This window comes from Nipponia nippon, unplaced genomic scaffold (genome assembly GCF_047370975.1).
Source record: "Nipponia nippon isolate SJK-2023a ecotype South Korea unplaced genomic scaffold, ASM4737097v1 scaffold_1, whole genome shotgun sequence".
Lineage (NCBI taxonomy): Eukaryota > Metazoa > Chordata > Aves > Pelecaniformes > Threskiornithidae > Nipponia > Nipponia nippon.
The window spans coordinates 136,767,627-136,885,350 of record NW_028262290.1 but is presented as its reverse complement, the minus strand read 5'-3'; the positions used below and the strand labels follow the sequence as shown (position 1 = coordinate 136,885,350).

At 39.3% G+C, this 117,724-nt stretch overlaps 3 protein-coding genes and 1 long non-coding RNA gene across 8 annotated transcripts; 3 read left to right on the top strand and 1 right to left on the bottom strand.

Moving 5' to 3' along the window:
* The first annotated feature begins 4,964 nt into the window (after positions 1–4,964).
* LOC104009222 (uncharacterized) lies at positions 4,965–15,733 on the top strand. Its single transcript, XM_087756386.1, has 5 exons — positions 4,965–5,214; positions 9,189–9,284; positions 13,043–13,147; positions 13,566–13,661; positions 15,292–15,733. Exons 1-5 carry the CDS (start codon positions 4,980–4,982, stop codon positions 15,399–15,401), a joined length of 642 nt encoding a protein of 213 aa, XP_087612512.1. The 5' UTR covers positions 4,965–4,979; the 3' UTR covers positions 15,402–15,733.
* Positions 15,734–18,668: 2,935 nt separating this feature from the next.
* Positions 18,669–62,628, bottom strand: VWDE (von Willebrand factor D and EGF domains). Of its 3 annotated transcripts, none has more exons than XM_087774110.1 (30): positions 62,467–62,628; positions 57,307–57,491; positions 54,339–54,570; positions 51,295–51,554; positions 49,691–49,780; positions 48,189–48,333; positions 47,282–47,496; positions 46,874–46,947; positions 44,016–44,289; positions 42,392–42,600; positions 40,950–41,935; positions 39,594–39,730; positions 36,584–36,739; positions 35,865–35,969; positions 35,390–35,504; positions 33,237–33,487; positions 32,900–33,119; positions 32,192–32,329; positions 31,532–31,594; positions 29,353–30,033; positions 28,926–29,021; positions 28,746–28,841; positions 28,119–28,214; positions 26,696–26,791; positions 26,262–26,357; positions 25,662–25,757; positions 25,464–25,559; positions 24,109–24,204; positions 23,438–23,541; positions 18,669–21,870 (listed from the first exon to the last, which is right to left on the bottom strand). In XM_087774110.1, exons 1-30 carry the CDS (start codon positions 62,552–62,554, stop codon positions 21,850–21,852), a joined length of 5,517 nt encoding a protein of 1,838 aa, XP_087630236.1. In that variant the 5' UTR covers positions 62,555–62,628; the 3' UTR covers positions 18,669–21,849. The 3 variants fall into 3 exon arrangements, with proteins under 3 accessions (XP_087630236.1, XP_087630247.1, XP_087630241.1); XM_087774121.1 differs by lacking the exon at positions 62,467–62,628 and adding an exon at positions 61,222–61,342; XM_087774115.1 differs by lacking the exons at positions 18,669–21,870; positions 23,438–23,541; positions 24,109–24,204 and adding an exon at positions 24,218–24,326.
* A 1,394-nt stretch (positions 62,629–64,022) lies between these two features.
* LOC148057635 (uncharacterized) lies at positions 64,023–116,298 on the top strand. 3 transcript variants are annotated; one of them, XR_015708119.1, is made up of 3 exons: positions 64,023–64,158; positions 69,951–70,008; positions 116,084–116,298. It is a non-coding gene; the product is annotated as an uncharacterized LOC148057635 (long non-coding RNA). The 3 variants fall into 3 exon arrangements; XR_015708114.1 differs by lacking the exon at positions 116,084–116,298 and adding an exon at positions 86,679–86,904; XR_015708115.1 differs by lacking the exons at positions 64,023–64,158; positions 116,084–116,298 and adding exons at positions 64,665–64,792; positions 86,679–86,904.
* Positions 108,595–115,579, top strand: CUNH7orf78 (chromosome unknown C7orf78 homolog). The gene is given in 4 exon segments (XM_087733694.1): positions 108,595–108,885; positions 108,887–109,024; positions 112,715–112,799; positions 115,566–115,579. Coding segments are annotated over 4 exon segments (528 nt in total).
* Positions 116,299–117,724: the final 1,426 nt, after the last annotated feature.

The window sequence follows — 117,724 nt, the reverse complement described above, 5'->3', positions numbered from 1 at the left end:
TGAAGATCCAAGCTTATACTTCTTGAATATTTTTCACACCATAATGAAATAAAAATCTTTGGAATAAGCAAGAGACACATGTGCACACTCTAGGATGGTCAGAAGTGGGGTATGGAGTGGCCATGGAGTTGTGGGAGAGCCGTCTTTGTACCTGCTCTGCCTTACAGGGAACGGAATCCCAGACTCCAGGTGAGCATCCTTATTCCCACAATACATCGCCAAGTACCTTAGCTCAGATTATAATGCAGGTTTCACTTCTTTCCTGTCTTCTCCGGACTGGACAGCAGTGCCCCTGTAAAGGCTATTACATATTGCTGTCTATGCTACAGGTAGCCAGTATAGCAGAAGGATGTTGACGCTCCTTCCTCTACTGTTTAGATAAGCAAAAAATGAGCTTGTGACTGTCCTAGTCCTAAAACTGCTTTATTTTGGTTTTAGTTTGAAACTAAGTATCAAACATAACCATTACAACGCGAATGAATGAAGGCGAATTCTCTTTGTCTAACTCTCTACTTAGCAACTCCATTAACAGCTGTCTTTTTTTTTATCAGATTGTGCTTCTAAGGCTAAAGCATGTTGGATGCCTGGAAGCATTTCTGTTTTCAGTGAGAACCTCTGTTAACACGACACAATCCCTTTAAAATGCAGACATGCACTCGGCAAATTTGATAAGCCCTGAGATGAATTTAGATGCACAAAGATGGTGAAGCGGCCTAATCCTTCCTACAGAAGATAATGTTTAAACAAAATTATTTCATTCAGTGAAACACCTGGGCAAGCTTATTTAATATAGTCTTTGCATTTAATTATCCCCACTGAAGGGGCACTTACCATATTTCAAAATATGATCATTTTCTTTTGTATTAATTATTTTAAGATCCTCAAAGGAAACCTGGAGAGAAATAAAAAAAAAAAAAAGGACTCTTAATTAACCTGAGCTACCAGAAGTCATCTTTTTGGAATAGAGAAGCTGGGATATGGGACTGAAAATAAACAGTACTTTAAAAATCAGTCTCTCTGCATGAATAATGAAAAATAGCTGTTCAAAGCTGAAAAGAATCCTGTATGAATGAATTGTTGCTAGGCATTAATATCAGAAAGGCACACTTACATATTAAACTGTCTTTTGGAGAAAAGACAAAAATAGAAAAAATAATTCTGTGAAGAACTCGATATGGTCAAAATTATTGGCAGAAGTCAAGGAAGTGTAAAATTATGATATACCCAGAGAACAATACAGCCTAGAGTCAGCGGCTCCGTTCTTTTCTTCTCTCCTTTTGCTCTTGTGGGGTTAGCATAAACAAAGCTATTCCTTTTGGGAAGAATTTATTCCCCAATATGTTTCTGGCAAGCAATTTTACCAAGAGTGCTCTCACTACACAATGCAATTACCCTCGTATTTGCAAGAGGGAATACTGTATATGAAAATAGGAGACCCTGTTCTTCCCACCACAACTGGAACTGCAGTAGGAACAGGGTTTGGCTGTTTTTATTCTAGATAACAAATTTACAGGCTACAGCAACTAATGCATGAGTAATTAGATCACTGCTTTGTTTGCAGCATCTGTACTACATGAAAGGATATTTGCAACATGGAGTTGCACAGGATGAATGTAATTGTACATATGTATCATCTAAAAGTTGCTTTGGTTGCCTAGGTACAAGCAACAGGGGAATTGTGCCCATTTTAGGCCATTATTTAGTATTGCACTTCTAGGCTTCTCTTGTTTAATCATTTACATGTTACTTTGCTCCTTGAAAGGCTAAATACAGTCTCGCAAAGATCATATTACACGTGCCTTAATCTTTGCAAGCAGCCAGACAGCACCTCATACTTTCAGTAACAGATTTGCCTTGTATATTACTCCCTCTAGGAACTGTATGTTCCACACTCTGTAGGTGTGAAAAGGGATCAAAGCCAGCTTTCCAACAGAAGTACTTTTGCCTTTTATTCTACCAAGCAATTACACAAATTCTAATTTCTAGTCAAAGTGAATTCAGTTACCAGACCATACTACTGCTTCATATAGACAACAAATTAAGCTGTTCTATGCCACTCACAAAACTAATTCAAAGTCAAATCTCCCTGTTCAAGACAGACATTTTTTTCCTTAGTTTTTCAAAAGGCATGAGGTTTATCATAGAATCATAGAATGCTTTGGGATGGAAGGGACCCTTAAAGGTCATCTAGTCCAACCCCCCTGCAATTGGCAGGGACATCTTCAACTAGAACAGGTTGCTCAGAGCCCCATCCAGCCTGGCCTTGAATGTTTCCAAGGATGGGGCATCTGCCACCTCTCTGGGCAACCCGTTCCAGTGTTTCACCACCCTCATTGTGAAAAATTTTTTCTTGTGTTTAGTCTAAATCTACTCTCTTCTAGTTTAAAACCATTACCCTTTGTCCTGTCACAGCAGGCCTTGCTAAAAAGACTATCCCCATCTTTCTTTTAGGCCCCCTTTAAGTATTGAAAGGCTGCAATAAGGTCTCCCTGCAGCCTTCTCTTCTCCAGGCTGAACAACCCCAGCTCTTTCAGCCTTTCCTCATAGCAGAGGATCCCTCTGATCATTTTTGTGGCCCTCCTCTGGACCCTCTCCAACAGGTCCATGTCCTTCCTGTGCTGGGGACCCCAGAGCTGGACGCAGTACTGCAGGTGGGGTCTGACCAGAACAGAGTAGAGGGGCAGAATCACCTCCCTTGACCTGCTGGCCACGCTTCTTTTGATGCAGCCCAGGATACGGTTGGCTTTCTGGGCTGTGAGCGCACATTGCCGGCTCATGTCCAGCTTTTCATCTATCAGTACCCCCAAGTCCTACTCCTCAGGGCTGCTCTTAATCCCTTCATCCCCCAGCCTGTACTGATACTGGGGATTGCCCCAACCGAGGTGCAGGACCCTGCACTTGGCCTTGTTGAACCTCATGAGGCTCACACAGGCCCATTTCTCAAGCTTGTGCAGGTCCCTCTGGATGGCATCCCGTCCCTCAGGTGTGTCAACTGCACTGCTCAGCTTCGTGTCATCTGCAAACTTGCTGAGCGTGCACTCAATCCTGCTATGACATTGATGAAGATATTAAAAAGCACTGGCCCCAGTATGGACCCCTGAGGGACACCACTTGTCACTGGTCTCCATCTGGACATCAAGCCATTGACCACTACCCTCTGGATGCGACCATCCAGCCAGTTAGCTATCCACTGAACAGTCCACCCATCAAATCCATATCCTTCCAGTTTAGAGAGGAGGATATTGTGGGGGACCGTGTCAAAGGCCTTACAGAAGTCCAGATAGATGACATCCGTAGCTCTTCCCTCGTCCACTGATGTAGTTACTCCACCATAGAAGGCCACTAGGTTGGTCAGGCAGGGCTTGCCTGTAGTGAAGCCATGCTGGCTTGTCCCGAATTACCTCCCTGTCCTCCATGTGCCTTAGCATAGCTTCTAGGAGGATCTGTTCCATGATCTTCCCAGGCACAGAGGTGAGGCTGAGAGGTCGGTAGTTCTCAGGGTCCTCCTTTTTACCCTTTTAAAAATGGCTGCAATATTTCCCTTTTTCCAGTCCCCAGGGACTTCACCTGACTGCCATGACTTTTCAAATATCATGGAGAGTGGCTTGGTGACTACATCAGCCAATTCCCTCAGGACTCTGGGATGCATCTCATCGGGACCCATAGACTTACGTACGTTCAGGTTCCTCAGGTGGTCGTGAACCTCATCATCTCTTACAGTGGGAGGACCTCCGCCCTCCTGATCCCCATCAAATGGCCCATTGACTCGGGAGGTGTGAGAAGAGAGGTTGTCAATGAAGACTGAGGCAAAAAAGTTGTTGAGTACCTCAGCCTTCTCCTCGTCTGTTGTTACCAGCTTGCCACTTCTGCTCATCAGAGGGGGTACGCTTTCTTTAACCTTCCTTTTCTGGTTGTTGTACCTGTAGAAGCCCTTCTCCAGCCAAACCTTGGCCTTCCTGATCCTGATGAAAGTTTATTTCACTTTTCTGTAGAAGCTTTGTGTAGGTGTGTCTTTTTATCGTTGTTGGTCAATCAAACTCATCTGAAAAAATTCCCTTGGGCTCAGTCTTGGCATTGAAAGTGTGTGCTTTCTCTGGGAAACATTTAAAATGATGGGAAATGCTTGTGAAAGATGGGGAAACAATAGGGGGAAAAATGTTTTCCAATCTTGCAACCGAGATATTTCCACAATTGAAATGAAATATATTGCTATTTGTCACAGAATTGTATTCAAGACATAAGTTCTCAGAGACTGCACGCTGGATGAGGCAGCAGCATGAAACTTGTATTCTTCCAGTTTTCCCATCTGCAAAGTGGCAGTGAGTTCAGTACATCAGTCCTCTCTCTCAAATCACCCTTAAATATTGTGTCACAATATTCCTGTCGTGTGGTGACTTTAAAAATGGAAGTGAATAGAAACTAGAGGTTCTGGAAGGTAGGGAAGAGGGAGGGACGCCAGCTACCTGGCAAGAGCAGTGCCATCCTGGAAAGGGGTGGAAGGGCCAAGGGACAGCGGGGCCCACTGCTAGGCTTCACGCTGAGGTGGGCTCCCTCACCTGCGTGCAGTTTAGCCCTGATAAATGGCTGCTCCCCTGCCTGCGGCGGGCTCTGGGTTGGGCTGGGGCCTGCAGACCCCCCGGCCCGGTTTATTTCAGTCACTGCGGTCGAGCGCCGCGGGAGCCCCTGGCCGCCCGACAGGAGGCCGGTGCAGGCCGCGCTGGCCCTGCCCGCAGACGGGTAACCCGCTGTCTGTCACGGACACCGCGGGGGGCGGCGAGGCGGGGGGAGGCCGGCGCTGCAGTGGGGGTGAGGAGGAGGAGGAGGAGTGGAAAAGAACTGAGAGGGGGGAAAAGCGAGGGGGGCGTGAAGGAGCGGGGGTGAAAGGGGAGTGAGCGGCGAGGACGCGGCCGCGGGGAGCGGAGGGGAACGGCGGGGAGCTGCCCGAGCCAGCGGCTGCCGGCGGGCGAGGCGCCCGGGCCATGGCGCGGCGGGCGGGCGGCGGCGGGGGGGTGCCCCGCCTGCTGCTCTGGCTGGCGCTGTGGGGGCTGTGGCGCGGCGGCGAGGCCGGCGCCCTGCCCGCCGGCGGGGCGGCGCTCTCCTTCGGCGCGGGCCGGCCGGCGGTCTGCAGCCCGCGCTGCCAGCACGGCGGGCTCTGCCTCGGCAACGGCACCTGCCTCTGCTCCAAGGGCTACGAGGGCGAGCTCTGCCAGCACGGTAACGGCCCGGCCTCGCCCCGCCGGTGGGCGGGAAGGCGGCGGCGGGTGGCGGTGGGATCCCTCGGCGGGGAGCCGCCGCGAGGCGATGGCGGGCGGGGAGAGGCCGCTCCGCGCCTCGCGTCGCCGCGGGGGGAAGGCGAGAAGCGGCGGCCGGGGCTGCGGGCGGGAGCTCGTTGTAGGTGGTGGTCCCTGGGGACGCGTCTTGGCCTGAACAGGGCTGGGCACAAGTACCTGTGTGTGAGCTCTGGGAGCTGTCAGCCTTCCTGCAAGTAATCCCGCCGGGAAGATCCGAGGAGCTCGGGTTTGGCTGTGGTGTGAGACAGTGGTGGCTGGATGCTGGGGAGGACGCAAATGAAGTGGGGTGGAAGAAGATGGGTAGAGACACTCAGTTTCTGGTGAGGCGAGGCAACGATAGCAAACTGACAGAGCGCAGCCGAGAGCCGGCTCCTGTATGAAGGCGCTCACGTTAGGCGGGTAGACCCGGCCGTCGGCAATGGCCGTGTGGTCAGCAGAGAGCGTTTTACCGTTGGAGCGTTGGGTGAACATCCACTTACAGGGCAGGCTTCACGTCGGCTTCCTTTTGTCCTTTTCTCTGTGCGTGTTTAAATACTTACCTGAGTAAGGTGTGATGCTTTTAGAGGCTTGACAGCTTTCCGCGCTTGACACGCAGAATCATTTGTACATCCCATTTCCATGGTGGGAGGCGTAAAGCTAGGGTGAACTGAAGCCTGTTTCTGATGGTTTCCCAGGGGAGGCAAGTGTTTTTGAAAACATTGCCCAATATGCAAAAGTAAACACTGGCGAGAAGAGTTCCTGTCTAAGCCCTGTTTAATGTAACATGCCCAATTTCGAATTCCTTTTTTCAAAAGTTTAACTACAGAGCATTGTGGCTAATAATTGCTAAAAAACACTCCGTATCGGGAGAAGTTCTTTTGCCTTGCATCTTGTCCTGTGTGAAGAGGTAATATAATTTGTACAGTATTTGTTTTAGTTCTCAATGCTCTTCATCAAAAGCATGATTTTATTTTTTTTTTTAAACTCTGAAATGGGATGCTGAAAATTTCATTCGGCACCGTAATCATTCATGGAGTGTTGTTTTATTTAGAAGCTAAGGCTAGCGGGTGGCGACAAATGCCGTATAGCTCATGCACTGCGTAGTGGGGATGAATAGCTATGCAGTACGCGCTATTCCAAACAACTGTTGGACCCTAGACATTTTGGGGTTTAGAGGAGACGTGAAAGATTGTTGGAGGTGCAGATCTGTTTTTGAACTAGAGAGGTGAACTCTCTGGTATTGTTAAGGGAACCACTTGAATGCTTGCTCTCATAAGGTCATCAACGCAGAAAAAAAATTATATAAATGAAACTTCATCTCTTGTTCTGTCAGGAAAATTCACCGAGATACGTTAACTTTTTTTCTCCCCCTTCTCACCAAAAACATACAAATGAAGGGGCGGTGATGTCTATCTGACTGGGGGGGGGGGGGGGGGGGGTTGTGCTGGGTTTTTTTTTTGTTTGGGTTTTTTTTTTTTACTTGAAGTGTCATGTTCTTGAAATAGTGGGGTAAAAAAAGTGTTTGTGATGCCTCTAGCCTTTTCTCGCTATTGAGATGATTCAGAGGCGAAGGAGACAAACTGTTCTGTAATTAAAAAACGGTGGAGTGAATTTCATTACAGTTGAAGGCAGTTTGGAAAAAAACTATATTTGCTCTGGTTTTAAGTAGATGATCTCCAAACGTATTTGAATTTGCGGTTAGAAGCTAAATTGATCTAATTATATACACAGATGCTGTGTTCATTATAGGTTTTGGAATACCCTAACCTGTGGGATCGTAAAACATGGATATAACGGAGGGGGAAAAAAGTTGGGCAAGACTTTTTCTAGGACTGGTTCTCTCTAGTTGAATGGATTGCTTAGACAAGAGTTTTTCCTGCTTAGTCTTCTTGCTCGAAGTGGGATCACAATGACACACGAGCCAAACATAGAGTAGTTCCGGTGGACTCAACGGTAATACCTGTGAGCAGTCCTAAGAGGTTTCTGAATGTGGGTGTATTGTAAAATACTTCCGGGTGCATTCAGCATAACCTTTATTCTGATGAAGCCACTGGTAGCATGTTGTGCTATGAAGCTACAGATCAGATCCCTCTCGTTCACTGGGGGTAATCTTGCTTATTCTTAAAAGTCTAGGAGAAACTGCAGATATTTTGGCAAAGGATAAAATAAGCATAAGGAAAAGAAGTGCACTTTGGAGGCTGTGGATTTCAGGGCAATATTTAATTCTTTCATAAAGCCCTTGCCCTTTATTGAAGCCCCTGCTTTCTAAAAGGTGCGTGCCCTATGGAGAGTCTTTCTTCAGCTCTCTCCTAATATATGTTTTGCATGGAAAAGCATCCATCAGTCCAAATGGTAAAAGATAGCAGATGAGAACAGTAGAATAGGACTGCAGTACTGCATAGTGCACACAGCGAACCTTTTGGTATCTCATTGCTATTCTCTTTCCCCACCCCTGTTTCATGCCAGTGCTTCCCACTTGCTGTGATTTCTTCATGCAAGTGGTATCAAATTTAAGTATTAGGTCTTCAGGGCAGGGCTGGTCTCTTACTCTGTGTATGTGACTTCACAGTGACATTCAGATACCACTGCCATATTAGTATCTTTTAGCATAAATAGGTAAAGTAAACCTTATAAAACTGTATGACATAACACAGATATAGAATTTTTCTTAAATTGAGAGCTCTTGTACCGCATTTCCAATGAACTGAAAGCATCTGGTAAAACCGTTATGCAGAGCTGAGTGCTGAATGGTTCTTTCATACATGCCTGTATCCTTTATTTGCATGCAAATACTCATTCTGCAGATACTAATGTGAAAAATTCTCCATTCTTCAGTTGGATTGCTTGAGAGTGCATTAAGTATACGAGGGCAAAAATCAGCGTGGTGTTACTCACTGCTCCTCTTTTCCCTTTTCTTCCCTCTGTTTCAGACTTCTCGCCCATCTAGTCAAAGGATAAAACAATGTGAAGTAGACAACTCATCTCACACCTGTTAATTCAGATGAGACTCCCTGAAACACATGGGTTTCTAAAATCTGTGTGTGAATAAACAAATGTTTTCTCAGGCACCAGGGCTGATTCAGGAATGATTTATGAGTAGCAAGGAGGGCTATGTGATGGGTAATTTATTTTCAATCTGACTGGACCTGCCCAGAATTTTTGCAAAAATGAAGATTTTTTTGTGCCTTATGCAACCTGTCCAAGCTGTCAGCAATGAAAAAGTTGCAGAATTTGTGGTGATCATAGATGCTTTCCTCCCAACAGATAATTATAGCTGTGACAAGAGTTACATTTATCTCAGATGATTTCTAAACCAACACTGTACATTTCAGAAAGGTCTCCGAGAGGCCAACCAAGGCAAAAAAAAAAAAAAAAAAAAAGGGGGTGGAGGAGAATCAAGTTTCTGACTTACTTCTGGAGACAGAGAAGAGGTATGAGGAAACAAGCATGTAGTTTTTCTGGAGAGATATGTAGGAATCCAGGAGAATTAAGTCTGATATTAAATCTTCATTATCAGAAGGTGCCACTGAAGTTGCAGCATTTTTTATTAAATCCTTTCTTCTTCTAACCTCTTTTCTCACCTGTCATTTCTTGACTTCAGTTATCAAAAGCTTCTTTGGCAGTCCAGCTGTGTTCCTTTGTTCCTTTTTAATATGGTACTCTCTTTTGCCTATTCTGTCTAGGGTCCAAACGTTTCCTTAGTTTGGAGTGTTTAAAAGCTTAAAACGGTGCAGTGCTCTCTGTGCAGGGAAACTATTTCACTATGTGGGGATGGTAGGGCAAATATATCTTAGGAAATGCGAAGACAAAATGAGTACTCAGAGACCAGAATAATGCAAATTTCTTATGTACTTAAGCAGTAATTTTGGTAAGCTTCACCAATACTTATCCAAGCTTTGTTTGTTGTCTGTGTTACAGCAACATGTTATCCAAAATGCAAAAATGGTGGGGAGTGCCTCAGACCTGGAAAATGCAGATGTGCACCTGGCTATGGAGGTAGATACTGTCATAAAGGTGAGTAAAACGCAAACAAGTGATAGCTTGGAAAGACAAGAAGTTTGAAAACAGACAAAATTAATTTAGGACTCCTCAAGTCCAGGATCTAATGCTCTTTGAAATAATGACCTTATTCCTTAGACCTCTGACCTTCCTGTCAAAAAATGCATGCTCTAGAGGATCTGCATGCTTGCAGGAGAATAAGGTGGAGTATATGTACTGAAATTTGTTATGAGAATCTGAGAGAATTTGGTCCCTTGGAAAATACCTTGTTTATGTGTTAGGTAAATATTCTGTAGTTTAAATGCTGTTTAGCTCTATAACAGACTCTCTAAGTAATTGAATGCGATGACTTGTAGAGATACATAATTCTGTGTTAGGTGGTTGAAACTTTTGTGTAATATCTGCAAGACGGTAATATTGAGGGCAGGTTGCTAAAGATATGTATGGCAATGTATTGTTGATAGGTAATGGGAGATGACAGAGATGATGAGTAGCAAAGACCAATTTTTATGGTTTTGTGAAGCCTATCAAATATATGCATGAATTGGAAAAGGCAATCCAAGAAAACATTGTTGTGTTGTTCTGAACTGATCAGACTACTGATTATAACTTGGGTAACTTGGGTTCTGAGATAAAAGGGGAAGGAAACTTGAAATATTTGAGGGGAAAATGGTGTGGTAGGCAAGATATCCTCAGAGAGCGAAGGAAAAGAAAGCATTCTTTTCCTTTCAGAAGGAAAGCCTCAACGTGGCACTTAAAAAAAATCCTAGAAGTTCTTTTTGAACAGATGCTGGTAAATTAATTGGGTAGTCATCACTGTGCTGAGAACTTAATAAGCATTCTGTCTGACTGTGGTCACAGCAGTTAGCAACACCTCACAGGATTCTCTGTTTGTGCTTGATATTTATTCTGCAGGCATTTTCTTTATTTCCTTCAAATGTGAAATGGCTGCAAGAGTTTACTTGGAATGTAACCTAATGGGTACTCGGGGAAGGTACTCGGCTAACTTCTGCAGCTCTTTGGAGTCTTGTTGTTGTTGGGTTGTCTGTGGGCTTTTTGTTTTGTTTTATTTTTTAATAAAGCTGTATTTGGTATGTTATGAAGAAAGCATGAACTGAGTGTACCTAACTTGGTAACATCTGTTTAAGTTTGCAGAAGCTTAAACTCTAGCTCTGGGATGTTAACTAGAGTGAATGGGAATTCAACTGCTAGTGATAATAATTTGATATCAAATCAGAACTGTTAACATTATAAAGGAATAAGAAAGATAAGGAAGTGCCTTCTAATGAAGAACTGTATAACACAGTACTGTTGGGGAATAACTGTTCATTTTGAGTAGACATAACAGTGTTGACAGCAGTGAGGTAAACTGGAGCATGGTCAGCTTCATTTTCCAGCAAAAAGGTTTTGTTTTTTTTTTACTTCCTAAAAGCCAACTGAAAGTGTAGGTTTGTGGGGTCTTGATAGGCACCCCACAAGAAGGGAGAACTTCATCCTCTCAGAAGAGCCTAAGTCAGAAGCAAGGTGAGAAGTACTAATTAAACAGAAAAAGCAGAGTGAGGATTCAGTTTATGCTAATACTACAGTCTAAACTTGGATTTGTATCTGAGTAAAGGTCCTACTTTTATTTGTTATCACGTTATCCCTGTAAGGTAAAGGATGTGCTTGTGCTTACTGTTAAGGTGCAGTACTGTGGCATATGGAGCCTGGATGTTCAAACTTGCAGTGCGGTGCAATGTACTATTACAGAATCATAGAATCGCACAGAATCACAGAATGGTTGAGGTTGGAAGGGATCTCTGGAGGTCTTGTCCAACCCTCCTGCTCAAGCAGGGCCACCTAGAGCCAGTTGCCAAGGACCGTGTCCAGGCAGATTTTGAATTATCTTCAAGGTCGGAGACTCCACAACCTCACTGGGCAAGCTATGCCAGTGCTTGGTTACCCTCACAATATCCACTGCTCTCCCCTCATCTACCAGGCCAGTCATTTCATCGTAGAAGTGTATCAAGTTGGTCAAGCATGACTTCCCTTTGGTGAAACTGCTGACTATTCCTGCTGATTTTCTTGTCCTTAATGTGCCTGGAAATGGTTTCCAGGATCATATGTTCCATTACTTTCCCAGGGGTTGAGGTGAGGCTGACCGGCCTGTAGTTCCCTGGGTCCTTCTTGAAGATTGGAGTGACATTTGCTTTCCTCCAGTCTTCAGGCACTTCTCCCAGTCACCACGATCGATCAAATAGAATCAATATTAAATACATTAATTTATACTGTGTGACAAAGAAATATGCAAACAAGCCTTGAAGAGCTTTTCTAGCTGTGCTGGAGTTGACTTGCGTGTCCTTGTGTGTTCAGCATTTGTGCCAAAAATCCTTTAGCTGAAATCATGCTCAAAACTTGTGGCAGAACAGAGATTTGGGCTTTTTTTTTTTTTTTACCAAGTATCAAGCAGACATCCCAACTGTCCATCCTTATAATAAAGGATAGTTGTTTCTCTTCAATACAGTGAAGGTGGTTGTCATGGTTTAACCCCAGTCAGCAACTAAACAGCACACAGCCGCTCGTTCACCCTACCCCCCCAGTGGGATGGGGGAGAGAATCGGAAAAAAAAAAAGTAAAACCTGCGGGTTGATATAAAGACAATTTAATAGGACAGTAGGAAGAAAAAAAATTATAAAGTTATAAAAGAATATACAAAACAAGTGATGCACAATGCAATTGCTCACCACCCGCTGACTGATGCCCAGCCTGTCCCTGGGCACCTATTGCTGCCCCCTGGACAACTCCCCCCAGTTTATATACTGAGCATGACATCATATGGCATGGAATAGCCCTTTGGCCAGTCTGGGTCAGCTGTCCTGGCTGTGCTCCCTTCCAGTTTCTTGTGCACCTGGCAGAGCATGGGAAGCTGAAAAGGCCTTGGCTAGCACAAACACTACTTGGCAACAACCAAAACATCAGTGTGTTACCACCATTATTCTCATACTAAATCCAAAGCACAGCACTATACCAGCTACTAGGAAGAAAATTAACTCTATCCCAGCCAAACCCAGGGTGTTGGTGTATACATTTACATTCATGCTTGTGAAAGGATGCATTTGATTGTACAGAACAGTGATTATGCCATCTTTCAAAGATGGTGCACACCACAGTTGATACCAATCATATGTCTGGCATAAATAATGCTTCATTAATGAAGCCTTCAGGGCTTTGATGTGTAGAACAATTCTGGAATGAGGAGGCTGACTTAGATAGTTGGTCTTTGGGAAGGCACCACTCAACTTGACTATAGTCATAGGTTCATTTGTCAAAATAATGTCCCCTTCTCTTCTTCCTCTTGTTATGCGTAGGTCCTGTCAGGCCAGGAAATATATGAATCCTTGACCACATGTTACTGGCATACCAGCAAGATCAATGAGAATATGCGTGTTAGTAGTTACTGTGGTGTAGCTGATGAACAGTTGGTTCACAGTTGGGGCAGGGGGGGAGCTGTGCCATAGTGATAATCACGTTTGTTTGTTGGTACTCTCAGGCTAAATGCTCAAGCATTTAAGCACATGTTAAATTTTAACAGCATTTTGAGTTGGCATTTGCAGACATGGTTCTTTCATCTTCACTCACTCCTTATGGAACTGTGCCTTGCTCTGAATAGTTGAAATTTTAGTCTTTGCAGATGTGATAAAACAAGCAGTTGATGGTAGACCAGCTGTTTAAAGATAATTATCTGAAGTCCTATGCTGCTTCTGAAATTCACTGCGTATGCCGTTCTTCTGCAGTAAGCTGTGAAGGAGGCTGTCAAAATGGTGGGGAATGCATCTCTGTCAATGGAGTTGTGAAGTGCCTTTGTGCTTCTGGCTGGACAGGATCAAGATGCCAAGAAGGTGGGTATCTACATTCATGAAAATATATATATTGATTCAAAATGTAACTGCAGTAAGAAACACATTTTAAAGGTATTAAGAGGCTAATAACTATGGAAATGTCATTGGGTTACTACATTACTAGAAACGAAGGACCTGCATTATTGGAACATACTCAGATAAAATAGCGTCAAATTATTTTGCATTAAAATGTACATCTGTTAACATTTAAACCAGAATTCTTAACACAGTACATAAGTATTTTTTTCCATTTTCATGGTCCTGGAAACGCCTTTAGAGTTATACCAGTTGAGTATCTGGCCTGGAAGAAAATGTGTTTTGCCATTTTGATTTGTATCATCCTGAATCTTTCATTCTGTCAGGATTCTCTTGTATCAGTTTTATAAATCCTGCTGACTTACCCATTCTTTTCTTCTAGCAATTTGTCCCCAAGGTTGTCGGAATAATGGAGCTTGTGTGGCTCCTGGGATTTGTAGCTGTCCAGCTGGATGGGTCGGTGGGGCATGTCACTTAGGTAAATGACTTCTGACATTTTTCGTTTATCCTTTTCTCTGCTTGTTGGATTTACCACTATAGCGTTCAAATCTTCAGTGCCTAACAAAGCTGCTAGGAAAGTATCTTAGAATTGGAAATGAGAGCTGCTTCTGCATACTGTGGATCTTACAAGTATGCATAAGGAATTCTATTCTATTTCCAACTTGATCAGAAAGACAGAACTTTTCCACTTCTAAGTAAATTCAGATTCAGGTTTTGATTGTCACCAAATTCATGACTTGGTATGTCTTGTCAGTATTTCTGAAATATTTTCTATAAACTGAGACCCCATTACAAAGAACTGAAAATGGCCATTACAGAAACACTATCACTACTGATGTGGGTTGGAAGCTTCATTAAATTTTATGGACATGGAAAATTGAAACTTGCTTCTCCCTTTGAGGATAAGTCGGCAGAATCAACTTCAGGTGCTCTTAAAAAGAGTAAGAGGAAGCTGGCTGTAATCAGGATTAGTACTGACTGACATTCTTGCTGAACGACTTGTATTTTCCCAAATTTTGATTCACAAAAGCAGATGATGATTATAAAAACTTTAATCTACTCTTCTCTGGCAGGGCCTTGTATGCTCATAACAGCACTGCCTTGATGCTAAAGGCAATAATCCTGAGACTGTAAAAAGGAAAGTGTGGTGTTTTTTTTTTGTTTGTTTGCTCTCTGGGAGACTGAGAGAAAGGTCATTTAAATATTGCTTTTGAACTGGATATCACGGGTGCAAGGTCTCTGGATTAAGTACTCTGCATTTGAAATTTTTGTGTGGCTGTGGGGAATCCAAATCAGCTAGTGTTAGTTCTTCTGCAATATATATAGTCAAGCAAACATTAACAAATAATATTTTAACATTCGCATTTGACCAGCAGAACGCCTATCCTTTATATTCATCAGTGTATCGAGATAGAGGGTGATATTAAAAGGTAAGTACGGGAGATGCCGAGAACATACAAAATGCTTAGCTCCATTCCCTGCACCAGCAATGACAACAGAAGTGTTCAGGTTCTTAATGTCAAAATAATCACTGTTCCTGAACTAACTAGATCTGCATCCAGCTTGACTTCTGTTGGTACAGGTGCTCATAAGCAAATTACAGCCCCTGGCTTGTTACCTGAATTGGTGTGTAGGTAAGGGACAACTAAAGCTGTGCCCACTCAGTCTTCCTCTACTCTTCTCTTGGGGGAGTGGGGGAACAGAAGGGCAGTGTGTGAGCAACAGCTAGGATGTGGCAATGGTTTCCTCGTGGATGTGGATCCAAGAACCAGCTTGAGTAAGTTTCAGCAGGAATTTTTATTGTTCCCTCACTTTCATGGAGGCATCCATCTCAAAAATAGCCTGTGCCTTAAAGAACAACAGAAATGATAGTATTTTAAAAGGAGAATGGAGCATGAATAAGACTAGACGTACTGTGGCTATATTCCAGTGAAGACCATGATGCCATAAATTGAGAGGCGTTGCTTTTCAGTTCTTCCATTATGCTTTTATTTATACTGTCCCAGTGCGGTCACCAGGGAACAATTCTGCTAGCACACTAACGCAAAGAAGAAAAATGATCCTGTGTTGTGCTGAAGACATACTGTGTATCTGGTGTCTCATTTCAGCTGTATGTAAACTACCTTGTCAACATGGAGGAAAATGCATAGCTCCAAACGTGTGCAGATGTCGACTGCCGTACTCTGGTCTACAGTGTACAAAGAAAAGGAAGGAATGAAGCAACTTCAGCAAAGATAAGCTGCATTTTCTTCATGTAACTCTTCATACAGAGATGAAGTCTGCAGCAGTGGGGGACCTTAAAACAAATGTGGTAACTAATTGATTTCAGATAGCCTTTTGTCTTCAGTATATTAAGTAAATGCTTTTCTGTATGAAAGAAAAGTATTGCTGATTGTAACAAAGCTGTTAAAAGTATCCAAGTGTGTGTAGTGTATGGCACACATTTTCTTCTGTTCTCATTTTTCTTCATAAGCACAAGTATTATGTCTTGATTGATACAGCTGACCTTGAAATAAAATTTAGTCTTCAAATAAAGTACTTCAGAATAGACCTATGCTCTTCTTTTTGTTTTGTTTTTCTTTTTTTCCCCTTTGACTAGAAGTATAGCATTATATTAATAATGTGTTTTTAAAAAGGCCATGAAACAAAATGTCCTTAATTCAGATTATCAGAAGTAGATGTTAGTTCAAGTATAATTTGCCTTTAATAAGATTACACAGTTGCAAGAGTAAACTTGCAGAGTTTGCATGTTTCTGAACATCAGCAAACTGCAAAGCATCTTATTAAAATCCTAGTTATCGCTTTGTGTATGCTTCCTGCCCCTCCCCCCCCCCAATCAGATTTGGATCTTGATCAGTTAAACAGTGTTAAGAAAAAAAACCCACAAAACACAGTGCTTGTTCAGACAGTTCCACTGTTACTTTCTAAAAGCTTAATCTATACTGATACTCTAAGAGAGTCCTTATCTTGACTACTTCTACAATCATATTATCTGATCATCTCTCAATTTCCAATTATTTCCCTTCGTTATCCCAATAAGATAGGGAAATATGTTTATCTCCCTTCTGGAGATGTAGATGTTGATGATTCATTCTTATTCAAGATGGTGGTGTTACAGGAGCAGTAAAATGGGAGGCTACAGACTGGCAGTGAGGAAAAGCTGTGTGTCACAAACCACCTGTGTGGAGGATGCTGAGGCTTGTGTTCTGGACGTGTTCCACTTTGGCCTCATTTAGGTTTTGCAGCCTTTTGAACGGGCTGCAGGTTGGACCGAGGCTCCTATGGTCATTGTGCCATGTCTCATTTGTGCTGTTTCTTGAATGCTACTGTTGAGGAAGGTTTTGCCAAAACATGCAAGTTGAATCAGTCAACTTTCTGAATGATGCCCAAATCCATCTTTTTTTGAGAGATAGATTGATTTTCATTGTCTTCTAGGTGAAACTGGAATTTTTGGTGGGAGAATTTTAATTATACATTACTTTAAGTCATTTGCCTATGCGTTATTTTAATCCTTTTGATGGAATAACATTGTATCTGTGTATAAGCTCCCTTACCAGAACACGTAGCTTTCATAGGCAGAGTGACTTACACAGGCATGTTTCTCCAGGGATTACAAGCCTCCGAGCATTGTCGGGAAGCAAAGGAAATGGGATCTTCTCAGTTACCAACCTTCTCGGAGGGCAAATGAAAGACAATGGTATAGCTCATGAGACTCCTTTTCTGTCATGAGCAATTGCTGTGGTGTGCAGTTGAGAAGCCTTCCTCTGTCCTTGCTTTGGAGGCTTGTTGCAGTTGGTTCAGATGAAACCTGCTACGACACGTGTTGTGCGGGTTTTGTTGCCGGGGCGGGGGACAGGGTAAGAGGAGTGTATATTTTTTGTGCTGCTTTTGCTGTGATACACTGGATATTTCAGACATGCTGGTAAAAAATGTGGTTTTCATGCATGGAACAAGATGATTTCATCAATGGTTCCGGATTAAGCTTTATGATGATGAAATTCTGTGTCTCTGTCACAGTTCAGTACAATAATCACGCCATAATTTAGAAATTCAGGAGTGAAGTTGAATACCTTAGATGACATACTGCTTGCAGGGAAGTGAATGGAAAATAATTAATTGCCTCAGACCCAAGATTTCAGAGTAAATGTGCAGAAGAACGTAAATGCAAAGAGGCGTAATATCCCAGTATTGTTCCTGAAAAGACTGACTTCTGCTAATAAAGCCAAAAGTGACAATAGTGGTGATTAGAAGCCAAGAGATATCGGCATTGTTAGGAGCATGAGACCAGGAGCAGTCGGTGAGAGAGACCTGTAATTGGTGTTTCTGAGCAGGCCAGAACACATGCTAATTTAAATAGTTCTCTGTTTAGAAATGATTGAAGTAAGCAAGCAGTAATTTGATGGCACACAGAATGTGATTGCATATTTTAGAAATACTGCTTGAATGTAGCACCATCTACTGGTTACAGGGTTTTTCGTTGGGATTTTTTGTTTTTGTTTTTAAGAAATATCATTTAAATCTCCACAATATTTTAAGTGAGTCTAAAAGTGAATTTTCTAGTAGTTAAAGTAGAAGAGTCTCAGAATGTATTATTAATGACAGTTCAGGTCCTCAAATTATTATTTCCACAGTTCCACATGTATTTACTAAAAGAGCTGTCAGTACCTTGAGTACTGTGTTCAGTTTTGGGCCCCTCACTACAAGAAGGACATTGAGGTGCTGGAGCGTGCAAAAGAAGGGCAATGAAGCTGGTGAAGGGTCTAGAGAACAAGTCTTAGGAAGAGAGGCTGAGGGGAGACCTTATTGCTCTCTACAACTACCTGAAAGGAGGTTGTAGCGAGGTGGGGGTCGGTCTCTTCTCCCAAGTAACAAGTGATAGGACGAGAGGAAACGGCCTCAAGTTGTGCCAGGGGAAGTTTAGGTTGGATATTAGGAAAAACTTCTTCACTGAAAGGGTAGTCAGGCATTGGAAGAGGCTGCCCAGGGAAGTGGTTGAGTCTCCATCCCTGGAGGTATTTAAAAGATGGGTATACGTGGTGCTTCAGGACATGGTTTAGTGGTGGACTTGGCAGTGCTAGGTTAACGGTTGGACTTAATGATCTTAAGGGTCTTTTCCAACCTAAATGATTCTATGATTCTATTCCTTGTCTTTTTTTTTGTTTCCCACTCACTGGAAGATTGCACATACTAGTTACAGCATGTAATTTTTGGAGCTAGATGTGTCTTCCTGTGAAAAGCTAGTTATCTGTGCAGCTCAAAGGTCAAGAATAACGCTACAGAACAGGTTACCTCCCTTATTTATTAGAGCTAACTGTAACACCTTACACAGATGCTCTGATTTTCAGTAAAAACAACTGGAAAAATTGTAGGGGTAGTGCACTGGTTGCATTTTTGATATTCTGTCTTTTTAGAGCGTGTGTGGAAAGGTGAGAAGTGTTTTTTCTTTTTAATGTACTTACATGCACGTTTTACCATTTATATTTTCTCTTCTACTGTTAGTGGTTGTAGCAAGAATGGAGTTACTTGGTTTATCTGTAAAATATCCTTTATCAGCTAAACTGAGCTGTGGGTGGAAGTTGAGTAAAACGACCTGACATCGCCATGCGATACCTTTATACAAGAGAAACAGCATCAACATCTTCAGTCATTAGTAACACTTTCTAACCCGTCTGGTTTTTGTGTATGTACCCAGGTGTTATGTTTTATTGAGAATTTAAATTTTGGATTTTCCCATTTGGGTAAGTAAGAGAGCGGATACAGCCAATTTGTCAAGTAGCTTAAGCTTTTATACTGATTTACTTTAGGGTTTGTGCTGATTCTTCATGGGTTTGCTTTTGGTAGATGGAAACGTTAACTCACTTCCTATTCTCAGCTATGAGAGTATAAAATTAACTTTTGTAAAAAGAAAGAGCCTTTCACACGAGGCCTTTTTTTTTTTTTTTTTAAATCACAGCCAACATGGATACAAATGTAGGAAACTGAGTCCTTGCTAAGATCTGTAGTATCTTCTGTGATATCAGTTCTTCCTTCAGAAATCATTCATTGTACTGCATTTTAAAGATCTTTTCAAGATTATGGGCAAAAGCCAGTCTGCACTTGGGAGAATTTCTGCTGGCCTGCAGAGCAACTTTAGTGCAAGCAGATAATAAATGGATGATGTACACAGGTACCTTCCAGCACTGTTTAGTATTTAAAGAAATCATGCAAGAAAATTCAGGGAAGACACCTGTATTCTGTATAATGTGCTAAGAATCACTGTAAGATCTTCAGTTTGGCACAAGTTGCCCTTCATTCCGTCAGACTGGGACTGTGGCAGCTCCTGCAGTATGCAACCCTTCTCCCCTCTTCTTAATACCCAGACTCTTTCGGGCCTAATTTCAGATTGCCTTATGCAATTTTAGAACAGTTTTGTTAACCTGTGTACACAAGCCCTGTACGTGCTTCTGCCTCTTGTTAAACTGAGCAATTGTACTGCATTGTTGCAATGTGCTTTCTAATTACAGTGAATTCTGTTTCACGTGCATGATGGACAATCTAGTAACAAAATAGTTTCAACTAATTACATAATTACTGGACAGTTTTGAAGTAGCTGGCTGCCTTTATGCAGGTACTAGTAATTTTTCTGCTTCATGGGCTTGCTTGGAAAATAGCACAGCTTAGCGCTGAGCATTTTTAACTACTGTAGCAAAACTCTGGATGTGCTTTGGTTTGCACAGCTTGCATTTGGAAAATGTAAAAGAAATCAATTTCTGCATTTAGAAAATAAATGGGAAATACTAGAAGTTACGATTAAAAAAAAAAACCCCTTTATTCAGCCTGAAATCCTAAAAAGGCACAGATACATATTGATTCAGTGTTGTGAACGGAGGGTTGCACAAACTCATTAACCAAAGCGCTATTAACAGCGCTCCTGGCAGATGTTATCTCTCTCTTTAGCACAACACCTCTGTAACTGACACGTAGAATGGGAGTTATTACAATATGAGATTATGCGATATTGATGTGTTTGCATTTTAAAAACATTTTCAGAACCTTGTGTATTCAAAGCATCACCCTGAGGCATCCGTTCCAATAGCTAGTCAGGTTTTGTTCATAGAGATCTTTATGAGATAGGAAACTGTTCAAGTGGAGTAGGTTTTAAATAATACAACAGTTCCCAGCCTGTCAGGCTACCAGCCACTTGGATGCTCAATTCAAAGAAACTATGGAAACACTGAAACTTAAAATACAAGTGGGAAATTGAAAACATTTTTTAGATTCACCAGTCAGGCACTTGGAAATCCATCAGGTATCATTCTGGAATGATGCTGAGCTTTCAAAATGCCAGCTTACTTTGCAAAATTACTTAAGAGGACTATCAAAAGGTGAGGAGAAATCTAGGCACAGAGCTGCTAACAGCTATGATTTGGCAATCAGCATCCCACAGTGGCAGTAAATGGCAAAATGAGCTCCATTTTCTTCCCATTCAGAATACGTGTGTGTAAATTGAATAGTACTCAGGAGAACAGGAACTCATGACGTTTATTTTTGGTTTGTATCTATTACCAGAGCTCAGTTGGTTGAGGCATGAACTGAAATGTCTTTCACAGCTCTAGGGGAAGAATATGGTGGTCCTCTGTAGGAAACTTCAGAAAAAGTGGAATTTTATTTGTTCAAAAACTATCTGGCTGCTGGTAGGTCCTAACAGTTCATTGGAGTGAAAACTTCTCTAAAAAGTTTTTACAAATACTTTCTGATTTGATGCATACATATGGCATGATTACAGCCAATTCCTCCTCTTATTAGTTCCTATTTTAAGATTCAGCATGGCTAAAAGCATTGTCAAATTTCTCTAAGAGAGTCCGGCACAAAATTTCCCCATATTACTGAATGCCATCTCAAAACAGGGGCATAAAAGTCTTACAGACACACAAATCATTCAGCAGCTGGGTACTCAACTGCCTGAGTGTAAGTAATGGAGAAGAAAGAAAAAAAAAAAAAAAAAAAAAAAAAGAAGAGTCAGTGAGTGGTGTCTGGCTCCTGGCTACAAAGGCTTGCCATAGATAAACCAGAATTATTCTGCATCTGGTTGACAAGACATGCAGCCTTGCCTCTGTTGTTAGTAGCCAACTCTTGTCTTAGGTTCCCCTTCCTTCCTCCCTACTAGCTAGTCATTTTAACAGACTGACACGAATACAAGACAAAGAAGAAAAAAATAGTTCTGCTTTTCCATCTGTATGCAGCCAAATAATATGTACGTAAACAACGTTTAAAAACAGAAGGTACCATTCACAAGCGATGAAGTGCTGCCTTCCTTCCTAGAGACACTTAGCAGCCATGACAGTCTTGTTCCCACAAAGGAAATCTCATAGCCCAGTTGACTACACCAAACTGCAGAATTTTGGGTTTGCATCACTCATCAAATCTGTAAGCCCAGTGAAGAATCAGAGGCTGTGGGGTTTGTGCATGAGGTAGCAAAAAGTTCTAGAAATATACATGTTTTAATGACTACGAGATGGTTGTATTGAAGCTCACCAAAATTCATGACTAATACAAATCTTTCAAAATAATGCTTCTGGATATTCCTTTCATTTAAATAAACTCTGTAATTGCCTTCAACCCTCTAGCTATTTTCAAGTCTCATACATCCGTGCGGTATTGCAATTTAATTGATACACTTCTTTTCTTCAGCCATGATGCTTTTGTACCTTGGAGAGAAAAATAAATACATAAATGTAAACAGATACTTACTGACATTTTTTATGATAAAGTTTAAGAAACAATTTTAATGAATCTCTGCTTTCCTGGTATGGAGAAACACAATATTAAGTTAAATTTGTGCATCTAGTTTGTTTATTTCTTTAAGAAAATGTGCCATTTTGGTCAGTGTATGATACAGCACTGTCTGACCGATCAGCAATGTGTTTTCTAGATAAAAGATACGCTAAAGCTTTCCAGAATATACTTATGTAAACATTTAAATCAAAATTATTTCTTTTTTTTTAGGTCACATTTTAGAAATCCATATTGCAAACATTATAGCCTTATCATCATAGGATGTGTAGTTTTATATTTCCAACATGTGTATGAGCATTTATTAATTGTTTCAATTTCTTAAACATATTTGCCCCACCTCTAGCAAGCTACCTGCTATCCAACCACAAGTGGTATTGGCATTGTATATTGGACTTGAGAAAGTAGAAAAAAAGATCTGAACTCCCTCTAGTTTCAGCTGGGAGAAACTGAGGCTGGATGAAAGTTAAAGCATTGCTGTCTTCCCTGTGTTTTACCCGTTTCTCACTACAAATGCCTGCACATCTAGCAGTCACGTGACAGGTTTTACATTAAAAGACTTCATGTGGCAAAGTACTAAAAAGAAAGGAAAGATGGGAAGGCTGGAATATGCTAGTTTGGCTGCAGCAGGAGACCAAAGAACTAAATTGTGCAGGTATGAACAGTGGCATGTAATTCAAGATGAACGTAAAGGAACAGCACCAGCACGCAGGGCTAAAATCAGCTAGGCTATGTCCCAACTCCTCCAAATGAATTCTGCTGGCACCAGAAAGGTCTCTAAATATGTTGAAATTACAAGAAGGGAAACATCACAGATTATGCGAGAAGAGTAGCTTTCTACTTCAGACATCACCAAAAAGTTAGTTGTAATGAAGCGTTTAATTAAATTACTTCAGTGAATGACTGTCAGCTCTCAAGCAAAGGCATACAACAGAAGATTACGTGACGGAACAGAGAAATGGTCATCATTCACTGTAAGGCAAAAAAGTAAAGCTATTCCCAAAGTCACACTTGGGGATAAGGAACTTTTGTATAAAACAGGGATGATCTGAGTGACGCTGTAGTTAGTTAGTTAGTTGAAAAAGATCAGGGCTTGACTTAACGCAAGCTAAGAAAGTCAGCAGTGGGATACTGTTCCCTAAAATGGGGCCAGATACTGGAAAAGAGAACAGTGGCTGTTATGAAGAGGATAGTTATCAATGCCTGCTGCAGCCACTTAGGGAGATGACAAGAGATAATCAGCTTAATTCGAAACAAAGGAAATTTTCCTTAGGTGTTGAGAACAATTGTTTAAGTATTAGAGCCTATAAATTACTGGAATAGCTCTTAGGAATTTTATGAATTTTCCCTCACTGGATACTGAACAGAAGAAATTAGACAAACACATTTGGTGTATTTCGTGCTGCTTCATTGCACAAGGGCGGACTAGATAATGACTCCCAAACCGCTGTATCTGTGATGGTGGCTTGACTCTACATGTACCTGAATTTTCTTCCCACAGAGGACTCCGGTATAACCAGGACGACAAGAGCATACGTTAGGCAATACACACTTGCCTCCAAACAGACACTTCTGGTTGCACACAGCTAAAACAAGAGAGGTACATATGTGGCTTTACTCATGAAAACAACTTGGTGAAGGAAAAGTGGCTACTCTCTCTATATACTTATTCTGCTTGCTTACAGGAGCTGAGAACTTGGTAGGTATTTTCACAGGGAACATCCCTCAGTGTAAGGAGGCTTCACAATCCTGTGGAGCCACAATGTTCTTACGCCTATCCCATCCCCCTTACGCTTTGATGCGGATTTAATACGGGAACATGCTGAGGGTGTGAATCGGACTGCGCGAGGGACATGAGTAAGGTGGTTTTTAATGCATGTTACTATCTCAAGCTATTGCAATGGCCTCTCAGGGCTGTTGCAGCAGCGTACAGTGTTAGAGCAAGCCACTGCATACTGCCGTGGTCCCACACCCCAGACTACCATCGTTCTGGAGGGCTTCAAAACAGGCAGAGGAATCTCTATTCTTTATCCTGCCTTTGACACAGCTTTGGGTTAAAATATAACCAAGGCATAGGACTTCTAGGCACTACATATGGCTGAAGCGTTCTTAACTGTGCTGAAGCAAGAGGTTTCAGGTCACATCATTCTTACGTGTTTGACACTGGATTCCTTCCCACTGCGGAGGACAATGACACGTACTCGGTCCAATACACTCCCCACCATTCTTACATTCCTGAAGACAGATTGCTGCACAAACATCATCACAAAGTTTGGTTATATCCCAAGTCATTATTTACATTTCAGGATGCCCACGAGAGGTCGCGTGCTTTCCATACACAAGAGTCACATCATCTTCACTGAAAATCCATCTGAGATCAACAGGATATTAAAGAAGAGAGGCAACAAGAAACAAAAAGCCCTACAGCCAAAGCATGCATCGAGAGGTTCTGATGCATCACAGATTGCTACAAAAGCCTGAAATACTGAATTAAGTCAGCACCACTAAATAGCATTGTTTTTTCCATATTTACCTTTCTAAAACCCACACCTTAATGAGAGATCTTTTGTCTGTCATGCAATTTAACACACGGTGCATCAACTCATGAAGATTTGATCCAAAGTTATTTTCTATGACCCATTTTTCTGCACATTCGTCCCTGCTTATTAAGCCATAATCTAAACCATTATTATTTCTCATTGGTTAACTGACTATTTGATAATCAAATCTCTCTCCCACAGTGTCCGAGAATATCTCACTCCTGTCAATATGGGTAATATGTTTTTCAATAAAACTTTCCAATAATTACAGAAAGTAATACAGGGGAAATATTGTTTTTCCTCCACGCCATTAGAGAGCTCATTGGCCATATCAATAGCTGAGCCTCGGGTGGGTACTATGACAGACGCTAACACTTTATCTATTGGATTTCTACCACCCAGCCTCACACTGATTTTCATGCAGACTGTGCTTTTATCCATGCTGCCACTTTATTTATGCACCATCAATATCTTCATTAAGATACAACGTGACCCACAGCTGTGCTACCATCACAGTCCTATTTCTACCTTTCCTGAAGAGCTTGTACCCATTGCATCTTCTATTCCCATCACTTCCCACTATGTTTCCCCAGTTTTCCAATCTTTCACTGTACTTCTTTTTCTATTGTATCTGCTTTTATGTCCTACAGCACAAATTGACATTCTTTGACTCGGCTCTTTGCAGAAATACAGATGTTTCTTATTTAGACAAGAATTAAGAAAGAAACGTTATTTGCCATACAAGAATTTAAAAGATATTTTGGTCTTGTGATTTAGCCTAAAAGAACTGCATGGTATTAGTTATCCTTCCTAAATTTTGCTGCCACGTGATAGACCATTATTTTTTCAATATGTGTATATTCTTGAGTTCTTTGGCACTAACTTCATATTACGTGTGTGGACAGAGTTGTCCTTAGTCATATATTACTTTTAAGGCATGGTTCTCCTGTTAACTACAAGATACTCACGAGTGTTACATCTTTTTCCTTTCCATCCTGAAGGACAAGAGCAAATGTTTGGCCCTACGCACCTTCCTCCATTCATGCACCTTGGCTCACAGACACCTTAAAATCAAAAAACATCTGCTGTTTAATACATTTAACTGATATTACAGAATAATTTATTGTTTACTTTCGGATCCTGGAAGGATTTTAACACTGGCTTACTTTTTTCACATCTTCTGCCCATGTACCCATCAGGACAAGTACAGACATTATTTCTCATGCAATGACCACCATTCTTACAAGGCGGGCTGCAGACAGCTAAAAGATACAAAAACAGGAGGAAAAGGCTGTAGTTTGCATTTTGTTTGACTTCGTGATATACGTCTAGAAAACAAGAGTGCAACACAAATTCTGACAGCTTATATAGACATTCAGCACTATCAATCAGGCCTGTCTCATAAAAATCATATTAATGTGGTTTGGTGCCTGCATCAATTGTAAAAACAGAATCAGAAAAAAGGGGTCAAGGTTAGCAACTGTATGTGTACACAAGTAACCAGACTACGTAATATACACGGGAACTGGTTGAACGCTGCTCAAAAGGTGAGTGGAAGACAAGGCAAATTTTGAGTCTCCCTTCTCCTTGGATGTTCACTGAATCAGCCATAAAAATCTAAAAAATAACATAATCTCTGTTTTGCACCACTTCTCAGGTACGTGACTTGATAATGAATTTTGTGTCTTAAGATAACAATGTTTTCTTACAGATTTCCTCATAATGGCAGCTAAGAGGGGAGGGGGAAGGAAAAAAAAAAATATTACCATTCTGACACTGGGCACCAAAGAATCCATGTGGACAGAGGCAAACATCTGGCTTAGTACAGGAACCACCATTGAGACACACAGGGTCACACATCGCTGCAGAAACAGGGTCAGGAAGAGTGGGAAGCATGACATCCAAATAAAGTCTATAAAATATGTGCTTCTATTGCAAGGACAGGAATTAAACACCTAAGATAACTGCAGGTAACACCATGCACATAAAATCTTTACCCAAAATTTTAGGATCAGTATTAGACTTCCTAGAGGTGCTGATGGCAGCAGAACTAACATGCAGAGACAAGAGGGAGCGCGGAGGCTCTGTGGCAGTAAGCAGCCACCCATCGCTGCTGTCTGAGCCACGTGGTTCCAAATTTCAAACTATCGGAGGTCCTATGGATGCTCTCCCGGGAACATGGAAGTTGCAGGAGTGTTACCTGTACTGCATGTAGGTCCGTACCACCCAGGTTTACACTGGCAGATGTCTGGAGTAAGACATTCACCACCATTTTCACAGTGTCTGTTGCAAACCACTATGATCCAAGAAGTCGGGCAAAAACAAAGGAGAAGGGGTCAGGGAGGAGACGGGGCAGGGAGAGAGAGAAAGAGGTATGTTACAAATTATGCTTGATTCATTTTTCAGTTCTTTCCCAAATATTAACACTGGCAATAACATACAATTCCACTAGTTGAAGAGGAATTGCTGAATAGATTAATCCAGATGCAAAGCCATAAAAAGCTAGCATCAGACTATAAAGGTAAATAAAATGTCTTTCCATGTAATTATCCATGGTTATAGTTTAACCACTGGTTTCAGTGTTAAAAATCTAGAAAATTTCAAATAAATTCTAAGAAAAATAGGAAATTCAATACTAAGAGACAAATAGACCATGTTACACGATGGATTTGATGGACTCCAAGAAAGTTCACTCAAGTGTCCTCCATCACTTCAGCAAGTGCAGCTGCGTGCATAGAGTGACACGAGACTAACAAGCAAAGACATTAAAATATCATGGCTGTGGAATCACTTCTTTAGGATAATATCTCATTCTCTTTAGTATTGCTTAACAAAAAGAGCTGCATTTTTTTTTTTGAAATTGAAACTAGAACAAGAAAAACCGAGAACAAAGAGTCCTGGGATTTGAGGAGGAGAGGAACAAAGGACTTTCTCAATTCGGGGTCAATAATGCAGTGGCACGTTCAGGTGAATGACATATAAACAGCATGCCTAAATTTGGACTCTCTGAATGATAAAAATTACCGGTGTGAAACCCACCCAAAATTTGGAGTTGCCAAATTGCAGCATGTAGAATTCGGTATGTAAAAGACAATTTATGTGAGACTAACTAATTCCAATTTTTCAGCTATGATCACAGCAAATTTTCCAATTTTCATGCCAGGTAAAAAAAAAAGACCCCATAATGTGGTTCTGAATTCAGTTTTCTTGTATCCCAGTTCTTCTGACCCGCCATTCACTGATACCAACTTCTGAATGTACCCCAGCATTTAACCAATTTAAGACGATAGAAGTTAAAAAGCTGTAAGGACATATTAAACATCTCTGTTTGTTCTGAAGGTAGTATCACACACGCAACGTGCTCATTGTTTCCACGTTTATGAATCATAAATAATAAACCATTTGCAATTTTTATAGTACGTTATGTTTCCAAAGTTACATGCAAATACTATCTAACCAATGTTCGAAAAGCCCAAGTACGGGAGCCTTCAAAGAGGCATGGGTATCATGTCATTTGCTAGCATTAGACGGAGTGCATCAAAAACTTAAACCATCATTTGCTTTCTTGCTCCTGAAGAACAGAAGAAACGTTCTGTATTCTTCCCTTACGCTTTTTTGCTTACTTGTATCACATCTTGGTCCCACAAAACCATATGGGCAGGTGCAGAGATTTCCAGCCAAGCACGTGCCTCCGTTTTGACAGGGTGGTTTACAGTGTGCTGCAGATATAGAATTGTATCGTTCAAGAAATCACCTCTAAAAAGATGCATGGATTGGTTATGCGTTAGGAAAAAGGAAATGTTAATAATTGACAGTGAGCAAAGAACTGGAAATAAAATAAGGAGATCTATGCAATGCCTTTTGGCAAGAATAAGTAACAAGAACAACTTAATTCCAACAGAGTACACAGAGTCCCAACAGTGGTGGTCACCCTGAAGAAAAGAAATCTGAGACAATTTCCAGACAGGACTTCCCACTCTTCAGGATTGTTTAGCTTAGAGGCTTCTACATTCACTGGTGAACTCCTCCACTTACTGTGAAAGCTAAATTTAGGAATATCCAATCACAAGCAACATTTACAGTGTATATCAAAAAAAGTAGGGTATATACCAAGAAGTTACTCAAAGAGTTCTGTTAAAGTAAAAGTAAAATGAACACACCTATTTGCTGTCAGAATGAACAGTCATGGAAGGTATTTACAGCATCCTTTGGGTATTTATGGATTCAAAAGAGAAAAATATTCCATTTACCTTCCTCACAAGCGGAGCCACTGTATCCTGGTAGACACTCACAGACATCGGGCTTAATGCACTTCCCATGGTTTTTGCAATCAGGTCTGCATAGAGCTGTGCAAAAAATCAACAGTGACCTTCAAATCATTAATTTGTGGATATGAGTTACCACACGCTAAATCAAAATGCCATACTCACCAGCCTGACAGTTATAACCAGCATAACCAGGCTTGCATTTGCAAATATTGGGTGCTACACACTCCATATTTTTGCCACATGTTTGTCTACATCTTGCTGAAAGGCAATGGACAAAACAAAGAAGGGAATAAGGAAAATGAAAGTGGCATTTCAGTACAACGGTGTCTTGCCTAACATAATGAACAGATCACATAGAATCCATTAGGTCCCTGCCCATAAGTGGGGAGCCTGAGACGCAGCAGAAAAATATTTTTAAGTGCATCCATACAACTAAAAGCCTGTAGGCTTTCCCAATATTAATAATGAAAATGAGAAAATTCAATACTCTATGCATTTCACTGATCACACAGTAACAACATACTTTCAAGTTATAAAGATGTCACAAGATTCTTCCCTGCAAAGCATTTAGTGTAGTTATCTGTAATACCTCTGCAAGTGAAGCCATCTCCATAATAACCATAAGGACAACGACCGCACTTGATGCTTCCATCCTGACTTGGCTCACAAGGTACGCCAGGAAAACAGGGTAAATCGGTACAGGTTACTGCTTTAGGAATCACTATTTCACTCAATTCTTCAGGAAGCATTTTTGGCGGGACAGTGACTTCAACAAGGACAAAAGGTAAAGGACTCGCTTTATGCTTGGCTAACAGGTGCTGAACTCTGTGAGCATTTCCACCTTTGAATACTTTGCTTGGCAAAGAAAGCCCTTTGCTTATACTTGTTCTGCTGCTAGGAGAAGTCTTCCTGCTGGTCTCAAAATAGCTGTAGGCCTCCACTTGTGCCCTGGTTTTCTTCTCAGGTGATACAGCACGGCTCCTTGAAGATGCAGTCATCACAGCATCTACTGAAGAACTCTCTTCCCTGTTAGCAAGCTGATCACTGATGGTGCTTAGAGCATGAGCAATGTTTCCAGTAACAGCAGGCTGTACAAAAGCACTTCTCTGAGAAATAAGTGACTTCGAAGCGGTGATTGTTTTTACTGTGGAGGCTGGTGGAGTGCTGCTGCTGACCATTTCTGTAGAAATAAATCTCTCAGGGACATCTGTAGAACTGGGAATATAGCTTGAGATGCTGAAAACCTTCTCAAAGGATGGTTGTCGAAAACCTACAGCATGTTGGAAAGAAAGGGGGGAAAAAAAGTATGTGAATATTATGAGACTTTTTTTCCTTCTGAGGGCAGGGAATGTCTTCTGAACAGAAAAACGTACAGCCCCTTCATTCTATGCTTCAGGAAGTCTCTCCATGTGCTACATCATAATACATGTATGCAGTAGAACCTAACTCCTAACTGGCAGAATTGGAGAAGACCAAGGTATTCTGGCTACGTCCTTTCCCACCCTCACTATGGCCTTTTCTTGGCTGGAGGATAAGAAGAAAGCACCATCTATATGAGGCAGACAACAGAGATTTTCTCCCGTGCTGGGTCAATAAACAGCTTTATTGTCAAAGCAAATTACCAGCTCCTTATACTGCTTCCAACTAGATAACAGAAACAGAGTTTAAAGAAAAGCTACTTCTTATGGTTCACCAGTGTGTCTAAGTGCTAGTAATATGCCTAGAGTCTAGAAGCAGATATTTAATCACAAGTATGTACATGCTTATACTACTGGTGCACCATGGACAGTATTTTAGGTGAATAATCCACCACCTTGTAGGAAAAGCATTACGAAGTTTCTGCATGGGTTTTATTAGTGGGATGTTTCATGTGTTTTATAAGCAACAGAGACTGACTCAGCCTCCTCACTGAAAGGAGTGCAAAGTGAATAAAAAGTTCTTCATATTCTGCCCAGGAAAAGCGGGTGGTCCGGCGGGTTGTGGAAAGGAGTATGGCACTGTAATCCCAGAATGGCAGAATGACGTATATGGGCTTTTAGCATTATGGGGCAGAGAAGGAATGAAACTGGAGGAGGTTATCCAACCTAACTTAAGCTCTGTCCCTAACCGCATTTAGAACGGTACTAGAAAATGGTCTACAAAAGGTTAAAACTTTACTGAATCTTATTACAGAATGCTGTCTTTTGCAGCCATTTTTCAGCCAATGAAGAATTATCCAGCACTGGCAGCAGAGCGAGAGAGTTTTCCTCCTCCCCCACTAACAATTCAGAGATAAAGGGAAAAGACACACAAGAATTTCCTGCAAAGAAAGCCCCAGCAGGCACAGAGCTGGAAATGCCAGCAACAGCGTTTTTGGAATTTTGGAATTAAGACATTCACTTGCCATATCCTTCCCCTTTCCTTTGAGTTAAAGTAGGAAAATGGCATTTAACATAATGCCATAAACTTTTGCCTATCTCATATAACAGATGTCCCTATCCCCATGTTACCTATTTTATGTCAGTGGTTAATCACAAAAACAAAAGGCAACGATAAGAATGTCATACATCAGACTGTCAATAAAATGACTTGACTGACCTAAGGGATTTGTGGATATTGACATTTCAGTCTCATTTTTCAGATCAGAACACAACCCCAGTAATGAATTAAATGGAGTCAAACTGAAAAATTAAAGTGAATAACATAAAACTGACTAGAACCTTTATTTGTCAGCTATATTCTTATCAGTATGTGAATCAGAAATTCCATTTTCTTCATGAAAAAATCACCTTTATGCCCTCCAATTTCTCCTGTGGAATCCTTTCTTTCAACATTAGTATCTTCAAAGCTTTCTAAAAACAAAAGATGTGAAGGCACATTAGTAGTTACTTTTGTTTTAACTGCAAATAAATTACAGAGTTAAAGTTTTAGTACATAAGAATAACTCAAAATTCAGAAAGCAGATAAAGAGCAAAAATTGTTTCTTAAAAGTTTTCAATACAGTATTTTAAAAATACAAGTTATTCAGTAATTGCATTGTAACTATACGTTTGGGCACCTTATTTGGCAAGTGCCTTGATTTGGGTAAATAGTTCTATGTTAAGCAATCTAATAGAACAACATTTTGTCAATAATTGCTCATATTATGAACATAATGCAGAAAAAAAAAATTTCATTGTATTCTACTTTGATATAAAAGAATTGGGGTATTGTGTATCTATTTTTTCTAGTCACCTGAAAAAGTGCTTTACAACTATGTGACCCAGTGCAGTCTGATGTTGTCATCAACTGAAATTTTGTCCCAGCCATCAACAGTCAGAGACACAGTCCTGTTTTGCTGACTACTGAAAAGTTCTAAGTTACTGTTAGAAACATGAAGCACAACCAAAGGTATTTTATCTGAATGACAACAAGATAATAGCATTCTTCTGAAAAACAAATAATTTTACCATAACATGACTTCCCATCTCCTTGCAGATTATTTGGGCATGGACCACAATAGTAAGAACCGAAAGTATTGAAGCAAAATACTCCAGGGAAGCAAGGACTGGATACACATTCATCTACATCATCTTGACAATTTTTACCTGCATTGAAACACAGATTTTTTTTTTTTTTTTATAATATTGTGTCACTACACTTTTTGACAGTGTGTTTATAAAAGATAAAAGTAGAATGCATGCAGGTGCTGAAATACAAAAAGGGGCATCTATCAAGTGCAACAAAGTGTTTCAGTGCATCAAATAAGTACAGCTGACTAGGTTTGCTATTCACATTTTTTCATCTTATACCAAGTATCTTGCTTATTGTGGAATATGGAGAAGGTGGGCTGTGAGGACTACATGTTTATCTGTAGGCATAGGAGGAATCACACTGTAACCAAACTCATCACTCCTATGTTTCACCATGTTGCCGAGTTTACCTCTGTGGAGGAAAACAGTGGTGTGCTCTCATAATATAAATAACCATTGTATTCATGCAAGAAAAATCTTGAAGTATATCTTATAACTTTATCACAAGACCATAAAATTTCTTCATATTCTAACAGTAAGCTATTTGCAGTCAAAAATTAAAAAAAAAAAAAAGTAGACATAAAATTAGAAACTCCTATTTATCACTACATGTGATAAATACGTGTAAATAAAGTAGCAATTTACCTTGAAGTTCAGGTGGACATTCACAGTAATAGCTGTTTATTCCATCCACACATCTGCCAATACCACACTGGTTAAGTTTACAGTCATCAGTATTCACTTGACAGAGATCACCTTCAAATCCAGCCACACACACACAAAGATATCTTCCACTTCCAGGTGGGAAATTAATGTTTGTCACACATGAGCCATTATTTAGGCAATCACACGATTTTACACTGACCTACAAGACATGCCCAATAAGACAGTTTTCTTTTTTTAATGAACTAGCAATGAGTTTTGTAAATAGATATCTTAAACATCTTACTAGTAGGTGTCATTTTACTGTAATATTCATTACCTCTATTTCTACTTTAGTCTTTGCATTGCAGTCATCTGTCAAAGAAAACGTTAATTTATGGAGATTCATTGACGCAGCTTTCCACAAAAGGAGACCTGATGGGGAAAGACTGGCACCTTCTGGACCAGAATCCAATGTGAAATGAATAGCAGAGCCCTCTGGATCTGAAGCCAAAAACTGATATACAAAATCTTCTCCATAAAAAGTCTGTAGCATACCCTGAAAATTTTCAAGCACTGGAGGCTGGTTATCTGCAACAAAGGAAATATTTTAAGCAAAGTTGCAATATACTTATAAAAATTAAAAGGCACATATCTTTCTATTAAGGAAGTCACATGTAATTATTTCTCTTAAATTCTAATGTCATTTGAATGGCACAGGAAAAACACTAGGTATTTTCGTTATAGCTGTAACAACATAACCAAGAAATTACTTATACTACGCAAAAGCTGTAAAGATGCAGTGCATCTATACATAGAAAGAACTCAGAATTTATTGAATTTTAAGCACTGTGTTTTAACTATGCAGAGATAGTTTGCAGATGAAAGTACAGGAAGCCATGAAACTCAGAGGTGATGGTGTTTCCTTTAACAAATGAATAGACATTGTTAAGCAATACTTTGGAATGGGCTGCAGTGACCATCTTGGCAAAACTGAGCCTCAGGTGATGGAATAAGTTATTCACTCGTTCCTAGGAAGGATTTCAACGACACAACTTACTCACTGGTAAGTGTTAGTCTATTTAGATGCCTGCACTGTTGAGCTCTAACCTATTTGGCAGGAATAACTAGATTTCTAGAGACACCAAGTGACAACAAACAACCAAAACCCCAGCACCAGAATAAGTTCTGTGAAAGAGAGAAGCAGAAGCCCTGGGGAGAGTGTAGGTTTTGAAGTTGGACACAGGAAGGTGATTAAGATTGCTAAGTTTTGGGTTACAGTGAAGCGAGCGGTCCAAGCAGGAACCCACCCACCGTGGCAGAAACCACGAAGGGAGAAGAAGCTGTAATCAGTGTCTCAGCAGTTAGATTCTGACACCCTCTTCCTAGTGTCATCCAATCTGGAGAAAAGGTTGCACTTCTTGGTTTGGGGGAATTGCCTCTGGTTTACATTCTTCTCCCATTTCTGACAATTCCAGTCCGTGGCTGTAACATGGAAATCCCTTGACTCCCTGACTGCTGGACAAGTTTCATTTCATTCATTTCATTCAGGATTCATTCTTTTGGAATAGGTATAGCTACCTTGGCTTTCGGTACAAGTTTGAACTAGGAAAAGATTCAGCAAGACAAGCACCAGAAGTCCCACTCATACAGGACCTTTCCCAATCCAGGCAGAGTCTTGCCAGCACATTCACCCATTAAAACACTGATGGAACACTTTTATTTGAGATGTTACGGACTTGGGTTGACGGGGCAGGCTGGATGGCTACTAGTAAAGCCCCCAGAGGCATCCCACTTGCTGAAGGGACCAATATGATTTGTATATCCAAAGACTAAGATCTGAGCCAAAAGACCTATAACTTCTAGGCTAGAACTTTGTACTACGGAGAAGGAAAATGAAGAATCCAGACCAGTTCGTCTTTTCATAGTGCGGTTTCTAACTGGACGGAAGTATGATAGCCTCGGATATACTTTCAAGTATTTGTTTAGGGCATGTATCTATGCCATCAATGTGGATTATGTCCAAATATTAAGTGGCTAATAAATATAACATGCCATTTAATTCAGTTTGTGTTCTCATCTTGTTTGGTATCAGAGTCATTTGTTGGAAAATATCTTTTATTCCTAAATGTTGAAGACAAACATTTGTGGATGTAGCTGTGCCAAATACCAAAAGACTTCAAAGTGCCAATTAGGCTGACAGTTGTTAATTATCATTAGTTATTTGAAATGGCTACTGGGGGGGCAGGGCAAGGGGAAAAAAAAAAAAAAAAGCCTTTTACATGTATGCTCTGAAGAACAAAATATCATTTTCAGAAATTAGGAGAAATGTCAGATGAAAACCAAGATTAAATTACAAGCTAAAGTAGGGGGTACTAAACTTTAACTGAAACACTTCACTAGTTAAACTTAAAACTTCACTATTTCCATGAATTTAAAAACTTAATAGATTTTCAGCTTCTGGCTATTAAAAGAAAACTATTTAGAACTTACTTTCAACAACTGACCAAGTTAACTTTGATATGTCAGGTCTGCAGAGTAAGCAAGGGCTGGTTGGATTTGTGTCACCTTCACCATAACAGAGTCCATCTATGTTGCATGTTTTCTCCTTTAAGAGAAATGACAATGTGATTCATTAATTTTTGGTTATCAAACAGTAAATCCAGATGAATTTGTAGAATGTCAAATAAAATCTAATCTAATCTATTCTGCACTTCCACGAAACAACTAAGGTTGTTTTTAAATCTAAACAACTGACAGCAGTTTGGTTTTATTTGGTAATTATGTAAGTGCTTTTGGTTTGAGTTTTTTTAATTCAAAATTGCCTCATACCAGCTTCTCTTTCTGTGCATGGAAAATCCCTGTTGGGAACAAGAACAGGGTACGTTCTGCTGATTTTTCTAGATTTTTTTCTGCCTGAAAAGATGCATGTTTTCATAATAAACATAGAGAGTAATGAAATACATACCTTTAACTGACATAACGCAGATTCTTGTGGTTCACATGTCTGACAGGCTCCATCATATAATATCATTGTTTTAGAGTTGCTATAAATTACTCCATCATTAGAAACCTGCAAGATGTACAGTAAAAATGGATTAACCCATACAGGCATCAACATATGACCAGCGTGGACTGCTAGCTTGAGCTTCAGCTCATTGATAGACACCTACATTTAGCTGTTTAAACTCTCCTAATAGTCATCACAAGTCTAATCAATCCTGCCAATAACTCTAGGCAGATATTTGACCAACCACATGTAGGTATCTACTTTAGGGTAAATTGAATAGTGTGTAGACTCTATTGACCTTATTGACTCAATCTGTATGACAGCTCAGATATCTACGTCACACAGGGATTCGTACATGTAGACTGGGCTCAACTCAATTTTTCCATAAATGTGTCTAATGTCATTTGAAATCCTCTAGGGTAACTACCTGGCCTTTATCTTCTACTCTTGAAGAACGTGTGTCTCTCTAGGTGCTAGGTCATATTTACCAGTCCCCTTGCAGGAGAATGCTCTAAAATGGCACTCAACACTTAAGCTTAGGTGATGAAACTGAGACCCCAAGTTAAGGAAGCAGAGTTTCACCTTTAGTACCATTTAAAAAAGGGTAATATCTATGTAATATATTTTCATCGCAATAGGAATATCTGTAAGTGAATATTTGAAATTTCTGCAAGTACCTTTATTTGCCACCTGGCAATGGGTTTATCATCAACCAGATCCATGACATCAGACTGCTGGCCATCCTTTGGTAACTGGCAGTCGACAGTCCTGGCATTTTGAAAGGCAGCTGGCATAGTTAGAGGTTCTCCAGGAATCCATTGTCTATCATAATACTAAATGTTAAGACAGAAAATCTGTTTTTCAGTGAAATACATTATGAAAATATTTTTATCAGAGAAAACAACCATGTATTGCACAGTGTTTGAACAAGTCTAATGTCTCTGGATGCAGTGGGAAATACTAAATGCCATTATTTGCACACATAGATTTCTACCTATGCCTCCTACTGTGGAAGAAAAGGCAGAGAAGTCTTTCCTGCCGCACGGCCCTTTGGCACTGCATTGCCAAGGACAAACAGTTCTTCCAGCTGGAGAGTAATGGGAGGGTTAAGCAGTGGGTGATCCTCTAACAGCACTGACCTGATGTGTAAGTGCCTCTATCCCTCTCCATCTCTGCTCCCATGAGAGGACAAGCTTTAGTTGAAGGAACAGATGAGGTTTTTGGCAGGGCTCAGGTATCATTCTGAGTGCTGGGGGAATACTGGCAGTTAGCCATTAAGCCCTTGCACAAGCCAATAGATTACACCATTAAGACTGTAGACTTTTCTTCTAAACTGCAGTGAGGACAAGTCATCCAAGGATCTCGAGAGTTCAAGGTAACAGAATAGGGATGATAGTACTATTTGATGAAGTATTGATGTGGAAGCAGGGATAAGCATACTGAAAATAAAGTTAGATGGAAGTAAGAATCCAGACAGACTAAGAATCAAGAAAACAGCAAGATCAAAATAATTTTGAGCTTGACTAGGTTTTACTGAGCTGGCACATTTTTTTCAGTTACTGGAGCCAATCAAGACATTTATCCAAACAGAAAAATAACAGAAAAAGGAAAAAAAATGCTGAAAAGACATATCAGCTATTTTTGTTCCAACCAAATGTTTTGTTTTTCTTTCACCCTATACTCAGTTAAGGAATTCACAGCATGGGTGAGTAAAAGTGTAACAGCTAAATATTTCTAAATATGTCATTTTGAGTGTATTTAGTACCATAACCTTTGAAATGTGATGCAGTCTATTTCTCCAGAAACCTTTTATTATTAGCTGGAGGCAAGTTCAGATAATTTTTTCAGAAACATATTAACCTTTCAAAAACCAATTAAAAAAACCTTCAAGATCTACTAGCATTCTAGCTCATTAGGTTTATAGAAAAACTTACTTCTGCAGTTCAACATAAATAAGAAGAAACTAAAACTGGATTTTTTTGGCGGGGAAGTTAAACACACTCTCATCCTTTACAAAAATCTTAGTAAATTCTGGATCTGTATAAACATAGGTTCCTTGGCCCTGTCCTACCCAAACCTCTATCAAGAGATGTGCAGTCCGGCATCTGTGAGGTACTTCAACAGAGAATTCTCTGAACCACCTCTTTTAGCATCATGCATGAGACCTACATTCTTCCTAACATGGTAGGACAGCCCATGGACAATGGATTTGATTTAACCTTTCAAAAGTGAAAATATAAAAAATACGAAATTAAATGTGTATTAGCTCTAAATTCTGTCAAAATGCGTTTTCTATGAAATTTTGATCATTTAAGTTTAATCTCAAAATACGTGGAGTTCTGCACTGTTGCAAGTCCATTGACATTTGCATAAAGTCACTACTACTCTGGTCTGAAAATTAAACAAACAAAACTAAACAGAACAAAAAAAAGCCAAACATCCTTTCTTTTGTGTTTTCAAGGAAAAAATTCTCAGCTTCCTCCTCAACTGCAGATAACAGCAGTGGTGTTCATTTTCTAACCTGGCTCTTGTCGGTGAGATCATCATCAATAAAAGTGATTCAATAGAAAGCTTTTGTAACTGGGAGCCAAATACACCACCACAAAGAGTGTTATATCAGAATATCTTGCCATGAGTTAAAACTGAGACATTTCAAACTGTGATGACTGAACTCCCAATAATGGTCTCACTGTGAGCTTGGTCTAAAAGTCTTTTAACCTAATGGAGTGTAAACTTACTCTCGACTTTATCATTTCAAGCCAACTTGCAGATGAGTGGATACATGTTGTGTTTAAGAAAAATCTATAGCCAGCATTGCTTAATCTGCCAAAATAATTTTAGAATCTGCTGGAACTAACTAAAGAAAACTTGTCTCAAAAACAAAATTTTCCTGCTGAATCGTTCCCCTTTTGCCATCTCCCCACCACCACTGCCATCATCACATTAATGAAACCCAATTTTACTTTGAGGATTTTTTATTCTCGTGTCTAACACAACATAAAAACTTGTAATTGCCCATTGTTTATTCCAGGCTAACACTTGTAAACTGCATGTAAATTTGCCTTGAGCAAAGTCTAGGTCTGAGTAACAATAGTCTCTCTATACAGATTCCTCTTAGTTTACAGTGCAACATTTTTAATCTCCTGTTCAAACCTGGGGTATAAAGCTGACATGTATCATTAAATGGCTGTGGTATTCTACCCCGGGGAAATGGACAACACATCAAAAATGCCTTTCTCTTTTCATAACATTTATTATGTTTATAAAAGGGCTATTTCAAGCATTAGGTTTGAGACAGAAATCTAGTAGTGTCTTTAACCTTGCTGTCCTTTTTCAAAGAAGTGGTACTTCAATTCCTCTCCATATGCACTTAAAAACACGAACAAGGATGTACTGGTTGTTACTAATAGGGCGGCCCTTGCCCTTTTCTGATGGATAGCTGCTGTATGCTGTTATCTCCCTCTCAGCTGCTGAACATTCCCATTATGTTTTGTATTTCTCCTATCATGGAGGAAATGGCAATCTTGCAAAGACTTGAGTGTCTGCTGCAAAGTGCTGAGTGCCTTTGCTTTTAGCTTCTATTAAATCATTGGGTTGTACCCACATCATTGAATAACATTAGACATTTTTTTCCCCTCATTCTCTGAGAAGTTTAAAATGTAATTGTTACTATGCAGGGAGACCTACCTGTAATTTGATAATTTCACATTTCAGATTCAATGAATCCCTGAAGCCATGTCCAAAAGCTCTCACTGATGTGCAGTCATACTGTCGAATATCGCACAGCCCAGCATTCTCCAGCTCTGTAATTTCCGGAGCCTGGTCTTCAAAGTAGAGATTAGACAATGAATGTCAGTATATTAACTCATTCACATGCATTTACATTATGTTTATTTCTCTATCCAAATTAGAAAACTACGGAAACAATGAAATATGGACCCAGCTGAAGAAAGGCATAAACACAAACATTTTTTATTGTTAAAATGAATCTTAACTTTAAAGCTGGGCTTTTGTCTTCTCTTGGAACTTGAATATTATGAAGCAAAGAAAATATTCATCTGATAACAAACACTTGCGAATATGTGTTTTACTTTCTCATCTATGGTTCTTTACATCACACTTGCAGAATAAAATCTAAATGAAACTCAGGCCCTAGTAATAGGAACTGGAAAGGTTACAGTTATGCAATAATTTATAATGGGAATTTTTTGTTTAAAGACTAAACAAAAATATCTCAGGTGGAAGTTACTCCAGGAAATAAACTGACAAAGAATAGAACATTCAGAAACAGTTTCTATGAAGCAAAACCAGTTCATTTGACTTCAAGAGGAATAAAATATTTCTTTTTATTATTCTCTTACCTCTTTCTCTATTTGCTTTTAAATAGGTCACTAAAACAAAAACACCATTGCAAAACAAAATATTAACAGGTTTTGTTTTGAAAAGGTTTTGACTTTTGTAGTACTTTTCATATTTTTCCAGTGTACCTGCTTAACTGAATTTTTAGTGAATGCCTTATTTATGGGGGGGGGGAACCAAACCAAACCTGACCAGCTCCATTTGCTGTAGGTCTTTTTTCTTCACCATCAATTCTGCTCCCACCACATCTAACAGCTTTTAAAGATGTAACATCACCAAAGAGAAAAACATCCCACTTACAGTTAATAAACAGGATCACATAGACTATAAAAAATTAGGGAATGGATGGATGTGGCAGATCTTCTCTGAAGAAGACAGAGTGTGAAAACATTGCTCATCTCTTGGGGCAATACTCTGGATTGCAAACTCACCAAGTAGTAAATTTTTTAAATCTGACATAATGAAACTAGGCTCATGTTTTGCCCTTCAGAAACAAGAAGGCTGAATAGAAAACAATTACAGCTCTATTAAACTGGAACTAAATTGCTGGATAACGAACAGGGCCACTGTAGGGAACCCTTGTCAGCGTACAAAAGCAGAAGAGAAAGGCAGCAAAATAAATGTATGTTGCACAAACATTGAGAACATTATTTAAGTAAATCTCACTTTTTTCTCCCCACTTACCAGACAGTATGCTGCAGTCATACGAGCTGTAGCCTTGAAAACATGCGCAGCCCCATTCTGTACATTCCCCATTACCACTGCAGAGACTGGGACACTTTAATGCAATAAGTAGGCTCTCAACCGACCCTTCAAGTTCCTGTCGGTTGGAATTTATTTCTTCTAAAACTCTTTTCTCACATTCATTCTCTAGAAGAGCTAAGGAAGCTTCTGCCCAGCTGAGGTCATCTTTCAGCAGCAAATCTTTAACACACATATTGATCGCATCCTCTATTCGCCGGCCAAGAAGGCCACCACAAGATCTTCCTATACTGGAATTAGCTATTGCCTGCTGGCATAGTAACAAAGCACTGGACTCGGTGAGGCCAGAAGGTGTGGGCCAAGAAGGAAGAAACTTTTGGTCGGTGTCAGTGGCATGGTCCTCTGGGAAAAAATAACTATATCCCTCTAAGTCTGTTTGGCTAAGACTTTGGAATAGAAATACTGGATGGTATTCATAATAATTTTGGCGCTTTCCCCTACTTGCAACAGATTGACTTTTGTGAAGATGACTACTGAAACGGTGAGAGTTTCTTTTAACGCCTGAGCTTGAAGTTCCTTTTCTTTCTACAACAGTATTTCCCACTGAGGTTGCAGAGACATGTGTGTTCATTAGTGATGTTTTGTGAAGTTTGGTTTGATTATCCTCCCTCTGCAGAAGTGTAGATGAATCCATTTCATGTGGAAATGAACGTTTCTTTAAGCCTCTGACAAGATCAACAGGACCGAGATACTCAGCAGTGACATCCAGGTCTGGTATCAAAGAAAGAAATCTACCATTTTCACTTTCTTTACAAGACTGAGGAAGTTCTGACTGAGAAACTGCCTCTAGTTTATTCACTGATCGATATAATCCAGCATCTTCAAGTGCGCAGTCACAGAAGACTATTTTTCTAGAAGATGATAAAGAAGCAGGTGTCTTGTCAAACAAGCTATCTCCTGGTGAAATTCTAGAGAAGAAAGAAAAAGATGAAACTGTATCTGAACTATTTTCATTGTTTTAGCAAAGCATTAACATTTGTTTTGCTTTTTGTTGTTTCATACTTCTACAGCATAGATCACAGAATCTGCAGCATACAGCTATATTTAAAGACCAGTTAAATCACAAAATCATGAGCGTAAGTTATAATAGAAGAATTGAGAAGGGTGGATATTTTCTGTATACCTTGATACTTTGCTAAAACATACTCAAACTAATCTTACATCATACTACTTAAATACTAATCTGGCACTTCAGTTGCAATTTTCTCTGAAATTAATTATGGAATATAATGACGGCATTCTAACATTAACTTAAAAACTTAGGAAGATTATTTTTTATATTATTTTGACAAGTTTTTAAGAGTGTAAAGGAAAGGCTGAACCAAAAATGATGACATTTGATTGAAATAGAAGTATTTTGTTACCTCCATTCCTTAATAAAAGAAAAAGGAACATTAGCATGGTTTGGGATTTCCACCCCACTTGCAGTGTGATAGTCGTTCTCTGCACTTCCATCAAAGGTGCCACAGAGTCCCATTGTATGTCTGTAATCTGAACTGGGTGCCCTAAGTGTTATGCTCATTCCCCATTCACTCACATCAGCACGAATGAAAGCTCCAGAAGAAAACAAAACCTAAAAAGAGATTGATGACATCATCATGAGAAACATGATTTTTATTTTACCTAATAAAACCAGGTATGTCTGTTGGCAAGGAACAATTGGAAAAGGCCAGACATATAAAGATATCACATTAAATTCTTGCTCTAACTATTCTGGATCAGACAAATTTCATTATTCCTTCTTCTCGTGAAGCCCTGTAAATAAAAACCCTATACATCTCAACCTTAGCAGGCAGCTAGGTGGTGCACTATAGGTCCATAAACTTCATCCGTCATTAGCAGGTATATTATCGAAGGTCAGTGACTGCAAAATCACAGAGAATCAAAGATCTGCTGGGCTGCTCACTCTTCCCATGCTAGCATATGGAAAGGGATGATTATGGTAATATGAACAGACTCTTTGGCAGTACCTTTCTTGACTTTCTTTTTGTCAGCTACATGATTCCCTGTGTTAGTAGCTTAATATACAGTCACTTTCTACCTTCAAAGCTGATCCTAAATGTTCTAGATAGCTCAGAATAGTCTCAAATATTTACTATTCAATTTTAGACAGCTTTACAATCTCTTGAAAGAAATACTATAAGTCTCAAGAACAAAGTCCACTGCTAGTTTAAATGCTGTTTCTGTTATTTACTTGCTGTACAAATCTGAGCAAGTCACTTAAAAGGATACTGAGGAACCAGAAAATTAATTTTTCTATTGCCTCATGTCATCTTAATATTTCATATCTGGGGTGTTCAGACGAAGAGCTTCAGATAAAAGTTAAAGATTTAAAATAGTCTTGCACCAATAGCCAAACCCAAGTTGAAAAGGCATATCTGTTTTTATGGCTTGCCTTCCAGACCAACAGAGTGATTAAAGAGCAGTTCAGGACTTCACTTTTACATTCTGCTTCATTTGAAGTTCAGTGGAGTCCTACAGCAATTCTATCTACAAAAGTAAAGCTACAGGAAATTATAAAAGCAAACTTGAATGTTCCATCTGAAGGCCACGTTCTCTAGAGAAACCATCTACACTTCTAATTCTGTGGATGTCATTTGGCATACTTAATTATCTGCATGCACAGCCTTCCTATATGACACTGGCATGAGCAAAACAGAGCACACAGAGATCTCATTTTGGAACATTAGGGCTGCTAAATAAGTGCATATTGAATCTGAAAACTGCACCTTCCACACAAGGGTTGTATACTGTGATTGACAACATGGTTCCACAAGAGTATGCATGTTGACACATCCTTATTTTTGAGGACAACATCCTTCACTTACAAGCAAAACACTGGCCAAAGGATGACAATTGTAAAATAAACATTATGCTATTGCTTAACTGCAGAAAATAAAACATGTTTTAGTTCTGAAGTTGGTGTGAATTGGTAAAAATAATTGCTGAGATAACCATTACATCCAGAAGCAATTATTTACTACTTACTGTTACTTTTCTTCCTAGGTAGGATTCAGTGATTCTGACATTGCTTCCTGTTGTGTCTCTATTTATTACAGATAAGTGTGGCTGTGACTCGTGTAGCTGACCACTGCACATGTCAAATGCAATTACATCACTTCCTTCTTTGGCAACAAAGCCACAGTTACAGGATGCTGGGTAGTGAAGACTTCCACAGTCCCACTGGCGAACATGAACGTCAAAATCTCGAGATGTACTCTTATAGAGAACAAATGTTCCCGTTTTAAAGTTGTCATAGAGTCTGGAATCAAAAGAATAGCGTTTGATATCACTTTGGTTACAAAATAACTATATCGCCACATGTCAGCAACATTATCTTAAAACAGATTTCTAATATTTGGTGAACTTTGATACTGCAACTCATTTTCCTGCATCAGAAAACCCAAACAGTACAGCCCACATATCAATACACAACTTTGTTCTGAACAAACACCATCATATCTTTCTCTGTGCAGCTCTAAATCAAAAAAATTAAACGTGTTTTACAGCAGAAAAATAAGGAATAAAAGAAGGATCATGAGGGGAGTATGTGTAAACAATGGTTGTGAATGGAAACATAACCATGAAGCCACTGCCATTCTTTGATGTTTTTTTTTTAACAGTGCTTATGACAGGGAACTGGAGGGTACTTCTCAACCTTTGTGTTTCTACAGCAGTACACCTATGCAGCAAGAGCAGTAAGATGCACACCAGCGTGCATGTGGGGAGCAGCTGCTGAAAACTGCATAAGTACCCTTGACAAAAGGATTTAGAAAGTCACATACTTTTAAAAAGGTCTCCTTTAGTAAGATGGAGATGAGGAGTGCTTATTCCCAAAGATCTGAAAATTATTTAAGATGAAAACCATAAATAGCAACGTCTTTTTTTTTCCTTAGGGTTAGCCATCTGTTCCCTGAAGCAAGGTTAAAATAGCCAATTTAATGATTCAGTGGTGAGAAGGGGGGGGGGGGAAGAAAAGAAAAGAAAAGAGAAAAGAAAAGAAAAGAAAAGAAAAGAAAAGAAAAGAAAAGAGAAAAGAAAAGAAAAGAAAAGAAAAGAAAAGAAAAGAAAAGAAAAGAAAAGAAAAGAAAAGAAAAGAAAAGAAAAGAAAAGAAAAGAAAAGAAAAGAAAAGAAAAGAAAAGAAAAGAAAAGAAAAGAAAAGAAAAGAAAAGAAAAGAAAAAAGAAAAGAAAAGAAAAGAAAAGAAAAGAAAAGAAAAGAAAAGAAAAGAAAAGAAAAGAAAAGAAAAGAAAAGAAAAGAAAAGAAAAGAAAAGAAAAGAAAAGAAAAGAAAAGAAAAGAAAAGAAAAGAAAAGAAAAGAAAAGAAAAGAAAAGAAAAGAAAAGAAAAGAAAAGAAAAGAAAAGAAAAGAAAAGAAAAGAAAAGAAAAGAAAAGAAAAGAAAAGAAAAGAAAAGAAAAGAAAAGAAAAGAAAAGAAAAGAAAAGAAAAGAAAAGAAAAAAGAAAAGAAAAGAAAAGAAAAGGAGAAAAGAAAAGAAAAGAAAAGAAAAGAGAAAAGAAAAGAAAGAAAAAAACCCCAAACTTTTGCTGCAAGTTTAACAGCCTCTTAGCTATAAGTGGCATTTGACAGTTAATTGCAGAACGGTGATTTGCTTTGTGTATAATGGGCCAGCAGACAAACTGCAGATGGCTACTCTACCGGGACTGCACAGGATTACCCGTGATACAGTAAGGACAGTTCCTTTTCTATTTGTTTCCTCAGTTTGTAAAATAAAGTGGCAACAGACTTTATCCTTAAAAAGAAAGTTCTTTCCCCGCAGCATCATGCTTCCAGCCAGACTACATCACAGTAAATCATTGCTTCATAAGAAAGCTTGATCACAACACATCGATGGTTAAAATGCCCAGTGAAGCCATCTCTATAATTTTCACTGAAGGAGGAACTGCAAGATCAGGATAACCCCAGTGACTTTATTATCATTATTATTATTATTACTAGTCACAGTGCTATCAAAGAAGCAATTACAACTTGTCTTTTGCCTTCTGTTATCAAGTTCACAGGAGTGGGACTGTGGGCTGAACATCCTTATTTGGAGGCAACATATCCTCGTCTTCTCACCCTGCCACTTGAAGAAATGTGCCTCTGTTGAGCAGGGAATATAAAAGTCCCAGGTGTGCAGCCTGTGTTTGCTTTGACACCTTCCATGAACTAGAAACACTTTGAAAGACAGAAGCATACCAGAAACATGCCAGCTGCGGGCAAGGAAGCTGTCTTCACTTTAGAAAGGTCAGTGATGTGCAAGTGACAGCAGTAAGTCGCTTTCAATGCCATTAATGAACTCAGCACAATGTTACACGGACAGCAGATAGCTTCTAGAAACTTGATCCTTACAAGGATTCAGATACTGACACCCAGAAATAGGGAAACTATGCCGTAGATCAGAAACACCTTTGCATTAAAACAGTTTTGCCTAATCAATAATTTTATCATTGTTCATATTTAATAACATTTCTATCTTTCATAGTCAATAGACTGTACAGCAACCACTCCTCTCTTGGCATACTCCTCTGAAAAGGAAAATAGTCCATTTGCTTCACTCTTTTGCCACAACCCCAAAACTTGCATTTAGAAATACAAATATTACAAACATCATCATGACTGGCAAGCTTTTACTAACTAAAGCATGTTTATCCTTATTGTCCAAGAAAGAACGTAAAATACAGAGTGCAGCTGGGGAAAAATACAGCTAACTTGTATCACCAGCACAGATTTTAAATAAAAAAAAAAAAAAAAAAAAAAGGTAAATAAATATATCAACCCCCCCCAAAAAACACCCACAAAAAATCCCAACACACTTAAAATCAAAAGCAGCAATCCAGTGATTACCTTCCATCAAATGTGATTATATGAGGGTCAGTAAATGAGTAGCAGTAGGCAGTGGGTAGATCCTTTACTGTAATCTTCAAAACAAAGAAGCACATAGTAAGCCATGTCAGATTAGTAAATAAACAGACTTGGGCACATTACTTACTTATCTTATGATACTAGTTTACATTCTAATACATATATTATATTATACTATACTTTTAATCAATCTGAGTAGTTATATAACTATTAAAATGTAAAAAAATTAATTCAAATGAAAACGCAGCATTTCAATGAAAATAAAACAATGGAAAACTGACCACTTAGAAATCTTGGTGTGAGTCAGCAAGTCACAACTGAAATAGAAACTTCATTAACATCAGCCACATTTCTGGCCAGTTTACAGAGCTTAACATGAAGATTTTCAACCTGTGTGCTTTCTGGAACATAGCCATTCCACAGGAAATTCTCACTGGTTATAGGCTCGACTGCAATTCTGGTAATTCTGTCTCCATCCTGCATAAAGTCTGTCACAGCAGTGAAGTAAATTACAGCTTGACTACAGATTCCGTTATTGCAGGGTTTCTGGAGAAGATCCACATGGCAAGAAGAAAGAGCCAAGTTTAAACCTAACTGCTCTTTACCTGTTTTAATGAAAACACATCATTAGTGAGTTTTCCTCTAAATAAGTCACATTTTGTATGCTACTGTTAATATAGATACTAACGTAAGTATTTGCAAACATTTTCATAAATTAAAATAATTACATATTTTTCTTGGGTTTGGTCATGCAGAACCCCCTCTCTCCATCTTCATACACACACCTAGGAAAATGGTTTTGTATTTTCCAGTTTGATAAACAAATGGAAATCATGATAGCCTTGCTAATGTGACACAAAAATGGTCATCTGCATAGGCAAGGCTCCTCCTGGGATTCACAGGACTTGTGCTTCAGAAAGCACTACAGAAAACTGTAATAATAGTAAAAAATGAGGACTTCACGACTGCATATACAATACTTGCAATGCAACAGGTCAACAATATGAACTGAATTATAAAACTTTGCAAGTAACGGCATTCTGTCTATTCAAGTTAAAGAATATGGCTCCGATATCCATAGCTGCCAAGAATACCTGCTAACTTCAACAAGTAATGGATTATGGACACATTCTTCCATACTTTCAGCAGCAGTATATACAGCCTGTGAATATTTTGTTTTAACATTTTAGAAAGTATTTTACAACGTAACAGCTTCTCCAAAGAAGGAGACCAGTGGGAATATTTAGAAAAACACATTAAACATACAAAATGCAACAAAAATCAGGATAATACCTACCTTCATCAACAGTATTTAATGTTAGTGAGATTTTGCAGTCACTGTCAAGCTGGCTAAACTCAGGACAAGGAATAGGAATGCTACTTTCTATTGCCAGCCTGTATTCCTTCCCATCTTCTGATATATTATATGTTTCTGGATGTATCTAGCAAAAAATAAATTGTACTTAAAATGCAAGCTTTGTGAGTAAACTGCAGCACTGCTTACTAACCAGCTGGGAGTACAGTATAAAAAACTAAAGAGATGGAATGGCATGGTGCGTGGCCTGCTCCACTTGATCAGGCTTATTTAGATGGTCTGAAGAGCAGTGGCATACTGGGAAGAGATGAGGACACAGGAGCAAGAGTCTTGAAGAGGTGGGAATAGGGGGCAAGGATAAGGAAAAGGCAAGAGTAAAGGCTAGCTAGACAGGTAAGGAATCAGCAAACCACATTAACATCACATAAATGTATTCTTTGGGTAACTTCTGGAAGCTAAAATACAAACAGTTTGGTGTATTGTCTGGGGGAAAAGGAGGGGGAAGCTACCTACAGGCAACAATTCCCAAAAGAATTTGGAAGCACCATATTTCTCCTGGGATTCCTCTCTGTAAACTTACAACACAGCTCACTATAGATGTATAATCAAAAATGCAATTAGAGATCAGTAACAGAGGCCTACAACTGAGTGTTGTACATGGGGTGAAATTCTGAATGCAGCCTCATAGGAAAACAAAAATAATGCACTCACACTTTGCAGTGTGCACTATAGACTTGCACTTACACGTGATAAACCTGGGCCCTGATCCTGCAGAAACATAAGCTCAGGCTTAACTTTATGAAGGGCAAATCCTGAAGTCAACAGGACTATTCCCAACATGTAATGACATGCAGTGTCTTTCTGGGATTGGGGTCCCATTCCTGGCCAGCAAACGGGTCCCTATAGGTATGTTCACAGTAGGAATTAAAATTAGTTTGGAGCTTGCTCTCTGACCAAGTGGCATGGCACAGCTCATGCCCCAGTTTGCCTCTCTAAGCCCAGACCAGGTTGGCCTCACCCTTCCCTTACCCCCACGGCCAGCTGGGAAGAGGCGCTGGCCTAGGCTATCCCGTGAGCCATGTGCTGGCAGAGCCTGTTGGCATAGGCCGTAATCATGCCAGAAAATGCAGCAGCAGTTAAACATAATAGACAACAGCGTGCCGGGGCTCAGATCTGAGCCATGACCCTCCTAGGTTACAAATACTGCGTCAGAGTTGACCCTAGCTGCTGGAAATCAAGGCTTTCACTACATGTGTGTGCTGCCAATTCAGCCTTCCTGCACCCTGAGTACACACGGAGCATAGAAACAACTGTGACTTTTCTGCTTTTTGACAAATTTAAGTTCGCTACAGCCAACAACATGCTCTATTAATTCACAGCTAATACTTTTTGAGTGCCTTCTAATCAGAGGACCGACTGCTGTAGCAATACTCAGAAAGATTCCTACTATGATAAAGTAAAACATCATTTTCTTTCAAAATTACCTTAATGCCAGCAAAAAATTCCTTGCTCTCAACAGAAGAGCTTTGTATATCCGGCTTCTCCATGAAAAAAGCAGAACTGCTACAATAGACCTGTAGGGCAAAACCAGCATAACAGAATACATTTTTGGTATGAAGTGGTCACGTGAAGACAAAACCCAGCCATCACAGGTCAGTTTGATGGATTATTCACGCCCAGTCTTCTGTTTGCACCAGAAGTTACCAATTGCCAATGGTGCTGCTTAAGAAAAACATAGAAACAGATTGAGCATCCTGAGACCTTTCCCTGGCATACTCTACCAGCAGTGCAGAGACTTCTTTAACTAAAGGCCACATACAAACCATCATGTTTGACAAGCACCTAAGCCTCCATGGATTTAACAAACCCCTTCTGGAGCATTTCTACACCCTATGGCATCTTGTGGAAATGCATTCTGTACTTTATTACATGTTATTTACTCCTTTTTGTCCGTTTTACATTTTTTGCCTTTTAATTTTGTTGAGTGCCCATTAGGTCTTAGATGATGCAAAACAACCATCCCCTCTTCTTCCTCCTCTTCTTACTACTTTTTTCCTGGTGTTATGGGCCTGGATAATCTTTTTCAAGCTGAAGAATTTACTGTGATTTCCCTCCACTGAAACAGTTACATGCTACTAGACACTGTGGTTTTGCTTTGGTTTTGTATGTTTTCTTTGTTTATTTTGCTGCATCCCTTTTCAGATGTGTTGACCACACATGCAATATTTCAGATCCTGAGGAAATCAAGAACTCATAGCAGCAGCAGGTAGTTTATGACTGTGCCTTTCCTTTTGACTGTCACTGAGCTAACACTGTCAGACAACTATTCACAAATTCCCCAAAGGATTTTTGAGGATTAGCAATTGCTATTGCTGTCCATAAGCCATCCAAGCAGCTCGGCTTTGGCTTGAACACACAGGCACACCAATCACATGCTTTTTTGTTTTTTATTTTGGCCATGAAAATTAACCTATATTGTGGTATATACAGGTAGAAAGCTTATTGATTTTCCAATGCTTAAGCTTCTCAAAGTTACTATGAGTGCCTAGGTCTTGATTCTGATACCACAGAAGGTAATGCTCCCACTGCTTTTGATGGCAGAGATTAAACCATTTAAATCCAATCCTAGAGACAAAACCATCAAGCAGCAGCTCATTATTGATTCAGAGAAAATAAATCTATCTAATGAATCAACAACACAGCTTCTCACAACCTCTGGCTCTTACAGCCTCTCACTTAGATGCAGTTGCATCCAAAAATCCTCTTAATTTACAGTATCGAATAAAATCACAGTAGAGTGTGAAGAAGATGCAACTTGAATAAACATTTATCTCCTGAAGGCACACTATACTGTACTGAGACAGACAGTCTCAAAACCTTAACAGCAGTGATAATTACTGATATAGTCAGTGGTTTTTCCACATTCACATGGGCACTGTTGGTGTAAACAACAACTAGAGGCAGTATGCTTCTGCCAAGAAAAATTATACAGCGAGGTGCTAGAACTCTGTCTCTAACAACTGTTAATGATGTCTACTGAGATATATTTATAAAGATACAAAGAGATTATAATTATGTTTAAACATACTCTGTCTCCAAGTCTGATGTTTATCCCATCTAGTTCTAGAAGTGAGAATGTATGAACTGCTGTTTCATGTTTCAGTTCTTCTTTGATACCTTCAGGAGAAAGTCTTGACCAAGTTACAATGAATCCGACTGAGCTGTTTGTAAAAGGAACGCCAAAGGTACACCTTAGGTAAATGCTGCCTTTGATCAACTCTGCTACAACTTCAGGAATGGCTGGTAGTGGTGGTGACACAGATGGAGCAGATGAAGGAGCCAGGTTACCTAGTCAAACAGAAGCGTGGTTTGTGATTTTTATTCTGTGCAAAAACAATATCGGATGAAATGACATTGACATATATTTCACTGATTAATGCACTAATAATATTTACCTTTTTCATATGTGGAAATATTACATAATTGCTTAGAGAATCAGAGAAAATGTGTACGTTCCTTTTATTAATTATTAAAAGGAGAAAAAACTCTTTATCAGCCTTTGATTATATTCTAGCCAATAGGAAGGTGATGAAGCAGGAGGGAAATCCCAAAAACAAGGGAATAAAATACAAATAATTATTTTACCAGACAGGAGAGAGCAAAATGCAAAGGAATTTGGAATTTGCTTGATGGAAGAATATTTTCTCTACTTATGAAAAAAAGGGGGGGGGGGGGGGGCTATGTAAAAAGGAACAGAATAAGCAACAGTATCATTTCTAGATTCATCTTATATTTGACTCCCAAAGATTCAAAGTAATTCTTTTTAACATTTTGGTATTTATTCTGAGCATTATGCTGAGAAAGCACTTTTGTAATCCAAGGTCTGAAATTACCTCCAAAGTGCTCATTTTGCAACAGACCAAACAATACTGTTGATAACATGAACATGTTTTTATTCAAGACAGAATATGACTAAATGTCGATATTATCAGGTCACAGATGCACAGAAAATCTTGAGAATCAAACCAAATTACTCACTGCTACAGACACCTTGAATTTCCATTCCCTCAGGATCACAGGTCTGTAGCTTTGCATCTGAAATACCTATGAATTGTTCGTAAATTGTATATTCACACACATAAAGTATGTACACCAATGCTCTTAAATTATTGCCCTATGTTAAAAATACACCAAATATCACAAGACACTAATTGAAGTGTAAATTAGCAGAACAGAAGCAATCTTGTAATCCGACCCATATACAATTATGGTAGCAGTCAGTACAAAGCCTTGCTTTGGAAACCACAAGTAGATTGGCTACACCTAGGAGGAAGGGTACAGAACATTCTACCACCTCTACATCTTTTACTGCAGATGTACCCAGCCAATACTTATAGATGTTGTTAGTGAATAAAAAGGAATTAAACTATTCTCTTGAATATATATTTTGTCTCCTCAAATCCACATCTGAATGCTTATTCATTAATTGTAACCCTCGACGGCCAAATTCAGTGCAGACCTGCTTTAAAAAAAAACCACCTTTCCTACAGGGGCCTAAGAAAATGTGCCTGTGCACTGCTATTGCTTGGTACTTTGAATGTAATATAAAAACAAGTGGAACTTTGATTAAACATGAAAATACCAGCGTGTTTGTAACAGGACTAGAAAGAGGTTAGTCACTCCACTCAAACAAAGTCAAAAGGACAGCAGCAACACTGAAAACCCTATTCACCAAGAAGAATGAAGAGCAGATTTTGATGTTGCATGCTTCAGTGATATGATACAGCATTTGAATTCCTTAGCATGTAGAGGAGAGACTGTTTGAAAATTTGCATCAAGTGTTTACAGCTATCAAGTGTTAAGGAGAAAACACAGTACACATGGTAACATAGATACAAAAAGCAGCACAAGAGTACAATGCACTTTGCGTGAAAACATCATCTTAAAAGGAGGCTTCTGAACTCAAAATGTGTTTCCTATTTACGGTATTCAGCAGAGTCAAACCAGAGTTACGTTTCTTGCCTACTTTGTTTTCAGGAAGTAAAAATTTGCTAGCTCACTGCCTATGGTTTTTACATCCTCTTTCCATGAGCCATCATCCAAAGTAAATGCAAAGTTTCTATAGTGCAGGAGTTCTTCATTGCTTCAGTCACTTGCATGCTGAAATGTCCCATTTCTGGCATTTTTTTTCTGTCAACAAACCCTTGGAGAATGCCTTAACAATTGGACCTAAAGGTATAATGATAATAAAGCACCAGAAAACCCACTGATAGTTTTGCTATTAAGCTTTTGAAAGCAGTTGGTAACAGAGAATATGACTTAGAGCAATATAGTATACGATGCATAAAAATATTGCTAGTATTTTCACAATGGTGTATTATACCAGCTAATAAGTATTTCCTACTACACTAATTTGTCACTATTTCACAGTATTTACAACTGTAAGGATTTAACCATGCCTTCCTTAAGTTATCTAAAACATCTAGCATGAATAATGAAATACTGAAGTTTTGAGCTGTGAACACCAACACACTTTTGCAGCAGAAGGGTCCAAGACAACGTGAGACATTGCAAAAGGACTCTACTTCAGTTCTTTCTCATGGTACTAATAAAGTAGAGCATTTCTGTGTTGAATTTTCTTCTAGCAACAACGCGTATACTCTACAGAAAGATGATAAAAGAGTTACAGCAAGAAAAATATTCCCAACAATGCTAAACAATAATTGATATAAATACAGTTTGGTCAACTTCTTAAACAAAATTTACTCTGACACATAATTCTACGCATATTCAGTAACGGGTATTTGCAGAGTACGAGTGCCATTGTAGGTATTCTGAATTTTGACTTCTAGATGTGTCTTAGAGCCCCACCTCAGTATATGGAAAATTTCAATTCTTAAGTTTGAGCTTTGAACAATACTTGAGTGCTAAATGTAAGTTAAAAAGGGGTGGTGTGAACCCACCTTACCACACCAAATCATTTTTCTATCGTATCAATATTAAAAGCAAGGATTGCAAGACATTTTAACATGTATAACTATTTCCAGACATTTCCATTCAGCCAAGTATCAGAGAAACTCACTTCCACATAAACACACACACTTAGTTGAGTTAGAGCACGCATTTTCTCACCTTCTGCACAATACCCCATGCATCCTTGGGTGGGCTGCAGTAAGTAAACAAAGAAATCTCCACAGTTCCTCACACTGACGGGGATTTGGAAAAGACAGCAGTCTTTTGAAGCGCTGAAGAAAAACTGCCATGTCGCACAAGCTGTTAACTGTTTGATCTCACCGGGTCGAGGCATGGATTCTGACTCCCTCAGAGACAACCAGACAGGAGCTTGAGTACCACAATGATTCATCTTCAGCACCAGAGAAAAACATCAGAAAATGGTTAATGCTATATCAAACTGTTGCTGTGCTTTAATGAGAGGTACATACGTATTGAATTAATTTCCTGCATGAGCTTTTAGCAAAGTTTAGACAGTATAATTGAGGGCTTGCTTACTTTCCTTCTCAAGCTTGAATACAAATACACACAAAAGAGACTTAAGCCCTTCTTTGAATCTCATTAATTGGTGTTTCTAGAGACAGGCTATAATTTAGTGCCTGAAGAACTTAACCAGGAGCCACACCTGAATGTTTTGCCCAAAAAAGCTAACAGTTGTGTTATTGCTTAGTGAGTTACTCTACACCCGTTAACCTACAGTAACTGACTGTACGCATGCTATCAGAGCACAGCAAATACAAGGTAGAACATGCATACGCTGAATATCAACTAAAGGTGCTAAAGCTGACATGTTTTATCTGCCCTTTGCCATGGACTGAAGGCTCAGCTAGCCTCCTGGATTTCTTCTGAGATGTAGCCAGCTGATGCAAGGTTACTGACTTGCAGCCCTAGCCAAAAATGCAGGACACCTGATAAGTCCTCTCTGTCTTTCAATTGTGATTTAAGAGGGCCGTTGTTCCCTCTCTTGCAAGCAAAAGCCTTGTTCGGTGCTTTTCTTCACAGAGTGAGAAGTGTGCTGTGGAATAGTCTCCTTCACCCCTCACCACTGTGGCTATGTGAGGTCTTCAGCTCAAGGAAGCTGCCATGCAGGTCACAACTTAACAGTGGTACCAATCATAGTAACTGAAGTGCAAGTCCGATTTAGCAGACACCAGAGTTTACCAGTGGAATAGAGAAAAGTGAATCCTGAGAAAAGGAGACAAAGAAGGAATCTGGTTCATGGATTACTAGAATGAGTTAAAGATCACCTCCTGTCTTTCATGTGCTGCAGAAAGCAAACTGAAGAGAAACACCTAGAAGGACGCAGTGTGTTAAAGCTAGCATTTGGAAAATATTTACATGGAAGCTATAAATCTGAAATTTTGAGATTTTGAGAACCTCTTCTCCTTCATACATCGCCTCAAGTATTCCTTTCTTTGACCTGATAGTGAAACAACATCTCAGATCATCTTGTCTTTAGACCTCTTGGTCTAAAGCCTACTGCAGACTCATTGTGCAATTACTCCTCTCGAAAGTGCACTTTTCTTTCTTAGTGTAGAATATCTGAGCCTACCACCAATCCATCAGACAGACAGAATTAATGAGAAGTAGACAGAAATGGGATGGATTGTTTAACAGAGTCTGAATCTTTGACAAGGATTAAACACAGCTATAATAAAAGTTCTCCTAAAGGGAAAGAAAGGAGGAAACCTACCAAACAAGACATGCATTTTAGTTTGGTTTTAATGTTTTGACTTTGCGATTTTAAAATAAATGTCTTGTTTTTGTCAACAGATGCAAAGAAGCAGATGTCAATGCATAAATTTCATTTGCTGAATAAGTTTTGAAACAATCTCTTTCCAACTGTAATTAGCTGGACTCCTCTGTATTAGGACAGTAGCCTATTTTTACCAAATATTTACTAAGCAATGAGAATTTTGGTCAGAGTTCTAAAACTGTCCTAGATGATCTGAGCTTTCTAGTCTAACCTCTGTTCTGAAAAACATGTTTTTTCGCCTGGTTTATCATGCTGGTTCTCTGCATGAAAGTATCCATTTTGAAAAAATACAACTAGTTAATTAATTTGTTTGTACTAAATCTAACTGAAAGAAAGTTCTTCTGGAATCATACTTTTTGCTAGTTTTTTGCAGTATAAAAGCCTGGATAACAGTAGCCTCTGCAACACAGACCTCTGAGTCCTTGAGTCAGCTGCACATTAAAGGTACTTCAGTGGCTTTACACTACTGTAAAGATTTAATAAAAAATTAATTCATTAATTAATAATGAGAGGGGCTGCTATAAACCCAATTTAATTTTATTAGTATGTTTTAACTGCTTTGTATTCCTTTAAAAGTGTTTCATTGTTGGGCTTTTATTTTCTTTTTTTTTTAGCAGACTGTGACTAGGCAATTTCAATTCATTAGAAAAATCATGGGTAAAATATTCTAATAACATTTTTATTATTTTTAAACAAGGAAATGTTTTAAAATAGGAAAATACAAAGATATATCTCCTTAGAATATAATAATTACAGAGATGTTGGTACGCTCCAAAATAAAGCATTATAAGTCTGAAAGTATTAAATATTAAATTGAGTCTTAAGGGACTTGCAGATGACAAGGCAACTAATCGTCAGTTAGCTGTGTTAGTTCAAGTCATTTTAGGAGTAATTGATTCTCTCTAACATGATCACTTGAAGAGCTCCACAATTACTGGATTCATGTGTGTGCAAGTCTTTATACTGCTGTCACGAGGCCTTCCCAACAGACTGACCATCACACAGTTGGAGTTTTACAACATGATATCCCTGCTACGCTGCCACTGACAAAATCTTCTCTAGCAGTGACTACAAATGACAGTTTTTGAGTGCTCTAAAAGGGATGTAATTTATCATCCTCTGCTATTGCCCATTCTGTGTAAAATTTTCAACGCTTAAGACTTAATTGTTCAGTTAACACATTTTAATATACTCAAGTCTTTAGAGAGAATAGGTACTCTGTATTCCTCCACATCAGTCTCCATAACCGTATTTTTTTTATATACCTATCCTACTGAAAAATTCTTAAGAAAAAATATGTGTTTCTCATAATCAAATGAGTTGTAACAATACCTCCACACACTTGGTCGGCATCTCAGCAGGCTTATCAAAAATCATAAAGCGATACCATCCAGGTGTTAGGGAATGGTCACATATTAAATCCTGAATAGCTGATTGCTGGAGGTGGGATGAATCGAAATCAACACTTCGGTAAGGGCTCTGCAGGATCTGATGTCCACCAGGAGAGCATTCAAGAACTGTGGAGCAAGAGTATTTCGAGAATCAAGATGGAATGCCTAACAAGTATGTTAGAAAAGATGTTAAGTATTTTTAACAGGAAAATATGGATACATCGCAATATGATGTGAAGCTACTTTTACTGAAAAACATATTGAACTCTTAGTAACAACAACAAATAGGTATGTTAGTACTCCAAAATTTAATAGAATTCATCATATGGTAACTTCCTCTTCTTTAAGTGGACAATAAATGCAAATTAATAACCACATTAGGCATTACCCTAGATGTAAAAACAGTGGAAAGGAATATGTTTATACTTTCTCTTTGGATTTTGACTTTCTAGTTCCACTGGTGTTTATGAAACCTAACAACCTGAATAAAAATGGGGTGTCAGACAGAAGAGAGAATCAAAATCTTACCTCAAGAGGAGTAAGGATTATCCAAGCGTCTTTTGTAAATAGGCTACCACTTTACAGCATTCATATGCATGAAATGAAGAATTCCCTCAAGTGGATGAGAGGTAGTTGCATACAATTTGCATGTAGACATGCAGATCATAGCAAAAGTGTGCATGGAAATGGGCAGATACTTAGTTACACATTTTAAGTCAACTTGCATGACGGACATGCTAAATTTTAATAAAGTAAATACAACTGACAAACATATTTTTGGACATCCAAGTGACCTTGTGGCCCCCAGAAAAAGCTCAAAATTGCTGATAGGTAAAAGGAAGGATCAGAATCTGAAGAAGTCTTTACAACAGGTTTTTTTTAAATGCAGACTCATTCAGAAATAAAGCAGAATGCCAGAATTTCTGAGTCTGACCTGGCAGCTGAGTTGACTCCTGTCAAAGACAGTGACAATAAAAGTTCTGGCTAATGGCATATCGCATGCAACGTACCGAATGGCCATTCTTGTTCAGGAATGTGCTTGGGAAGTGAAAGTAGGGGAAAATAAAGTAAGAGAATGTTTATAAATAAATAACATTTAAAATATACCTATCTATTACTAACGAATTAAAAAAATGCAGCTGTAAGCAAAGCTCTATAATCTTAGATTTTGAATATTAATACTCTGATCTTCAGTTTTTGCTCCCAGGTTTTTCTGTATTTGGCCCATGTTTTGCATGGTGTAATCGTGTCACTGATTAGAAACATATTTTGGTTCAAATCATGCAGTAATGCACTATCTATCTTCCACATTTTTCATGTCATTGTCCAGATAACCACAATTATAAAACAGTTTCAAAATCAGGTAATTCCTCTCCTTTAAATGGAGAAGATGCCCCAGTGAAAGAACAGACTTCATCTCTTTCAAGCATAGTATGAGAATCCTACAGTCTTTCAAAGACTGAAGATTTAATCTGATATGGCTTTAGGCTACCCAGGCAGGTAACAATAGCTTTATCTTCTATCCTCTAAGGGCAGATGGAAGTCAATGTGATTGACTGTGCCACCACTGTGCTTCTGAGTTGCTTGTAGTAGCCTGTAGGCTATTTGTGTCCATACAAGTTGACCTTATTGAGAATTCATCCTTCATTGGAATTTGAAGAAAAGCCCTTGAAGAATCACTGGTCAGTCATGTGTGTTATTGAAATGTTTTCCAAGCAAGCTACAGCACAAGCAGTTTACGAACCATGGAGAAAGTTTCTTCCTGTCTTCTATTTTTACTGGAATTCTCCCTTTCATACAGCACCCTCATTAGTTTTCTTTCCTGTAACTAAATCACTCCTGAAACAATTAATATCTGTTACCTTTTCCATTAATAAATCAAGCTAGACATGAGACAAGTCTTTATTTTCTTTTCCTCCACAGTTTAATTAGATCATCGTTTGATAGATCTTTAAAACAGCTGACTGTACTCACTTGTAATAGGGTTATAAATCCTACTAAAGATCAAATTATACGTTTCTTCTTATTATGCACATCACTTTAAAATGTCATCTAGCTCTTCGTGTATTCTTTCTTCCTTTTTAGAAGTATGCTAATATTTCCATAATTATTGCTTGGAAATCTCATGTTGCCTAACACTGGTTGATTTTTTTTCTTTCTTTCTTTTCCTTACCCATTCTGCAAAACAACTGAAAATAACTGTCACCATCAACAATACAAATTAAAATATTTTATTACACATTTGAGTGTAACTGATGTGCTGTCTAACAACAGCAGAAACAAATAAAACTATTATATTTACGGACACGTATACAAGAAATGAATGTTGTGTTCTCTGTGAAAAAGCTACCCCTGCAGACCAGATCTGCTCAAATCACAAGCATTGAAGAGGGGAGTTGGCTAAATTTTCCACTGAAATCATGATTTCCTTATTCAGGATGTATAAAAAAAAATAATTTTGATACAAGCATTCTATCAAAATTCATTCTCAGAATGATGAATACTGATTTTGCTGTAATGCTCCAGAAAAGCTTTGCCTGTGTCTAACACCCAGCAATTTTCAGCCCAAGGAGTCAAGTCTGACAAAATAATAAGGAACTGAAAACAGGGTCTGATAATTTGAAAGTGCTAAGGAAGCTTACCTACAGGGCAAGCTCACCTACCAGCTCTGCCAAGTATGGGAGGAACATTAAAGTATGGGAAGATGTATGTGCTACTGTTGACTTGACTTCATCCACAATCACAAAATATTCTGACATGTTCTGACACAAAATGGAAAACTCATGTTAGTTTTAACAGAATTTATCACTTAAGCCTGATTACTCTTGATGGAAGTATTTCCATATATATGGGAGTATTCTTTTTAATTATTTCTTTTCAGACCTTTAAATGTATTAGTGATTTAGTAACTTTAATTTTAAATATTTGCTTTAGAATAATGAAATTCTCATTATAAAATACACGAATGAATACTTAAGAATTAAGACCATGAAATTCAGACTCCTTTGTAGATTTTGCACCATTAGTTTAACTTAACCTAGCGGAGACACATGTGATACGCTATGAAGAGGGACTTATTTCCAGGAAGTCAAACTCTCCCATTTTGTTTGGAGGTCCAGATACTACACACTGTCTGCTGAAAAAGCAATCCGTCTAGGGAAAACATGCAGCTGTTTCCCTAGAATTTGAGTTTACTTATCATATTCTGTGCTTCTTTCCACAAACACCCTGTATACTGCATATGGCGCTCTCCTGTTCTTTAACTGAGGCCTCCACATGCCAGAAGAATTTGATTCCATAGTTGCATTTTCCTGACTGTCTTCAGGACTAATAGAGAGAGCTTTGTCTGGATCCATCCCAGACCTACTTGGTCCTCCCAGATACTGAGAAATGTGACCCTAAGCCGGAAAAGAATTCAACTTTTGCAACATCTTAAACAGAAGGATAGCATTGTGCTGGCAGATGAGCCTTTTGGGAGAGATGCAGATGAAATCTCTGCCCACACACTGGGGTTTGTAGTATGACTGCCACCAACTGGGGCAGGTAATGGGTACTCGGAACACCACACGTTAACCAAAAGTCAAAGAGGTTCTTGAAACCAACACAGGAGCTCATTTTCCACAAAGAAATATTTAAGTGGCTCCCGCTGACTGCCTCTGAGGCACTGGGGTGGAAAACGGGAGTTCCACAAAGGAACAACTTTCAATTCCCTGTTCACATCTCTGTTCCAATCCATGTGCAGAGAGGGGCTGATGATTTTCCACCTGTCCGTAATGTTTCCAGCATTATGGAGCAGTCACGGACTGAGGACTGCTGCGTGCAAACCAGAGCAGAGATGGGAAAAGGAGATACTCACAGAGGGAGGCACGGGCAAGGGCAAAGTGGCAGGACTGACAACTCAGTTCCTCAGGTAGGAATAGCTTATCAGTTTATATCTCCTGCTGTCCAAAGGCCAGGATCTGGCAAATGACTACAGATAAACAAATAGTGCCATTAGCAAGTGCTCACTCTGATCCTGAATGTGCTTTTTTTTGCATCTACCGACTGCAAAGGATGCAGCATATCAACATCCCATGGCATAAATTAGAACTATGACTGCATTTAATGAAAGTGCTCAGATGTATTTGTGGATTTAATCTCTTCCAAAAATACTAAAATAGAAAGAAGTTCACTTTTTGGAAGAAGTTATCCTGAAATAATTATTTCGGGCAACACTTTTAAAGCAAAATATAAAAGTGACTGTGACTACCTAAAAGATACCATTTGCTTGGATAAGACATATCAAAGAACACGATCGCAAATGTTGTAGCAACGACAGTATCGCGACGCAATGGAACAGGAATATGAATACTCCTATACACGGAACAATGAAGAAAATAGAATCAACACATGTACATTAATACATCTTTATAAATAACCTTATTTGAATGGATGTTAAAACACTTTTCAACCACTCATGTCCACACCCTAAGGGGCGTTTTGTAAAGGCAGTAAACAGTTGCATAACCTTTAAAAAATGTAAAATATATGCTTAGAGAATATTTTCTAGTAGTTCTCAATATGATACGCTATTGCATTTACTCTATATGGATTTTCTCTCAGAAATTTGAAACAACACAGCTATGGGTTTTGCAAAGCATTCTGCAGAGGTCCCAGGTAAGGGCGTGCCAATGCGCCGCATGCGCTCCGGCACACAGGGAAAAGAGGGCAAGGAAGAGAGAGCGGGAGAATCAACACTCCTGGTCTTCGGTAGGTTTTCCCTGCAGGTGCACTGTGACAACGACAATTTCTATTTTGTCAGTTCATAAAGTTAAGCCTCTTCCAGTGAAACGAGTTACATGTAACTGCCGGGCTGGAAAACAAGCGGCGTGCGGGCACGGGGGACGGACCTGACCCGAGCCGCTCCTGGGACCGGCCGGGGAGCAGGCTCCCTGCCGGGGCGCTGCTTCAAAGCCCGGCGGGGCTGAGGGCAAGCGCTGCCCTCGCCGCCCCACGCCGCCCGGGGCAGCCGCCCGCCCCTGCGCCCTCCCCTTCACCGGCCGGCGATGCCCCCGCCTGCGGCCGCTCGCCCCCTCTCGCTGCCCGGCCCGGCGCCGCTTACCTCGCCGGCGGGGCCTCGCCGCCGCCAGGCACCCCAGCACGGCCGCGCAGAGCCAGAGGCGGCGGGCGGCGGGGGCGGCCCCCGCCATGGCCCCGCCGCTCCGCTCCGCTCCCCTCCGCCGCACCGCTCGCCCCGCGGCCGGGAGGCTCCGCCGCCGCCGCGCTCCCGGGCCGGGCGCCCTCTCCGCTCTCTTCTGGCGGCTGCCGGCGCCCACCCGCGCCTCAGCGCAGCCCCTCCCCCGGGGGTTCCTCGGCCGGGCCCGGCCCTCCGCCCGCCTCCCTGCCGGCCCCCGGCCCGGCCCCGCCGGGGGTCCGCGCCCGGCGCTCGGGCGGCGGCGGGCGGCTGCGGCTTGTGCCCGGGCAGGGCGAGGGGGGCTCGGGCCCTGGGCGCCAGCGGTTCCCCTGCGCGCCCGGGCAGCCCCTGCCCGGATTTCCCGCGGCGGGGGGGGAGGTTTTCAGCAGGCGGACAAAACATTCAGTGATTCTTGCCGGGGGTTTTGTGAAGATGCTTTTCTGAATCCCTGGCAGCCCCAAAGCTGGTTGGCGTCGTGAAAGGGCAGTGTCCTACTGTCCTCCGATCCCTAGTTGTATTTATTTTCCAACGTGCAGTAGAGTGCTGAAAAAGAGCCGGCTTAAAATTGTTTGCTGTGAATCCGTTGGTCGTTTCCTTAGATCACCGAGAGTGTTTTATACTTATGCTTTAGTAATGATTACAAAAAGTGCTGTGTTTCAACACTATTAATGCAGAATGAGTTAAGCAAATATTCAATGGTTTCAAGCAACCAAGTTTCAAGGCTTGCTGGGAGATGCTCCTGTTTGGAAATGTCTAGCAGAGGACAAAGAGGACAAACTCAGCGTTTTAAGATTTGGTAATGCTGGTATTTGTAGGCCTGAGGTTGAGCAGGCACTGAACTACTTTGCACATACAACAGTATACAGCAGTCCACAGAAATGTTTCGTGTTCTCATTCGGGTATGCAGACCTAAAGCAAACAAATAAATGTTGCTGACACTAAAATACAGCTTACTGCCATCCACTGAACATCTGCAAGGGTAAAATGTTCGGTGAGGACTGCTTCCAGGAGGTACTGACCTGGCAGAGCAGGTTTCCCTGCAGAAGGAGGTATCAGGGCATGGAGTCAGGCAGAGAGGCAGCGGCGTTGTGTGGGTAACCTCAGCCCGCTTTCGTGCACACACCTTCAGCCTCTTCACGGGAAGAAGCGGTTCAGCTCCAGGACAGGAGTGAGTTTTTAAAAGGAATCACTGGCACAGCCTGAGCGTTGAACTCAGTCTTGGATTTCTGTCCGTTCTCTGAGGCAGATACTTTTCTCCTAAGCATTCAGGGAAGTTTTAACAATGAGTATTCTTAACTGTTTAGTTAACTATCTGGGTTATTTGTTACCAGATGTGATGAACTTTTATCCTGGAAAGCTGCATACATCTGAAATTAGTTTGTGTTTTGTTTTTTCCCAAGGTGTGTGTTTATAAAGACAAAAAGAAAGAGGTATTTTACAAAACAAGTTACAAAATAAGGACTTAGAAAGAGAGACATGAGAAGCTTTTACAAAATTTAAACATTGAGCTACTTCTTTGACCCCTGCTAATCATGATGGAGTGGTATTTACAGGAGGATTAACACCTTTCATCGTGGATCATGGAGGAGACCAAAAGAGGTGGCAATAACGGCTGCTGGGGTAAAGATACCTTTCATCCTTTCTGCCCTGCTTTTCCTCTGCCAGCTCCCTCTGCTACTATCAGCCTTGTAGACTCTTACAGCGATAGCAGAGCAAGAGCATATAGTGGTTAGAAGAGCTGACAGCTTGCCAAAAGTAGTACTCGGCACTCACGGTGACGGAGGTGCATCAGTGACAGTGAATCTATGAAAAATGAAAGTAATTCTAGAGCAGCCGCATGCTTATAATAGGAGTATAGGTCTTTCCAGCAGGTTGCAATTTCAGAAAGATTTAGACAGTAATTTACATAGTTTTAATTAAGTAGATCATAGGCTGTGTAAAATCGCTTTGCACTACTGAAAACATCTCTTTCACTTACGATGGAATATGAAGTCAAACTATAATTTTGTATGTACATATTATTAAGTAGCAGGATGTTTGGGAGGAAAAACCAAGACTGTCGAATGGAGGAAGAATTTAAGATACTGTAAATGATTATGTAGTCCAAGTCATTACTGTTGCAAACAGTTTAAAGTTTGACTGAAAACACGGCACAGGGAGCAGTGGTATCATTGCTAGGGAGAATTTAGACATTGCAGCACAGAGCAGCATTTCCCAGAGCGGATTTTATGAATAACAACGAAGAAAGAGAGATGTAAGTTTGGCTTTGAAAATTTTTCCTAGACTAACTTCCAGTTTAGTAATCTCGGTCTGTTCAGTAAAGCTTTTAAGTATATGTTTAATTTAAGGTGGATTCTTAAGTTTCATCTATGAATGAACTAAATTATTTTTTTGAACGAAGTCCGAGTAGAATTGCTGTTGCTGACTCAGGACTGACTTATTAGGGAGGGAAGAGCACAGTGATAAATCAGAGAAAACAGACGTGTTGGATGACAAGGAGCAGGGACTTGGGCAATGGTGAAAAGAGAGTCATTGCAGAAGTTTAAAAATTCAGATAAAAAAGAAGGAGGCTCTGCTGATGCTAAGCCCCCGGTGCTGCAACTAGATTGTACTTGTTTAATGGTTTATCTGCATAAGTTTGTGACTGTGCAGCTCTGGTGTGTGTGTATGCATAACAGGAATCCTAGAAAAAACGTGAAAGAGAAAAGAGGGAACTTTCTCATAAATGCAGCCAACATAGCAACTTCTTACTTCATCTGTCACTTCTATTGCCAACATGCTAGTGTGACCTCTGTAACAGTGCACCCTAGATGATGAACTTAATATATGTGAAATAGGTGTCTTATACAATATTTAACAAGATGATGTTATCCCAAATTGCATTTGGGGGAATAGTCCAGAGTGGGCAGCAGGCAAGTGGATAGCAGGCTGATTAAAGATAAAGGAGTAATAGCCTTAAGTATTACAGATGACTAAGTCAGGAAGAAGGATCAGCAGTGTTTGCCAAAATGTATACATTCACAAATACGTTGTGCGTAGCTGTTCAGGTGCGAACTGGAAACGAGAAATCACCTTTGAGTTTTAAAAGTGTTTGGCTCCAGACAAAGCCACGAATGGTTTTTGTAGTTGTATCCAAGCGCTAAACTCAAAGGTAAACAGGGGATCACCTATAACAAAGGCAGTGCTTGTGGCAGGCTGCTTGGAATAACAAGTGATTAGTGTGAATGCTGGTGCACAGGAGAGGGGAAGCAGAGGCTGGGAGCTGAGGGCAGCAGCTGGGTGGATGGATGCTGTCCTGAATAATGAATCCCCAAATCCGACACTTAGGGCTTCTTAGCGGTATTTTGTAAACAAAGGTAAACAATTAGAGGATAATCTGATTAAGTTTAAGCTAAAATTGCCTGCTATATCTGATTTATTATAAACCTTTTCTTTCAAACTCTGTAGCTAAGGGTACAAATGGAAGTCTGTCTTAAATGAATCCTCTGTGCTGTACCATGAAGCCTATCTGTACTGTAGGCAAGGTAATTCTGAATAAGCCCTTTAAACCTATGTTGCTGTATTTGTTATCTGTGCAGAGATAGAACATGGATGATAACTCCCAGTAAAGCTGTGAGCAGAACTTGGAACCCGGGAGAGATTTCCCGGCAAAGCTTCAAAGGGTCATTGTAGTAATGCCAAGTGCTGAATGTTTGGAAAGTGTTGCCTTCAGCAGATAACACCCCTCTTGCAAGGAGCAGATGGCTGAGAGATAGCCCACAGCTCTGGGCAGATCTAAAAGCATCAGAGAGGGATGAGTTCTCTTGCACTTGCCCTTTAATGTTTTTAGTTCTTTCTGTAAAAATAATTTCTTTTCTATTGTGCCAGTTCATGTATGTGAGTGGTAAGTGAACTTGTCCTTTCTGAAACAATAAATTGTGACCATTCTTTGTCTAATCTAATCAATTCTGTCCTTAAAGTCATATTCCAATCTTCCCTTCAAATTGTGGGTTGTGTGACTTTTAACTGAGCTAAGGTTCATTTGATTTAAAAACACGGTTTAACAGTTCTGAAACTAATGGCCCGAAACATCACTAAGACATAGGAAGACACACTAAGACACATTGCCGGTTCCAGTTCAGAATGAGATATTTGATTCTATCCCCCACCCCTATCTTTGACACCAAATAAATACAAACAGACAATCAGTAGTGGTCATATGCATTTATTTATTTTGGTCATTCTGTGGCTAACATTACAGCATTGCAAGAGATTAAATTTGCTCATGTTTATTCTGCTGGGTGCTTTTTCTGAAAACTGCATGGCTTTTGAGTGGCATTTGTTTTTCAAAATGCTTTTAAAATTTGTAGAGGGTATTTTTTAAACTGCCATGTACATGTACTCAGTGTTGACAGTCTGTTTAGCTTTCAGAAGTAATGACATCTTTAGTATGTTTTAGCTCCTAATTCTCTTTCATATTTGACCTCTTGTGTATACTATATTTGACTTATGTAGTAAAGGACTTCAGTATAAAAATCTAATGTAATTTGGCTTGGATAAGCAGTATGAGGTTTAATATGAATCGTAGGAAATCTATCTGCAGGGGTTATTAAGAGCCAAATAAAATCAGTGGTAGGCTTTCCATTAACTTCAGTTGTCTTTGGATCAGCCCCTTACTCTTTTATGGTTCTCAAGTATTTTTATATTCTTTATGACATAATGGCTTGAAACTTAACTCAAAGGTCTATCAGCTGCATTTACTCAGAATGTGCCAGAGTATTTTGAAGTCTGGGAAGTCCCTTGGCAGGTGGAATATGAATGGAATAATCTTTGTTTTACCCATACTGAACTGTGGCACTGACATGTAATTATGCTGATCACTTGCATATGGTACAACTGTCACGTATTATTTCTTCTCTTTCTGTCTCTCTGCTTAGTAAGTTGTAATTTTAAAAAAGTAGAAAAAACAGGGAATTCATTCTTTAGCCTGTATAGAATAAAGATAACTTGAGTAAGGTCCAAAGCATTGATCTTGTAGGTAACCAGGTACTTCATACTTTTAGTCTTACTGACTTTAGCCTGTTTGTGTTTTCACTACTATTTTTTATATTTGTCAAATAAAAATTAACATTACTGGGTAAAAGTCTTGACTAAGTTATGTGCTCTACTAAAATGCAGGTGAGAAAAAATATTTTTAAAATATATAACCTATTCAGATGATGAACAAATACTGAAATCTTTTTCTTAAATTCTCAGATTACCTTTGTTATTATCAAAGGCTTTGGTCCTGTAAAGACTAAAACGGGTTTTAGTGAAATCCCTCAGGAAGAAGGGGGATCTAAAATCAAACCTCCCACATCCTAGAGCTAAGAGCTATGTTCTTTCTTTCTGAGCCTATCATTTCTCCTCCTAGTTTTTACACTGTATGGGGCACCAGCTCACTAGGTTGTGAGTCGGTAAGATCACTGAGCAGCCAAATCTGGCTGTGTCCAAATACAGACATGACGCCCCTGATAAGAGGTACATCCTGTCCACACTCAGTGGTTACTGGTAACACTGACTATACAAATAGATAAACTGTGGCTAGCTTGGCAAGGAAAAGATGCATTCACCAAAGCAGAAAAAGCATATTCTTTGGCTTTGTTTTATGAAAAGGTCTGGTCCCTGACTCAAGGAGAGAGTTCACAGCTGAGGATCATAAAAGGAAGAAAGCACATGAGTAGGGTTTCCTCAGCTTTGACTACTGCGCTAAGTTAGTCTGTGTCTTTCCTTAAGCCTTTGTCTGCACTATAGAGAAGGGCAATATTTATTTATTAATAAAGAACGGGGTGGTAGGAACAGATGCACTCCAGAGGAGCAGAAGCACAGATCATCAATTAGCTTTCACTGGGCGGAGTTGCACTGACTTTTGCTAAGGATTTCACCCAGAATTCCTGTTTTCATGTGTATCTTTGTACAGTAAGAAGGAACTGAGAAGTCCTCACAGAGAGATGCAGATGTGATTTGTTTTTTCCCCTCCCAATTTTCCATTGGGCTTTGTTGAGGCTTTAGGCAAGTATTTAGAGGAATACAGATTCCCTCTGCCTCACACTAATGGAAAATATGTTTCCTGTCTGTTCGCCAGATAAAATTATGTATTTTTCTTGGATAGGAGTAAGATACCTCACTGCAGATAGCACTTTCTTGGCACAGCAAATTATGAAAATGTTTTTTGTCATCTGTAGTTTGAAGAAATTGGAAAGACAATGTCTGGTGCCCTGTTAACTTCCCTCTCTGATGGTTTGGCCATCTGAATTTTTAGATTAACACCATTGGTTTTTAAAATGCTTCAAATAACAGAGCATGACTTGATCCGACATCTATTGACACAGGAACAAAGCACAGACCTGGTTTTGAAGTAGTAATAAAAAAAATGTTCAAAAACTATTTTACAAAATTGTGCAAGGTAGTGTTGCTAGTTGGATTTCTAAAAAATCAATGTGAAAATCCACTACAATGTTATTTAAGTATAAGATTTAAATGCCTGGTGCTAAATTCATTACACTGAACTATTTTGAGGGCTGTTAATTTCAAGAAGTGTTAAACATGATGCAGCTACAGTGTCTGGCTCAGGAAGCCCTAAGCATCAGACTGGAGAAAACTGAGAACAGGACAAGGAATTATTTAACTTGTGTGTTCTGTTTTCTCTAAGCAATATGGTATTGGTCACTCTCAGGCACTGGTACTGAGCTATATGGTTTGACTTTTCTTATGTTCCTAATTTTTAGCAAGGGGTGGACCTATAGAAAAAAAAGGGATTCACAAAATAACAAGGCAGCAACAGCTACCTAACCATTGCCAAATTTACTTGGGAGACCTTGGATGGCTTGTGGCTTTTCTCTGGCTTATTGCCCCTATCTTGTAAACAAATTCAGCATTTAGTTGACTTCTGGCAGACATTGAATTTCAGATTAAATGTGCATATGGATTTTCAGGACTGGACCCTTACGACTTTGGAGTTGTAAAAATGTGTTGTGAAATGGAAAGGGGATATAAGTGCAAGGCTGGGGAAGCTGTCATCTAAATGGGATGGGAAGAGAAGTCTGCCCAGATAATACCAGGAAGTATTACAGGGGGAAAATGGAGAGACGAAGTTGTAAGCCGACCTCAGCTAAAGTGAGGGTCAGCCTGAAAATTTCCAGTTAGTATTTCTGAGTCAGATCAGTTATGGGCATCTGAAGGGAGAAGAAGAAAAACAAAGCCAAACTACTAACAAAATCCCCAGTCAAACCAATGCAGGTTGGGATCAACATTTGTAGTTCCTATGGCTTGTTTCAGTGCCCCTGGGGGAGGTGACAGTCTTTGCACAGGCTTTGCCCGAGTCGGAATTTGATACTAACATCCTGATCTTTCCAAAGGATATACATGTTTATATTCACACTTTTGTATCCTAGGAAGGGAGGACCATTCAACTGCTAGGCACTGAAGTCACAGCAAAGCCTCTGGCATCAGGTCTGTTTATCATTCTACAAGTTTGTCATATTTATACTTTATTTACTTTCCCACATTTTCTGACTGAACTGGATAAGTTTACCAGTGCAAAGTGTTTCCTAATTAAAAAAAAATTACGAGATGTAAATTCCATAAACACTATGCACAGAAAATTTATTTACTAGAATCTCTGTAGAAACTGATGATAAAGAGTCAAAGTGGTACAACCTGGTGGGTCAACTTATCTCCTTTGCAGTAAAGAAGATATTATTTTTAATCTGACTTCATAGGTATTATTTTTATAGTGCACCAAATATTTTATAAGGATATATAAAAATCTGATTTCTATCTAGAATTAACAAAGTATTAGTTAAATAAAACTAATTATTAAATAAATGGATGTATTAAACCATGTACTTGTGTGGATATATAACTGATACAAAGAAAGATATTGAGTGCTATTGCTAGAATTGTAATACTTTATTTTACACTATGGATGTCCTTGACATAATTACTTGTGTCAAGTCCTCATCTGCTTGGTACCATACGACACTCCTTCAAATTTGAAAATGTTCAGAAGATGTGTTAGCAGCTCATGCTCTTTCTGATGAAGAAATGTGGTTTTGACAAATACCTGAAGGTTTTGATAGGTGAACAGAACAAAGCCATGAACTTCTGTGTCTTTTCTGTCAGCAGTAGAAAAGCTAGTGCTGGTAAAACACAGTCCTGTTTCCTGCTGTATCTCAATTTTCAATTAAGTGAAATTCATCAGCTGGAAGAGCTTTGAGCTGCTGTGCTTTAAGGAGCTACGGAAATACTGTGTTACTATCAGTAGTAGAGCATCCTACTACTATTGGTATTCTAAGTGTTCTTCTTTGTGAGCCTGAGCTATGAAAATATAAAATTAAATAAATGTATCTTATTATTAATAATCTCCTGTTAGGCCTATTGGTCTGTAATACTGTTCGGTTTTCAACTGCTTTGCTGTATGATTCAGAGACCACCATGGGCTTGGAGAATGCTTTCAGCAGGTCATTGCTGAAACTGTCAGATGAAATCAACATAAAAGATACCAGAAAAAAATGTAGAAAGCAGAGCCAAATTATACTGTTATACTACAGCAATGTCTGAATGCAAGTTGAGGGAGAAAGGTTGAAAAGAATGGAAAATGTTGGGTGTTGTAACAGTCCCTGGGGGGGACACCTTGTTACACTGGTGTGGCCCCACTGAGCTACGTGACTTTGTGCTGGTAAAAGTTAGTCATAGGATTTATATGATTTTAATACAGTTCCAGTAATTGGGGAGAGAAGGCTTTACATTTAAGTCAGTTTTCTTTCAGTCCTGCCTGTGTATTTTTAGTTTTCCATTGCATATAATACTTTCCTTTTGCAGGATCTACTGTCATGAATTCAAAATACAGTCCACAAGTACAAAATCAAAACAGGAGCTAATGAAAAACACTAGGAGACAAAACTTCTCATATCCTCAGACACCTGTTAGAAATTTGTTTTGCAGCCTGCCCTGAAATGTGATGGAGATTAATGCTTATGAGTCCCTTGTGAACATGTAAAATATCACAGTTTAAAGCTTCACGTACAGGTTGACAGATAACACATACCTCAAACACATCTACTGTGTCCCACCAGGACTATTCCAAGCTGATGTCCTCTGCATTCGGATGAAAAGAATAATTATCCTTGTCAATGCTGTTCTTTAACTATCTGAAAGCAGTGTGATCTGATTAGTTGCTAACCTAAAGTGGCTATTGTTCAGAAGTGAACATACTTAGAAGTAAAAGTGATCAACACAATGAAACATTTCCTTTGTTTCATTCTGCTGTATTTAGACTGGTCTGAACTTACATATATTACAAAGGAAAAGGCTGCTTAAAATCTGTTCATTTTTGTCTACATAGTGATATAGACTTGTTCATAGGGGAATGACGGAATGTTGAATCAAGAAGATAAGGTAGGGGAGGCAAAAAGATTATTATTTGCCTTGTGTGTAATGACAGTCTTAGAACTAAAAACATCTTCTTAAGCAAGAGATATCCTCTGTGATGTTTTTTTCCCACTCTGTCCTTGATAACCTCCTTGGCTTCTCTTTTCAGAGTACTCCCACATATGTAGAAGTCAGCTCATCTGTATTTTGAAGATGAAGGGTCATTTTAAACTCCACAACCCATTAACAGCAGGTTTACTGAAGTCAAAACATTCAGTCTCTAAGCCCTCTGCAATATAATCTGTTGGACCTTATTTCCTATCTTTCTTCTTTGATGATACAGATTTAATCTAGCGATACTGTGTTTGCTGATTCGTAAAACTAGTAATTCTCCTTCTATAGATCTATGACTCTGTGATGCTCTTACCTCTCTGTTTCCAGACTTACAGCCCCACTAAGAACAGACGTCCTGCTGTTCGACTGGAGCCTTAGCATTGTGTATTTGAAGATAATCCCTAGACCACCAGCATTTTTTCAGCATCTGTGAACATAAAGGTTATGACAGTTGCCCCTTCTGAGTGTAATCTTTGGTTTTACAAGAATTCTGCTAAAAGATTTCAAGCTGTGATTATCTCTTCTTGCTTTGTGAAGTATTGCTAAGGAAAAAAAATAGTGGATGTTTTAAAAGCCATACATTCTGCAGTGTTTTAAGACCTTCAATTTGCAACTAAATTATGTACTTAGCTTTACACACTTGACTTCTTTGGACTATGTAACAGCTTACACTGCAGCACATGTTTAAGTGTTTGCAGGATCAAGATCCACATCCTCTCTGCACCATTAAATGTTTTGCAATTGAAGAGTGGGTAGATTCCCCAAGGGGTTGTCTTTTACGTATAAATGGAGAACATCCATGGCTTACATCTGGGATTTCTCATCTTGTTTGAGTGATCTAATCTCCTTAGTGTGTATGTGTGTACTCATGCACTTAAATATGTAGACATAGTAGTGACCAGAATAAGCTTGCTGGGGGGAAAAAGGCAAGCAGGAAAAGGAATTGCCAAATATTCTTTAAAACATTTCCCTCCATTTTGTGGAAATTTTAAAACATTTTGTTTTCTGGCCAGCTCTACAAATTACCCACTGCTTCCTTCTATTCTGTCTGCCTAGCAAAGCTCAGGGCAATTTTCAATATTCCACACCATTGACTAGCATTTAGTGTACAAATAGAAAACAGTTAAACTCCCCAAATTTTCCTTTTGCTTTTTTTCTTCTCATACTAAATTTCATCTCCAGTTCTCTGGGCTTCCCTCCAGTGCTGGTCTGGAGCAGTTTGTCATAACTTATATGTGTGTATATATATATGTTTATGTATGCGTATGAAGAATATACCTCTGTGTGTATGTGTAAATACATACACATATGCCTTTTACGTATAAAGGATATATAATGATATTGGTGGATACAGGAGGTTTATTGTTTTGTCCTATGGTTTAAACTGTAAATCTGTCTAAAGCATCTAAGCAGAATTCTTACTGTATGATGCCATGCAATTTTGTGTTCAGTGTAAGTCACATTACAGACACGAAATTTTAATATATAGGGTTTTTTTTTGTGTTCGTGACCTATATCACCTGATACTATCAACTCTCTGCAAAGGTCTTTTAAGCCCTCCATAAGAAAATTGTAGTTCTTTCTTTGTGTAGCTTTTGTGAATCACAAAAAAGTTACACTGATAGCTCTGGAAGTATTGTCCAGCATTTCAGTCCTCGGCCTTATCGCAGAACATAGGTAGCACCATGGAACCAGTTCGTAGAATCATAGAATCATTTAGGTTGGAAAAGACCTTTAAGATCATCGAGTCCAACTGTAAACCTAGTACTGCCAAGTCCACCACTTAACCATGCCTGTGTGTGCCACATCTACACATCTTGTAAATACCTCCAGGAATGGTGACTCAACCACTTCCCTGGGCAGCCTGTTCCAATGCCTGACTACCCTTTCAGTGAAGAAATTTTTCCTAATATCCAATCTAAACCTCCCCTGGTGCAACTTGAGGCTGTTCCCTCTCGTCCTATCACTTGTTACTGGGGAGAAGAGACCGATCCCCACCTCACTACAACCTCCTTTCAGGTAGCTGTAGAGAGCATTCAGTCTTCCTGTCCTTATTACCTGCAGTCCTGCAGATTGCCTGCTCTGGAAAGATTCCTAGATCCATGGGTTTGAAGAGGATAATGCTCAGTTGAATGCCCCTGCAGAAACCAAAGACTGAAAGGCTTCTGAAGTGGCTGCACTGAGCAAAGGAGAGAAATAGACCTTTTAGTACTGTTTCAGTGTTTGACCACTGTCACAGTAAATAATTTTTTTCTTTTGTTTAAACAGAACTTCCTGTATTTCAGTTTGTGCCCATTACTTCTTGTCCTTTAAATGAGCACCATTGAAAAATGTCTGGTTCTGTCTTCTTTACTCCTCCTCTGTCAGATATCGCTACACATGGAGATCACCCCTGAGCCTTCCCTTCTTCAGACTGAACTGTCCCAGCTCTCTCAGCCTCTCCTCATATGTCAGATGCACTAATCCCTTAATCATCTTCCTGTCCTTTCACTGGACGCAATCTAGTACGTACATATGTCTGTTGTACCAGCGAGCCCAGAAATGGACCCAGCACTCCACGTGTGTCTCACCAGTGCTAAGTAGTGGGAAAGGATCACTTCCCTTGACCTGCTGGTGACACGTTGCCTAATGCAGCCCAGAGGCTGTTGGCTGCCTTTGCCACAAGGGCACATTGCTGGCTCATGTCCAACTTTTTCTTCACCAGGGCCCTCCAGGTCCTTTCTGCAAAGCCACTTTTCAACCAGTTGGTCCCCACCCTGCACCCCATGCATGGGATTATTCTTCCCAGGGGCAGGACTTTTGCATTTCCCTTTGTTGAACATGGAATTCCTATTTGCCCATTTTTTCCCGCCTGTTTAGGTCCCTCAGAATGGCAGCACAAACATCTGGTCCATCAAGAACTCCTCCCAGTTGCAAAGTTGCTGACAGTGCACTCCGTCCCATCATCCAGGTTATTAATGAAGGTATTAAACAGTATTAGCCGCAGTATTGACCCCTGGGATACACTACTAATCACTAGCATCCATCTGGACTTTGTGCCACTGATCATAACCCTTTGAGCCCAGCAGTCCAGACAGTTTTAAGTCCACATCACTGTCTGTTTATCTAGTTCGTACTTCATCAGCTTGTCTATGAGAAGGTAAAGGGAGACAGCATTGAAAGCTTTGCTAAAGTTGAGATAAACAAAAAACACTGCTCTCTCTTTTTCCACTGAACTAGTCATTTTGCTGTACAAGGCCATCAGGTATGTCAGGAATGATTTCCCCTTCATAAATCCCTGCTGACTATGCCCAATCACATTCTTGTCCTTACTGTGTTTGGAAACGGTTTCCAGGATGGTTGGCTTCATCACCTTCCCATGATTCAAGGTGAGGCTGACCTGTCTGTGGTTCCCAGATTGTCGTTTTTGCACTTCTTGAAGACAGTGGAGACATTTGCTTTCTTCCCAACCTCAGGCATTTCCTCTGATGGTGATGACATTTCAAAGATAATTGAGACATTGGCCAGCTCCCTCAGCACAAATCCAGTCCCAAAGATTTGTTTATGTCCAGTTTGTTTAAATATTTCCTAACCTGATCTTCCTCTACCAAAGAGAGTTCATTCCAAATTATTTAATTGGCTTTGTTAGATTTTGAAAATTCAACATCTTTAGTACTTTCTACAATTATTTCTGGACTTTCCAGTAGCTTGAGTAAAGCATTATCAGTTATTGCACAGCAATCTTGCTAATGTTCTATGAAAATCTTCAAGTTTCTACAAAAAAATCTTCCAAGTTTCAAGCACTGCAGTTGCAGTGCCCACTGGAATAAAACCATTAAAGCTGTCAATCCAGCAGCCCTCTCTTTCAGCTGTAATTTCACTCTGGAGCTATTCTCTGTACAGTAAATATTAAGGCTACTTTTCCAATCTGTGGAAATTTATCTAAGCAAAACTAAAATGTAGCTAACAAGATATTGTCAGTCTAATAGGGCATATTAGTGACTTAAAATGGTGAAAAACATTGCTATGTGTAAATACAATAATGAAGCTTCACATATGAGACCTTGTGTCTTGTTCCATGGCAAAATTCACATTTTTCAATGAACGCAAAAAATTGCTTACAGTTCACTGTGAGCTTAATGTGTAAGTGCAAATTCATTAGTTTTAACACTATTTATACATTTGATTGATTTTTCTTAAAGATTCCAGAATAGGAATAGATGGTCTAGGCATATCTCCTTGAATGAAGACAAAGTACTGGAATATACCTGCAAAGTGCTTGTTTTTAAATAATCTGATCATAAATCAATAGACAGGGTTTGTAGATTTTCACTAATACAGGCACAAAGAATATACTGTTTTACTTTCTCATGAAGTTTTTGTAACTGTAACCCTTGGGCTCTAGAGGAGTCAACTGATTAATAGAAATCATCAAAACTATTTAGAGAAACAATTCCCAGCTGCTTGGGAGCGGCGTGTTTTGTCAGCAGTTCAGTACGAAGACGTGCTCTCCGACCTTGGCTCTGCATTAACCTTACGCTCTGTAGCACAACGGTTTGGCACTGTGGACGTGATTGAAGATGTCTCACACTGTAACTCTGCAGGACTGAGAGGGCTGCATGTGTGTGCGTGTGGGCGTGCACGTTCGTGGTTATTTCAGTTGTAGTTCTAGAGGTAGTTTTCAGTAAAGAGTTCCATAAAAGCTTACTGAATAAACATTAAAGCCATTTAAAAAACCCTAGATGAGATAGCTGAAAGCCGCTGAGACCCATTTGCACCAGAAAATAAAAACATCTGTTTGTTTTTTTTTAAAGCTCTGCTATCATGGGTTATTCAAACACACACTCCAGAAAACAAAACAATACAATAGAAACAAAAACCCTGGATGTAGTCATTGCTCATAGCAGCATGATAACAAAATAAAACCTACGTTTTTGTTACTGGTAGGATAGGGTTTTCATCCTATTAAAATGTTGGTCTTCTGCGTATGTTCCTCCGTAAAAATGTAGAAGATAAGAGAACCTTTCCGACAGAAAGGTCAGTTGCCTCTAGAAGTAGCTGCAAACAAAATATCTTAAGGATAAATTCTGTCATGTTTTATCAAGTAGAGAGAGCGCTTTAGGCCCAAATTCTACAGAAATGTAAGAACAAACATTTTGCTTACAAACTTTCCAGTTCATGTAAATCATGTGTACAGAGCTGCAGCTCTGCAGAAATAATTTCTGCATTTCTGCAGAAATAATTCTTCCTCCCTTCTAAACACCTTCTTCTGGAGGATCCTCAGATTCTTTAAGGAGCTACCACAAACCTGCCACAAACAGTATCGACATGTTCCCCCTCTCACACCTTGGTATTTAGGTTGGTTCAGGAGAAGCAATTATGGAGTGAAGTATTACCATCATTTAAAGAACAGGATATTTGGAAGAATCTTGAAGACTACAAATCCCATTAACTAAAAATCCCCCATGAAATATGAGATGTGAGACAACACAGTATTTTTGTTTCTTTTATGACTCAGTTTAAAGACAGGTTTTTTGAAGTCACTCAGACAAGACCTCTTACTGTATGTATAGGAATAGCTCTGATTTTGTGTGACTTTCTAAAATAGATCTAGGTAAAAGCAATGACTGGACATGGAGGTCACCCTATATAGTGATTTCATTTTCCTAGAAAGAAAAAACATAATGTGCTGAATTGCTGTAATTGGAATGGACTTTTATTAAAGTCTGAATACTTGGTAGATGTGAAAACCATTCCTTATATATTATAACATTCTTTTACTTAGGTGTCAGTATTTAACTAGTTGAGGACCTTATACTTAAAAAAAAAAAAATTAAAGTTCTATGACAACTTTTCACATATGTCAAAAGGTCTTTCTAAATAGGACTAAGTAGAAATGCAGAAAGCATGAAGAATGCTGTAAGGATTTGAAGCACAAGTAGCTTCTTGTGAAGGATGCAATTTAAAGAACAGCTTTAATGATGATCTTTAGACAATAATGATGGCTTTGAAACTGGCTTGTTTTCTTGACCAAGTCAAATGCAGAATGTTGCTCCAGGGTGCATGTTTTCCTGATCGTCTTTTCCTTCGGCCGTGGGCATGAGCGGACTGCGTGGCAGTTTGATTCCAGCACTGATGAAAAACAGTGTGTTGATGAAGGATTCTAACACAGGGCTCAGCAGATGGGTGAACCCGCTCACTGAATGAAGCAATGTGGTACTTCACAGCTTATCGTGCCATTCAGCTCTTATTGCTCCAAAGGAAGCAGATATTCTAGTCATTGCTTGTCTTTATGACAACACCAGCAGCAACTGACTTCACTGGGGATAAAATTTTGTTCAGTCTCTGGTGCCCCTGTAAAAGTATTCTACATATTTTAGTGATCTTTGCCTCTACCTTTTATGGAGTCCCTTATAAAAGAAAACTGTTCTCCTGCTGTGCCATTTATGGACATGATAGCCTTAATTTGAATATTGCAATGGGTAAGTCCTTTATCTGCTATATGAGTCTAAGAGTATCTTTTACCTATATATATGAGAAGAGGCACAAGCACACACCACAGATATAAGAGAAGGCAAAGTTGAACAAAAGAACATCTTCGTATTTCTTATGTATGCAAAAAAATGGCTTTGGAGTGAAACTGGAAATAGCTGAAGGGGTCACTGTCCCCTTGGGAAAAAATGCACAGCTAGCTAAAATAGATATCTTTCAGGAAGGACTGACCCCATGTATTATCTTTAGCTTGTTAATATGCCACACTGAACAGTTTCATTATTGAGGTTTTGGGTTGCATTTAGGTTGGAATTCCAGGGAAAATCTAAAACTTTGTTTAAAAACTCACAATTAAGTATGAAAATTTTTCAATACTTTGATCTGATAGAAAATATTTGCAATTCTTCAGCTGTTGAATGAAAGACAGAAAAAAGAAGATTTTAAAGGGCTCTTCTAGATGAAGAAAAGTATATCCTAAACTTACAGGCTTACACACTTTTTATGTCTAGTTTGACATACTGTTATTTATGAAGGAATTATTTTAAATTGAACAACAAAGGTTTAAGAGGATTAAAGATTTGTAAACTGTTACTTCTTTTTGTAATTGATTATTCCTGTAGTGTCTTGATTGAGCCATACTGTGAATATACCACTGACTTCTCCATTACTTAAAATATACTTTTTTCTATGCTAAAAATAATAATTTTGATATTACCTTTGATGAGAGCAATAATAGATTTTTGCCTTTTGAAAAGTATTAGTACTAAACCACACTGTTATGAGTTTTTCACAAACATTATCACAGGAATTTATCTCCCCAGCAAACCCTGAGGTCATGCTCCCCTGGTTATTATCTCTAAGTATTGTACCTATAAGATAGCACCTCTAGCAGATACAAGAGCAAAGCTCAAACCTTGGTGAGTATTACTGCATCTGAAGTGTTTTGGGGCTAGAAGTAACTGTCAAGTTTTCTGTTGTCTCTACTCAGTCAAAACTCTTTGATTCTGATTTATGCGGTAAAATAAAATATCTTTATTAAAATCTGTTTTGAACCTTTGTTTGTAGATAGCTATATACTTCTCTGTCTGTGAAATCTTTTGGTTATATCCCTGATTTCAACTTTGGGTACACATATTTCAGTTCCAGTTTATCATCTTAAACATGCATCTGTTGCCATGTTCATTAGTAATGAATGCATATTCTCATGTGCATATCTGTTTCAAAAGCAACTTCATTAATTGTTTCTGTATGTGATTCATGAGGAGATGCATAATGTGTAGTGACTGCTTTGTTAGAACTGTTATTGGCTTTTACATCCAGAAATGTATGGAAGGGGAAAAATCACACCACAGGACATCACTGTGTTCTTCTTCATATCTGGTGTGGGTGGGATAGCAGTGGGTTCAGGATTTTATTGGCCAAAAGCCAGATGAAATATTCTGAGGGGATGACATAAACTCCAGTGAGGTACAGATAACTACGCTGTATTCATTCTAAGGCTCCCCAAAATATCAACATGGACAGGTCGGCAATTATGCTGTAATTAGGTCCCCAGCTGTGCCTATTTTCAGCTCCTTCCTTCTCCTGCTAGGAGGTCTGTGAATGCATGGCACAAGAAAAATCTAGTTCAAATTAGAGCAGGTTGGCAAAACTTCTGACAAAACAGTTTGTCCTGATGAAAAATACCTTCATTCCTGTGAAATTTCAGTGAAGTAATAATCTGGTTCTTTGCCTGGCAGGCTGCTTAGGAGACCAGGTTTCCTGAGTCTGTGGTCCCTGACAGCTTTATCATGACTTCTTCTGAGGCTGGGAATTTTGAATAATAAAACATGGAAGCTAGAAGTACAGAAGACTTTTAGATAAGTGTGGTGGGTTGACCCCAGCTGGTAGCTAAGCTCCCACCCAGTTGCTCACTCATTCCTCCCCCAACGGGATGCAAGAGAGAATCAGAAGAGCAAAAGTGAGAAAACTTGTGGGTCAAGATAAAGACAGTTTAATAAGCAAAGGGGAAAATGAGGAAAAAAAGTGAGTGATGCAAAAGCACTCACTCACCACCAGCTGACCAACGTCCAGCCAGTCTCTGAGCAAAGACTATTTTGGAAAAACTGCCCCCAAGTTTTATTGCTGAACATGACATTATATGGACCCTCTGGCCAGTTGGGGTCAGCTGTCCCAGCTGTCCCCTCCCAACCTCTTGCCCACCCCCAGCCTACCGGCCTTTGGTGGGGTAGTTGGAGAGAGAGCCTTGACACTATGCAAGCACTGTTCAGCAACAGCCAAAACACTGATGTGTTAACAACACCGGTTTGGTCACAGATCTAAAACATAGCACCATGTGGGCTGCTATGAAGAAAGTTAGCTCCATCCCAACGAGCCCCCGTACAATAAGATTTTTACTAAGTGTTTGGCCCTGCGTTCCACAAAACACCGCTGTGTCAGTTGTAACTGTTTTCCAGGGGAGACAGAGTACTTTTGCTCTGTACTAACATTCTAACTCCCTAGGAAAATACTACGATATTACATCAAAACACTTTTGCCAATTTGCCCAGTTTTCACTAGGAAGTGGTGATTGCTCACAAAGAACAAAGGCTTCATATTTGGAAATAACCTGTTTGTCAGTCATAACTTCTTGTCATGCATGTTTCCCAAAGGGGGAAGTTAGGAAAAGGATCCTATACTTACAGCTTTTAGATTTGGATGTTGTATGCTATTCACTGTTTTTCCCCTGCCTGAGTTTCCAAAACCCTTTTTTGCACATTTGATGTGTACCTGCATAACTTGGTAGTGTAGAAATGAAAGGAATGCAGCATGAGAGTCATTTCTGCAGGAGAAGTCAGCATGAGGCTTGTGCATCATTAAAGTTACAGATGGATGGATAATAGGACTTAAATGATACACTAGCTTTGTACTGACTCTCACACTGTGTGGACTGTGGGCCAGACTCTTAAAATGTCGACTCTGTAGCTAAATATAAATACCTAGCTCTTCACTGGAAGTTAAACAGCTTTTGGGGATGTTAACATCTTATTTATTTTTGTATGTCTTAAACATCTGGTACTGTGTGGCTTTCAGAACTGGGATGTTAAGATTATTGTATTCTTATCTTAAAGCAGATTCAATCCCACTTGCAATCTGCTGAAGGCAGTGGTGGCTATCTAACTTGTAGTTAATTGTCCTGTGGGGTCAGTCCTTAAAGGTTCTTTTAATTTCCTGAATTAGGGGTTATTGCACCCTTTTTAGGTATGTACTAATAACGTTCTGTTAGGAATAAATAAATGGATTTTTTTTTAAAGATTGTTTTGTTAAAGAAATGAAGTTCACAACTGTGTCGTAATACAGCCTGCAGGTGAAAAACTCTGTATCAGCCACAGACGCATTGCCAGGTGCCCAGGTGACCAGCCAACAATATGAGAAGAGCTGGTGGGTGGTGAAGTTAGTTTGCTTCCTCGCACACCATCTTGGCTTTTCATTCTCTTTATAATTATATATGTGAACACATTATACAAGCAATCAGGCTCAGAGGAACTCCTCTTATTTATTATCTGAATAAAGTACATTGACATTAAATAACTATCATGAAGATGTAAGTCATTGTCTCCCACAGGGAAGTTGTTCTTTTATCTTGTCTTGGAGATTGATAATTTCAGAGCCCACAGACAGGTCTCATCTTCTTTTCCATGTTTTTCCATTTACATATGCTAATGGCTATTCTGTCTGTAGATGGTACCAGTTTCCTAAAGCCATTGTTACAGAAAATTAAATTTCTAAGAATTGATTGATGACACAGTTAAAAATGTAACTTAATTAAAAAGTATAATTAGTAGCATGTGAGTTAACCTTGACAGAAAAAATACGGCATGAGGAGTAGACTTGAACAAGTACTATCACAAAAATAAGCTAATGTAATACAGAGAATGACATTTATTATGATCCCTCAGATCCCATACTGGATGAACAGAATAGCTATTTTATCACTACAAACAGTATCAGAGTTATTTTCCTCAAGGAAAATAAAACTACTGCGTGATTCTCATAAGTGGAAACGTAACTGTCTACCGCAAGTTTTATAAGAGTATTTTAAGCCTTCTCGTGTACTAGTCTTAGTTGCCAATACAGTTTGTGTTGTTGAATGAGGAGGAAAGAAACATACCACACAGAAATACCTCCTTCACTAGTGTGTAATTGAATGTCATGTCTGTTTTCTGTAGAAAGTGCCATGCATTAGGGTTTCACCTTCTCACATACGCATCAAAGAGAGGGGAAAGAGGAAAGTAGGGCCTCACTTTTGCAAGGAATTGCCTGCGTGTGCAGCTGAATCTTCTACTGAAACTTGTATTGCACTTACTTGAATTTCCAGAGTCCCAAGGAGGTGCTGACACGGAGAAGACATGAAGGGCTCCTTTCTTTAGAACAGAGCTCCCTTACAGGTCTAATTGCTGCAGGGAGAGTGTGGCTTAAATACTTCAATAGATTGCCAAACTAGAGGTAAAACAATTCCTTATTTAAGTTGAAAATTCATCAGTCTCCTTAGGAATTACAGTCTTGGACTTTTTCTTCATTGCTGATTTATCCTAGCTCTTCAGAAGGAAAGTGAGTTCCCACATCTTAAGGTCACCTTCCACATCTTATTAAAGACAACATTTCTAATGTTTCTTCTCTGTGTCTAGGTCTGCAAATGTATTGTGTATCTTGCTAAAAAAAGTCTGTACTTTCATTTCCTGCAGGAAGAAACTAGAGACAAAAAAGTTAACCCTCGGGAGCTGAGGCTGAGAGTCCTATCTCACAAATGATGTAGACAAGCTGTTAGTGGAACATTTGGAGGGGCCAAATTCCAACAGTACTTCTATAAAACCTGATTTTCCTCAGCAGCTTTGCTCATGCAACCTGAGGCAATTAAAGCTCCAACACTTCAATGCATGACAAATTGCCATTTGTCTATAGTGAAGTACGGACATATCTAAGAGTGTTTTCTGGTTACTGTGTTTTTTGCCTTGATGCAGCTGTTTGGATTTCAATAATAAAGTAGTGTTCACTCAAGCTTTCATCGCTGCCGTGATTTCCTTCAGAGCAAACCTAACAAAAAGTAATGAATACAAAATTGGCCCTATCTAATCTGGATCTAATTTGAGAGTAAATGTTAGACTACAGTGTCAGTTAAAGGAGGAAGGAAACTCGGACAGGGCCCACCCAGTTACTGATGTTCCCAGATGCTGCGTATCCACAGGTAAAATTTGTCTTAGGAGCTTAAGGCACTTTTTTTCTTGGTTATGCCTTTATTTTTCTTACTGACATATCAGCAGTTGCAAGAGGGACACTAAGAGACACTAGCTTTTAAAATAGCTTTTCACAGAGGTATTTTTGTATTGGTTTCTTCAAAAATTTTCAAAAATGAGTGTCAAAAGCCCTAAGGTTTGACAATGCAGTAGTACAAGTGACATTGTTCAAAGAGATCAAGCCAAAGCACTTGACAAAATGAGTTGAAGTTGTTCATTGGCACCTTAATATACCCTCTCCTAGGACAAACAGCACATTGCAGGTGAAAGTACATAAGACATAGTTTTACATCAGCATGCTAGTGTGTATATTTGAAAGTTTATACTCTTTTACAGTCTGAATTCTGCCATACTCATACCAATCGGATAACCGCCTTGATGTGCAACAAATAATTTCCCAGATATAAGAACTCTAAATGGCCAAGAACTTGGTTATGCCAGAGTGGGGCCACATATTTCGTACCTACATTGAAAACTCTGTGAAAACTGTGGCTCTTTTCACTGTTCAGCAGTCTTTCCCCCTTCTGGTGATGTTGGTTCAATTAAAGTTGAGTGCCGTCACTGAAAGAAGTTTAATCCTTTTGCTGCATTGTAGTCATATGGTAAATTTTTATAGCTATAACTACTCCTGCTTTATTTGTTATCCCAGCAGGGCATGGCTGAGATATAACAATACTGCACAGCAGGGATGTCTCTTTTCACAAAACATTTCATTGAGGCTTTTGAGCTATCTCCTACTAATCAGATTTCTCACCGAGGTGCCCACCCACCCAAATCAAGTGTGGTCAGTGGACCTGGCAGGTTACCACGTTCCGAACAGTTTAATGAATATCTACCCATTTAATTTTGCTTAAGAAGAACCAGCAGGGTGGCTTCATAGGGTGGGATTATTGCCTCTGCATCCTGTTGTTCTTGACTGTGGATTTAATTCCTGCTTCTGCAATATGAGTTGGTAGTTGTAATCTGAGATAGTACATTTGATCTTGCTGCTCCTGGCAATGGAATCCCATTGAGCCACCTATTCCAAAACAATGCGTGGAGGTTTCTTATAAAACTAAATATTGTCTGAGATAAAGTAGCGTATCTAACTGTAGAGCAACAGCTGGCATGCTGAGGATATATTCATTTGCATCCTTCTGCACTGCCTCAAGCAGATATTGCTATACATAAAAGAATTAGAAGATGACATTAAAAATATTATTTGTAGAGACAGTATTTGTTTCCACAGCTGTTTTCAGTTCTCTTTTCTTGTTCCTAATATTTTGCAGTTTCCTTCTTATTCTTGTTTCTCCAGTGGTACCTGTGATGCAATTTTGAAACTCTAATAAACAATATTCTTTGCAGAATCTTCAATGTAGTATTATAATTTGTTTTGTAACAATATATACAATATAGATGATTACTAACTTCTTTGGCATATTATCAGACAGCTTTCTGGTCCAAAGGATTAAGAAATTAAACCAAAAGCAGATGAAAACCGAATAACAGATAACTTGGATAGGTTCTGAAATATCCATTATTTGCTGTCTGGTTTATGCCTTACACAGTACCAAGCAGCCCAGAATTCAGTCTCAGCTCTGTATATAATTGTACTTTTTTGATAGTTGTGTTCCAACTTTATCATTAGGGACTTAATTCTGCAATTGCTTATGAACAGAATTCCCATTTAAGTCTCTGAACATGCATTCAGATTACAGAAGGGAAAAAATGGTCTGTAGAAATATGATTGCAAATACAGCTATAAACAAGTGAGTTGCTAAAAGTGTCATACAAAAGAAGACACTTAGCCTACAGGTTTTCATCTGATCACAGGTTCCTGTAATACAATAAGAAAGACATAGCTGTCTGGAAGACACTTATGTTTTCTCTAGAACAAAGTGAAGCTGTAAGACACAAAATTAAAGCTTAAGCACTTTTTTGTTTGTTTGTTTGTTTGTTTGTTTGTTTGTTTGTTTCTTTCTTTCTTTCTTTCTTTCTTTCTTTCTTTCTTTCTTTCTTTTCCCCAGTCTATATGGTTCAATTATTACATTTCTCTCCACTCTACCTCTTATTGTGGGATTTGCAGGACGTTACTTTACAAGCACAGCTCACAGGCGTTCCTTAACACATTGTCTCATGGAGACAGAGTTTGCTTTGTTTGTGGCTAAATGATTATATTAAATTTTTCAATGCAACTATCCTGACACAGGGTCTTGGACTTTTCAGAATGGAAGAGTGGCTTAAACACAGAGCAGTCAAAAAATAGCAGAAGGTGTTGATGGGATACTATTTTAGAAACTTCAGACCTTCACTAAACATTTACCTTTTACCTGCTACAAGCAGCTCTGAAGCCCTGATGCAAGAAACATTGAAACTGCATGGAGAACACATCTATCATCTACACACTGATAAGATCCGCCTGAGCTTCTTCTCCAGGCAAGAGAGTCCCAGCTCTCAGCCTCTTCTCATATCAAGGATGCTCCAGTCCCTTAATCATCTTCATGGCCCTTCACTGGGCTTGCTCCAGTGTGTCCATGTCTCTCCTGTATTGCTGAGCTCAGAAGTGGGCACTGGACACTCTGTATTTTTATATCACTGGTAACTAGGAGGCAGATAGGAAGGATAATATAGCCAAAGCTCCAAAGCAACATCTCAAAATGATCACATGTGACAACCAGAATTAATGTACCAGAGCTGTGGGTTTCAAGGGCTGCAAAACTTACGCAAAAGTAACTGTTAGAAAATGTGAAATAACTGTTTTCTTTAAGAGAATCAATACAAACCAGAAATCAGCATTGGACATCTTGGATCATCTTTGCAACAGAAAGGTTTAGAAATTATATTGTACTGTTGTGGTGCTGCAAAAAAAAAAAATTCAATCAGTCTTTTTACTCAATATTTTCCCTTTTCCAGGTGCAGTGGCTGGGGGGAGAAGACAATGGCTAACCTACTGTACTCCAGGAAGCAAAACCTGAGAGAGCAATAAAATGGAGTTATTGAACTAGTTAATGAGTATGCTGAAAGCATCTGTCTTTTCATTCTGTTTATAATTTTTCAAAAGAATGCTAATATATTTTGACATGACAGAATGAATGAATAGGAAAAACAACAACACTAGTGCACTGGAAAAAAGGAAACTAAAATCTCAAGAGGAATGGGAAATGAGAAATTTTCATGTTCTTCCATAAAGAGAATGACTCTTTATCTAAATTCCTAAATCCCAGGTTGAAAAGCATAAAGTAATGCATTCAATTTCCTGGCTCTAGGTAGTTGCTTATAAGAGACCATCGTGGGGTATATTTCCTGTTCATGTAAATGCTGAGCTTCTGGAATAAATCAATAATATTTTTTCCCCCCTCCCAGGACCATTTTCAAAGGACGCTATTGAGAGATTCTGTCAAATTTGAATGTTTGGTTTCTCAGAACTTAAAAATGAAACTCTTTCTAACTGCATATATCATCAGGGGGTTAAAAATAATGAATGCCAATTTTTTTTTTCTTCTTTTGCTTAAGAAGTAAGATGATTGAATCTTTCCAAAGTCTGGAAGCTTTATGGTTATACGCTGAATGTTCTGTTCAGCATCAAGGCAAATCCCAAGTTAAGCTATCAGAGGCAAAGAACAACAACAATACCATTGCCTTATCTAAAGCTTTCCTTCAGAGGATTCAAAAGCATTCAGTAAACATTAGCGAATTTAAGTAATTCTCTGTGAAGCAGATAGTCAGAATTTTCAAAAGCCTGTAAGTGCCAGGAAATCCATTAACTCTCTGTTATCAAAGGGCATCCCAGAGTAAGCCAATGAAAAATAGAGTATTTTAGAAGAAAGTCAGTCACAGATTACACAGACTCTTACTGTCAAAAGAGTATAACTTGAGAAAGAGCTGATGTATGCAGTTAGTTTCCTTTCCTTTTATGTTCTGATTAAATGCTCGTTAGTGTTGATAGCAATTCTCTCATTCATTTTCATGGGACTTGGCTCTCACATTCAGAAAGTGTTCTGAAATTTGGTCTGACCATTACAATAAAAACATCTGAAATGGTGATGTTTTTTGAATCTAGAACTGGAATCTCACCCTTGGCCATGTACAGTGGAGTAGTGAATGTGAGATAGGAGCCTTCCAAAATGTTGAAGGTCTCTGGGTCGTGTGCTAAACCTCTACTGAGCTTCGGTCTTTACATCATGCTCAGGTACTTGTTAAGAGAGAAGCTCAAAGATCAAACACCCATCAAATCTCACTGTTTATATAAAATCAATAAATGTCTTTTTAGTGGCAGTAAGCCTGAAAACTGAACTAAGTCTCAAGTTTTATAACTTATTGTTCTTACTCCACACTTCCTTGGTGGGTGGCTGTTTAAATTCTGCATCTGAAATCTTTTGGCACAGCATAAATAACCTCTCTAGTGAGCTGTCATTAGACATATTGGTTTTACTCCCCCGCTATACCTGGTTGGTATAAAATAACACCATCAATCTTGTAAAAAGGACCCCTTGTTTTCCTCCTCCAGCCCAGTTACCACCACTGTCTCTCCATAAGTCATGAATACTCCTAGCACAGCAGGAACACATTAATGATTTATTTTTTCTAGGGAATACCCTTATTACAAATGATTTTGTTACCTTGCTGGGTACTCTCACTGCAGGACATTGTTGCTAATAGATCCCCTCGAGCATTTGCAGTCTACATTCCTCATTTAACTAGATCTCAGGTGCTATGCATGTTAAATACCTCATCTATAATCTCTTTAAGCATGAGATTTCTGTCACAATCTCTTTTGTTAGCTAGGCAATTTCTTGCAGCAACAGTAAAAACAATGCAAGGCTTTTCTAAAATTCATGGGAGAAGTTGCTAGTTGTAGTTATTCACAGCTGCATGCAGCGATGGGCTCATATTTAGGGAGAACATCAGTTCCAGTACCCCTTATGTCTGCCACTCTGTATGACTTTTCAGTTTTCTGTAATCCTGAATCGCTTCAGACCCTCCTATTATTTTCTTATACGCCTCTCAAACTGTGGCAAAAGAAGTTTTACCATAGACTGCAGCAGGGACAGGACTGAGTGCCAAGACTGAATGCTTTTAAAAATGCTAATTTTCATGCTTTCTGCAAGATTTTGTTAATAAATCCCTACTAACAGGCAGAGGAAGTCCTTAGTTAGCTGAGGGAAAGGTTTCAGAGATAAAAGAATGTAGAAAAGGGCTGAATGAATGGTAGATCTTGCACTGACACAGTCCTGCAAGTGTGGGGTGTGCTGGACTATGGAAGATGGAGACTGACTCTGTGGTGTTGAGGGGAAAGACTGAAAAATAGTGAGATGTCATTTGTGTTGGGAACGAAGAATGGATCAGCCGGGGGAGTGGCTCTGTGTCGTAGGAGGAGAGGCCGATGCCTGTCAAGTGTACTCGGAAGTTGTTGTATCTTTTGTTGGTTATATAGCAGGTATGAAGAGAGTATCTAACCAGTGGTGAAGTGGTATGTAGCATGTATGTGGAGCAAGTATATGGAGCATGCAGGCCTCTTGGATTGCATCTCATATGGATTGCAAACCTAAAGGACAGCAATGTTGTGAAAGGCCTGTGCTTCATGTCATCATCTTTTAATAAATACATATAGAGCAAAGTTTATTTGGAGATGCTTGAGGACTTTATAGTTCTTCCTGGAGTATTTCTTTATTGTCCATTTTTTCATGCTTTTGCACATACTCCTTTGTAACTGTAATTGTAGCTGATGCTTTTGTGTGATTAGTCTGTCATGAAGAGCCAAGTTCTACTATTTTTTTAATGTATATTCTTCCAAAATGAGATCTTACTAAATCTAAGTAACAGCGTTTGAACATGGCTCTATATTGTTGGATATGTGTGGTGCTTTGCACTTTTTATTCCTCTTTACAAAGAATCAGAAAATATAAGATTAATTCAAAACACTTATGGGAGAGGGGTACGTGGAAACAAAGAGATACAGATTGACACTATTTTGGCACTATTTATAAACAGAAACTGAATGATAGGCCTTCTGTTTTTCCAAGTAAATGTTAATTCATCTAAGTGACCTATTGTAGTGTTTAAACTATGGTAATGCATCTGTTCATATGTGAAGAATAAAACATAAAGTACCATATTGCATTTACAGTATAAAGATGAAATGTTATAAAGAAGTCTCCTCAGTTTTGCAGTTCCCACTGAGAAATTGCTTCCAAAGTTGTCTGGACATTTTAGTCTATTTCTGAAGTCCTTACACTCTTACAAGTTTTGCCTTGCAAAGGGACAGGAAAAAAGAACAAAAATTGAATGGATTTTGGAACTATGGAAAGCTGCTCAGGAGGAAATCTTTTTGTTTGTGTGCATAATTTATAGTTTTTACACATTCCTTTAGAAAGTATCTGTAGGGTATATGGCAGATGGGCCTCATATGTCCTGTTGAGCATTTTCTCTCACTTACCACTCTGAGCAGGTAACGTAGGCAGGAATGGCCGGCAAGGGAATGCACTGTGGCTCAGCCGGGCAGCTTGCAACTGGCCAGCCACAGCTGATGGCAGAGGAGCTGCGAGTCAGCCCCAGCTCTGTCTCTGCATGCTGCATGACACACAGAGTGCAGGACTGGGTGGCCTCTGTAGATGAAGAGGTAATGGGCAGCCAGGTTGCTGCTGCAGGGAAGAGAGGTAGGGGCCATTTTATTTTCTTGAAAAGAAAGGTAGGTGACAAGGTGGCAAGCAGGTCCTGCAGTAAGGATGGTGGCTAGAGACGTGGGAAAGAAACCCCACCAAATTACTGCATCAGGTCACTGCTGATCGGTGGACTTTTCTGACTCCAGAATAGCAGCTGATTAGGGCCTGTTATGCAATAATTGCTTGTCCGAGTCAGGAACACCTAAGCTACAATAATTTCCTTTATGGTTGGTTTTCTGTAGCATTAATTGTCCAGCTTTCTTTTCCAACAGACAATATTTTCCTATAGTTAATTAATGTGCAAAGTATTTACTTGTTACGTGCTAATATGCAGTTTCGGAAATGCAACATAATCACATGACATCACAAGCTGTAACCACAGAGGAGCTATAGTGTCATTTATGCGCCATATTTACAAACAATGAGCTACATTGTGGAGCAAGATATGTCACTGACTGTAGCAGCGGTGGGAATCACCATCATTCAGACGCAGTAGTAAGTCATGAGAGACATTTGCAGTCTTCCCCCTCCAGAGGTAAATAATATACCACTGGCCTCTTCTAAAATGTGCTTGTCAGCAAGAACGGAGCAGCACCTGCCTCTGCACCTTTTCTCTCACCACTCAGGAAAGAAAATACAGATTTTTTCCTCTCACTGCGATCCAAGGTCTTGGTAGGTCGAACAGATATACTGGTTTCCTCCTAGACTCACAGCACCTAATCTTTAAATCTTTGTTTTTTTGGTACTGATCTGTAAGTTCTCTCAAGCTTCTGCAATATTTGTCAGTTCTCCCATATTTAATAGATCTACAAATACATACATCATGATCTACAAATTGCATACATTGTCTACAAAATGAAGAGTTTTGATAGTGTCTCAGGTATGTAGCACAGCTTGGCTCCCCAGCTCCAACAGTTTAGTTGGAAGAATTGTACTGAAATAACTTGCAGAATAAGTTTCTTTTCTGAGATGCCAAATACATGGTCTTTATTGAAAACATTTCTGCAATTCTGCGCTCTCCCTGTATAAGTAATATCTAATCTTTATTTAGTGAAATCAGCCATTGACACCAATGGCAGGAAGGAACTTGACAGAGCAAGAATGTTTGGTTTGGATTAAGGTGTTTTTTTCCTTTTGTATAGCCTCTCTCCCAAAGAAAAGGCTCATTGAATGAGGAGTGTTTGCTGGGACGAAATAATTCTCGTTGGTTGAAGACGAAAGAATGTGGGATTAGCAAAGTAGATGGACCCCATGCTTCTCAGATAACGAGTCTGTTTTACCAGAACACTGTAAGAGGATTCTACATCCTGTTAGACAGACAGTGTTTGCTCCACTGAACCAGGCTCATCTAATGAAAAATGTAAACATTTGAAATGGAAATGTGATTTTTTAACATTTTTTGAACATTTAATAAAAAACAGCCCCTTGAAACTCTGACAATCTCTATCCCTCATCACTTCAGTATTGGTTTCATTTTTCATTTAGTGGGATGGCAGCAGGAGAGCAAACTTTTGGCCAGTAATATCTCTACTTCCATCCAAAATATTTCCCTTTCTTAATGGAATACACGTAGAAGATACAGGCTAAACTGCTGGAAATCAACAGAGTAACATAGAGGTAACCCTAGAACACCGCTGAATACTGTTACAGTGTTGACTGTGGAGCTGTGCCTGAAATGCCTAAAAGCAAAATGACATGTTGACTGTTCTGCATGGGAGAAATGCATTGAGTTTAGAGACACTGAGAAACACTGAAAATGGGACATGATTTGGATGCCCAACTGTTCATTTCCAAAAGGACTGGGAAAATGCTGACATAAATTTGTAGGCTTATTGCTGTTTGAAGTTTCTTGGGCACCTAGGAGTATGTGGCAATTGAAGCTGAGCATGGGGTTCTTGTGATTGACATTCTGCTCTTAGCTCCAGATGTTCCTGCAGGAATGGAGTTTTTATGGGATAACAACTGTTTAAAGTATTTGAAAAAACACTGGGCAGAAATCAGTAGTTATTATAAGAGAGAGAGGTTATCAGTAAGAAACACAGAAATCAGCACCTGTAGCACAGGCTTCAATATAGGCATAAATGAGCTGGAAAAAACGTGAATAGGAAGATGACAATTTGCCGATGATCCAAATAATTCAGGGTAGTCAAAATAAAATGGACCATGAAGAAGTATAGGGAATGGCTGGGTCCTAAACTGGCAGATGAAATTTTGCTTTGATAAATGCAAATAATGAACACGGGACAAGGCAATAATCTTAACTGTACCTGAAGGGCTCTTATTAGTTAGTGCCACTCAGAAAAGAGAACATGTTATTGTAAATGATTCTCTGAAAACGTACTTTTAATGCTCAGCTGCAGTCACAAAGCAGCAAGTAGCATGGTTAGCTTTATTGGGAAAGGAACAGAAAACATTGCCATGAGCCTGCATGAGTCTGTGGGATGCCCACATGTTTCAGAGTCTGTGTGCATTCATATACAGTGAAGGGTGGTAAAGACACTCATGGTAAGGCATGGCTTCCAGGTCAGGGGACTGTCGCTGTGAAGGTAGGACTCTTCTGCTTGGAGAAAAAGTGACTTAGGTGAGCAATATGATAGGGGTTTACCAAACTTGAGTGGGATGAAGAAAACAAATAGGGAAAAAAAAATTGTTTCTCATAAAATAAGGACTAGAGAGCATTTGGTCAAATAATCAAGTTTCCAGTTAAAAAAAAAAAAAGTCTTTTTTCAAACTGCATAATTAACATGAATGTTTGGCATACCAAATGTTTAAATAGTTCAAAAAATGAAGTTTAGAAATTCATGAAAGAAAGAGCTATCTAAGGACCATTAAAGATAGAGATTTGAAAGACATCTGCAGCACCCACTGTTAAGACTGCCAAAACTAGGATATACCAAGGGAAGTGCCAGTTTACGCTCATCTCAGTTTTTCACTTTTATTTTTTTAATACAACTTATTATTCCTGCTAGAAACAAGACTTTTCTGCATATATCCCTAATTTTGCTGAAAATTCACTTTAGACTTAATCTCAACGTATGCTTCTATTTACATTACCTGACCAAGACATTCTGTGTCTCAAATGCTTTTATGTAAAATGTAGGCAGAGATACCCTGACTTTGGGGCACCTTATGACAATGAGGTGTAAGACAGACACTACGGATGGAAACACCAGAGAGTGGATGAGCAACCCCATATGGCTGCTGTTGCGGGTTTATGCTAATAGGGATCCAGGCTTTGCTTGAGATGAGCTTTGGTGAGAAAGCGCAGATTTTAATCTCAACAACATTTGATAGTAGATTTCTTACTGAGGCATTAGAAATGTCCATGTGTTGAAATACTAGAGAGAACTGAAAATGAGTGAGTCTAGTTCTGGAAACCCTGCAGTGGCATTAGTGTGATGCTCTGCTCAATCTAGTTATTTGTGCTGGTAAGGCAGGCACCTGTGCTCCCTCTACAATGTGCCATTTACTCTTAAAAGCAAACAGCTGCTTTCATCTTGAAAACTAATTTTAAAATTCCCAGTTCTTTCTCAGACTTGCTATATGAATTTGTGTTAGTCTAATCTGTATTTTATTTACTTTATTTACACTGTTTATAAAGGAGGATACTATGTTTTTGAGGCAGCACACCTTATAGCAAACAACAAAATTCTCTAACAGAAAGTTACAAGCAGTGTAAAATAATTTTATTAACCCTTTGCTTTAATAGGTGGTAAGAAAACAAGGAAGTTCTTGAGACCCGTTTATGTAACAGGTCAAATCAGAGTGGCTTCTCCTTCTGTTAAAATATATGCATGGATAAATTTTGTAAACAAAGTTGGAAAAATAGCCATTAGAAAAAGCAAAGTATATTGCTGCACTACATAATTAGGATAAAATTAGGGATATATCAACGACTATTTTTTAGTTACTTACTAATTCCTTTCTACAAAACTAAATATGACTATTTTATATCTTAAACCATATTTTTCTTGGCATACTATCTGTCTGCAACTTTGTTAACAAATCAAAAATTGGCCTCAGGAAGTTGAAAAAGCAAATCACAGATACATCATTATCATCACAAACTAAGTTCATTTTCACAGGTGTTCCAGGTCAGAACAGGCAGGGGTGTTGGTTACTGAGAATTAATTTTTGAAGTGCCCTTTGCCATGGAGCTGTAAAAAGCTTTCTGATGTTCACAAGGCTTAGTTATGTGGATTTCAGCTATGTACACAGATATGCAAGAACAGGAACTATTCAGCCATGAGCTGAAGTCAGTTGTGAACCAGTGACCTGTCATAAATCTTTTAACAAAATTAATTAATTTTAAGGTCTTTGACATAGGGAAGCTTTGACTATTCCAGTGATCATGATACACCTAGAAAACTTTCTAACTTTGAAAGAGGGATGGGTAGTTGATCTATTTCAAAATTTTTAATTAAATTCACATAGTGTAAAGCCTGTAATGAATTTAAAAGGAACATAAAGATTGTATTGTGATTTCCAGCTTGATTAATGTATCTTTAAGGACTTGGGTTTTCCCACAGAACTGAAGAGCACAATCCTACCCAGCTATATGTACGTAACTTGTCCATGTGAGTATTCAACTGAGATGCATTCTGTGTGAAATTCTGGATTTATTAGTCAATAGACCAGAAGCTGCAAGACCTGTGTGACAGGAAACAAGTTGTGCTCTTTTTTAGAGTAATCCTATTAATTCCTGACATGGTAAACCATAATTTCATGATAAGTTGACTTAAGAAGTTCCCATCTCTTCAGTTGTATCAAGACAACTGTTTGTGGGATCTGATAGACTATCTTGTTTGATTCCTGTCTATCCCTGAGTAATCATGGTAATCATGTGAGAAGCACATGTGACTTCAATATAACACAAAGTCTTAAGCCTTGGACCAGGAATAAACTGGTTTTGCTTAAGCACAAATCTGCAAAGAGCTTCAGTTACCTACCCCATGTTCTTTTTACTGTGCTCGCATGCTGGGTTGGGATAGACACAACAGGAAGAACACAGGGGAAGTTGTGCCCTGTAGTGAGGCTGAGTAATAGGCATAGGAAAAAGAGGACTCCAATGACTCATATGAAGAAATGGTCTCCATAAGAGGACCCACAACTCCACCTCCCAGGACAGTGAACTTCACTGAGCGAAGGAGTCAGCCCGATACTTTTTCATTCTCTAATTCCTTGTTCGTCCATTCCTGATTTCTTAGTGGTCCAGCTTCACTAGGAGAAGTAACAAAGAAAGATCTCTCCTACTGCCTTCCCATGAAGCACTTCTCTAAGAATTAGGAACTATGGCTTCAGCTCTGCCCTTCTTACCTCCCTTCCAAATGTAGAGGGTGCATAACAAGTTGGTGAATGCTGCGTTTTCTCTTTATGTGCAAGTCAGCATCACGTCTGCAATTGCACTTGTGTCTTGAGCTGAACCTGGCACAGAGCCAGTTGTGAATGAAATGAATTAAAGAAGCTAAAGGGCTCTAATCTTTCCAGAGACTTAAGCACAGTTTTACAATCCTCTTCACATATCTCAGCATCCCAATAAAATATGTCTCTAGACCTGGGCATTCTGCAGCTTACATGGGGTGGGGAAGTGAGAGAATACTCTTACCCCAAGTGAAGTAACATTTGTTTTAATCTGTTGACTTTTTTCAGTTTCCTTAGAGGTCAGAATTATGTTCTGAGGCCTAGACACCAAAGCTGGAAATTGGGCAGAAAGCAGGTATTTTGTTATCAACAAAGAAACAGAGATGCAAAGTGATTACAAGGCCTTTTTGGTGCCTCTCTTGACATGGTAGCAGCTGATTTGGAAACTCAGTCCATCTGTAGTTTGTTTTTCAGTATCTACAGATGAGGAAAAACATCTCTGTCGTTCCCTGTAAGGAAAATGCCAGCAGTAACTAGGTGGCAGCTGGAGGCAGAGTGATGCTATGCAGAGGAAAGTCTGTTTCAGTCAGGCTGTCTGAAGTAGATCCTCAGGTATACTACATTGACCAAAGAGTAAAAGGAATTTTCTGAGGTGGAAATATAATCTATCTGACCATCCTTAAATTAAATCAATATCAGTCATGTCAGCAAATGAATTTATTGTCATTACGAGTTATGCAGATTAAGAGACAAAACATTTTCCTATGACGTTATCCTGACTATTCTGGCATATCTGAATTTTTCCAGGATGGCGTCATGATGGCAGCCAATTTAGGCAGCACATTTCTTATGAATGTTTATAATACTTCTATGCCCTCCAAAGTTATCATCCAAAAGAAATCTGGACCTTTCTGCATCTTTCAGGTCCGTGATACATAACCTACTTCTGTATTGTCTTCCCTAAAGACTTCTAATTTCTAACTCTCTGGTGTCTCTACTGTTCTTCAGTGTCAGTTCCCTCTGATTAGGCAATGCATTTTTCCTCTCAGAAAGTGAACACCATTATTCTTGGGAAAGTGAACTAAAAATAAAAACGAGGCTTTCAGGTATTAATATTCAATCTGGCAACACTTATCCACATGGTCATATTCACAGCTTTTTTTTAGCCAGCTCTCTCTGCAGGCATACTGTGCAGATGAAGAGTAGTTCATCCAGTTGAAGAAACCTCAGCACAGAAGCCCATAAAAGAGCTCTTTAATCTTTGCTAGCCTCCACTCTCTCTTTTACTTTATGACAGTGATAGTGAGTGTTTCCGCTTAATTTCAAGAAGGAAGCATCTAGCTCTTTTTCTTCAAAGCTCTGACAATAGCTCATCCATCTGTACATTCAACTGTACTGTATTAAAGCGATATGAACTCAGGGAGGCTTTGGGCAATGTTCTCTGCCATTCCAATCACTGTTACAGGAGTTCTGCATAAAGCTTGTCATGAATTTCCAGATTATTGTTGGTGTGTAGTGACTTCATTCTTTACTGGTTTTACCGCCTATTTTTTCAAGATGCAGCACAGGGGAAATATTCCAGAATATCTCCTAACTGGGAAACATCATCTGAAGCCTCCCAGAACAGGAATTGTTTGTCTTTTAAAGTGAGGGATATTTGTAGCTGATCACTTGCCTAAAGAACAGCAGCTCAAATTACGTCTATTGAGGTATATACACCCGGATAAGCCTTGCCTGCCAGATGACACATCCCAGTCTGGATTTAGGACTTACTCTCTGTGGTTTCGCTCCTAAGCTTTCACTGAACTCTGCTGTGCTGCTCTGGCTTTTAACATCTAACCCACTACATCAGCCCTTATTAAAGGGAGTTTGTCTGTCAGTCAACCATATAAGATCTAAACCTTCTTGCTACAAAAGAACCTTGATTTTTATTTGATCTGTGTTAGCATAAGCATGTATCACCACTTAGTTCGCAGTGGAAGATTTCAACTTTACTTTTTGGACTATAAATATGCAGCATTGTGAGTGCCAAAGATGATGTCCTGTTTTATTTTTATTTAAATACCTTTCGTAAAATTGTAGAAATAAAGATGCTCACTGGATAGCTCTTCTGAATTTTTCACTACCCTTTGGCCAAGACAACTAAGAGTAAAGCCCTGATGTACGTTGTTGCACTTGCATTAGAAGAATTACATTTGGAACCAGAGCATCTACACAGATACAGAATGCTGTTACCAGATTTGGCACACCAAATACTGGGCACTGTTAGGTTTCAATCATGTATTGCACAGGTTCATGTTTTAGAGCAAGCAACTCAATTCAGTAAGGCTCTTACCTGTGTAATTAAACTTATACTTATTCAGAAAATGTCTTAAATACATGCTTACTTTGCACCAAGCAATGGGGTTGACGTCTCCGTTCTCAAATTAGTGACTAATTGCTGAACGAGCCTTAGATAAAACAGTGGATAGTAAGAAATCCTTTTTGAGTGTGTTGCTGTTATAATCAAATTACAGATCACTCTAAGAGGTGATACCTCCTTTCAACGAGAACCATGCAGCTAACATGGGACATTTGAAAGAGCAAAGTCAGGAGGACAGAAATACAACATGAAAGTGTAGTAGATGCACAGTTTTGTGTACCAAGCAGTATGTACCAGTTCCATGAGACATCAACATCTTTGAGATGATACAGGAAAGGATCTGAATTGAACAGTTTCAGACAGAGAACAAAGTTCACTTGGGAGAATTGTAGAATTTTTTCTTCGCCAAGAAAAAAGGTGCCCAACCTCTGCAGAGCCATCAACAGATGCTACACCATCCTACCAGCCCTGTGGTGGGGGAGGATAAAGTAAAAGGAGAAGAAACCAAGGGCCTAAAACTAAGACAGAAGGAGACAGAAAAACATAAAGAATGAAGAGAGAAACAGGTCGAAATTGGTATTTCAGCAAAGGGTGGTAGAGGCTATCTGTATTCATGGTTCTGTCACAAGGGAACTCCAATACAAAGGTCTAGTTCGTAACTGTGAGGGTGCTTTCACCAAACACTCTTTTCACAAGAAAAAAAGGTTGTGAATATAAGGCAGAGAGATCTTTAAGAGAACAAAAAGAACACCTGAATGTTGTTAGATAAGTATTTTCTTTTTAAATTTATTTTATCGCTAAATAAATAAAAGCCAGGCTTCTTCATGCACTGATCTACCTATATCAATTTGACTCATTATTGTTTTCCATTTATTTTTGGGGGTAAGCATATTGAATAATGAAAGCAAACTCCATCCACCTTCATCTGAATATATTGTAAGTCCTACAATGTGACACATTATTGTAATATAGTGGTTGAATTAATGATTTCAATTTATAAATGAATCAGTGATTTAGAGCTGTGCATATACACAATATATTTGAGTTGATATTAAGCCTTTGGAAGCAGTGTATATTTATTAGCACCTTTGTAGTAATGCAAATTATACCTGATTTGGCTTCTGAAACACTGAACAAAGAATCTTGGGAATTCAGAACTTTTAACTCCTTATTGTACAGTTTACAATTGAGTGTGTTAGAAAATGATTAGTTAATTTACCTGAAAGAGTCCTGGCTGATTGAAATAATATCCAGCCTCTAATGGTAGAATTTTGTATTTAGACTACAAAGTGTTCAGGATTGCAGATCTTCATTACAAAGACAATGTTCATTTGGCTGTTTCATAAAACTATGCTTAGCTAAAGGAATGTAATGGCTTAAGGTTATTCAGCAGAGCCAATAAAATTATTCTCGTCTGTTAGAGAAATACGAGGATTACTGGAAAATTAATTTGAAAGAGGAAAGGACTTACTATATAATTAAAGAATTGTCTTTATTAAGCAATTATTGAATTCTAGTAAATTTTGTCTGCTGTTTAAGAAATGAGTTTCCTACTAGGAAAAACATCCTGCAGAAAATTACTTTCATCTGTATTTAGCAAATGAGGGCAAGGTAATGATTTGAAACTGTCTTTCAAAGGCAATTTGCAGACAACATTTATTAGGTCCCTACTTATTCACAGTGGACAGAACCAGTAGGTTTTCTCTTGTTCAGTGACTGCAAGAAGTCTGAATGCAGTGTTAAGCAAGACTGGTTTCAGTTCCTCCTTCTGTACTATACGTCTATGCCTATGATGCTCTGTGGGACTAGTCCATTCCCCCTCCCTTCTCTTGCAACTCAGTCTTTCCTCTCCCCAGCTTACAGCCTGTTAAAGGTACTGGTAAGGACACCGTCATGTGTCCCTGTCATAGGACTTGGTATTCAGATACCCCTCCATCAAAACTGCATACCTTTGTGGATGTAGGAAAATACTATTATATATGTTTTATGAATATTGAAGAGTCAGCAGGATGTACCCAAAATAATGTTTTAGGAACAGTATTGCACGCCGCTCTAATACCTCCAGGTTAGATACCTGGCTTTAAAAGTAATTCAAAAGACTGAGATAGAGCATATTGTATGAGGAGAGTTAGATACCCAGGATTCAGTTTGCAACAATCCAGAGGGTTGTTTGAACACCTCATTCAAGAAACAGGATTACCCATTTCTTCTGGTGTGGTGTTTCTTCTTTTTAAAGGAAATACCGTTCTTGGATGTATTTCCATCAGGTTATGAAATTGTTCTGCATTGCTCTTGATTTGTAGAAGTTGTTCTGAATCATAAAGCTGCGATACAGATACACACTTCTGTAAAGTTTAAAGAAACCGAGGTCTGTAAGGAGAGCTTAGACCCTTGTATTCCTATGTACTTAAGGATATTATTTCCCACCCCTCCCCTACTCCTGCTCAGGGGGCAGGAATGACATCATTTTTACTAATGTACAACTCATAGAATAGCAAGTTTTCAGAACATTTATTATGTTTTACACACAGTTCATATGTTGCACTTGAACTCGTTAAACTATTTGTTGTGTATGAATGTTGCAATGAAGCTTGAATCCTCATCTCTCATCCATCAAGTGGTCTTCTATGAACAGAAATGTGGAAATTGCAGGACCCCGAATTTATAGTACTGATTAATTTATGGCAGATATTTTCCAGTGTATGACTGAAACAGGGCATACACTTTCTGTGGCTATCTTAATGAAAAAATTATCTTCCTGAGTTCAGTTTATGGCTTGCTGGCATTAGGCTACAAGGAAGCCTTTTGGTGTATTTTGCTGGATTACATTATGCATTTTACTGTTAGTCCCAAGATCATTAGAACATGTGAGTTTTTATATAAAAAGCTGTACTGGGTGTCGGTGGCAAGGCGCTGGCAGCAGGGGGCTGCAGGGCGGCCTCTGTGAGGAGAGGCCGGGGCTGCCCGGTACTGGACACAGCCGGTTCCAGCCGGTTCCGCAACAGACCCACCTGAGCCCCTCAGCCAAGATGGTGGCGCTTCTGGGGAAACATTTAAGAAAGGGAAGAAGGAGTGAGGGGAAAAAGGTGAGAAACAGCAGTATGAATTTTCCTAGGACACACTATTAAGAACAAATTGCAATATTCTACCTCCAGTCCTCTTCTTTCCCCGAAAGAAACCATTTCCAGGGGATTTTCTCCTATGTCTCTGTGAAATCTTCTTCCTCAGTCAAGACCTTTTCCTAAGTGAACTCTTCCAGCCCTTCTTTAATGAGAAACATACCTTTTCTCCAGATGGTTTCCACTGATTGATTGAATAATCTGACTTGGTAACTTCAGATAGGTAACTTAAAATGTTTCCATTTCCTACTTCTCTGCCAGTGTGAGGTAGGTGTTTGCCTATGATGTAGTAGTCCATAAAAGTTGCAGTCCTGAAGCAGGATTTTGTTGGCAGGAACTGTACAAGTACAGAATAAAAAGGCATGTCCTTGTTGGGAGAATCTATGCATCCCAGCTGGAAGACTGAAATACTTTAAACAAGGCAGCAATAAACAGCTAATGGCAAAAGTTTATTTTTAGGTATCATTTGTATGACTTTTTGACTCCAAACTACATTATCAGTGTGATAAATGGAATTATAGCCACTCAAAATTGTCATTCATGACAGAAACAGTCTTATAGAAGTTATTTAGAAAATAATTTGTGAATCTCCTTTTTTTTTCCTAGCAGACATTGGATGTGTCCATGCCTTCAACTGAGATACTTTATCCCTCGTATATCATCTACACGTATGTAAAGACCGTAGTTCTGGTGGTTATTTTCCAGCCTCTTAGGTGGATGGTTTCCAGCCTTATGGAGATCACAGAAATTTCTGAAAAAGGCTGTCTGATTTCAGAAAAAGCAGGACTAAAACTAAAATCTAAGAGTGGGACCAGACAAATAAAAGCCAAATGTATGATGATAAAGTTAGCTAGCTCATAAGAAAAATGCTGAATTATTTAACCAAACAAAAGTACTATATATACATTGGTCCACTGTGTCTATCTGTTATAGTTTCTATATTTTGATTAATTCAAAATTCAGGGAATCCAGTCCCACTGGACTCAAATTCAGAAAAGGGAACATCATTACTCTAGCAGCAACTAATGTAATGACTCAAACCCACAGCAATCTAGATTCCTTGTTTTAGTTTTGTCAGCAATTTTGGTAAATTAAATCCTGTTAGTGAGGGATTTAGAACTTGATCATAAAAGCTAAGGCCATAACTTGGCTTAGGCTGAGACTATGGGGTGATAATTGTTTTAAGGTGTAGGAATACCAAATATTTATAAGCTGATTTTATACACGTACACACATTTACATTTGTGGTTCTTACTGGAAAAGGAGACATATGAGGCGGAGAAAATTGCTGTCTGGCTTAATTTTGCTTTAGAAGGACATTGCAAATCATAAGAGAGCTTTGTGCTATCATTTCTACTACTGACTACTCTTTGTTGTGTGTTTATCTTCTCTTCAGTTTTATGTGGTTTGGAAATAGCAGAGTGAAAGACTGCTATCAGAATGGATTAAAAAAGACAAATTTTCTTGTACTTTTATTTTTAATCAGTCACTTTCTAAATTTTCCATAAAAAATAATTTTTGTGGTAATTCTCATGGCAAACACAGGTGAGGCTTTTAGTTTTGTGTCATACAATATCTTACGGTAAGCTATAATGGAGATGTTTGAAGGCATAACCAGATAAAAGGAGAAATTTATAAGGACCCAAATTTGACAAGTGTGGGAGCTAGTTTTCGGGTTTTGGTTTTGGTTTTTGTTTTGTTATTCTAGGTATCAAAGCTGTTTTTCCTGTCTATTACATTTTTAAGAAATAGGAATTGCCTCTACCTAGCCTTTGAGACTGTTCTCTTTTTCCTTCATCTCTGTGGAAGGAATGATGATAAGGAATTATCCTCACAACTCCTTGTGTAGTGCAGAGACGCCTAAAATAGCTGTGAGCTGGCTTGCATTTCTTAACTCCAGCATTTGAATGCAATAGAGTTATGTTTGCATGACACTGAATAAGAAGACTAATTAGCGGTGATGGAGGTGTTACCTTGACCTGGACCTGTAGGCATTGATCCTGGAGTTAGCTGGGATATTTCAGAGTTGCATTTGACGGGGCTGACATGCCTCTGATTCCTGGGCCTGATGAACAACTACTCAGAATAAGGGAAATGAAACAGTTATTTTAGTGTAAACCAGGATTTATTCTACTCAGCCTCTAATAAGATTTCAGAAGTAAGAAAGAAGTGAATTTATTAAATCTGTAAGCTTGTTCCTTATTTACATGAGTTATAGCAAGGGACCACTAAACCATCATTTGCCCTCAAGCACCACTCTATATCCTAGTTGAGGAAAAATGGAATATTACCCTGTTATCACATACTAACCAGCATTTTACACAGTAAGGCAAACTTCTGTAATTTAATCTTTATTTCTGTTGCTCCAGGAGTGTTTTAAATAGCTAGTTCTGATTCACACTGCTTTTACACTGACTTCAGTGGACATACTCAGATTCTGCATGAGTGTAAGAACTAAATCAGAACTACAAACACCTAGTGACATCTTCCTGATTTTCTTGAGTTATCACTGGAGCATTGCTGAGTTATCACTGGAGCACTGCTACGATATATCCCAAACAAAGGTCCTGAACCTATTTGGCTTAGCTGCCACAGAAATACTGGAAAAAGTAGGTCACTATCCCAAAAAGCTGAGAGCCTAAGGAAAGATTCTAACATAGGCTGGAAACTAGTGATAAGAATTTTTTGTCTGTTTTCAAAATCAAAAGTAAATATCTTCTTTTTTTTTTTTCTCTTTTCTCTCTCTTTTTTTTTTTTTTTAATGAAATATCTTCTTTCAAGGTAGAAAGTATAGATACCGTTGGCTATGGTTTTCAAGGTTAAATCTGGGTATGATATTCCATCTGTGCTTGCTTGTCCCTAAGAGGATTCTGCAGCTCAGAGTAGGATCCTCACTAGCTTTACTGCTTTTTCCAGCTTGTACTCTTAAGGTCTCCTTAATCTTATTTAAGTCTACAAACGGCTTATATTTAGCTGAAAACATGAGGTGGTTTTGCTTTGGAAAATTTCAAGCCCTCTTGCTATGCTGCGGTAGAGCAAAAAGATTTACTCCTTAGGTTTCCTGGGTTTTAAAACGCCTTTACCTTGTAAAATAAGTAACATGCTGCCATCTACTGGCAATGCGACATGATTTTATTTCTTCAAGTGCTTTTAAGGAATTTTGTATTGATATTTTCGCTTCAGTAAAACTGTAGGTATCTCGGCAGCATAAATTTGCAAAGGATCAGCCAATTATGTCTTATCATTTACTTTAGGATCGCTGTGAGATCTTTCTGTATTTGAACTAATATAAAGTCCTGCCACAAATCTCAGCTACAACCTCCAACTTCCTTTTCAGCTGAAAGCCTGAAGAAATGTTAATTTGCTTACAAATACAGAAAAATGTATTGTATCAGTGTACAGTGTACACTCTCAAAGGGTTCTAAATGTTGTTCAAAACCAAACAAACAAAAAGCAAAGGTGTGTTGCCAGATACTCTTTTGGCCCTGACTGAGCAATTGCAGCAATATAAATGTTGAAGGAACTGCATGGAAGTGCCGCAAACTTAGAAACATTTAAGGAAGAAAGCTTTTTTCTTTTTTTTTTTTTTTTTTAATAGTATAGTTATAAGAAGAAAAACAAGGAGAAACAAATGTGAAAACAGCTCATGTGGGCCTAGGTGATTTGTCACCACTGAATTTTGCTTCCTCCTTCGTCTCCAGTTAAATCTACTATGTACACAGTCATATCACATAGCTGAAGAATACTTTTTATGATTTTATGCTGAAACATCAAAAAAGAAAAACAAAAAACTGAGCCCTGTTTACTCAGCTGAGAACTATACCTGTTCAAACTTGGCCTACTCTGCTGGAGTGCTGGCCAAAGTTTCAGCTGTGTAACGAGGTTCTGCAACAAGAGGGAACAGAGAAATAGCTGACTGAACCAATGTAATTTCCAACAGCACGTAATGACTGTTTGTCAAGGTGAAAGGGTGCTATAATGTGTCTATAATTTTATACATGTGCTGTGTTCTTATTATACTTCCCTTGCACATATGCAAATACAGAAAACAGTCTGTGTGTATGTGGTTAAGTAATTGCTCCCAGTTATACAATCCATGCCGTTTTAAGAGTGATCATTTCAAGGCGTGTGTAGCAACTATTAAAAACTATTCTGTTGTCAGAGAGTTTGAAAACCGAAATACAAACTGGAAATTAATTCTGCTATCCTGAATCTTGTGTCATCACTGATACTGTACAAGCTGAATATTCAGGAGATACTGCTGTAAATACGGATGCTGTTTTATATTCGCTTGTTGTAGTAAATATGAACCTGCTCAAAGCAGAGGATAGCAAAGCGTCAGATCTTATAGGCCATAAAAGTATGTTTAGTAAAAGATAGTTCCATCCCTTAGGATAATTGGTGATACAACAGCTCTGTTTTGTTTTCAAATTACTGTTTTCTTTTCCTCAGTCGTATTTTCCTTCTAATACCCTTGTTTTCTAACATGTAAGAGAATCACATTGAACTTGTGGCCTTGTTGCTAGGTTTCAAGCTACATTTATGCAGTCTACTGAGACACTATTTTCGTTTTTGAATTCTGAATCAAGTCCCAAGGCAACGGGGCTCTGTTTCTTAGCAACACAGATGGGTAGACTGTATATTCCAGCTCTTTTGTACAATGGAAGAATAAACAATTCCCTGAATAAGGGTGTGCTGCAAGTTCATCCCTTTGCTTAACTTCCCCTAGAAGAGAGGAAAGAGAAAAAAACCACAGCATACGAAGTTTGTCAGGAGGTCCCCGTTTTTGCAGAGTGCTCTCTCTGTCTTTCCTGTTCACTGAATCTCTTTGGGGTCCTTATTCATCACTGTGCATATGTATCTGTAGGTACTGTGGATCAGTGAGTTTCAGTTTCTAGGATACCAACATATCGTGGAAAATCAGTGGTAACAAAGCTGGTAGAGGTGGGATGTGTGAAAATACACAGACTTTTTGCTTTGGTGAAATTAATAGAGAATCGTAGAACTGCATCGCTTTAGAAACTTCCTCTGGATGCAAAAGCTTGGTTTTAGGAAAAAGCCTGGAGCTAGAGCAAACAGGTGGAGGATTGAGAGGTAAGGAGGAAGCGGGTATCCACACAACTAGTAAATTAGTGGTGTATGTTATCCAGCGTGTGAAAAGGAGAAGAGTTGCCCTTTCTACACGATCTCTGCAAAGGGTTGCATGACACTTCTTGGCAATATAGGCAAAATTTGAATTTTGCTGTCTTCAGGCTGTGGGACTGACATTGCCATAAGGAGGGAGGAGTGCTAGGAAGAGTGAGGGGGACAGAGAAGGACATGCAGCTCCACAGGGCTGAACATTTCTGCTCCTGACACCTGTGGAGGGACGAGGGCATACATATCCTTTTCATGATGGCAGCAGCAGCAGCAATGCAAAGTCTAGGTTATTACAGTTTTGGCACAGACTAGAAAAGCAGAAGCGCCTTTGCTGTTCATTCACGCAGCTGATTGCTGACATTGGCAGCTCCCTATTTTACCGGTACCTAAAGCCAGCCTGGTGAGTCTGCCACCATCTCCCTTTAGTTGCAAAACAAGAAAAGGCTACTTTAAATGTATAAATTATCAGCAGTCAGTTTTTCTCCCCAATTTATTAAATGATCAGATAGATAAACACAGCAGCTGGTTGTGGTGGGACAGCTGGCTTGCCTGTAGATTCCTCCTCACACAAATTGATGGGAAGCCTGGGCCACCTTAGAGCAGAAAAGCAGGGTGCCCGCCCAAGCCCACCCAAGCCTGTTCACCTCCTCCCAAGCAGGAACAGGCCCAGGCTGTGCTTCAGTGTTTGGATAGCCGGAGAATAACTTGTGGAGCATGGACTGTGAGTTTTGGGCCCTTCCTGGAGGCTGTCCTGCAGTGGGCCCCTGCTGCAGCTGGGAGTGCTGCAGCCAGTGGGATCTTGAACTGGAAGGAGCCTGGTTTGACAGCACAGCACAGCTGAGTACAGCTTGGGAACCAAAATCATCTGAAAAAGAGAGCACAGAAATGTAACCTTTCAAAACCAGTGGGAACTTTATCCCCAGCAAGCTGCCTACCCAAATCCTTGTTCAGAAACAGGATTTTCCTTTTCCTTTATCCTTCAATGGATCACCATCTTCTCTTAAAAAACACCATTCTGTCCTCAGAATGAATAAGCACAAAGAAGAGAAAGTTGTATGGTTATAGCTTTCCTTCAGATTTCCTAAGCATTGAATATTAAAGGAAGTAGGAAAAATGGTTTGTATTTTGTTGGGGCCTGTTGCAACACCCTTATGATCTATGCGTTTCTTCCAGATTTTGGAGGACATCCAAGGAGCTCTTTAAGGCTGCTGTTACAGATATAGTGTAATAAATGTAACAGAGTCTGGGAGTGTCTTTAAGATCAGCGAGAGACAGAGCAGAGATAACGTAATATCTAGCTCATGCACAGAGCTAAATACTTTACTGCCTGTTGGGGCGTTAATGCTGCTCCAATGTACTTTCACCCTGCTCAGAGGCATCCTTAGGTATCTGAAAGGGCCTCCCTCTCCCCCTGGGGGAAAAGGTGAAGCTCAAGTGGTGCTGGCTGACAAGACAGCCCACAGCAGGACATAACACCTGGGCACATATTAGGATAGCAATGGGACAGGTCTAATTAATGTTGTGGCCTGGGTGGGCCCAGGAATGCAGAGAAACATGAAAATGCATCAGGAAGGATGGAGACTGGAGTTTCAACATTTCCCTGATTTGAGGTTTGTTTTGTCACTCCTGCTTGTGCAAAATGAGGCTAGTGTGTATCCAGCTCTGCCCAGCTAACACCAAATCCCTGCTGTGCTGCGCTGCATGTGCACAGTTTAGTCTCCCCTCAAGGATGTACTGTTTAGTGAGACAAGAATAAAAACTTTAAGGAGAGGATGTATTTGTGTTCCTACTTAGTGATGGGTATTTCAGGCAAAATAAAAATCAGAGCTCCTGTTCCTACAGGCTGGTATGAACGTGTAGATTCCTGAACATCCATGCTTTTGGCTTCAGATGGGCTTTCTCTAGTGTTAGGAGTTTGCTTCTTCAGGTTATTTTGCAGAACTGAGAGAAAGCAAAATCAAGAAGAAATAGTTCTTCATCTAAGCACAGGTACAAAATAATATTAAAATACAAATACACATTTATCTTCAATGAATATACTAGGTTATACAGACAGGGCTATCCAGACTGCAAGTAACAATCAATAATAAAAGTTCTGTTGTGTATCTGTGTAAGTTGGGTTTTTTCTTTTTCTGTTTGCCAGGGATTACAATATCTGAGAAGAAAAAATCCATCATCAGGCCATTATGGTCACCCTCCACCCAGACAAGCGACAATTTTTATTTGAAAGTCAAACAAAATTTTCTGTGAGCCTTTGTTGGCCTTTCTCCTGGCAACAAACTGTAGTGCAGCAACCCAAAGCCAATACCGATGTATGGCTAAAGCAGCCTCCTGATTTTAGCTACCAGCTCTATAGACCAACCAACCCTTCTCAGAAGCCACAAGGGAAGGGAAACAGGGAAATGAAGCAAAAAATGAGCTCTGAGTCCATAGTCATGCCACAGCTTTCCAGGCTTAGGTCCAGGCTGCTCCTTCCTTTCTCAGAAAGGAGGCTTGCCTCAGCTTGTCACTCGCTTGCCACAGATCAGCTCTTAAGAGGCCCAAATAATGTTTGTGAAGAACGACAAATATAGGACTGGTATATATGAAGACTCCAAACCGCATGACTACAGGCAGGTAAAGTGTCTGGCTCCCACACTTTTACAAAGCAAACAGTCTGAAATAGAGAGGATGCTTGGGGATCAGTAAATGAAGCCACTAGATGTCAGTCTCACTAGCCAAAAAATAGAAAACCCAGCAGTTAGTACCGCAGCTGGGATCTAACTTGGATAGATAACTCTTGTAGTCACAAATTATTTGCCAAAAAGACTTCCACAGGGAGAGCTGATGAATCCAGGTTTGGAGCTCTATGTTTTCATGTGCTTTGAAGCTGACAAGATGGTTTTCATTTTGGCAGAGCAGATTGAAATACGGACATCAGGGCTAATAATTTCATCTTTACCTTGCTCTCTGTGGCACATATGCCTGTACTTTCTGCCTTCCTCACGTTAATAGGTAGCAGTTGAATTGCTTGACACACTGGATGGAAGGATTTTATGGTAATGTTTCCATTTAGCAGCCCTAACTGAGACCAGCATCTCATTGTGCTAGCTGTTGTGCAGAACATATGGCAAGAAACTATCCTTTTTTCACAGCAGCTGAAAATCAAATTATGTACAAAAAAGTTGCAAGGAAAATTTAAAAATCCAAGATACAACTTGGATCAGTGCATTCCCCCCAAATCAGTGCGTTAAACATTAAAACTGCTAAGGAAATCTTCAATCCAAATGGGTTTTGTTCAGATTATTTTGATTTTTTTTTTTCTTTTGGGGATTCATTCTTTGGTTTGTTTGGTTTTTTGTTTGTGTGTGGTTTTTTTTTTTAATATCTTTAAAATCAAATGCCATAAAAACATAGAGAAGAAGAATCTTTTATTAAGATTCAGTATTATATCCATATTCAATTAACTTTTAATTACAAACCTTCCTATCTCCTCTCCTCTGAGCCCTTCAAAGAATCTTGTCCAAAAGAGTAATTCAGCAAACTTACTATTTCTAAAATACAAAACAAAACCGAGACAAAACAAAACCCCTTCTCTTCTCCAAAGCAAACATTTATACCTGGACTTGTAGCTTATTGAAGAACCACATAAATGGCATATAGCCAATGTTACCTTTCCGTGGAAAACAATATTTTTTTCCTCCTTCTGCCTTCATAAGACTATAAATCATGTCTTCATTTATTTGCCAAGCTGCTATAGCAGGAATTTAACTTCCCTGTTTTTGAGTTTACCTAAGGTAATTAAAAGCAAACTTTGACTTAGCTATTATGGCCAAAAGAAATTTGTCCAAATTCTGTCTCAAGGAAAATTTGCTTTATTTCAAGATGAGCAAGTATCCATAATAGTAATTAAATGTTAATTTCTCTTAAAACCTGCTAAACAAAACCTTTCTCTTTAAGTAAACATGTGTTATTTTTTCTCAAGTCTTGACCAGTAATGCAAATTTGCAAAACCAGTGGAAGGGAAAAAAAAAGCATGTTTGTCCCACAACTCTAATGTTGTGCTTTCTAAGGTCACCACTTCAGAGGGCCTGACTATAGCAAGATAATCTATAGCATCCATATCGTAGGAAATATTCTCAAGGTTTCAGAACCTTCCCCATTCCATATCAGGAGAAAACTAATGCTTTAATAATTTGACTGGCTCCAAAAGCTAATTCCAGAAAGTCCAATAACTACATGACCAAGGTATTTAGCTGTGGGTGTGAGATTTCAGGTCCTTGTTGTGAGTCAGATGCCCATTTGGGGATTTCAGTGTCACCAGTCAGTGCTCTAATCTCAGGGCTCATGGTTTTCTTTGGTGAAATTCTACCTGAGTGAAACAAGTAATTATAAGTCAGCATGTCTGAAAAGAAATTAAGAAAAAGCAAACCAGCAAGTTGCAACTAAAAGTTGCCAATTAAGTTCCTGGTAACAACAAACCATTCTCAGACTCTCCTCAGGACTTGGTCCAGAGACAGAAGGGATCTCCACTCTGACGTCTAGAGGCAAATAGTGCATATTGTCTAATTGCTTTGACATATCATTAACTTTTCAGCCAACTGAAACTTCAGGCTACTTAGTTCTAGCAGGCTGTAGACTGCACAGTGATGCAAATTCAGTAGAACTAAGGACTTGCCTATACAGTGTATTTTACTCTTTTTTTTCCTCCCCTGGGGAGAACCCTTAATGATATATTGTCAGGAGTTTAAAAGGAAATGAGCAATCTCAGTACAAGATCTTTAAATAAAAAATGTACCTAAGGACCAGCTGCACTAGTCCAAAATTCTTAAGTATAGACTTGATCTTGCACACACAAAAAGCGGCAATTTCTGTGTTCACTTAGATGGGGAGTCCCTTTTTCACCATTCAGGCCAATGGGAAATGCTTCATTAAATGGAAATAAGAACTCGGTCAGAAAAGAATTAGAAAAAGGGGAAAGAAGTTGTTTCTTTACAAGAAAGAAGTTTCTTTACAAGAAAGGCAACAAGTAAGGTATGTAAATTACTAGTGTACAGTGTTTCCTTCTCCTTTGGCATTCTCTCCTATATACTTCTGATGTGCATCATACCCGTCAATCCACAGTTAAACATTCATTACCATCAAGTTTGCAACCTGTAACTTCACACACCATTTATGTTCTCTCCCTGATTTCACAGGGTACTCATCCTGCTGCCTAACCCCACCATTTTGATTTTATCTTGTTCAGTTAATCAGAGAAACATATCTTCCTATTCATGCAGATGATACTGATACCTCCCGAACATCACGGTTATCGATTTTCTATCTTGTAACTCACAAGAAATCAACTGTTTTATGATATCCATTTCAACTTGTGAAGATCAGGGAAAACTGTCAGTCAAATCTGTGTACCTAGCAATGTAGTCTAATATAAGTGATCTACACAAAGAAGCGAATTGCTTGTCAAGAATGGGCTGATGGAGCAAACTGACCCTTTTAAAATACCTTGTCTCAGAAAGATTTTAAAACCAATGTGCTGGTGTCATATCTTGTCCTACACTTATCTGACTCTGCAACATGTGGTTTGGTGAAGAGCAGCACTACCAGCAGCCAAACTCACAATTTCCTCTGCAACTGGCAGAAAATATTACCAGTTATTTAAAATCCTATCCACTTTGAATGCAAAACCACCTTTGCTTCCAAACAATGAGAATACATATCTAAAAAATGATATGTCATTGATGTTAAATGACCCCCTTGTTTCAGCTTTGCTTTTAGCCCTCTCATAAGTTCTCCAGCAACAGAAAGCTCTTAAACTCATTGTAATGCAGATGACTGGAGGGTATGTTAATGATTAATTAAAGTCACTGGAAAGGTTTGAAAAATAATGCAAATAACTCCATGCAAATAACTCTAAAGCATGCAACATATTTATTCCAAGAAATGGCATCCCCTGTGGTTTTAGTATCACAGCTCCTTTCTCTAGAAGAGTGTTCCATTTCTGTTATTATTCCTTATCTGTATTGTAATAGGAGGACACTGTACTCATTTGAGATTGGGACCATGGTGATAGGAGTTGTGTAAATAAAGAACTTTAGGGTAATGGAAAACCATAACTCTTGTCAACTCAACAGCTTGACTTGTTAACAAGTTAATTAACAGTTAATTAAATCTTCTAAATCTTGCAAATTTTGAACAGAAATGTTACCGGTGTATTTTTTACCTTACCTAAATCTAGCTGTTTACTCTACAGTTAACTTCAATGATCTTGGTTCTAGGCATGATGGTTTATCTGACGTTACAATGTATTTTCCTTTTCAAGTGCAGTATGAAGCTAATTTACCAAACCTAGCGACAAGTTACTCCAGAGATCCTTTAAATCTGAAGTTACAATCACAGTATTTAAACATAGGTAAGCCCTTGACAACATGCACATTCATTGTGTTAAAGAAATTAGGAATCAGTACGTGAACAGTAGGGAGCAGGAGTGAGAGCATAGAACTCCTCTACTGCCATGTAGCTGGCTGAAGTGGCCTCAGATGAAGCTTATCAACCAAACAGCAATGTTTTCCCCTAAGTTTCAATATTAGAGAAAGTCTGCTTCCTATCTCTAAATAACAGACTCAGATCACAGAAAATACACTAGTTCACTCATGCAAAGACACTCAGTTTTAAGGACACCTGACACAAGCAGGATTATTAGCTCAAAAATCTTCTTGCCAATGTAGATTTGCGGATAAGACTGCAATTTTCACCTTGTAGTGGTGGTTTATTCCCAGGCAACTGAATCAAGTCCAATGTCTGCAGTCCTCATTGTAGATACAGTAGTCCATATCTGCATTCCTACTGTGGTGCATAGTCCATAATGGGATGTCTGCCCCTTAGTGTAGTTGCTATAGCTTCACCTCTCATAATTTATTTGAAAATAATTAACTACACATTAGTTAAAGTACACACACGTACATACTGTGTAGCATAAAACACTACTTTGTACATTCACAGCAAGGCCACAAACAGAATATTTTTTTTCTTATAATCTTTACCATGTGTGTCTGGGTGCTCCTTTTTGGAACCCTATCTGATTAATAATAAACATAGCTTTTCAAATCCTAGAGTCCAGACAGTTTGTCCAATAGCTTATAAATACTGTTTGCTCAATATTTTCAGATTGTGGACTTGAACCACTGAAAGGAAAGCAAAAGGACTCTGATAGGAGATTTCTTACATGCAAGCCTTGTGAAAGCAAATGGGATCCATAGCTGCTACTACCAAAGAATCCCTGGCCACCTAAATCTGCTTCATTTATGCTTAGCCAGACTAAAAGGCAACTTCCTGCTTTTCTCTGCATCAAGAGCTTTTATAATAACAACAATAACAACAACAACAATAACAATAGTTATTATTGTTATTATTATTTCTGAATTACGTTTCTTTTGGAGTGTTTTGGATCACACAATAGCTGAACTTGAGGGGCCAGCTGGCATGTCCTAAGGGAAGTGTCACTGTACTGAAGATCTAGGGACATGGACCACCAATTTCCTTTAGCTTTTCAAGAACATAATTCTGTTTCCAGCTTTTGTTGACTTTGTTGGAGTCTGGAAAGATAATCTCTTGGGGAACACGTTCTTATTTCAGCCTTTAGTGGGAGATTATACAGCACTGCACATGGCCATTCATTTGTACAAATTAAGATGGCCATATTAGACTGTTCAAAGACAGACTATTTCAGAATATGCAGGTACTGGGTGGATGATGTGATGGTTTATAAATATACACCAAACACTTAAATGTAGAGATATCCAAAAAGAGAATGTCTCTATTTTCATTATGAAACTGCTCCCATTAACATTACTGAAGATTAGCAAATAGTAGGTTGAGGGGAAAATAAATTGTTTAGGGAGCCAGTGTAGGTGATGACAGATTCTGAGTTGTGAACATAACTCTGCTGAATAGTGACAAGTCAATGTGCACATTTGTAAAACACATGAATTGGCTGAACACAAATGTCGCTAGGCATTTCAATGTGTTGTGCTCTGATTTAAGTCTGAAACATGTCTGAGAATGCGTTCTTTGATGAACCTGTCAAAGATCATTCTCATGACAGCCACTCCTGTTTCATTTTGTAGCTCTGATGTACTTCTACTTCTCCGCTCTCAGAGGCACAGATGGTGGTGTGGTGCTCACACTGCGTTCTTGGATCGTGTGGAGGAAAAGCTGTGCCGGCTGCAGCAGGGAGAGGCAGGCAGAGATGTGAATGTTCATTCTGCTAGAGTAGAGACATTGGATCTAGTCTCATCCAGAGGCAAACGTGATTATGCTCTCCTGTGGTCTTAGATGAGAAAGGATTGATGAGTGCTGGCAGAAGCCGTAATTCCATTGGTTTGGGAGGGTCAGGAGGACACTGACACCCAATTAAACTGAATAGACCCAAGCCTTTCTTTGAGTCCAGAGCAAAAAATGCAGATAGCTTGGCTGGCCTTTCCTCATGCCAGCTTGCACTAGGGAAAGATTACTATCAAGTGAGATCTTTGCAGCATCCAGGATGACTCTGGCTTACATGGGCTCGGTGTATCCATGCAGACAATGCAGCATTGTCTCAGAGTCTGCAGTACAGTGTTGATAATCTGAGATGAAGTAATGAAAATATGCTGGTTACAACACTGACCTTTGCTGGAATAGCTTGTGCTTCTTGGAAAAATACACTTCTCTGAGCAGAGTCGTCTGCTGCTATAGCCAGGATGCTCCGTATTTCCGCTTGTCAAATCTCCTGAATGAGATTACTCTTGGGGAGTAACCCCCACTCAAAGAAGGGCCATGTTGGATGGCATCTAAGGCAGGTGGAAAGTAGGACTGCTTTTTAATGTGTTAGGAGACAATTTTTTAGCTTCCAACACACGTCTCCTTCAATGTTCCCAGTCTGCTGGCACTGACCTCCAACAGAGTCCCCATCCTTAGCTGCCAGAGTCCTGGGAGGAAGAGAAAAATGTCCGCAAAATACACCATTTTCTGTTTCCATCTTGTCTAGAACAAACTTTTCATGGGGGAAAATCTTGATCTTCTCACTGATGAAACCAGTTTGCTGTAAAACTGCATTTTCTCCCATCATGTTTGATACTAGCCCGATGTGACCTTATAGGGTGATGACTGTGTTTAAATGACAATGTCTTTCCTTTCACAGGAATTCGAGCCTAAACAGCACAGTGCTGAGGAGAAAGCAATGAGACAGGGACTCCACACCATTATTCACACTAACATACCCAGCCAAGAAGTGTGTTCACTTGCACATGCTATGAAAGACACTAGTGATCCTGAGCTGTGTCTTGTGAATATGCTGTGAGGTCAGGTATGAGCTCTCTGAGAGCCCTGGTCCACTGTAACCAAGCAGGCCTAGATCCTTCAAATAGTACTAAAATTGCCACAGAGAGCCCCCTTTATCAATGATGTTCAAATATTTTAGCAAAATATCTGGGTTTTACTGTAAATACTAGCATGGAACAGAAACAGACTAAATGCACTTTGTGTGGTTTATTAGTGGGTATTTGACCTCTTTCACTTAGGTCCTGATTTCTGAAGTAACATAGAAGGCAGCATTATTTTCTCTTTCTACTTAAGAAATTCCTCTCTCTACGTATCTCTCTGTATTGCTAAAAATTACTTACCGACTCTTTCAATTCATTAATTCTTTTCTTCCACCAGTCCCTCAATGACCTGGAGGTAAAAGAAATGGCACAGCCCATCACACTCCTGAGAACTAGAGAGGCTGAGTGCCATCATGAGCTTACTTTGGAAACTCCCTGTCCTCTCCACGCAAGAGCTGGTGATCAGCAGACTGTGCCAAAATGAACTCTACCACGCTTCCTCTTCCTTCGGTAGGAACAGCTGCTTTGCTCTTGACTCTAATTACTAGGGATTGACTGTTGAAAGCTCAACACGCTCAGGTAATTTCAATTCCTTTTATAAACAGTGTGTGAGGGCGTTGAGTGTAACAGGGGGAAGCATTTTTTAGTCATAGTCTGCATTGCTGAGGGCTTTGGAGGCATACGCAGAGCTAGATTTGGACTCAAATCTCTGGATTTAAACTGTTAAGTAAGCTGCACAGTAAAGGGACTCCAGATAGTGATTTAGCATAAGAAAATTGCATATTGGATTGTTTTGCCTTTTCCAAAAGACAGTGAGATACACACCACTGTGGAAAGCTTGGGACACTCGTAAGAATCCCTTAAGCAATGATCTCATAGCTCTGTGTGCACTGTTGTGGACCTTGGCATTTCTCCAGGATCTCCTACATGCAACCCTTAGTGAAAAGAAAAATGGTGTAAGATGTTAACACTGAAAAAGGGCATATTTTTTGTTAAAGAGAGTTTCCTACCAGCAATTGCAATTGCAAGAGCAATTGCACTGCATCTCCAGACACTTGTTTGAAATTTGGGGTTCCCCAAATTTGAGTTTGGAAAGAATAAAGTCCCCAGTCTGCCTGGAAATTCCCCATTTTCTGAATGCCAGGCAACCCCAGCCCAGCAAATGGTGCTTTCTCTGTCCATGACAAATGAAAGACTTAGGACAAACTCAGTTTCACAGATTGTTAGGATCTGGACCTCTTGTTGGTAGACATAATCATAATATAATGGCATTGTATCTATGCCAATCATAGATAATGATAACATTTTAGCTGGGCCTCCCCATAGTAACAGGGGTAACAGTGTAATGAAGTGGTGCACATAGCAGTTGTCCTTTGAAAGAATGCTATTGACTTGGTCTTTTTAGAGATGGAAAAAAGGAGGCAAAGAGCAGATAAATTAATTGTCCCAAAAGCATGGGGGAAGAGTCAGCTTCAGGCAAACTCTCTCAGGTAAACTTCATCTCTTATAACACAGGTGGAAACAGTTCCAGTGTTTCTGAAGAAAAGGGATATGAACGCAAGTTAACCTCCATGCATGACACTTCATCTTGAAAAATGTATATGACAGAGGTATATCTTTGTTCTGACCAACAAGATGGGGGTAGCCCCTTGTGCTTGCTTGCAGTGGGGAGTGAGACAGATGGGCATGCTACAGACACTCATTTCCTGGCTTAGGCAACTTCACTCTTTCATGAGAGGAGCCAGGAAAAAACACAGGGCTGCTCTGCAATGAGGAGAGTGCAAGTTGCTAGAGCCTCTGGGGTACAAAGGCTATTATGGAAACTAAGGTACCTGCAATAAATCTATGCATGGATAATGCTCCTTACTGCCAGATATACTATAAGAGATATCCTAAGAATCAAAACAGAGTTGTGAGCCTAAGAGTTCCTTGAAAATGCTGGCTTAGTTTTTTCACCTACTTTGATGTAATAATTACA

What these genes read in the sequence shown, in the direction of transcription:
- LOC104009222 (XM_087756386.1), top strand. Translation starts at nt 4,980, where the DNA reads ATGGCGCGGCGGGCGGGCGGCGGCGGGGGGGTGCCCCGCCTGCTGCTC. An exon ending in GGGCGAGCTCTGCCAGCACG is followed by an intron (nt 5,215 to 9,188) that starts GTAACGGCCCGG and finishes TCTGTGTTACAG; the next exon opens with CAACATGTTATCCAAAATGC. An exon ending in AGGATCAAGATGCCAAGAAG is followed by an intron (nt 13,148 to 13,565) that starts GTGGGTATCTAC and finishes CTTTTCTTCTAG; the next exon opens with CAATTTGTCCCCAAGGTTGT.
- VWDE (XM_087774110.1), bottom strand. Translation starts at nt 62,554, where the DNA reads ATGGCGGGGGCCGCCCCCGCCGCCCGCCGCCTCTGGCTCTGCGCGGCC. An exon ending in TGCCGACCAAGTGTGTGGAG is followed by an intron (nt 54,571 to 57,306) that starts GTATTGTTACAA and finishes CTGGTGCTGAAG; the next exon opens with ATGAATCATTGTGGTACTCA. An exon ending in AATTTTTTGCTGGCATTAAG is followed by an intron (nt 48,334 to 49,690) that starts GTAATTTTGAAA and finishes ATTTTTTGCTAG; the next exon opens with ATACATCCAGAAACATATAA.